The 127,345-nt window shown below is 33.5% G+C and overlaps 2 protein-coding genes, 4 long non-coding RNA genes and 1 pseudogene across 35 annotated transcripts; 2 read left to right on the top strand and 5 right to left on the bottom strand.

The window, feature by feature from the left end:
• Window positions 1-12,260: 12,260 nt before the first annotated feature.
• On the bottom strand, window positions 12,261-23,464 carry LOC145804794 (uncharacterized). Of its 7 annotated transcripts, none has more exons than XR_014347230.1 (7): window positions 23,177-23,464; window positions 17,301-17,403; window positions 17,107-17,169; window positions 14,845-15,354; window positions 14,633-14,714; window positions 12,696-12,771; window positions 12,261-12,622 (listed from the first exon to the last, which is right to left on the bottom strand). It is a non-coding gene; the product is annotated as an uncharacterized LOC145804794 (long non-coding RNA). The 7 variants fall into 7 exon arrangements; XR_014347229.1 differs by having other exon boundaries at window positions 14,845-14,985; XR_014347226.1 differs by having other exon boundaries at window positions 12,576-12,771.
• Window positions 23,465-27,066: 3,602 nt separating this feature from the next.
• LOC145804793 (uncharacterized) lies at window positions 27,067-28,958 on the bottom strand. The gene is made up of 2 exons (XR_014347224.1): window positions 28,821-28,958; window positions 27,067-27,456 (listed from the first exon to the last, which is right to left on the bottom strand). It is a non-coding gene; the product is annotated as an uncharacterized LOC145804793 (long non-coding RNA).
• Window positions 28,942-95,060, top strand: LOC114267419 (cysteine-tryptophan domain-containing zinc finger protein 3-like). 12 transcript variants are annotated; one of them, XR_014347214.1, is made up of 8 exons: window positions 29,267-29,533; window positions 29,903-29,960; window positions 30,947-31,159; window positions 31,245-31,406; window positions 32,023-32,183; window positions 32,574-32,719; window positions 33,026-33,186; window positions 39,964-40,482. XR_014347214.1 is itself a non-coding variant. In XM_082899938.1 (7 exons), exons 4-6 carry the CDS (start codon window positions 31,306-31,308, stop codon window positions 33,151-33,153), a joined length of 390 nt encoding a protein of 129 aa, XP_082756064.1. In that variant the 5' UTR covers window positions 28,942-29,533; window positions 29,903-29,960; window positions 30,965-31,159; window positions 31,245-31,305; the 3' UTR covers window positions 33,154-33,186; window positions 39,964-40,482. The 12 variants fall into 12 exon arrangements, 5 of the variants coding, with proteins under 5 accessions (XP_082756064.1, XP_082756067.1, XP_082756066.1 ...); XR_014347211.1 differs by having other exon boundaries at window positions 29,375-29,533; window positions 30,903-31,159; XM_082899938.1 differs by lacking the exon at window positions 32,574-32,719 and having other exon boundaries at window positions 28,942-29,533; window positions 30,965-31,159.
• On the bottom strand, window positions 42,762-45,257 carry LOC145803887 (cullin-1-like; annotated as a pseudogene).
• Window positions 72,205-83,407, bottom strand: LOC114269329 (uncharacterized). Of its 8 annotated transcripts, none has more exons than XR_014347223.1 (7): window positions 83,104-83,399; window positions 77,246-77,324; window positions 77,052-77,114; window positions 74,787-74,927; window positions 74,575-74,656; window positions 72,640-72,715; window positions 72,205-72,566 (listed from the first exon to the last, which is right to left on the bottom strand). It is a non-coding gene; the product is annotated as an uncharacterized LOC114269329 (long non-coding RNA). The 8 variants fall into 8 exon arrangements; XR_014347219.1 differs by having other exon boundaries at window positions 77,246-77,348; window positions 83,104-83,362; XR_014347221.1 differs by having other exon boundaries at window positions 74,787-75,296; window positions 77,246-77,348; window positions 83,104-83,336.
• LOC114269328 (uncharacterized) lies at window positions 86,984-104,371 on the bottom strand. The gene is made up of 2 exons (XR_003631564.2): window positions 104,223-104,371; window positions 86,984-87,347 (listed from the first exon to the last, which is right to left on the bottom strand). It is a non-coding gene; the product is annotated as an uncharacterized LOC114269328 (long non-coding RNA).
• Window positions 104,372-105,547: 1,176 nt separating this feature from the next.
• LOC114269326 (serine carboxypeptidase-like 18) lies at window positions 105,548-124,637 on the top strand. Of its 6 annotated transcripts, none has more exons than XM_082899934.1 (15): window positions 105,548-105,853; window positions 111,562-111,707; window positions 115,498-115,574; window positions 115,689-115,811; window positions 116,391-116,493; window positions 116,698-116,735; window positions 116,864-116,962; window positions 117,847-117,933; window positions 118,029-118,184; window positions 118,682-118,753; window positions 118,833-118,951; window positions 119,470-119,583; window positions 119,708-119,762; window positions 119,908-119,958; window positions 124,339-124,637. In XM_082899934.1, exons 1-15 carry the CDS (start codon window positions 105,606-105,608, stop codon window positions 124,378-124,380), a joined length of 1,530 nt encoding a protein of 509 aa, XP_082756060.1. In that variant the 5' UTR covers window positions 105,548-105,605; the 3' UTR covers window positions 124,381-124,637. The 6 variants fall into 6 exon arrangements, 4 of the variants coding, with proteins under 4 accessions (XP_082756060.1, XP_082756061.1, XP_028066436.2 ...); XM_082899935.1 differs by lacking the exon at window positions 124,339-124,637 and adding an exon at window positions 121,750-121,981; XM_028210635.2 differs by lacking the exon at window positions 124,339-124,637 and adding an exon at window positions 120,162-120,212.
• Window positions 124,638-127,345: the final 2,708 nt, after the last annotated feature.

Below are 127,345 nucleotides of genomic sequence, written 5' to 3'. Positions count from 1 at the left end.
ATATAATTTTATTATTTGAGATGACATAAATAATTTTAAAATTTAAAAAAAAATTCATATTTATTTTCGTTAAACTATATATATATATATATTTAATTTTGAAGATAGTTTCACAAAAACCAAACAAACATGTGTCCAAATAACAAAAGATAATTTGTTTTTTGAAATATTCTCTTGGAAACCAAACTCATCTTTGATCTTCCCTAAAGGAAACTTTTTTGATCATCCAACTTATGCTTCTTTGATTTTTATTATGACTTATTTTAAATAAATAAAAAAGAAAAAGAAGTCATTCATCCTTGGGACCCTTGCACTACATTTCTTTTTTTTAGGTGGATAAGTCATAAATAAAAACAGAATATAAACACAAATACAAGGGGCATGCCCCGAGTTCTAACCCCAGCTATACAAACAAGAACAATCAACCTAAAAATAGCCTAAAAAGGCATGCCAAACAGAGAACAAGTTGATACAAAAACAACTTCAACTAACAAAACTAAGATATATATAGAACCTGGAAAATCCAAGGCTATTAACTGGATAAAAATGTATAAATAAAAATGTATAACCTGGAAAAATGGTACCATTTGGGAGAAGACAAAAATGTATAAATAAAATAAATAAATAAATAGCTTTTTTTACTCCATATAAAGCGGGGACCTTTTGCTCGAGGGGTAGGGAAGATGGCGACAGGTAGATAGATTGTTTTGTTATAATAAAATAAGAATTAATGTAACTCTTATGAACAAAAAAAAGAAAAAAAAAATGGTACCGTTTCATAGCATGGTAGGCACGGCAGCAAGGAATGATGGACCACAGTGACCCCTTGTTTGCTGCCGTGCCTGCCATGCTATGAAACGGTACCATTTTTCTTTTCCTTTTTTTGGTTCAAAATTTAGTAGCAATTTAAGAGCATGCATTTATGACTACGAGAATGAGCATGAATTAATTGAAGCTTAGAATTCTTTGATTGATAAATACAACTTGCAAGAGAATGAGTGGATGAAAAGAACTTGGAGAAAAAAAATAGCAGTGGGCGCACATGTATATGAAGTGGGTATTTACCGGAGGAATGCGAAGCACACAACTTAGTAAAAGTCTGAATGGAACATTAAGGGGATATTTGAAAAGGTGATCATAACATTGTTCAATTCTTTACTCACTTCAATCGGATTGTTGTAGTAAACGGTATAAGAAAGTTTCTGCAATATATGATTCTAGACAAAAGCTGCCTAGAATGTGGTATAAAGATCGAGTTTCTAACATGAACAAAAAAATGTGTCTAGTTTCTAATGAGGGCATGTATCCCATCTCAAAAATCTTAGATATTTGGTACGTGACGCGATAACAATATCCTTACCTTCCTAATGTTGACCTTCGTAATGAAACATATACTTTTGATGATTAGTGTGACCTCCTCCCTATGTAAGGTACATATATCATCATATGATATCAGTCTTTTTGTTTGTACAGAAATCAATCACCAAATCGAATTTAATTATTTTAAATGAATGTGAGATTTATAATATATGAAACTCATATTAAATGAGAGAATTATATCCAATTCTGAAATCAGTTTGTGTATTCTTATACATTTTCACATGATATAATTAGCCTCACTTCACAATTTAATAAATGATTTACGGAACAAGTAATGAGGGTATTTCTTGCGTTCACAGTGGCGAATGTCAACCAATATTCGTAGTTCGAATACTCCATTGTGTATCTACATTAGTTGAAACAGATAATAAAGAAGGTTAAAAAGTTTGTAATTTCATATTGATATCTCATTTTTCAAATGTAAAAGTAAGTTTATTTATTTATTGTCAATCAATAAGAGATTATATACAATACGAAGAGAATTACATTTGAATAATCATAGTCCAATAACAACCAACCCAACAAAGAGATGCTACAATCAGAAGGGAAAAAAAAAAAGCCCAACAACAAACTTGAGAGATGAGAAATAATAGCAATGCTATGGACCTAGAAAATTTTACCTATAAAAATATTTATAAAAATCATTGTGGTTGAAATTTATTTCAATGATAGATCTTACTATATAAAAATTGAATTTGGACCACCCATCATTTTTCAGTATAAATTTCTAGACAATTTTTTTGAATTCCTAGAAATAAATAACACCGCAAAAAGTCTCAAAATTGGAGAAAAAATGATGAGTTAATTAAACTAAGACTCCTTTAACTATTAGTGAATATCACTTTACCTTCCTCATCTACGAACCTGTACATGTTGATCTCTTGAAATTAAAAAAAAAAAAAAAAAAAAACTCTTTTGGAGGTGTTTTGGAGGGGTGAAAGTGATATATTTTTATAATTGACTCAAAATGTACAAGTTTATAGATGAAGGGATAAAGTAATAGTCATTAATAGTTGAGAGGGACTTGTGTAAATAACCCACAAATATCAATTATTGAGCTTCCAAATAGAAGTGTACAGGGGTGGCCAATTGAAGCCAATTGAGCCACCCCACTTGGTTCAATTGTACCAATTATCTCCTTACATTTATAGTCAAATTGCAATGTCGATCTTTTGTAAGTAGTCGATTTTATGAATTGATGGAAAATGCCTGACACGAAAAAACCAAAATGTGTTACATGGCCATTTCCCATCAGTCCATGTAATGACAATTTACAAAAAAATGAAAATAAAAAAATGAAGCAATTATTCAATAATATAGGTGGCACTGACGTGGCATTGCCATAAGCGACATTGAATAATTTGTTTAAAATATTACATTACAACTTGATGGTAGTAGTGTAATAATTTTTAAGTTAAGAATAATCTAAAATTGAGAGGATTAATTAGGTGGTAAGAAGGTACTAACCCTGATACTTGACCATCAACAAACCATGGTTTCCAGTCACTTGAATTAGGTAAATGAAGAGATTTTATCCATGCTAATGTACCCATATGTGGAATAAGCATGTCGTGATCACCGATGTGTGAAGAAAAATTGTGTGCTTATAAAACAAAAAAGAAAAAGAAAAAAAGTTAGCATTGGTCAAAAGCTCATGCATATGTATTTACAATGTTTGTTTAGGACATGTCATTGAAATTGAATAAATAAAAATATGTAGTTCTCTGTCTGGCAAAAAAATTAGTGTCCAAATTAATAATTTACTTGGACATGACATCCATGTAAAGGGGATTATTGAATCCTAAGAGGGGGTATGAGATACAAACTATGAATTAAGAAGAGATTTGAAGTAATTGATTCAATTACAAAATATATAAATTTAACTTTGTACCCTTACATCTGACATTCGATCCCACCTTGTCTTTGACTTTTTAATTTTCTCAATCCGCCTCCAAATTTTGAATCAAATTACAATTTCGCCCGTTTTTAAGATGTAGTTTTGAAAACTAACAGAGAACAACCATGTAATAATATTAATTACAATTAGCACTCATGCACTTTTACACAAAAAGCCACTTTAGTCCATGTAATAATATTGTTTGTCTGTATGTCATTGTGAGAGGGAAATTTAGAGAAAATAATAATAATAATAATAAGGAATGAATTTCTCTCCGGTTAGTAAAATTGATTGGACCACTAGTCGTCTCATTGTGAGTCCAGCCTCGGCCCACCTTAGTGATCTAAACTTTGTCAGTCCTGCCAAGCTGATCATCCACACAATAAATCAAGTTGATCAAAGAAATTGAATTGCATTTGTCTTAAAAAAAAAATAGAATGCTTTGGGAATAGACTATCTATATTTTTACAACAAATGTAATCCGATTGTGTGACTCTTGATGTCCAATCAATCTGATTTTTTGTTTGGATAATCATCTATTTGTTATTTGATTTTGTTATTTGATTTATTAATTTACCATTATCGATCTCATTCGTTATTTGATTTTGTTCAAACTTTCTTCTATTTGTAAGTAACAACACAAAAAGAAACAATGGTGTTGATAATGGTAAGTTTTGGTAAGGTGAATTGAAATTTTAGAGTGAGAAAGAAAAAGATAAAATAATTGAAATTTGGGGAAGAAGATAAGAGACTTGAATCTAAATAATACATATAAGTAATTAGGGTGTGCCATGAAAAAAAAGATATTTTATTTTAGGATTTAATATGTGTTTTTCTTAATAATAAATGTAAATTAGCATATAATATGAATTAAAATTTCAAAAATTTAATTAGGTGTACTCAATTATTTTTTAAGTGCAAATAGAATCACTAAAAAAAATGGTTGTCATTTTCATAATTAGGAAAAGTAATAATGCATTTAGAGAGTTGGGCCATAAAAAAAATGAACAAAGTTCATAAAAAAAAGTGGCTGTTGTTGTGGGAGACAGGCCACCAAGAAGGGGCTGCCACCGGATATTTTTGGCCCAAGGAAAATGTAAATCGGATGTTGGGGCCCAAGTGTTAAAAAAAAAAAAAAAAAAACACAAAAGAGTGGTTGTCATATTGGGAATGGTCCAGCAGATATGGACCTGAGGAGCACCGGCCGGCCCGTAATCCATCCACCGACAAGAGCGGGAGGTAAATTCTCAGTCAATTACTCAGCAATTCTTCCACCTGTAACCTGCTTCCAGCAATTCTTCAAGGCCCAACCTGTTGTAAATTAACTAACCTGGTGTTTCCAGCAATTCTTCAAGGCCCAACCTGTTGTAAATTAACTAACCTGGTGTTTCCAGCAATTCTGCCCAACCTGTAACCCGCTTCCAGCAATTCTTCAAGGCCCAACTCCTTACTCGGAATGGGCGGGCCAGTAAATAACCCCATTAGGGACAGCCTGCTGGACTAGACCAACTTCCAACCACTTTAATACCCTCACTTGAGTGATGGGCTCCGGTGACATTAGCCTCTTTGGTGGCTCTTTAAATGGAGCGAAACTATGTTCTAATATTTCGATGTGGGAATAGAACAAGTCAAGATGTCAACTGTGTTGGAATGGTTATAAAATTCTGGATAAAACCAGAATTTTTTCCTAAGTTCGGTCTATTTTTTAGGTGGGCCCCGAGTGTCGATTTACTCGGGTCAAAGTGGTAACGCGTTCTATGCCGCGTTGTGATTCACGTGGTATATTTGGTTGCTCAAAACCATTACCGAGTGAATGGGAAATTGAAGCCAAAGTGTGCTCCATGGAAATGGAGTTTTGGTGGAAATTCCTTAAGGTTGTAAATTGGCTTGTCCCACATTGTTTTGGTGGGAGGTTTTGAAAGGGTTTATAAGGCTTAGGGTGAGATACTTGGGGTGTGCCCCAAGGGGTACCCAAGTGTTTTAGAGGGAGAGGTTATGGGCAAAATGGGCTAGACCCATTGGACCCAAAAATCACCACACGCGCGCGCGCCGCCGCCGCCGTCCGGGCGGGCTTGGGCGCGGGTGTGTGGTTGGGCTTCTAATCTTTTTGGGCCAAAAACATTTGAATTTAATTTTATTTTTTATTAAAATAAAATCCATAATTCAAATTAAATTGGTTTGGATTATTTGTTCATCCAAACAGGGCCCTTTCCGGTTTCAAACAGAAATAAACTATTTTGGAATTAGTGCACACCCAAACAGGGCCCTTCCCGGTTTCAAACAGAAATAAACTGTTTTGGAATTAATGCACACCCAAACAGGGCCCTTCCCGTTTTACTATCTGTTTGAATTGATTCAAATCTGTTTGAATTCAAAACCCAACAGGTATGATACCTGTTCAATTCAAAACCAAGAGCTACATACCTGTTTAATTCAAAATGAAGAGCCACCTTCACATCTATAAATAGGACCACCCTCATTTGATGTTTGCATTCAGAAATTTCGTATTTCACTTCTGTTTTCTATTCTTCATCTTGCTGCATTTTATTTTCAAAAGAAAGAGTGTAAACACTTAGTGTGTTCGTAAGGCAAACAATTAGTAGTGCTGCTATTGTTTGTGGAAGATCATTTCATCCTGGGAGATAGACGTCCGAATTCTGAAAGCACCGTGGAGAGGACGAATCTGTCTTAAGGACACAGTGTTAAACACTGGACTTGATCAGAAAAAATAATTCGAAGAAATTAAATCAAGTAAGTTATTTAATTACTTTCAGTGTTGTTTTTATTTGTTTATTTATTCAGATTTTAATTTTGTTTTTGTAACAAAATAAAATCTGTTATTTATTTATTTATTTTTATTTCGAGTTTGATTTTTGTAATCAAACATATTCTCTCCTTTTCTTTATTTCTTTATATTCTGGTTGTTGTTTTGTACACAACAGAATTAAATCGGTTTAAATACAGTGAAGATTGTCCTACAAACTGCTCTCCAATCTGTGCACGTGCAGTCCCTAAAGCAATCTTGACACGTGTGTTCCAGGTCAATGGCTTGCTAAATTCATCTGAGAGATGGAGGAAGTCATAAAGAGAACCATTTTTATGGAACTCATACACCAGCAGGTGCTGTCCATGCTCTGAACAATACCCAACAAGCTCTGTTACATTTGGATGCCGCAACCGGATACGTCTGAAACTATATCCATAAAATCTTCAGACAAGTGATTTGGAAGAGCAGATGAATTTATTTTCTTCACAGCAAGAAACTGTAATATCATCAAAAGACATAAAAGGTGAAATCATTAAACAAATGATTTGACCACCGGGTGAAAAATGAGGAAAGGTCAAAGAAACCCAAAAAAATGGTTCATTCAAACTGTTTTTGTTCAGATGCCCATCGGGAATTGTGGACAATAAAGAAATAAGGGAAGGGGCATTGTATAGTATTATGGAAGCCACTCTGGTGAATTTATTTTTCTTTTTTTCTCGTCTTGGTCTTCAAAATTAACAATTCAAGTAGTACAAGCAAAGCATGTGCATGTTTGAGATAGATGTTTCTTAATGAATGATGATCCCTACAACTAAACACTCTTCCCTACTTCAAATTTGCCATGTTGCAGGAGCATAATTATCTGTCATAAATAAATATCCTATTCACCAACAGATTAAGAAACTGTAAGCATTAAGCTCAAGAGAGTGCCTTTCCGTCATCAAACTGAGCCCCGATAAACACATCCAATGGACCCCTCGCCGACAAGAGTTTCAACACTAAAGCTATCTAAAGCCACCTGCAGGTCTGCTATTTAATATGATATAGCATTTACTGGAGGTGTATGGACTTTCTTGGGAACAATGGGAACAATGGGTTTCCTTGAGAAATCATCTTCATCAAATGATTTGTGACGATCAATAGGTGGAGGTCTTAGGTTTATTGAGGCTGAAGTTTCAAATGTTTTTGTGATGACTGTGGATGGAGTTTGAATCACTGCAAAAATGATGCCACAGAGTTAAAAATACCAAAAAAAAAATGAGAATTCAGTACATTTTTTGTATTCTTGTGTATTTATTATTTTTTTAAAATATTTTTTACAAATATTTTTACTTTTTAGATACATCTAAGTGAGGTGTATCTAAAAAAATATAAAAAAAAAATGTTTAAAATTTTAAAAATATTTACTAAGAACAAAAAAAAATTTAAAAATAAAAAACTCAATTTCTAAAAAATTAAATTCAGAAAATTCCAAACCAAACACAGGTATTATTTTTTTGTCTTTTATTAGAATTGATCCCTTGATCTTAATTAGTTGTCGAAAAATGCTTCGTACTCCTTTTTTTTGAAGACCCCCATGACCCCATTTGGATCTCAATCATTGTTGTTAATTGTCTGTGATGAAAATTAATTTTCTCACCTCCCAATTAGACATTTTCTCACCTCCCATATTTGCTCGTGTCACGCATCCACCCAAAACATGTCGGGTCAGGCAGGTCTACCTGGTTGGCACATTCGCTAACAAATCCTACTTGCGGCAACATTGAAGGAGGAGAACGGGTGATGTCGGTGGCGGCGCTAAAGGAGGAGAACAAGCTAACGGAGGCCTGAACGCAGAGAATGTTTGTTTTGCAAGAGAGGGATGAAAGAAAAACTAAAGCACCAAAAAAAAAAAAAAGAAGGATTTAGGGGGAATTAGTAGGGTTTTTTTTTTATTACCGCCAAAATCTCAAAGTTCTCCCTTCAAAATTTGTGATAAAATAATTTGTCAGTAAAAATTTTAAAATATTAAAATTATTGACGATAAAAATATATTTCTCATCAAATAGTTTCAAAATATTTAAAAATAATTTTTAAAAAAAAAATATTTAAAATTATTGGTGACGAAATCCCTAATAATTTTATAATTGGTGACAGATTTTTTTTCTCACTAAAAGTCTCAAAATTTTGGCGCCACCCAAAAAAATTAGAGGGAAAACCTTTGGTGATGAAATTTAAATTTTCCTTACCTAAAAAGAAATATTTATTGACGAAAATAAATTTCGTCACCTACTATTTTACTTTTTTATTATATGTGACAATTTTATAATTCGTCACGAATTATTTTTATTTAGTGACAAAATTTATTTTCTTCGCTATTTTTCGTCACCATAGGTTCCTTAGAAAGCTAATTAACTTGTGTTTTGTTTAGAGAGAGAGAGAGAGGAAAACTGATAAACAAAAATAAAAGAGAAAAAAAAGTTAGTAGTTTATTTTTTTCCATTACCGCCCAATATGTGAAAATTTTTCCTCCAAAATTAGTGACAAAATAATTTCCTCACTAAAAAGTCTCAAAATATTAAGATTTATTAGGGACAAAATATATTTCTCACCAAATAGCCTTAAAATATTTAAAATCAAGTTTCTCAACAAAAATATACACAGAATTATTGGTGACAAAAATATATTCCTTACTACTGTAATAATTTTATAATTGGTGACAAATTTTTTTATCACCAAAAGTCTCAAAATTTTGGTGCCACCAAAAAAAATTAGCGGGAAAACTTTCGGGGACAAAATTTAATTTTTCCTCACCTAAAAAGAAGTATTTGTTGACAAAAATAAATTTTGTCACCTATTATTTTTATTTTTTTATTATATGTGACAAAATTTTATAATTCATCACGGATTATTCTTATTTAGTGATTTCTTCAGTACTTTTTGTCACCATAGATTACTTTTGTTGTAGTTCCCTCCTACTATAACACTAAGAGGTTGTTTGGGATGTTCTAAATAAGTGTATTTTTTTACTTTTTATGAAATATGAGTTGGGTTTGAAGTGATGTGGTAGAGAGGTGATATGACTTAAATAAGATGATGTGACTTAAATAGGATAGTGACTTTTTGACTTTTTTTAAAAATGCCAAACTTAGCCTAATAAGATCATGTAAAGCCTTAAGAGATATTCCAGTATCATCAGCTATATCAATATTCATACCCTGAGCATCACATACCTTTCTCTAAGATGAAATCAAATGAGTACATTGAGGAAGATGCACAAGATGATTGTGGTTGTTATCAAACTGACACAATCCACTTCGACAAGTCCTACTTAAAAGATATATGCATGAATGCATTACAATTTGTTCTTGTCTCACTTTGAGGATTTTTTATCATCGTGTACCGTTTTTCTTTTTCCCTCTCTCCCTTCTTAAAAAAAAATAAACTTTCTACTAGTCATAACACCATCTTTCTTGCTTTTGTTACAATAATCTTTTCTAATACCAAACCCCACAATTTTTCTGTATTCATTATAAAACTCATATGTAGTTTCTTCTGATTGAAACTCCAAATCAAGATACGGTGATTTATCCTTGACCAACCCTCTCATTTCTTCAATACATCCCTCAAGTCCACCATCATCCATTATACCATCCTCCATTTCAACACAAACAAACATGAAGGGAAAAAAAAATTAAACAAAACAAGAATTTGAGCAAAAAAGTAATAAAATAATTTCAAATGTTAAGTAATTAAACAATTCAACAAAATCAAATAAATCAATTAATAATGTAAATTAATTAAAGGATAGTGAAGAGGAATAAAAAGATGTGTAATTTGTACAGTAGCATCGGAAATCTAGTACAATAGCATTGGAAATTTATTGTGTCTATAATATACAATTGCAAAATAATATTAGAATTAGTATATTATATAATATAGGGAACCCTTTGGCAGATACACTTAAAGATGTGAACCATATGCCCTCTTATTATATAATTTTTTGGTATATGTTTCATATTTTTGTCACAAATCTTATGTCATTTTTTTTTTTGTTGGTTATGATAATTTATGATTAAAAAATTAAATTCGTATTTTGTAGTAAGGTTATACATTTTTTTTATTGAAGCTTTTTTTAGACCATAAAATGCATAACATTGCTACAAAAATACATAACATTGTTATAAAAATGTGTAATATTACCACAAAAATATGTAACATTGCTACCAAAAAAAATATTTATGAATTATAAATTATCGTAACTCATAAAAAAAATTATATAATATTTATACAAAAATACATAACATGTATACAAAAATTACATAATAAATAATTTTTCTTATAATATACAATTGTATTTCTCATTCCATTCACAAAAAACAAACCAAACCATTATACTTGTTGAACATACTAATACACTATACAAAATAAAATACGAAACATATATACGTACATACATATATATAGAGAGAGGGAGAGATATACATACCAGTTTGTTGAACAATAATGGTCTGTAAATCCGAGAGAATGACGGTGAAGCAAAGACAGAGAACACCATTCAATCCGTTTGAGAGAAGACAAAAATGTATAAATGAAAAATAATAAAAAAATAGCTAGCTTTTTTTACTCCATGTAAAGCAGGGGCCTTTTGCTCGAGGGGTAGGGAAGATGGCGACTGGTAGATAGATTGTTTTGTTATAATAAAATATGAATTAATGTAACTCTTATAAACAAAAAAATAAAAAAAACAAAAAACAAAAAAGAAAAATGGTACCATTTCATAGCATGGCAGGCACGACATCAGGGAATGATGGACCGCAGTGACCCCTTGTTTGCTGCCGTGCCTACCATTCTATGAAACGGTACCATTTTTCTTTTTTCTTTTTTGGTTCAAAATTTAGTAGCAATTTAAAAGCTTGCATTTATGACTACGAGAATGAGCATGAATTAATTGAAGCTTAGAATTCTTTGATTGATAAATACAACTTACAAGAGAATGAGTGGATGAAAAGAACTTGGAGAAAAAAATAGCAGTGGGCACACATGTATATGAAGTGGGTATTTATTGGAGGAATGCGAAACACACAACTTAGTGAAAGTCTGAATGAAACATTAAGGGGATATTTGAAAAGGTGATCATAACATTGTTCAATTCTTTACTCACTTCAATTGGATTGTTGTAGATAAACAGTATAAGAAAATTTCTGCAATATATGATTCTAGAGAAAAGTTGCCTAGAATGTGGTATAAAGATCGAGTTTCTAACAAGAACAAAAAAATGTCTCTAGTTTCTAATGAGAGCATGTATCCCATCTCAAAAATCTTAGATATTTGGTACGTGACGTGATAACAATATCCTTACCTTCCTAATGTTGACCTTCATAATGAGGCATCTACTTTTGATGATTTATATGTGGATGGGGCCATTTCATGTTCCTATAGTGCGGAGAAATTTGATGGAGGTGACGGTTTTCCAGCGATGATTTAAAATGGACATAGATGATTAACCCCTTCACCAAAAGTGATTAGTGACCATTTTTTTGTATAGACGTGATGTAATTTGGATGGCTTCTTTATGGATGATGAAATGTGGATGTAAATTTGATTTTGGTAATCCATGTATGTGTAGATTATTGACGTGTAAGGTTGTAAATTTGATTATGGATGCCAATCTATTCAGCACAAAATGCATCCATATTGCAACAGTACAGAGCAATTGATTGTGTACCATTGCCAACCAAGTTTAAACAATACAAATTTGCTCCAATTGATTGTGAGATTGTAACATGTCTAGTGCCTAATAGATTCACTATGAATCGATTGTAAACAATATTCAAGCAAATTATACAAGGAAGTCAAACTTTGGCATTTATTTATTTATTTATTTTTCTGTTTGTCATGGCCATGGGCTCGAAAATAGATTGGCCAATTGATTGGTATTTCCACTTTCTTGCAAGAATTGATTGACTAATGAGTCCCCAAATGAACTACCTTGATAGAAATCAATTGGCCAATCCATTGGCCATAATCCAAATAACAACTAAAAGCCAAAATCTTGAGTGTTTAGTCAGTCCATGGGCTTACAAATTAGAAATGATTATATAACAAGGTCTGAAGTTAACAAACTGTATCATTCACAACCTCCTCATAAATTACTATTCAATACATTAAACATCAAGCACAATACATCATATTTCAAATATCAAGCAACTTATCTTCATTGACAATTTTCAAAAATTTAGAAGGAAAAAAAGGCAATTTACTACAATATTTCAAACAATAAACAACCTGGTGTGGTCATATTTACCAAAACACCAACCATAAAATTTTTTGTATACACAAAACATATCATACTAAACTCCCGAAAGTAAGAAAAAAGTGTTCATAAACAAATTGGGACAACCACAAAACAAATTAACATATTCAACTACAAAAACAATGAAAAGGCCAAGGTCAAGGCTCCTTAAAAAATTCATCTCCGTCTACAACATCTTCTGTTCCCAACTCTTCTTCATCTCCCTCATCATCATCATCTTCATCTCTTCCCAACTCTTTTTCGTGTTCCTCATCCTTACCTTGTCCTCCATCCTCATGAGTATCTACAATTTTTTTTTTGTCAATTCATTCATTGTCACTTACACAGATTTTAGTTCCTCGTGCATCTAGACCTACCTTTTGTCCATACAAGCTTAGGTGTTTTCCTACCGCTTCACCACATCAAGGACCCTACCAATCCGAATGGCTATACCTGCTAAAGAGGACAAAATAAAAGTCTGGGTTAGTGCAAATTCAAAATTAAATGCATGTTGATTTTTTTTTAAAAAAAAAAAAAAATTGTGACGGTGGGTTTTCTGCAATTGGTATTTGTAATCTTCACTACTGTAGGTTCAGTGTAGATTCATAGTCATCCAGAGATGGTACAAATTTGAACAGTGGTAAACACAACCACCCCACACCCTACTACGTCAAAGAATAAAACAAGCAGACCCTCATAAATCTTAGATGGTGCCCAAACCTCTGCCACTCCCACAGTACCTGAAAGCTAGTTTTTTCTAGCTTCAAAGCCAAATAGGAAGTTTTGACTAATCAATCAATAATTTTTTTTAAATAAGGGAAAGAAAGAAATTTAAACATAAATAATTTATAAGACAACACTTCCTCCTTCAAAATAAAAGAAGACTTCACCTAATCCAAATCAATGCTACAAAGAAGCCTCAATTACCACAAAGAAGAATCATGGATTTGCACATCACAATCAAGAGTTTACAGCAGATAACAACCACCAGTTGCTCAAATATCAAACGACATATCCAACAAAAATATATGACAAAGATGTTATCTTTTAAGAAAGTCACATTAACACATTACAAAACAAATTTGAAATCAAGAAAAAAAATCACAACCCTCAATTGACATAATTATTATAGAAAAAAAGCTTATGGTGAAAGTTTTTATCTTTACCTTAGTTCATATCCTCATGGCTTCAATTTTTGTCCATTTGTTCGTGTGTGCACGCGTGTGCATTGAAGTTCACTATCTTCTCAAGAGAAGAAAAAAAATGTAGCTATTTCATTGTGCATAAAAAATTAGAAGAAAAAAGAAAAGGAAAAATTAAGCTGTAGTTTATATACTTCTTGTTCAAAAAGATTGAAGCAAAAATATGGTTCCGAAATACAACAAATGTATACATGCCAATATATGAACATATTCACAAATTATTTCATTACAAGAAAGCAATCAAAACTTCTTTATTGCTCTAAAAGTTGACTCGAAATTGATAGGCAGAGGAAACCAAATAATCTCATCAATGAAAATTACAAATAAAGAGCTATTAATAAGTGTTGTTGATTTTCCTAACTATAATTGTATATTTGGAGCATCCATGTGACAATTGTGGAAAAGGGAGAAAAAAAAAAGTCCAAGAAAGAAAGGAGCAAAGGATATCATTATTACAAAATATAATTTCTAGACAAATCTAAATCTCATTGGTCTTAAATAGAAATTATGGAGAACTTCATGTTTTCCTTGAGTACTTAAGTAGACATTAACAGGTTTAATTAATAATAGTCCAATAGTAGAGTGAGTAGCCACATAAACATCTTCTCTAACATCATAAAATTGCTTAATTCCCAAGTAAACAGTTAAATATATATATATATATATATATATGTTGTGTTAGATTGCAGAGAAAATATGAGAAAAGCACAAAAGTTCAAGTTTAGAATATGAAAAATTTAACAAAAAAACAATAAAATAAAATCTGCACAAGTAAGCATATTACAACTCAGTAAACAAAAGTATGGAAACTTGGATATGTTCTTTTCTTCGTATTAGGTTTTCCAAGCAGCCAAAATGAAGGGTTAGTGAAAATTATAATAAATAGGTGATATGGGCTTCACCCCCACAAACAATGAACTTTAAAGGAGCAAAAATCAACAACTAAAGTTCACATAATGCAATGAGAGAAAGAATATGAGCAAAAGAATATGCAGAATTATGTATTAACACAAGCATAACCGGAATAAGGCTCACAAAATGGACCAAAATATATAGTAGATTTTAGGAAATACACAGAGAGAGAGAGAGAGAGAGAGAGAGAGAGCGGTGACCTAGGGCTTCGACAGGCAAAGTCCAAGGGATTTTGCACCAAGAACGAATGCAGCAAAATCCTCCAGCCACAGATGTAATCACCTTCGCATTCCATCGTGGATTCAACAAAACAATTGAAAATATAAGAATGTCTTGTTTATTTAAATGAAATCAAATCAGATCATCAAAATATATTCAGATAGAAAAAAAGATATAAGAAATTAGAACGCACCAGGAACACTGGCAAATCGGAGACTCTCTTCGATCATACGAATCTGAGCGGACCGATGTTCTTGAAACTGAAAGCTTCGAGCCTGCTATTAATGGCTGCGGTGGTCCCTGAGTAGCTCCTTCGCCACTGGAGTGAGAGCAGCTGAGGGAAAGCCAACGGAGGGAGAGCAATAAAGTGAGAAACAAAAGAGTGAGGCTAAGAGTCAAGGGGAGAGCTAAAGGTTAACCGGTTAACCCGGTTGCCTATTTTTCGCCATTATTAAGATCAAATTTAAGTAATCTAATGGTTTAGAATTAAGGTGCATATGGTGTCCAACTCCCTTTGGGTTGCACACCCAAACACTAACCAAAAATCATTCACGGCACTTGTGATTTGTGAAATGAATGCAAAAGTCATTAATTACATAAATTAAAGACAAATTTAGAATCAAAACTATTGCCCTAAAAAGGATCCAAATTAAAAGAATTTGAAAGTCATCCAATAGCCATCAACTGTTGCCAATATCGATACCTGAAACAAAAACGAAAAATTAAAATTACAATAAAGTCTTACTTCAAAGAGAAAAAATATTAATGTTCGGTATTTTGAAATCACGTTCAGTATCTTGATTAGTCAAGTATCACCACTCGCCACCATACACATAGTTTTTCACATGGTTTCCTCGTAGTTTTACTACTTGTTCTAAAATACTTCACAAAAAATTAGCACAAATGTTTTCCCTTAATAACTGAACAATATTTAAAAAAATAAGCACACATATAAGAAAAATGGGACAACAAAACCATCAGCAATTTCAATGAGGATTTTTATTTTTTAAAAAATAAGATAGCAACAGACCCAAAAAAAAAAAAAAAAAAACCTGCAATTTATAGTATTTGTAAATATAAAAAGACAATTAGAGATTAATTTTGGTTTTGACAATATGGGATTCCAACACTTTGCAAGAAGTTTTTCATTATGCACATTTTTCTTTTAGTTCAAATATTCCACATATTTATTTTTCATATAAGCAACTTCCAATCTACACAACGTACAACAATAACGACTTGAGTGACATTTTTTTTTTTTTTTGATCAATAAACAAATTTTACTAAGAAAGCATCAAGATGATGCAAATAATACAAAAGGGAAACCAACACCCCATGGGCGCAAAACTAACTATTCAAATCTTCCACAAAATCAACAAAAGTCAAAACATCATGATCCACCAAACCCTTTACCCAACTATACAAAACCAAAAGTAAACTAATTTCTAACCAAAGAGCCGACTGACTCAAATCTTGAAAAACCCGCCTATTGCACTCCAACCAGATCAAGCAAAACAAACAATGAGAAGCAAGTACCCAAGCCTTCCGGCACCTCTTGCCCATCCTAGCCCCACCCCAACTTTGTAGAACACTCAACACAAACCCCGGCTGCACCCAAACCAAACCAAATAAAGCAACAATCAAATTCCAAATCCGAAACACAACCAAGCAATGGATAAACAAATGATTGACGGTTTCCGCATCCCTACAACACATAAAACACCAATTAACCATCACATGCTGTCGCTGAATTAAGTTAATCAATAGTCAGAATGCGACCCAAAACAGCTGTCTAAACAAAGAAAGCAACCTTGGACGGTGATCCCACCGCCCAAATGTTCTTCCAAGGGAACACCCCAACTCCTCCCCCTTCAAGCATCCCATAAAACGACGACACCAAAAAAATCCCTTTAGCCCTCGGACCCTCCCATGATAAAGTATCCTCCCCATCCCCTCCAAACTGCAACTCATACAAAAAACCCAACAAACCCACCAATTGGTCCAACTCCCAATCTTGCACATTACGACGTAGATGAAGATTCCACGTGTATGATTGCCCTTGCCGCACCCGAACCAAAGCAACCAACTCCTCCACATCAGCGGCAATAGCAAAAATCAGTGGAAACATAGCCGCCAAAGACAACTCGCCACACCACCTATCTTCCCAGAAGCGAACCCGATCCCCTATCGCCACTTTAAATCGAACCCTATCCCAAAAGGTCTTCCTACCCAACCAAATCCCCTTCCACAAACTACAACCATGTGATTGACTCACCCGATTTGAACACCACCCCCCTCTAACCATCCCATACTGGATAGGACACTATTGATCAAAGTGAGCCACCCACCTTTGGACAAGTGCTGACGCTTCCACCCATTTTTAACCTATAAAAATAATAGATTGAACAAAGGGGGGGAGAATCACCACTAAACAACCAAGGATTTCAAGCCATACCTCTTCAATGAGAACTCTTTCAAACAAATAAGCTACTGGAGAAGATAGAGATCTTCAAGAAGCCTTCAAAAGCAAGAGACAAGAGTGAGAGATGACAAAAAGAAAGAGCACAGATTGAGAAATTAGAGAAAGAGAGGGAGAAACCATAAATTAGTAGCAAGGGGCAGAAAATTTTAGGGTTATTATAGTCATACCTCTTCAATCCTGTTTTTGGGTGAATACCTCTTCAAATCATTGCACAGCCTGCAACTTCGATCTCCATTTGTGGAACGACTGGAAAAGAGAGAGAGGGGAGTCCTGTTTAGCCAAACCAGAGAGAGAGAGAAACGTGACTGATGAAGTAGAGAGAATGGCTGGGAAAGTTTCAACCAGTTTAGCAGGTAAATGGTATAAACTATATAAAATATTGAAGGGTTTAGATTAATTCAATCAAATCCAATGGCTGAAAATTAACTTGCATATGGTATGCAAGTTTCAAGCCTTGCACAATACAACAACTCCCCTCTTGCAAACTCTTTGTCAAAGCTAGTAGAGACAAACTCATTTTATGTGTAAATAACAATGAGAGACATCCTTGCTTTGTATATTTTACGAACTTAAAAAATCTCTACCTTAAAGACAATACAAGACAAAAATTTAGTAACATGGAAGGCTTTTACATTTTTTTTTTCATGTGACCCTGCAATTGAACTCTTCAACCATAACCATAGGAAAGATCCATTAATTATTGTGGATCAGAGTCATTCATTCACTAGTTCAAAAAAAAAAAAAGTCATTCATTCACAATTTAATTTGGTAAATTACAATAAACCTCACAAATTTGGCATAATTACACTAGATTTCCTTCTAGTAAGACTAAAGCCTCTAGAAGTAATGCATACATATATTGATCTTCTACAAAAAGTTATATTATACAATCTTGAAATGGAATTGGAATTGGAATTGGAATTGGAATTGTCAAAGGACAGATTAAAAAAATTCAATTTGAGTAATAGTTTATAAAATATGTTTTTTTACTTTCAATTTCAATTAGGCTGCTTGTTTCCAAGGTAATTCTTTTAGTGAATAAACATAATTGCCTGAGTCAACTTTCCTCGCTGAATCTTAGGAGCTCTTTTTTTTTTTCTTTTTTTTCTTCTTCCCATTAATAGTCACTTGACTTCGCAAAAGGCAAGATTACTTTGGCAATAAGAGAGAAGTCTCGAATCAGAAACCCACCTAACCTTGTACTTACCCACCTTGCCAGTATGTGTGCACACGTGCAAGGTAGAATAACCATAGAACACTTGAACAAAAACAAAACCATAATAGACTATCCGTTTGCAAAATCATAAAAATAAGCATCAACCAAAAACATTGGAAACATAACAATGAAGTTGAGGTTTGAATTTCTAGAAAATAAACTTGAAACACAAAATTTAGGAACGGTTCCAAAAAAAGACAAAGATGGTGAAATTAGAAAAATCAATGCTAGTTTAAGAAAAAAAACATATCATTCTTGAAGTACATCAAAATATTCTATCAATCGCCGAAAATTTACAAACGCTACAAGTTGATAAAAACACAAAACCACAACACTTGCTATAAAATTCCACCAATAATTAGCACTTAAATAAAATCAAAACCAAAACCAAAATCTCCCTATCTCATATGATCATCTATTTTATAGAGTCAATGTTCTATATGTAATTATGTGGCCACTCCGTTCCTTGGGATAACACTTTGGAAAATTTAAAATCTACTCAAAATAGTAAAGGGTGCTGACTGTTGTTATTTCCAATTTGGGTAGTGGTGTTTATGATGGGTTCAACAAGAGAAAGCAACAAAAATAATGGGGGTGGTGTGTGTTTGTTTATGTCAAGGGTACTGCGACATTCTTATCTCTAGCATCAACATGGAGACATGGGACAATGGAAAACTTAAAGCACCCACACAAATATTAAGGCAAATATAAGCTTAGAAAGCCACCCACTAAAAAATAAATAAATTAAAATTAGCTCCCATGGAACACTTTCATATGGCAAGCCATAATCAACAAGCTTCAATTGATATTGGAAGGTCTAGATCTCATTGTCACGTAAAATAAAATAAAGGAGGAAGAAAGAACAATTTTAACATTCCATTGATCAATCCAATTTAAGGAATTTAAGGAAAAAAGCATAGACCAGTTTCAACAGTTAAACAATTAATTAAACCAAAGAATTATTACATTTCATTAAAGCCCTTCTGAACAAGCTAATGGAGAAGTTACTTGAGTCAGTCCAACAGCCTATCGTTCTTAATCAAATCTTCTATAATGCTATGCTATATTCTTTATAACAAAAAATGATAAAGCAAGATGCCTTGCAATGTTGTAGAACCTGGAATCCCTCTTACAATATTTTTCTTCAATGGAGCAAGACCAAACGTTTCAGTTCAAGCATATAAACAAAAAAACAAACAAACAAAGAGGATGGTAGCCTTACAAAATATGGAGTTCAAACCACACTGGTGTTAGTTCAAGCCATGACAATGCAGCCACAAGGACCAAATCCAAACAGATATTTTCAATTTAACTATGATTGACACCTATATGAACATTATCATGTCCTCCCTGTATCACGGTAATCAATGACAATGCAACCAATGCAGCTTCTTACAAATGGCAACTAACAGTTAAGGATATTACAAATTGCATATGAATGAAACTACTTATATTTCAAAACCCAAATTAAAAATGTAATGCCTAATAACCAGACACACTTGAAAATAGACTGTAATTGCCACCCATGTGTTTCACATTTCAAAACAGTGTATAATTAGTGGCAACGCTAGAATTTTCTTATTTTATTTTATTTTTTTCCAATGGGTATAAACTAGATCAAAGAACACACTTCATTCAAATAACTAAAAAACACACATGCAAGACTACACTTTAAACCGCATTATGACCACACCTTCAATCACATCATCAAGAAGTGTAAAATTTTCATTAAGTCTACATAGACAAAATTTAATAACATAAAATTATATAAAAATATGCACATCAAGACAATAGAGTATACCTGCGATATCCTCATTCACTTGATATCCTTATTATTTTCACAAAAGTAATTTTTTTGTAATTTAATTCTAAATATATATTTTTTGATATGTTAATTCTAGTTGTGAGATTTAATTTTATAGAATTTTACACCATGTTTGGGACTCACAACATGGTATAAAAGTCCCAAGCATGGCATAAAACCCAATAAATTCACAACTCAACAGAGTATGACTGACAATAATAGTACACTTTAGAGCATCTCCAATCCTTAACTATCATAATTTGCAAACAGAAAAAAGTATCACACCTGGTAATGCCCTATTATCAACTAAAAGAAAACAAATAAAGTATAACATCTGCCAGTATCCTACTATCAATTAAAAGCAAATAAATAAATTAGCACACCCGCCAGTGCCATGCTATCAATTAAAAGCAAACAAATATCATTTTGCACATATGCTTTCACATTAACAAACCACATAAACAATACAAGAGATGAAACTTTTAATACATTTGTTTGAACTATCAATAGCCATTACGTAAAGACTTAGACTAACGTACCAAAACCAACCCTTCGAGCAATTAAAATAAATAAATAAAAAGAGCCAATAGTTAGGGAGAATATTATATGCAACCCTTAAGGGATAGCATATTGAAACGGATTCTTTTTTCTCATGGATTTTTCAAAACGTGAATGGATACAACTCTTGAGTCTAGCCATTAGTCTGGAAACTTACGTCGAAGTGGGGCACATAAGCTCTAAGTCTCAAGCAATTTTTGTATGGATTATTATGTACAAGTCAAAACATTAGATACCAAATAATCAATCTTGACAAAGCTCACATTCTTTATCATTTTACTTGTTGGTTCAACCATTTAATAATTTATAGAAATACATGACACAAATATTCTCTCTTTTATTCTTTGTTTTTAAAAGTTTGATACATATTCCTTCATGATTCTTCCACTCCATACATATCATGTAATTATCAGGCCAAAACATTGGGAGTAGATCATCACCACCTTGCATAGTTTGGACTTGTATCTTTCAACAATAGTTAAGAGAGAGATGGTGCAGAGTAGAGATGGGGTGGGACTGGAGGAGTTTGGTGGGGTTCCGATGGCTTGGGTTTGGGTTGATTAGGGTGTTAGGTTGGGTGGGGTTGGAAGGGGCTTGTGTAGAAGAGGTAGACGAGAGTAGCGTGAGGAAGTGATGGAAATGGGTGGGGAAGGGTTTCAAGTGGTCGAGGAGGGACGAGACAGGTGGGTGAGGGGTTGGTGGTGGCAGGCAAGGTGTTGGGGTTGGTCAAGGAGGGAGGAAATTGGTCGTATGGGACTCAGTGACAAGATTTCCAAAGCAAAGGGAAGGAAAAAGGACGAAGAAAAGGATATTTTGGTAAAGAAAATAGGCGATTGCCACCTCTTTATATTTACTTTTCACCTTCTCATTTTAGTTGTAATTATAAAAAAAATTCTTATTGATTTATTAATTGCAGCCCTAATGTCCTTGGGATGTAGGTCCCCAAATTGAAATTACTAAATTACACTATCCTGATGATATTTGTCCCTCCTCTTAGGCATATGTATATAAACAATCCAACTAAAACCAATCATCTAAGATACTTGTCCCAAAAAATATAGCATTTATAAGATAAATTTTATAATTATATAATACACATATATAAAGGAAATGCTACTATGCACATCTCTTATCATAAGAATGTTACTTGAAAAACAAAGTACAGTTCGTTAGGTCAAAATTAACCAAGTGTAAAAAGATGCATGTTTAGATAGAAAATCAAAAGTGACAAAATAGTGAAAAAAAAACATTCTTTGTTTTTTGCAAGAAACATTTATGTATATTTTGCGAGAAATTGAAAAGCAACTTACCATGTTGCTATGGATTGTACACAAAATTTAACAATCTTACATTTTCCAACATTATCATGACAAATTTATCATGCAAACAAACAAGGGAAGAAAAATTCAAAATTTTCCCTTTCTCACACTACCTACCCACTACTCAATTCTAAAGTTTCGCACTAATCTTTCATGGTTGCTAGGAAAGCCTCCATGCTTAGAGGGAAGATAATAATTCATGGATTTTCTTAGCACCAATATACTTTGGAAAAAGGATGCGGAAATTCATTTTATTAAGCATAAGCTCAACGTTGACTACTTTTTAGCTAAAATTTAAAATCATATACTTCAATTCTTTTTAGCTTTTCAAAGTTGTTTTGTTGGTTAGAGTCACTTTCTCGTTATCTTGTCAACTGCTCATGCTTAAAGAAGGATACAAGTGAAGTTCAAGCACTATTTGATTAGCATTTTTGGAAGTATTTCTATTGTATGTGAACTACATTGGCTTTTCAATACATATATATATATATATATATATATTTAAAAACCAATCAAACAAAAGATTTAATTCAGATGGCTATTTAATTCAACTAGAACAATAAGAACTACACATTACTAAAAACACTTGGAATAACTATTTGCCCTAACTTACAAATTGGGAGGTCCCAACCACAAGTTATAGCTGCTTCATGTGAATATCACTAAATATATTTTGGGACAAATCTTCGAAGAACATGTTAAATCAATCACAAGTTTTCAACAACATCTAAATGCAATGAAAATATAGTTCCAAAATACTTTTGTTTAAATTGCTAACAAACTAGGCATTTTTACAAACATCTTAAATGCAATCAAAATTCAAATAACATAATTTAGCCCTATAATTTTAATGCCAAAATAAGATGCAATATTTTGCAACAAATCAAGAACAAGTCATGGAAGCAACAAAATGGTTACAAAATACTATATTAATTAATGTAAAAATGGATTATTTCATTACAAATGTCAACCGAGATATATAAATAGCAAAATAGAATAACATCCTTACAAAGCCTTGCTTCATTCGTACAAATTTCAAATCAGTGTGAGCCAGGACAGACTGGAATACAAATTCAGAGAGAGAAAACAGAGCAAAAAATGGGGACGAAGAGGGAGGGTTTCTGAAATAATCAGAGGGAGGCGTACCTTGTTGATTGCTCTTCAAAAAAACAAATCCTTTCTTTTCTTAGAAACCAAACAGAGGCTCACTGGGTTAGATTAGGGTTTTAAACAGAACAACCACTTCGGCCATTCAGGCGAGACAGAGAAAGAGAGAGGAATGAGTGCAGTAGAGAGAGGGTAACAGAGAGAGAGAGAGAGGGGGGGCGACACAGAGAGAGACACGAAAGTGAAAGTATAGAGAGAATGCACTGTGGAAGAAGAGAGAATAGAGATGGGTCAACCGGTTGCTCCGGTGTCCAATTTTTCAAAATTAAAGAATTCAATAGTCATGATCTATTTATGTAATCCAATAGCCAATAATAAAGTTGCATATCATGTGCAACCCTTGAGGGGTTGCACACTGTAACAGGTCCTTTATATTAATTTCAATGTTTTACAAGTAGCTTATATTTTGTTTTTGTTTTTTTCAAATTTGTTAAATAATTATTACGAACCCAATATTAAGAGAAGTTTGTTAAATAAATATCATGAACCCAATATTTCACATGATTCAATTTCTGCTTTAGAAAAAAAATCATATCATATAAAATAATAAAAATTTAAAGGAACAATATTTACAGAACAAAAAATGAAAAGAAATTATAAGAGAAGTTAAAATGTAAATATCACTTCTTAAATTAAAACATAAATATTTTCTGTCAGAATATAATATTATTTTGTGAAAGATTAAACAGATCATATTAGTCACCGTGTAATTCTTATGAAAAAAAAAAGTTAAAAGAATCTATAAAAGTAATTTAAAAAGTGACAAAAGAAAATTAGAATATACGATATAAATTAAATTTTAGTTTTCTCTGTTACACCTAGAATATTTATTTCTTGATCAATTTGTTATGTTTGGTCCCTAACATTATTAAATGGTTGTTTTCTGATTTTTTATTTATTACATTGATTCATATAAATAAATATTATATGTATATATAAGATTATTATTATTGTTATTTTGTATCTATAACCATATATAAAAAGCGTGAAAACCTTATGGTGAATCTAGCGCTTCGTATGACTTCAGTATCCTTAAAACTCTCTCAAATTACCTGGTTCACCCGCGAGCGGATCCTCTAGAGTAATCCTCTAGAGTGATCTCCTAAAGTGGATAATCGGACGGCTCTGCTTAATACTCACCAAAACGATGTCGTTTTGGTGAGTATTTTGAAAAAAAAAAAAAAAAAAAACCAAATTTTCCGATTTCAAAATTCCCCCCAGGCTGAAGAACTATACAGACAAGCGGGAAGAAGCAAAACAACGAAAGAAGGAGAGAGGGAAGAAGAGTTAGAGAGGCTGCTCCGTCGTGCATCCCGTTGCCCCATCGTCGCAGTTCCCCCGTTGTCGCCGCCGTCGTGCCGTCGCCACTGTCCTGCCGCCGCCGTGGCCGTTGCCCCTGCTCCAACCGATTGAAGAAAATAGGTATTTAGAACATACAATGTTTAAATATATGTTTTAAGTTCGAACATACTCCATGGACATGTGGATGTCCAACTTAGGTATTTCAATTTGTTTATGCAGGTGTTGATTTATTTGAAATTTTCATTTTTTGGTTATGATAACATTCAACATATCTCATCTCAATATGTTGAAAAAATTTGAAATGATAACATTCAACATTCAACATTTCAGTGATACAGATTTAAAAAAAGTTGAAATGTTGAAAGTTATGATACAGATTCAATGATAACATTGTGTTGAATGTTGAAAGTTGAAATGTTGAAATGATAATTTGAATGTTGAAATGTTGAATGTTATCATACAATAGGTTTTTTGAAAATGTTGAAAAAAGTTATGATACAGATTTTTTGAATTGGGTAATGTAACAAACAAGTTGGGAAAAAAAAGTAGTAGAAATGATAATTTCTGCTTGCGATTTTCAGTGTCTGTCAGCTTCATTTGACTCTCTTGCTTGCACATGCTCGCATATACATACAACCTTAGATGCATATCTTCTTATTTTCTTTCTCTATCTTGGTTCTGGGAGTAGTACATGGCTTTCACTAATTTGCTATTTGATGACATTCCATTCCATTTCAGTTTTGTATGCTCATGTTGTCTGGATAGTGAACATATATTAAGCAACATATATAGTGCAAATTCAATTTTTTTTTTTCTTCTGAATTTAACAATGAATACCTGCTGTAGTGAACATCTTAATGAAAACCACATTGTGATACATAACAAAGACCATAATTTAGTTTGTATTATTCAATTTGTTCTTCGTTGATTATCTTATTCAGTTTGTATTATTTTGCAAACATAAGTTACAGCTTTTATGCTAATACTGAGCACTTCTTTATTTTTTAAGTGACTTGGCACATTGATATGGAACCTAACAATCATGAGAATGATGGGGGTGAGTGTGATTGGAAGCCTAGAGTTCACATGACATTTGATACAGAACAAGAAGCATATGATTTCTATAATACTTATGGAGGAAGGTTGGGTTTGTTATTGTTGCAGCCAAGTTTTCTTCATCACAATATGCATTTTTCAATGCCATCGATGTATTCCGTCCATGGAACCTATCAAGCATTGCTTAACAATGCAAGTAGTTATCACTCGCAAACCTCAAATAGTCCCGCATGTAGTGAAGTAATTTATTTTTCACCTTTCTTCTTTTATTTTGTCATTCATTCATTTAAAGTTTCATTTTATTTTATGGTTCCTTTGATGTAATATTATTTTATTTTTTTTCGAGGTACTATATGGTCGTGGTCGTGGTCGTGGCCGTGGCCGTGGGCATGGGCATGTGGATCACACGCCAACATCTTAGCGTTATTTTGTTTTGGGAATTTTTGTGAATTTTTTGTTGGATATGTAATATTGAAAACCTTTCATGAAGCTGTTGCTAAAAATTTGCTCATACCATCCTTGGAATGTTGCTGAAATTTGGGTTCAATTGTTGCTTAATTTGGCTGAAATTTCTGTTCAAATGTTGATGAACTTTTGATTAATTTTTGCTTAATGTTTGTTGAAATTTCTGTGCAAATGTTGCTGAAACTTTGGTTCAAATCTTGCTCAAATTTGGGTTCAAATGTTGCTGAAATAGAGTTGATGAAATGTTGCTGAAATTTTGCTCAAATGGAGTTAAAATTTTGCTGAATTTGTTGCTAAAAATTTGCTGAAGTAGAGTTGAAATGTTGCTGAAATACAGTTAAACTGTTGCAGATTTTTTTGCTGAAATAGAGTTAGAGTTGCAGTAGGATTTAGTATGGTAGGTGGGTTGCCATGTTTCATCATGATATATGTTTGCCAATCCTTGATGCACAATTTGTGCTTTACATTTGATATATGTTTGCCAATCCTTGGATGCCTTAATGAAATGATATATAGGATTGACTTATTTTAGAGTGATACAGAACTGTTACATTGATATGTATTGACTATTTCACAAAAAAGAGAGAGCTTGAACATGTTCTGAAACACCTACAGGTTGACCCCTTTTGGAAAAGTGTTGATATTATGCAACATTCAACATTTCAACAAAGGTGGTGACCCCTTTTGTGAGAAAGGTACTTCAATGAACAACCTGAATTTCAGAAACCTGTTATACAACATTGAACATTTCATATAATACAGCAACCTGTTATACAACATTCAACATTTCAACATTTTCAATAGATTTCAAAAACCTGTTATACAACATTTTCAACATTTTCAATAGATTTCAAAAACTTGTTATACAACATTTTCAACATTTCAACATTATTCAACATTTCAACATTCAACATTATTCAACATTTCAGAAACCTGTTATACAACATTCAACATTTTCAACATTTCAACATTATTCAACATTTCAACATTCAACATTATCCAACATTTCAACATTCAACATTATACAACATTTCAAAAACCTGCTATACAACATTCAACCTAAAGTAATAGATTTCAGAAACTGTTCATTCAACATTTCATCTCAATCAAACATGTTACACACTTGTTTTTGCAAACCATCAGATTTTTAAGCACCAAAAAAAATTTCCAAAACCTAAGAACTGAGTCATTTACATGATAAAGTACAAAAATACACAAAATACAATGACATAAGTCATTGCCTTGAAAATCTTCTCAATCCTTTGAAGCCTTCTATCATGCTCACCAACCCTTCTCCTTAGATCATTAATTTCTTCTGTTCTTGAATCTGTCGGAGGTCCAGCATTGGCACGGATTGATGAGGTAATGTTGACGTCATCGTCGTCGTTGTCATCATCTGCGAACCACCTGAAGTAATTGCAGTGCTCGTTCGTAGTCTACAATGGACAAGAATCAGTTAATCAATAAAGGACTATAGCTGCATTGCATAAAAACTATTCTTTCAGATATCCGAACTTGAGGATTCCAATGCAAGAAAATAGAAAGAGAGTAGGACTATAGCTGTATTACATAAAAACTATTCTTTCTTCTATAAAGAGAAAGGGGCAAAAAAGAATGGAAGCTTCTTGCTTCACTTAATATGTGTAGACACTAGAGTCAAAATACATTTTTTTTTTTTTAAATTATATTATTATATTATATATATTTTCAAAGTGATTTGCCTATTCCATGGAGATAGTTGTAGTTGTAGTAAATGACTAACCATTCTAGTAGAAAGAGAGAAGTTATTTGTTTGGTTCAGGTGTGGTGTAATGTGAATGGTTTATATTCATTGTGTTAATGAAAAAGAGTAAAATTTATAATTTTGTATTAAATAATTAAAAATATGAAGAGATATGAAAATTTATGATTAATCTGAAACATAGTTATGTGATGTCTTAGAACCAATTAATAATTTAGAGAGAGAGAAGAGGCACTGTTGGATTCGAGGGTTGGGTTTTCGCTTTATAAATTTAAAAACCACACTAGTCTACTTTAACAGTTTACACTCTATTGGGTGAAGCTTTTGTCTGGATTCAGTTCTCTCTTTGAAAGCAATGGAGTTGATTGGTTGGATCATTCCATGTAATGCAACATAACAGGATCATGCAGAAAAAAAATGGCTATTTCAATAGAGTGGGTAAGTAGATTGTTTAGTTTGGTGGCTATTTCAAAAAATGGCTATTTCAACAGGATCATACCATGTATTTCAATAGATTGTTTGGACCTAGTTAGCATTCTTGTTTTTACAGTGTTTGATGTGATTCAAAGCATGCTCCTTCCACAAAATGCAAACATGTATGAAATTTTGGATAACAGTGCCTATTTCAATAGAGTGGGTAAGTAGGCAATATTAATGTTCATTTTGATTTTAAAAAGAAAAAAAAAAAGGAAGAAAAACTTTGAGCTAAAAAGGTACAGTTCTAATAATTTTTTTTGCCTGTGCTACAGATTTCTGGATCCAGCAAGTAGAGAATGGACATAAAAGGATGCAAAAAAGGAAGAAAACACATGACAACTAATGAAGGAACAGGATCATACCACAACAGCAGAAAGTTTACTTAGTTTGGTATACTTTAACTGCCTATACACTTAATATATGACATACTCTGAAGGAACTCTCCAAAGACCATACTCTGTTGCAGATGTGTTTGCAAAACATTCCTCAAAATCCTCACAGACCCTTATTTTGCTGAAATCCCAAACCCTAACACGAAATAGCAAACAAAATCCAACCCTAACTTTGCGATTTCAGGTTTACCTCAGATTCTCGTTTGTCCTCCGTCCTCTGTCGTGGTTCGTCGTCCTCCGTCCTCCGTTGTGCTTCGTCTGCCTCTGCCGCCGTTCGTCCTTTGAACCCCAAACACTACTTTGAACTCCTTCGCACTCCGTCTGTATACATATCAAAAGGAATTTTGAAATGCCTTTTGAAATCCCTGATTCTGTTTTTTTCTTTCAAAATACTCACCAAAACGACGTCGTTGTTTTGGTGAGTATTAAGCAGATCCGTCCGATTATCCACTTTAGGAGATCATTCTGTAGAGGATTACTCTAGAGGATCCGCTACCGCCCAGCGCGCCCACGGCCATTGATGCGAGCAAGGATCCTCTAGAGTGGTTTTTTCCTAAAGTTTCCTAGAGTGCTACATTGTGTGGTTGAGATTTACTGACAAGTCACATCAATTTTTCTGATGTGACTTGCTAGTAAATCTCAACCACACAATGTAATACTCTAGGAAACTTTAGGGAAATTTCACTCTAGAGGATCCTTGGTGCATTGATGCAAATTTAAAGCCGTATGGGCTTGCAATCTATCAGCCACGTGGTCTCACGAAAGACAACTGGCAGCATCGATGGTGTGCTACGTAAACGACTCATTCTCATAAGTCGAACGAAGAATAAATGTAGAGAACTGCACGTCCACCGCCATCCACTATACTCAAGGCCATCCACCATGTAGCAAACAAAATAATTGGTATGCTCATCTTCTCTCTCTCGGTGTATTTTCCTGTCTTATGTCTTCTTGCAATACATGTTGGCGATGTTTATGCTCATTGTTTGTCTTCAACTGAGATGTTCATATCTGATTTGTATGTTTTTCGTGTTTGTTAATGTGTGGATAACTTATGCGTACCAATTGTTTGATAATATGCCTCACTAAAATAACTCATAAATTCTCTTCATGGCAAAGCCTCTTCCTATGCATACTACCTGTTTGATAATATGCCTATGAAAATAGAAATAGAAAATATGCAATTTTTGTTCCCTTCCTGCAAACTATATATATATATATATTTCTTGTAGTTTTTGTTTTGTTTTTCATTATCATTTATTGTTTTTGTAGGTTTATTTGTTTGCTGTTGTTGTTTTTTTGGAGGCCTACAGCTTATCAGTAAGGGGAGGTAAGAATATGATTGATTTTTTCAATATTATTTGCTCTTTTTGTTTTTGTTTTTTTTTTTTTTTTTTTTCTTCTTCTGCAATTGTTGTTGTATTTTGTTCCCTGCAAAAAAGTTCACATTGAGTTTTCCTTTTGGTATTCTTTTTCTTCCAAGTTTTGTTTGTATTAATCCTTATGAATTTTACTCTTTCATTATAGCACACAATTATCTCCATTTACCAATACCGATAGGAATTTATGTCATACAAGCTACATATAATTATTAATTAGGGAGCATCGTCCATTTTGACTTCCACCACACTACATACAAATTAGGAATATGAACATTGAAATGAGAATTTTGGTTGGCAGTTGAAAGGGTGCAATAACATATATTTATTAAAAACATTACTTGAAAGCTCAGGAGACCATTTCCTCTTTTGAAATTATGTTTCTTTATTAGTATGAATAATGGATTTTAATTCCACAAAAAAACTACCCCAATAAAATAACACTATGAACTACACTTAGAAATTAATAAATATTTTGTGATCCCAACCCTGTTTACCTTGGCCACCAAAGAAAGTTACTTTGGTTAAAAACTCTAAAGAGACATCTCATGGTTGTACCACCTGTTTCCACACCAATATAAAAAGGCATTATGAACTTTATTTGAATTGAACTTCTGCTTGTCTTCTAAGTCCTTCGGAATGTGTTTGCAGCAGAGCTTGAAGCAACAGTCAATGGACAATGCATGTCCATAACTAATATATTATTCTCTCGACTCTTTTTGAGTGGTGGCAACTTTTGCTCAAGTCAAATGCCATAACTTTTTCTGGATTTTTTCCCTCTAGCTGTAGAGGTTCAAATTAAAGTAGTAACATATTTAGTCTAATGAAGAGCTCAAGAATCTCTCTATAGAGCTTGTTAATTGATGAAATAGTTTGTTAATCTCTCTCTATAGAGCTCAAGAATGGAGTAAATAGTTTGTTAATTGATGCTTCTGAGGGTGATGATGCATTGAAGGCTTCAAAACACACAAAAAGGTCTGAGAACCAGAATGGAAATCAGCCGATTAGATCAAGACAACCAACAATTAGTGGCCATAGGGTCAGGGATGCGGATGCCACAATTCCTGCCAGAAGAGATTCCTCCTGTTAGGCTACCACTAAGATTGTAAAGGAGGCAAAGGATCTTAAACACTCGGCTGATCGCCTTAAGGTCGCTAGATTTTTTCCCCTCTTCAACTGTTGAATTGGTTTATTCATCTTCCTAACTCTTGGCACTACTTGGGTATCTTTTGCAGAATTCTGGATTAATTGTTGAAAGTACAGGTCTTTACTTCCAGGCAGCCCTTAAGTTTCTTCATGGAGCCTCTTTATTGGAATCTAGCAATGGCGAGAGTGCCAAAGCAAGGCGAGATGATTCGGTCAATGCAAATGTGTAGTAGCACAGCAAAACTCTGTGAGTAAGTAATACTCAAAGCTCTATCAGCAACCTTTTTCTCGTTGGGATGTATGCTTTTTTTGTGATTTGTTTAAAGTGGTTTGTAGAATTGTCTCAGTGACTATCTGTCCAAGAAGCATATGTGCGTACTTCTGTGTTTGGAAATCTAGATACTTGAACTTGTGTTGAGGTTTTGTTTCTCCCTTTCCTATATCTTAAAGTGCAATTCTATATATTTCAACTAAGGTCAAAATGCATATTTCAACTAAGGTCAAAATGCTCAAAATGCCACTCCACCTGAACAGGCATTCCCTAAACCTCATCCTGGGTTTCACAACTGTTTTCTATATTTTCTTCTCTAAGTATTTTATAGTTCCATTATACCCTCTCTTATAACCATGTGCATATATTGTTCAACCAGTTCGGGGAAAGGAATTTTTCCTATATATTCGCCGTGGTAATGGATCATTTCCCACTATTTGTAATGCATCACTCTTTACAGAACTGTATTTGAAACGAAGGGTAGAAAGTAACTTTTACTTGCATTTTTGATGGACGATTTCTTCTTCGTGCAATGTGAAAAGCTTATGCAATTTTCCTCTACTTTGTCTTCTTGCTATTCATTCTTAAATTGATAGGTTTTGTGCTCATGACTATGAGAAATCCAAGGACATTGCTGCTGTTGCTCTGGCCTACAAATGCATGGAGGTGGCATATATGAGAGTAATTTATTACTCGCATACCAATGCAAGCAGAGATCGGCATGAGTTGCAGACAGCTTTGCAAATAGTTCCTCCTGGTAATTAGAATAAATTTTGATCGGAAAATCTGTTCAATATGTCAGTATTTGGGCAGAGAAATATGGCATTGGATGAACATTTTTTTTTAATTCTTTATTCATCTCACATGAAAGTTTCACTACTTTTGGTTTGTCCAAATTCATCTCCTAAGAATTGGAACCCATGCCCTGTAGTTCATTTTTTTTTCCCCCACTATCATAATTGAACAAGAAACTACTCTAAAATGTGGTAAGTTTAATTCATCATTTAGAATCTGACTTCTGTCCCTGCAATCATTTCTTAAATTTAAAAAGCATATTAATATTTTTCACTTCAACTTTAAATTTGAAATCTAGAAATGGAATTCTCTACATGAATCTGGTGATGATATGACATTGCACACTTTACAGGAGGAAAGGCCGATGAATAAGTACTATAATTTCATTTGAAATCATGACTTCCATAAGAGAAACTGAAGCAACTGGAAATATCAGAGCAGGAAATTTATTGCGCTGGACAAAAATCTTTTGTGGTATCTTCTTTCTAGTACAAACGTGTAGGTTATCGATCAACTGTAGATTCTCCTGTTCACATTTTTCTTTCCTTCTGTTCCCTGCTTAGAATACTGAAGGTAACAATATCCAAATATCAAATATTTCCTCGCGTACATTGTAATTTTATCCCAATTGTGGCCTCATTTTACTTTTTATTTATTTGCTTATTTTTTGTGTGAAAGTTAGCGATTTTCATTTTTGTCATTCTATCATATATTAAAGATGGTGATTTGCTGTGGTAGATGAGATGCTAGGCTCCCACCAGTTCTTTTAGTTGATGACCTGCTTCCCATCGTTGCTTTTATTAGGTGAATCTCCCTCTTCCTCTGCCTCCGACGTTGATAACTTAAACAACCCAACAACATTACACAAGGTTCCCTTAACCAAGGGTGTTAGCTCTCCTCAAGTTGCTGCAAACCATGTTATTGCTGCATGAAACCGCCCCAGTTTGGTGCGGCTGCTCAACTTTGTAAGTATACGTAGAAATTCAGTTTAATATATATATATGCTTTTAGCTTCTTAAAAGGTGAATATCTGTTTAATATATCTATAATATAATATAAGAGACTCCTTCATTTATGTAAACGTGCCATGGCTTGCTTTTTGTTGTTTTTGCCCATTTTGACCCTTTGTTTTCATCAAATGCCAGCCTTACTTAGGATTTCAATGGAATTTTAATAATATGTTTCATGTGCCTTTTTTAATTAGGCCTGATTTTTTCCAATTGTTTTTTTCTTTATTAGTTTACTTAAATTATCTTATGTTTGTTTTATGGAATACTAACGGTTGCTACATGCGATATATGTGCAAATCAAATAAGTAAAAATAAAATAAAATAAAATACTTATTATATATTGTGTATCAGTCAAGTGATAAGTGTATTTTTTAGCAAATTTAAGATTTAAGGGACTCCTCCTATTTATCTATTTTTTTATTTATTTAAAAAGGGGATTTTTTTTTTTTTTTTAGGATCCCTAGTATTAAGATTTTATGGCATAAAGGACATTCAATATTTTCATAATATCTAAGATCCTTCAACATCGATCTAGAGAAATTTCAATCCCAGAGAAATTCTCTGGACTTCCCCGAGAAATTCTAGATCTCCCAAAGAATTTCTCTGGATTTAAACTAGAGAAAATTGAAATTCCTTTGAGTTCAAACTAGAGAAAATTTCTTTGTCATGTTGATCTTCTTTGGCCATCATATACTTGCATGTCCATAGAAAATTATAAACTACAAATAAAAATCCAGAGAAAATTACAAACTTATAAGCATGTTAAACACAGAAAAAAATCACAAAAAATTGCTAACTATTCCTCAAAAACATAGAGAAAATCATATTTGAACACAATTCCAATTAATTTCCCAATCCATACATCTAATCCAGAGAAAATTAAAAATCACAAGTAAAAATTTAAACCACAAAGAAATTTGAATCACAGATAAAGTTATAGCTTTCACACACAAAGAGAACAAGAGAGAGAATATATTATTAAAGAGAGATGAGAGAAATTTCAAATTTCAACTTCACAAAAAATTTCAACTACAGAGAAATTTGAACCACAGATAAATTTATAACTTTCACACACAAAGAGAACAAGAGAGAGAATAGATTGTTAAAGACAAAGGAGAGAAATGTGGTTTAAAGACTCTTCAATCTGTTTTTCACTTTTGAGTTAGCAAATTGTTTTACTTTGATTTTGGATTTCGGCTTGATCTACTCAAATTGAATCGGTGCCTCTTTGGGTTTCGTCGTGATCTCGCCAGAAAAGTGTATGGTTCATCAGATTCTCAGATTTCGATCGTCTTGAGCATTCACAGAGTTTGAAATTCGAAGCAAAGAGTTGGTGCCTCCTTGGATTTCGTCGTGATCTCGCTGAAAAAGTGCACTGTTGATTAGATTCTTAGATTTCGATCGTTTCCGACATTCATAGGGTTTGAAATTTGAAGCAAAGATGGTGAATTCTATGGTTGAACGAGCCACTAGCGATATGCTCATCGATCCAGATTGGGCCATAAACATCGAGGAGAGAGAGAGAGAGTTGGAAATGGGAGAGAGAGTTGGCTGGGTTAGTGGTGAGGGGCCTTAGCTAATAAGAAAATATATATTGCTTCTCTTCTACTACTCAAAGTTTGGTAGGGATCTTTCACTAATTTTCCCTTTAAAAAATGAGGGACACTTGGTATGAGGAGAATCAACCACAGGCTTGGACACCAAATTTAACCTTCACTTAATAATAGTATAGAAGATAGATAGAAAATTGACACTTGGTGTTTAATAACTTAATTCAATACTTAAAACTGAATGCATTAAGTGAAAATGAATTAAATCCGTTTGATAATCACAATGGGTATCACATAAGAAATAGCTGTTAAAATATAGACTAAAAGTTGACAAAAATTTAAGTGATATGATATTTACTTAATTCTAATTGAATTTATAAATGCATTAATTGAAAATGAATTAAATCCGTCTGATAATCACAATGGGCAGCACTTAAAAGTTTAAATAGCTCTTAAAATATAGACTAAAGTTAACAAAAATTTAAGTTGTGTGATATCTACTTAATTCTGACTGAATTTATAAATAATTGTGTACAAACATACATGGTTAAAACATCACTGCCGCCGCCGTCGTTGCCACCACTTCTACCACCGCCGCTGTCACTACCATCACCACTCTTACTGTCGCTGCCACCACAACAACCTCCACCATTGTTATTATTGTATAAGTACTATCATCATTTCACTACTACCACCACACCACCATCACAGTCACCATTGCATTACCATCATCTCTCAACCACTATTACAATTACCCTTCACCTCCACAACTATTGTCACCATTATCATAACCACCACCATCACTACATCATTGTCGCCATCTTTTTTACATCCACTACATTATCCATCCACCATCACTAGAACCACTATGTCTTTACCTTCATCACCATTGATATTGTCGTCACTGTTGTTGCAATACAACTTAAAAATAATAAATTTTAAATTTAATCTTGTATATATTAAACAATATGTTTTAGTTCGACACTTAATTTTTTAATTAAACAACTTTTTAATTTAAAAAATTTAGCATTTAATTTTTATTACTTAATTTTCAGTCTTCAGTCTTCAGCTTTTAGTTTTCAATTTTTAATTTTATCAAACACCACCTTACAATTTAAGAATTACAATTTAGCTCACAATGACAAGTTATGTGTCAATTTTTATTTTGTTAAAAATTCAACCATGTTAGAGTTTAAAAAAAATTATTTGACAACTACAAGAAGAAATTTAAAAAAGAAAATGTTACATTCACATTAATTACCATATTATCATTAACACAATAGTAATTCACCAATAATAAAAAAAATAATCACATTTTTATTCAATCATAATCAAACATAATAAAAAAGTGTACACTTATTTCATCTAATTCTTTATTTTATCTATTTAGCACATGATATAACTTGTATTATATAATACCATTTCATTTGTTTCGACGAAAATTATTTTCTGAAAAAAAAAATCCAAAAAACATTTTCTATAGAATTTTTTTTTCATAAAATGTTTTTCATAGAAAATATTTTTTTTTTTTATGTTTGGTTACGTTTTGTGAAATTAATGCACTAATGGTTGCATTAGTGGTGTAGGGTGGAGGTGTTGGGGGTGGTGATAGAGGTGGTGGTGGTAATGGTAGTAATGAGGTAGAGATGGTAGTGGTAGTGGCTGTGGTGGTGGCGGCAACAGTGGTGCTGTGGCTGTGGCTGTAGTGGTGGCGGAGGTGATGGTAGTGGTTGTAATGTAGTGGTACTAAAACTTTAGTTCAAAAAACGTTTTCTGCCTTTTAAAAGAAGAAAACATTTTCCGCCCAAATAGACTTGTTTTCCCTTGACCATAGAAAATATTTCCCATTGACTTATGTTTTCTGTTATACCAAACGGCAGAAAATGCAGAAAACATTTTCTAAAAAATGTTTTTCCGCCCAAATAAACGGATCGTTATAATTCAAAATTCCTATCATATATTTAATCTTTTATTTCATTTTGTTTTGTGAGAGAATTTTTTTTTTTTTTTTTTTTTTTGAGAATAATCTAAAGTAATATTTGGTTCACTGAAAAAAGATTGAATGGAATGGTCATTCTTATTTTTCTATGAAATGATAATTATTTTACAATGGTAAATGATAATTTTATTTACAATGGATCTTCATAATGTTTTAGTTTACCAATTATGAGAATGAATATTTTGAAGAAATTATCATTTTATTCTAATGAACCAATGAAAACATTAGTAAAAGACCCGAAATACATTGTATGGTTTTCAAACAATAAAATTATTTTTTAGCTTTTGTTTTTCATGATTTTTGTATTTATTGTTTTTTTTCAATACACTTAGTCTAGATGCAGCTAAATTTTTATTTATTTTTTAAATGTGAAGAAATTTTTAAGGGAAAAAAAAGGCTTACTAAAAATAAAAATAAAAGAAAAGAAAAAATAAGCACATTTTCATATTTTTTGTTTTTTAGTGAAAATTTTCATATTTCTCATAAATATTAAAATTTTAATATTTGTATTAGGGTAAATTATAATATAACCCCCTGTGGTTTACCCTAAAAACACGGAACCTTCTTGTAGTTTCATTTGTGACACTTAAACCCGTAGACTTATACCATGTTATAATTTTTGACGGGACGTAACAGAAGTGCACACCGCCTGATAAAAAATAAAAAATAAATTAGGGGAAAGAGAGAGAGATTGCAGCCAGAGAGATTTCATTTTCTCTAAAATCACTCTCAGGAATAGAGTAGGTCATATTACATCTTAACATATTCTGAGCTCTGTCCTCACCCCCCCCATGTGCTTGAGCTCTGTCCTCTCTTTCATGGCCAAATCAATCTTTATCTTTCTCTTTCTCTTGCTCTTTCTCTTCCTCTCAACAAACCCAGTTCTTTTTCAGCTCAACAATGGCTTCGTCTACAATGGCTTCAAGGGTTTTACCGACAACAACAACATAAGCCTAAACGGTGTTGTAGAGATCCACAACAATGGTCTCCTCCAACTCACCAATGACATGCTTCGATTGATCAGCCATGTCTTTTACCCAACTCCGATCCGATTCAAGGACTCCACAGCTGCCAAAGCTCTCTCTTTCTCTATAGCCTTTGCTTTCGCAATCGTTCTAGAGTACAAAAAGCTCGGCGGCCATGGCTTTCGCAAATGAATCAATCTATTGCCATTAAAGTCTTTGGGGATAGAGCAATCACCTCTGCATTTGGATCTAAAAAAGAAATAAAAAGGACACAATTTCAATTCAACGTGACTATATGAACCACCATTCGATTAGAGATTTTGAAGGGTTAGCTTGGTGATTTTACCTGGCATTCCGAGCAGATTTCTCTTCTTTTCTTTTTCTGGTGGTGGGTTTGGAAGAACTATTTGATTCCCTGATGGAGAGACACTAGCTTCGCCAGAAGTTATGGAATCATGGGCTAGTTTTTCTTGGCGGATTTTGTTGGGTTTTTGGTTTTGACCATTGTAGGGAAAGGTAGAGTGTTTGTCTCTCTCTCTCTCTCTGTGGTTGCAATCTCTCTCTCTCTTTCCTGTTTTTTTTTTTAATTTTTTTTTATCTAGCGGTGCACAAAACGACGTCGTTTTGTGCACTTCTGTTACGTCCGTCAAAAATTACAACATGATATAAAGTCTAGGGGTTTAAGTGTTACAAATGAGACTACAAGGGGGTTCTGTGTTTTTGGGGTAAACCAAAGGGGGTTGAATTATAATTTACCCTTTATATTAGGTAAGTCAAAATAAATAAATTTTTAATTAAAATATAAAAAATTAAAAATAAATGAAGACACGGAATTTTTGTGAAGTTTTCTCAAACTTATTATTATTTGAAGACATTTGTTATTCTCCAACTTTTAGAATTATGAACTTTTTATCTTCTTCTTTTTTTCTTTTTTTTTTCTTTGCCATTTCTATCAACAAATTTAAAATATAAATGTAGAAATTAAAATTAAATCTTCAAAAATATGCCCCTCCCTTCCTCAGTCATTGGGCATATTAATTCCATGTTTTTCATTCAAAAGGAATAGTCTCATAAAATTATGAAGTCATTAATAGGTGTCCATCAATGGCCGTAAGGGGTTCGAGGACAACAATGTGATGTTGAATCACCAAAAAGTCCAAGCAACTCATAGTTGTTCTTTGTTTTTAATCTTTCCTCAACCCACTTACAAAATATATTTTTTGGATCAGTATCTTGCCAGAATGACTGACTAATTTGAGAGATCAATCCCACTATCAAAGAGTCCACTCTCTTGCTTATGTGTCATCTCTTTATTGACTGGCTATAAAGTTAGTGTTTATATGGGTCAATCGTAAATAATTTTGTCTCATGCTTACAATGCTATCTTTATAGTTTGCATTTATTGAGAGAAAATTATACTACTAAGTCTTGAATTTGGATATTTTAAAAGTTTGGGATCAGTAGGAATTCCAATGATGTGTTAAAAATACCAAGGAAAATGGAATGGACTACTTGAAATTGACAAGTTGAGAGTTAGCAAAACTCCTGCAGCAATTCAAAGAGAATATCCAAAGCTTTCACGAAGAATGTGCATTAAGGATGTGGTTGTATTAGGTGGGGATAATGTCACAACTTGTGAATTTTATCAAATATTTGAGTTATGAATTTGATTCTACATTGATGTAAAATTTTGCAGAAATCCCTATAATTAGGGAGATAATTGTAGAAATTTTCCACCATAAGGTGGTGGAAGGATCTAGATGACTTTCATACTACTATATTATTGATATTTATACATATTTGGACTATCAATTAAAGCATTGAACGTCTGTAAATATGAGAGGCAATCATTTGGTTATGACGGAAGAATCTAGAAAGTTTCCACTCCATTGGATTGTTGACATTTGTATAGAATATTTGAAGGTCTACTAATATGTGAGGCATCATTTAGCCAAACTAATAAAGCAATTGTAAACTTGAGAATTGTATTAAATTGTTTTTCTTTTGTGTATTACTTACTTCCAACTCCAACTCTACTTTCTTGTGAACTTACTACTTTCAATTCAAACTATTTCTCTACTTTCAACTCAAATTCTATACTATCTTGAAAGTCATCAGGGGCGAGTACCACATACACACAAACCATGGCCTTCCTACCTAATATATATATATATATATTATTTTTGCTTTTAGCTTCTTAAAAGGTGAATATCTGCAGCTACAGGATGTAAATTTTGCAATGGAAGCCTCGAGGAAATCTCAAATTGCTTTTGCAACTGCGAATACAATAATGGAAAAGGCTCAGCATAGAGAAGGTATAACTTCTATTAAAAGGGCTCAGCACAGAGAAGATATAATTTCTGTTAAAAGGGCTCTTGATTTCAGCTTCCAAGATGTGGACAAATTATTATGTTTGGTATGGTTGGCAATGGAAGCAATTAGTCGTTAACTCGTAGTTGAGATTATGTCAAACCAAGGAATAGTTTTGTTTCTTTGGTTTTTTTCCTTCCAGTTTTCAATTGTTTTCCTCCAGTTTTCAATCATTAAGGAAGAAAAGGAAAGAGGATGACCTGGATCTTTCTGCTGCATCACGTAATATCTGTTAAGAAACAGGTGTTAGCAGTTCAGTGCCTTTGTAAATCTGTATCATACCAATCAAATTTGTAGAATTCACACCGCCTTAGTGAGTTTTCTTATTTATCTTTTTCAAATGGTTAATGAAATTCATAATTACCTATGTTGAACTCTTGGCCTGCTGTACTAAGTTATGTACTCATTTTGTTTCTCTCTTTGATTTGGTGGCTATTGATAGAAATACCCAAATTGTTCCAGTGCTTCATATGATCACATTGTTGCTGATCTAACAAGTGAAGTTGTTCTTTAGCTAATTCTTTACTAGTAGCTACTAGTATGAAGTTTTTGCTTGTTTGTTTACTGATTTTTTTTTTTCTCATTTTTAATGAAAGTGTCGCATCTTATCAAAATAAAGTATATTTCCCTAATTGAATTGTATTAAAATTTCCATAATATGGACTTTATAGGATGAAAACCTGTTCTTTTTTATTTTTGTTTTGTGGTCCTTTCATTTGCAAACAAGAAGTTGGAAGCTCCAAAGGCAAAATTTCTTGTTCTCGTTGTTTTGATTTCCCATCCAACTTTAGACCCCATTAGGAATTTCACTCGTTGTTTTGATTTCCCATCCAACCTTAGGCCTCATTAGGAATTTCATCCCCATAACATAAAGGACTCTATTTTTCAATACCCCTTTTTTTCTCTCCTCTCTCCTCTTTCTCTTCTATGTCTAAAGTTGTAAATGCTCTAACTCCAAACTGGATGCTTATCGCCAAATTCAAACTCAATGCATTATACCCAAAATAAACAAACCAAATCCATCCCACCTATAACATCCATAGGCTCCAAATGCCTGATTTGACAGAACTTGCAACAATTTTGGAATTAGTTTGGGAAAAGTGGTATATCGGGAATATTTTTATATATAATGTTATTTTGGCCTATAGCTCATTCTCTAATACTGCTTTGCTTTACAGTGTTTGAATAGGATCTTTGGTTACAGGTAAACAAGTGGAACTACTGTTGTGGTATCAGCATCAACTTATGAAGTGCTCCATTTTCATGCCCCCAATCTCTTCTGTTGTATTCTTTCTTTTCTTTTAGTAGATTTTATACAATAGATAAACAGAGACTTGATCACTGTCTCATTATATGTACAAACATGCCATTTGTTTCATTCTACAAAACAAAAGTTTCGTCTCAAACTTGCTACACGCGGGTATTAGAACAGTAGTTTATAATTGATGTGAAGTTGTTACTTAAATGTGGTTTTGGATTGACTTTTTTTGTTTTTGTTTTTTGATCTTTTTTCCCCCTTCCTTTTTAGTGATTTTTTTAAAAAAAAATTAAAAAATTCACATTTCTACTCAATGAACTAGGATTTTTTTTATTCTTTTTTGATTAAATTATAAATACATCCCTTGAGATTTGATTAAAATATGAATTGTTCTTATAGTTTTGAAAATTATATTTCACCTCCTGAGATTTTTAATTTCATAACAAATCGCCTTTTTTATTAATAAATTATCAAGTTAATTAACAATTTTTAATAATAATAAAAATATGTTTCAATTAATAATTTAGGTAATTTTATTATTGTTTAGGAGAGTAATTATGAATTTTGTAATTTTTCAAACCACAGGAAATAATTTATATTTTAAGCAAACCTCAAGATATGTATTTGTAATTTATCCTTTTTTTTTGTATTTAGTGAATTTTTTATTATTTTTATATAAGAATGTACTTTTTAGATCCTTCATACTTGGCGGATTGAGAAAGTTCTTAAAAAAAAAAAAAAAAATTACTAACAAATTTTGGGGACAAAAAAATAACTAAAGACATTCAAATCCCAAACCATGACATGAACCTTCAGCTTTGGTGGAGCTAACATGAGAGACTGGTGCCCATCCTTGAATCAAAGAATCAAGATCCGAACAATAGATTTTGGGTTCTCTTCAACAATTTAACAATCCAAGTGTGGGAAGGAAAGAAGTGTGATCAACCTTGTCAAATTCTTGAGTTCAAAAAATAGAAAAAAAATTCTTTCCAGTTGTCTTCTATTTTTGAAGCACAGACATCCCATTGCTTCTTGTTTTTATTGAGGGCTTCATTTAACATTCTCACCCAAAACATATAAATATGCCCAAACTTCCAAAATTTCCTCCTCCTTGTTTTATTTTTCGCTTTTTGAAATTTTACTATAACTACTTCAAGTGTAAAAAGCAATAGAGTTGGCCTGAGCCAGAGACTCCCGTCTTTTTGTAGGTGGCCAGACTATAATCAAAGATGCAACACAACCACCATGTCTTTTCTATCCTTTTATTGGGAGCAAATTCACAACCCCCATATCTTGAAGCGGGAATATACCCTTCTACTACCCCCAAAACAAAGTTGTCATATATCAATTGCTCAAAACTCACTATATAAAGGTTGATGTCAAACAAAAAATGATGAAAAAAAATGTATGCTCATTTTTCAAGTATATAACCAAAGGAGGCAACTAACTAATGGGAATCATGGCGGTTTGTGATGCGCATTCACTCTCTGCTCTTACACTTCGCCAGCACTTCAAATTTGTGCCAAGTGTCAACTCCATCCTAGATCAATGGGTTACGTCAAGCCAAGTACCGGAACAAGTTTGGGTTTCCCTTGTCTCTTTCCAAGTAGTCACGGGTGATCAGATCTTCAATCCGTTTCTTGATTGCCTTGAAGTCGGGCTGCACAAGCACATCAATTAAGCACTATGAGAAACACTATTGTCAGCATTACATTATCTGACCTCCGGCAAAGTTCACTAAAACAAGCCCTTCCCCAACTTTTACCCACCAAAACAAACAAACAATTTGTTCCACAGAGTCTCCTTATTTCATACTCAATTAATTGCTCAACCAACATTAAGATTCAATATGTACATGACTTGGCGGCAGTCAAGGTCAAAAATCCTTTTTTTATGTGTAATTGCTTTGCTATCAGCGCATCTCAGTCTTCGCTCTTTATTTATGGATGAGAACCAAAAAGTATCCAAATATTAAAACGGATACTTGATACATACTTATCCCCAAAAAAATATTTACTTGATGCCCAAAACTTTTCTCTGTGAGCCCATAAAAGTTAAGGAACATCAATGTTTTCATTTTGTGTGGAAAAATGTTTTTAAAATTTCAAAAAATCAATTTAAAAGGTTATCATAAAAAGGGGTGTTTTCATAAAAAAATTGGAAACAATGTCAAATATGTTTTACATATAAGTAGCCATTTTATTCTGTTTTAAGAACATAGAGCAGAAAATGAAAATGACACCAAATGCTAACTTTTTGGTTGTATTTCACATATTTGAGGAATGGCATACCTTGAACATACGGCTTAACTGCTCAACACATTCCATCACTAATTGTTGATGACCCAAAACTTTGTGACTCTTCATTATGCGCACAATTGAGGCGTCAATAGCATAACGTCTGTCCTTGTCAACATCTTCAACTACTTTCTTCCGTTCATCCACTGGTGGGAGAGGAATCTGATTGAAATAAATAGAAAGTTTGAATCATCTCAAAAGCTCAGAGAGAGAGAGAGAGAGAGAGAGAGAGGAAACAAGAAATAGCAAGGAGAGAAGATGCATATCTAACCTTGATCCTCCTCATTCTGTTAGTAAACTTGGAGTTGAACTCAAAATAGTCATATTGAATAAACAGTTTTAGTGTTTGGTTCCTTATTAAGAATTTTGTACTTTGCGCACGACAAAGACTGGAGCAATCTAACTAAATGATCATTAGCCAAATTTAATTGGGTCTTGATTTCTGAAAAACTCTATCTATTTCCTCCGAGGTTCGGGACTCCTTGATGGCACGACGCTTATTGGCTGAACCAGATCAGATGGAGTTGACTTAATGACTTTATATCTGACCTTGACTCGTAGGGCATTGTCTTCCACCTTACAGTACTCTTCAACTTTCTTCATTAGTGCCCAGATTGTTTTGGGGGGCCGTCTGGTCAATGAACTGCGGAGTGGACTATCAGGGTGTAATTCCATCTTAAAGGCAGTAATGGCCATGGAATCATTGCAGGCATCATCCACCAAGTTGAAACACTCCTAATAGTGCGCCGAATACTCATAGAGAGTCTTTTTTGGCTTAATTTGCATTGCCTAGAGAGAGTCGGCTTGCTTTGGCTGAACTTCGTTAGTGATGAATCTTGCCTTGAAGGATTTTTGGAGCTGATGAAAGCTTCTTATTGATGCCAGCTTCAGTTTATAGTACCATCTGACGGCCAACGATCCCAGGCTACTTGGAAACATTCGACACATGAGGGCTTCAACATCAGCATGCAACGTTATCGCTTGTTTATAATGACGAATGTGGTCAGTGGGATCTGATTTTCCGTTATATAGGGTGAACGTCGGTGCTTTGAACTTTTTAGGCAGCACAGCCCTTGTAATGCGTCATACGAAAGGGCCGTGCTTGTCTTCTTCATCCGAATCATCACTTCCTTTCCCTCGCCTGTGTCGTACATATGGACTTCCTTCAAATGAACTAGATACATCAACTCACCCCTTCTTTCTGGGTTCCTGGGATGATGGGTAGGAATCACTACCATTATCATGTTTCCAAAGTCGACATCGTCAATCATCCTTCTTCTTTTCTGGGGATCGACCCTGGTCATGACGTGCAGCCTATTGGAATTTGGCTAACTCCAAGGCCAATTCCTTACGCAAGTGCTCGTTCTCAGCCATCATATCTTCTAGACGCTATTCGTTTCGTTTGGCTTGATCCATGATCATCTGCACAGTCTCCTGCACAGAAGTTGAGGGTGAGGTTTGAGCTATTGGGTCGAAGTTCAAGGCCGCGGTGATATTCTCCGGTCCAAGCATGTTTCTTAGAGTAATGTCATCTCTTGGTGTAACATCATTAGCAACTATCAAAGGATCATCTGTCACACCTGCCATGGACACACTTGAGTATTCCCACAGACGGCGCCAATTGTGGTGAAGGTTTGGAATTGCTCTCTGATCTAGGCAAATGCTATTTGATCCTTTGGTTGCTACCTAAAAGAAATGAACACTCCGGTCGGGGGTGCCGGAATTAGCACTCCGACAAGCAAGTCAGTATTCTCTCAAGTTTACTTCTATTTCAAGTTATCTAGTTCTCTTTCACATATCTTCCTTCTGGCTGATGTTCCTCCTTTTATAATATTCTTGTAGGGCCCACCTTCTGATTTATGGAAACCCTACCCTTGCAGTTGCACCCTCATTTCCGCTGTATGATCTACAACATACTCAGCTATAAATGTAAGCATACTTGGCCAATGCAGGCCACTGTTAGTCGGCCTGTAAGAGCCGACTTGCAAATGGCTCCAAATTGTAGCTTTTTATATTCGGCCACCACATATACCAAGTTCGATTTTGATGTATCATAATAAGTTTTTACTGATATTACAGAGTTATTTTTTCCTCTGCGCTAAATCTTGAAAATCAATAATATAAATTGAATAGCTCTGCTTTGTGTGGTGATTTCATAGATGAACCAAGAGGAAAAGGATTGTTTGAAGTGCAAAGGACTGCTGTGAATGATTTTTTGATGCGAAGTTGAGTGTACCATGAATCATTGACAAATCTATGGATGGGGGGTAGTTTTTTAGAGAAGAAGAAAGAGAGCATTGTTCAGTTAAAGCGTGAAGAAGCTAAGCTCACACGCTGCATCAAACAACCATAGAAATTGGAGTCTGGAGATGGAGAAAATTGAAAATTTCAGAAAATTGAAATTTTTTATTTTTCGTATTTTTTATTTTCACTGAATTTTTTAAATATTTTAAGTATTTTTTTTTTAATTTTTAGATAAACTTGACATAAATACACTTAAAAAGTATAATATTTGGAAATTTTTTTTTAAAAAAATTCACTAAATATCAAAAATACAAAAAAAAAATGAGAATTCAGTATATTTTTTGTATTCTTGTGTATTTATTAATTTTTTAAAATATTTTTATTTTTTAGGTACATCTAAGTGAGGTGTATCTAAAAATATAAAAAAAAAATATTAAAATTTTAAATATATTCACTAAGAACACAAAAATTATAAAAAATAAAAAACTCAATTTCTAAAAAATTGAATTCAAAAAATTCCAAACCAAACACAGGTAATATTTTTTTGTTTTTAATAAGAATTGATCCCTTGATCTTAATTAGTTGTCGAAAAATGCTTGGGGCTCCCTCTTTTTTGAAGACCCCCACGATCCCCTTTGAATCTCAACCATTGATGTATATGTGGGACCTACTCATGTATGTGTGGGGCCTACATCGTCAATGATTGAGATCCAAAGGGTTATGGGGGTCTCTAAAAAAAGGGGTCTCAATCATTGTTGTTAATTGTCTGTGATAAAAATTAATTTTCTCACCTCCCAATTAAATATTTATAAACATGAATAATTAAGCTAACTCAATTAATTGTTCTCAATTTGAGGATTGTGTCTTAACCAAATGATTACTTTTCTTTTTACATTTACTATCCGAATGTAAAATATTTATTTTGTCCAAAAAAAAAAAATTGCTTATATTTAGTTAACGATTTTTTTATCATCTATTTTAACTATTTATTTTATTATACACTTACCAAATTGATTAACAATAAATTGATAGTGTAAGAATGAACATACATCAAATTGATAATTGATGAAAAAAATACACAAAATCATGAACATTTATCTTTAGAATAAATAGTGAAATTAATCCTTTTATAAAATTATAAGATGCCAAATGCAATTTGATTTTTTTTTTTTTTTGAAGTGAAACTTTGTTTTAGATGGGAAAAAATCATAAATTGTAAAGTGTAATTTTAAACGAAGTATTTTCATATTGAAATGCAATTTTAATTTTTCGGATTGAAATGCAATTTTAAAGAGTTTTTTTCTTTTATCTAAATAATACCCTAAACACAAAAATTAATAATTGTAATTCGATATTTATGTGAATACTTACATCACCTTTGATGGATTGTTTCAAAAAATAGTTTTGATTATAGTTCTCATTCGTTTTTTGATTTTGTTCAAACTATCTTCTATTTGTAAGTAACAACACAAAAAGAAACAATGGTGTTGATAATGGTAAGTTTTGGTAAGGTGGATTGAAATTTTAGAGTGAGAAAGAAAAAGATAAAATAATTGAAATTTGGGGAAGAAGATAAGAGACTTGAATCTAAAGAATACATATAAGTAATTAGGGTGTGCCATGAAAAAAAAGATATTTTATTTTAGGATTTAATATGTGTTTTCCTTATTAATAAATTTAAATTAGCATATAATATGAATTAAAATTTCAAAAATTTAATTAGGTGTATTCAATTATTTTTTAAGTGCAAATAGAATCACCAAAAAAAATGGTTGTCATTTTCATAATTAGGAAAACTAATTATGCATTTAGGGAGTTGGACCATAAAAAAATGTAAAAAGTTTATAAAAAAAAGTGACTGTTATTGAGGGAGACAGGCCACCAAGAAGGGGAAGCCACCAGATATTATTGGCCGAAGGAAAGGAAAATGTAAATCAGATGTTGGGCCCAAGTGTTAAAAAAAAAAAAAAAAAAAAAAAAAAAAACAAACACACACACACACAAAGTGGTTGTCATATTGAGAATGGCCCAGCAAACATGGACCTAAGGAGCATCGGCTGGCACGTAATCCATCCACCGACAAGAGCGGGGGGTAAACCTGTTTCCAGCAATTCTTCCACCTGTAAACCTGTTTCCAGCAATTCTTCAAGGCCCAACTCCTTACTTGAAATGGGCGGGCCAGCAAATAACCCCATTAGGGACAGCCCGTTGGACCAGACCAACTTCCAACCACATTAATACCCTCACTTGAGTGATAGGCTCGCGTTACCAAGCCCGACAATATTAACCTCTTTGGTGGCTCTCTAAATGGAACAAAACCATGATCTAATATCTCGACGTGGGAATAGAACAAGTTAAGAGAGCATTCCTATGTCAACTGCTCTCCAATCTCTCTTTCAATTTCATCTTTGTCCAACAACCTTTGTAAGAGAAATATTTTAAGGATGTGGCTGATGGTGCAATTGCATCTGTGCATAAAAAATTTTGTATCTTCAAGAAAGCCTCTGTATGGTAAGTGAGAGGAGGTGCCACCAGCAGACTTGTAATTTCACTAAGGGGGGTCATCTGGAACAACTAGATTGTCTTTTGTGGTTCACTCCTAAGTTAGCTAACCCATCTACATTCTTGTTTTATTCTCTTAGAATATGGATGATGGAGCAGTTGCACCTGTGCAGTAGAAATTTAATATCCTCTTGTAAAGCTCTTTGGTGGAAGTTGGCAGGAGCATCTCCATTGGCCAGAAGCACCACTTGCTCTGAGTCTGTCTCAATGAGGGTGTATTTCATACCCTTCTCCAAGACCTTTTCCAACTATTATAGTGAAGCCTTGGTATATTCTACGAATCTCTGATTTCAAGTTAGTTGCACCCTCAATCTTGCCCAAATTGTCATTAATCCATATCCTCTTTTCATCCATGAAGAGTCCTCCATACCCACCTTTGTTCTTGAGTTGCTAAGGAGTTAGTTGCCTTTAGTGCATCCATTGGTATTCAACTCGCACTTACTTTATTTGCATAGAAAAAATTCCATTAATTAATTTGGGTTCTATATGACCAGTGGATAAAGGAATTTAAAGGCTTCATAGATTTTTGAAGTATAATAGACTATTTAGTTATACTTATTTTCTTCGTTGATCTTATTATCAACAATGTCTAGGATTTTGTTCTCAAATTTGTCTTAAAATATTTACATTTATTGGATAATTAAAATTCAAGATATAGTAATTTGAGGACATAATTAATGGTGAAATTTGAGAATATAATATCTCATACCCTTAAATTGTTACATATTTATGTTCATGCGCAATGATGATGTATGGAAAATAATTAGACATAAATTTTGTATAAAAAACTCATTCAAAATATGATGAGATATTTTTTAAATTATAAATCACAAAACACCTCAATAGTTTATTTGTTCATCACTTATAGATATAGGGCACCACCCAACACTTTCCAATGGGTCAAATACAATAATTCGATAACTATTATTATATTCTTAGAGAGAATATTGACTTGAGTATCAACGTGTCTATTCTAACAAAACACTAATAATGTCTTTTGTTGAATATTCACGAAACACCGTTCATTTCTTCCTCAATTATATATTATCAGCTATGCTTAAAATTATGTTTTCAAATTTATGTCTTAAAAAATTTATATTTATTGGATCATGGAAAATCAAAATAATAGTAATTTGAGAAACATGATATAATGGTGAAATTCGGGGAAAAAAAATATTTGTTAAAAATTTCTATTTATGCAATGATGTATGGAAATTTGGGAAGTTGGGCCACAGGAGGAGGAAAAAAATACAAAAAAAGTGACTGTTATATTGAGAGCGGGAGGTATTCGCTGCTCTGTGAAACCAGCTTGGCGCTATGCCCTCCACTCCAGGAAATGAGAGCCTCAAGCCTTCGCTTAAGGCCCACGGTTCAACTCCTTACTTGGAATGGGCAGACCAGTAAGCAACGCCATCAGAACCAGCCTGTTGAGCTAGACTAACTTTCAGCCATAATGATGCCCTCACTTGAGTCACAGGCTCACGTTACCAAGCCCAGCGGTAAGAACCTGTTTGGTGATCGTTTAAATCGAGCATTATTAAGTTCTTACTCTTTGATGTGGGACTGAATGCAATTCCAGTGCTGCTCACAATGACAACAAACAAACAACTTTCCAATCTTTGTTTGACCTCATGATAAAAAAAAAACCATAGAGGTTATTAATCAACGTTGATTTTTTATTTATTGGATCAGATCAATACATATAAATGAAGTAGAGAACTTGTATAATTTCTAGATCAACTAGTGATTGTTTTAACTATCTTCCTGCCCATTTTCAATCCTTTAATATTACAAAATTGTTGCTGCCTTCTTCAAGTCCTGAACTCAGTTTTAAACCTTTGATATCCAACAATTTGTCACATCCTTCATGAGTTCTTACGTTATTGCATTAGTTTCTCACATCAATTGTTTCTCAAAAGTATTCAAAACATTTTTCAAAAAGTATTTATACCCATATCCTCCGAGTGACTCATGGAAAACATGCTCGATAGTACATCCAGTTAGTTCTTCCAAAAATGAACTTGGTGTCTTCGGCCAACGCTTTGAATGGGCGTTTTTGTTTGGCTTGGCTCAATAGCCTTACTTCAATATCTAATTTTTTGTCCAAGACCTTTTCCAAATATTATAGCGAAGCCTCGGTATATTTTACGAATCTCTGATTCCTAGCTAGTTGCATTCTCAATCTGGAAGTGGGTGGTAGCATGTAAAGGGCCAACTATCACAGTCACTAAAAGCATTTGGAATAATTTAGCCCCTCCCAAAGTACAGTTTCTGAGCTGGTTGGCTTGGAGAGGTAGGATTAAGTCCTCTGAGTTTTTACAAAGGATTGGAGCATTGAATTCTAATGTTAGTGCATTGTGTGTGTTTTGTAAATCTGAGGTGAAGTCTTTAAACAATGTCCTTCTTCACTGTCCTAAGATCTGGAGAATATGGGCCAGTATTGTGAGTTGGTGGAACCTGAGTTGGGCTATTCCTGGTTCAGTGGAGGCAGTACTTCCCTGCTGGTCAGGTCCAAAAATGAAGAAAAAGGTAAAGGAGATCTGGAAGATGATACCATTGGCAGTAATGTGGTCAATGTGGAAACTCAGGAATGAGTGCATGTTTAATGAAGCACAACCAACTTTAAATGATTTGGCTTACCTGGTAAAAAGAGTTGCTATGTGGGCTGTTTTCTCCTTGAAAGAGTTTAATTACTCGGTGCACGATGTGTTATATAACCTGAAACAGGTCTACAACTGTGTGTAGCAATTGGGACACAAGGATGTTAAATTGCTGCTAAGAATAGTGGTGCTGGTGGTTTTTCTGCTGTTCTGTTTTGATACAAGGAAACTAAATTGCTGATCTGGTGCTAGTGTTGGTCTGCTATGCTGGTGGTTTTTTGCTGAATCAGATGCTCTGGTGCTAGTGTTGATTCCTGCTATGCTGGTGGTTTTTTGCTGTTCTGTTTAGGTGAAGTTTTTGTATCAGATATGGAAGTTTATGGTGTTGTGTGATGCTTTGCTGAAATATGATGATTCTGTTGGTGTTTTGTGGTAAAGGATTGTGTCTAAGGTTAGGTTTTTGTTTTATAAGGTTGATGGCTGGGCAAGACTTGGGATGAGATGATGTTTTGGGCAGAAAGAACTTAGGTGTACTGATGTATAAGGCTACCTGCATGAAGTTTCATTTGGCTTTGGTTAGGCAGTAGAGAGTCTAAGCTGCTCGGAGTTGGCAGATGGGTATTATCCCACAAGCAGCCTATATAATCCAGATCAGTATGCAACAATCCTAATTCCTCATTACTCTCATCAATTAAGGTCATTGCAAAAAGATGGAGGATATAAGATTGTCACCAAGGTGTGGAGCTAGTGTGGTGCTGTTTAGAGGGGTTTTTGGTGCTGGTCTGCTATGCTCTGCTGCCTGGGGTTTTTTGCAACAGGTCTTATTTTGTTAAACTTAGGTCTTATTTTGTTTTGCTGCTGTGATGGTCTCTTTTCTGGGGGTTTTGCTTCTTGATGCTGGACTGCAATGCTTAGGTGCCTACCTGTTGTTTGTCCTAGATGAATGGCTGAATGTTTGTGTTGGGTGGATGAATGGTTGTATGGCTTGATGCTGGTCTGCTCTGCTTAGATGCCTAACTGTTGCTGTTACTGATTGTTGTTGTGTTGTTCTGATTAGGTGGCTGGGCTGTGTGCTGAACTGTTGGTCTGTTGTTTGTTGTTGTTGTGTTGGTTGGTCTCTCACCAACTTTGGAGGTGCTAGCAAATGATAGGATGAGCTTTTTGGTGCCAACCTTGTTAGGATGATTTAGCTCATTACGATGCTTTTGAATTTCCCTTTTCTTTATTGATGTAATTTGCTTTGTACTTTGTACTAGTTTATTCCATCAATAAAGTTTCTTTCTTTTGTCGATCCAAAAAAAAAAAAAAATCTTTGTCATTAATGGACATTCCCTTTTCATCCATGAAGAATCTTCCATATCCGGACAAGGGGTCACTGCAGTCCATCATTCCTTGCTCCCCGTGCAATTCTTATCTCTCTGCTGTGCCTGCTGTGCTATGACAAATTTAAGTGCATATTCTATCTCCGACACGAAATCAGCTGCACAGACATATGCCTTCCTTGTTAAGGTAGACCAACAGTCGAGTTGACTAGTAAATTATTGAAATTTAGCTTAAAAACTAAGCAAGCTTGAAGTGTTTAAATTTAATTTCTTTTATTTTTTGAGTTGATATTAAATGAGTTTTAATCGATCTAACTCGAGTAATTTGATTTTTTTTATAAATTTATCACCAAGATTAAAAAATTAACCAATTTTGAAATACGTTTAAATTTAACTTATTTACATGACTCACCGATTCTAAAGAGTTTTTAAACTTGAGTCTAAGCTCTTTTTTTTTGGGTGAATAAAGTCTAAGCTCATCCTTAAGTCTAATCCACAAAAGTCAAGCTCATCCTTGTTTTGTTCTAGGGATAATTATTTTTTATTTTTACAGCTGGAATTTCTCTTGAATTTCAAAGCAAAGTGAAAAAGAAATAATGAGCAAACCTTATAAACCATTCTTTGGATTAACACAACTATGTTATATTTGTTTTTAGGTAAATTATACTTTTCTCTTTTATAATTTGATTCTAATTTTATTTTAATCATTATTTTTTCAATTTGAACAGTATTAACTCTAAACATCAAATTAAATAATAAAAATTTACCCTTTATTTTTTTTAACTGCTTGTGCTTACTATTTATTTGGAATTGCAATGCAGTGGCTGATTGATCACCCAAAATACCTCAAAAATCAGTTGTTCATTGGGGCTGATTCTAATTCAGGCATAACTGCTCCAATAGTAGTTCAACATATATTAGAGGGTAACTAAATTAATTATTAATGCTAATGACAATTAGTAACTAATTCACTCTCATTAGCTCATGTTTTGATTAATCATATATTTTTGATATAGGAAATGTTGTTGGGGAGAGGCCACACTTGAATCTCAAAGTAAGTAACTTAATATTAGAACTCAAGTGACTTTAATAAGCTCGGTTTAGTCGAATAAATTTGTGCATTATAGATTTGTTATGTACATCACTATTCAATGCAATGTTTTAATTTTTGTTTCAATGGAATTTATACTTGACGTCTGCTTCACAATAATTGTCGTATCAATATAATATTCCAATTTGAAATGGTTTTTTAGGGCTATATTCTTGGGTGTCCGCGAACAGATGTAATTATTAATGAAAATTCAAAAATATCATACTCTCACCGGATGGGACTTATATCTGATGAACTTTATGAGGTGATTGTTTGTACTAACAATATTACGCACTCAAAAAAAAGTATTTTGAAAACTGTCTAGAAAATGAAATTTGTGGATTAGATATTTTGGGTGTGACCCACATCACACTAAATTTAAATTTACACTACACATTTCATTTCCGAGATACATTTCCAAATACTTTTTCTGGGTATGTAACTTTTTCATTCCTAATGTTGTATGATTGAAAATTATGGTCTTTCATACAGTAGCATTGCAAGGTTTGATTTGTTTTCTTGTTTTAAAAAAATGTTTTACAGGAGACCAAAATAACTTGTAATGCTAATTATTATGATGTGGATCCAAACCAAGCAGAGTGCTTTGAAAGCCTTCAAAAGATTGCAAACGTGAGAGCCATTGGTGATTTCAATTTTAGGACCAAAATTATTTGAAATTCTAGACCTACTAAGGATGAGAATTTTTATTTTTGATTTGTAGTTGATTCATGATATAAACAAAAATGATATATTGGAACCAAAGTGCACTTGGGCATCCCCAGATCAAAATGGAGAAACCGATAGACGATCACTAGAGCAGCAATCGGGAAATCTCATTCTCTCACCTTCTAAAATTCCAGAAATGTGGTGTCACGTAATTTTCTCTTTCCTCTCTCCCTCTTTGAGGCCATTCGTGGGCTTGAAATGTGCCGAATAATAATATGAATTCATCTACATATGCAGAATTTCAATTATGCGCTCTCCTATATTTGGGCAAATGATGAGAGTGTCCAACAGGCCTTGTATATTACAGAGGTATGTGATCTTCAAAGAATTTAATATCTAGGGTTGTTTACATTAACTTGACTGATTAAATATATACATGATTAAATTTTTGCTTTATTTATTGTAAAATTCATACATGATTACATTTCATTAACTTTATTAATTCAGAGATGGTGGTTAATTTAATTATTAGGGAACAGTTAAAGATTGGAAGAGATGCAACAAGAACTTGGATTACACACTGAATGTGGAAACTGTACTTGATGTTCATAAGAATCTCAGTTCATATGGTCTCCAAGTTCTTGTATACAAGTTGGTATTTTGAACCTTTAATTTACATCTATGCTTAACTAATAATTTTCTTCTTCACATTAATTTACTTCTTAGAGTTGAGCTTATAATAGTAGTGTGACACACTTTATTGAACTTTAATACTTGTTTTTTTGCAGTGGTGATCATGATTTAACTGTACCAAATACCGGAACTCAAGATTGGATAAAATTGTTAAATTTAACTATTGTTAGTGACTGGCGGCCATGGCTAGTTGACGGCAAAGTTGGAGGGTGAGTATATAAAAACATTTTTTCAATTAAAATTTCAATTTCAAATTAAAATTAAATTAAATTAAATTTTTAATCATGGGTTAGTCTAGGGGAGGTATGTTTAATTACGCTAAAATGATAGGATTTATTGTATTTTTACCAAATTTCAAGAGAAATCAGTTTTATTATTATTATTTTTGTTATTCCACTATCTCCTCTTCTTCTTTTTAAGTCAATTAATAGAAAATAATTTGCAAATATCAAGAGGCAGACATTTATCATTTCACTATGTAAAAAAGTTTTACCTCTTTATATGCTTAAAAAAATTAAACCAACTTTTGACAAAGAGATCAATCAAAGCCATCTGTCTAATGAAATTTCTTGTTTTCAATTTTATTTAGCTACACAATCAAGTATTCAAAAACTGGGTATCGTTTGACGTATGCAACTGTACTGGTAAGTCACAAATTCAATTTTTTCTTTTTTGACTTTATGAAGCACTGAAGGAAAAATTGAAGGAAAGTGTATGTTTGGTTATATTTTCATTTTCTTCATTTTTATTTTTTGTGTTTTGAGAAACAAAATAATAAAAAGTTTGAAACACCCATCATTTTTCATTTCTACATGAAAACAATTTTTTTTAAAAATCAAAAAAAAATTCTTTAATATTTTCTTAAAAATTGAAGAAAGTTCGCTGAACAAATTTATATATGTTTTCCAAAAATAAAGACAAAAAACAGAATACGAAATTACAACCAAGCAGATCCTTAAGATATGTTTGGTTGTGTTTTTTTATTTTTCATGTTTACATAAAAGTTGAAAAATAAAAAGTTGTAAAACAGCCATCATTTTTTTTTTATTTCTGTGCACAAACAATTTTCAAAAATACAAAATTAATTTTTTTATGTTTCATGAAAAGTGTGTTATTTAAAAAATTAAAAATTTTAAAATTAAATTTTGAAAATTATTGTAGGGAGCAGGGCACTCACCTCAGGAGTACAAGCATAGGGAATGTTATGAGATGTACCAAAGGTGGATCCATTACTATCCTCTCTAGTAGTTTCTTTAAGCCAATATTTTATTTGTTACGAGATATTTTTTAAATTATAAATCACAAAACACCTCAATAGTTTATTTGTTCATAACCTATAGATATGGGGCACCACCCAACACTTTCCAATGGGTCAAATACAATAATTCGATAACTATTATTATATTCTCAGAGAGAATACTGACTTGAGTATCAACGTGTCTATTCTAACAAAACACTAATAATGTCTTTTGTTGAATATTCACGAAACACCGTTCATTTCTTCCTTAATTATATATTATCAGCTATGCTTAAAATTATGTTTTCAAATTTATGTCTTAAAAAATTTATATTTATTGGATCATGGAAAATCAAAATACTTGTAATTTGAGAAACATGATATAATGGTGAAATTCGGGGAAAAAAAATATTTGTTAAAAATTTCTATTTATGCAATGATGTATGGAAATTTGGGAAGTTGGGCTGCAGGAGGAGGAAGAAAATACAAAAAAAGTGACTGTTATATTGAGAGCGGGAGGTATTCACTGCTTTGTGAAACCAGCTTGGCGCTGTGCCCTCCACTCCAGGAAATGAGAGCCTCAAGCCTTCGCTTAAGGCCCACAGTTCAACTCCTTACTTGGAATGGGCAGACCAGTAAGCAACGCCATCAGAACCAGCCTGTTGAGCTAGACTAACTTTCAGCCATAATGATGCCCTCACTTGAGTCACAGGCTCACGTTACCAAGCCTAGCGGTAAGAACCTGTTTGGTGATCGTTTAAATCGAGCATTATTAAGTTCTTACTCTTCGATGTGGGACTGAATGCAATTCCAGTGCTGCTCACAATGACAACAAACAAACAACTTTCCAATCTTTGTTTGACCTTATGGTAAAAAAAAAACCATAGAGGTTATTAATCAACGTTGATTTTTTATTTATTGGATCAGATCAATACATATAAATGAAGTAGAGAACTTGTACAATTTCTGGATCAACTAGTGATTGTTTTAACTATCTTCCTGCCCATTTTCAATCCTTTAATATTACAAAATTGTTGCTGCCTTCTTCAAGTCCTGAACTCAGTTTTAAACCTTTGATATCCAACAGTTTGTCACATCCTTCATGAGTTCTTACGATATTGCATTAGTTTCTCACATCAATTGTTTCTCAAAAGTATTCAAAACATTTTTCAAAAAGTCTTTATACCCATATCCTCCGAGTGACTCATGGAAAACATGCTCGATAGTACATCCAGTTAGTTCTTCCAAAAATGAACTTGGTGTCTTCGGCCAATGCTCTGAATGGGCGTTTTTGTTTGGCTTGGCTCAATAGCCTTACTTCAGTATCTAATTTTTTGTCCAAGACCTTTTCCAAATATTATAGCGAAGCCTCGGTATATTTTACGCATCTCTGATTCCTAGCTAGTTGCATTCTCAATCTGGAAGTGGGTGGTAGCATGTAAAGGGCCAACTATCACAGTCACTAAAAGCATTTGGAATAATTTAGCCCCTCCCAAAGTACAGTTTCTGAGCTGGTTGGCTTGGAGAGGTAGGATTAAGTCCTCTGAGTTTTTACAAAGGATTGGAGCATTGAATTCTAATGTTAATGCATTGTGTGTGTTTTGTAAATCTGAGGTGAAGTCTTCAAACAATGTCCTTCTTCACTGTCCTAAGATCTGGAGAATATGGGCCAGTATTGTGAGTTGGTGGAACCTGAGTTGGGCTATTCCTGGTTCAGTGGAGGCAGTACTTCCCTGCTGGTCAGGTCTAAAAATAAAGAAAAAGGTAAAGGATATCTGGAAGATGATACCATTGGCAGTAATGTGGTCATTGTGGAAACTCAGGAATGAGTGCATGTTTAATGAAGCACAACCAACTTTAAATGATTTGGCTTACCTGGTAAAAATTAGAGTTGCTATGTGGGCTGTTTGCTCCTTGAAAGAGTTTAATTACTCGGTGCACGATGTGTTATATAACCTGAAACAGGTCTGCAACTGTGTGTAGCAATTGGGACACAAGGATGCTAAATTGCTGCTAAGAATAGTGGTGCTGGTGGTTTTTCTGCTGTTCTGTTTTGATACAAGGAAACTAAATTGCTGATCTGGTGCTAGTGTTGGTCTGCTATGCTGGTGGTTTTTTGCTGAATCAGATGCTCTGGTGCTAGTGTTGATGCCTGCTATGCTGGTGGTTTTTTGCTGTTCTGTTTAGGTGAAGTTTTTGTATCAGATATGGAAGTTTATGGTGTTGTGTGATGCTTTGCTGAAATATGATGATGCTGTTGGTGTTTTGTGGTAAAGGATTGTGTTTAAGGTTAGGTTTTTGTTTTATAAGGTTGATGGCTGGGCAAGACTTGGGATGAGATGATGTTTTGGGCAGAAAGAACTTAGGTGTACTGATGTATAACTCATAAACGTGTCCAAATTCAATCTGCTTGGTCGGTTGGCCCAGGCATGGAGTGAAAATGAGATATCAGTAGATATACTGGAGGAAAGTGATTGCCCTCAGTCCTTGCAATTTTGGGAGCTTTAGGGACTGCACGTGCACAGATTGGAGAGCAGTTGACATCTTAACTTGTTCTATTCCCACATCGAAATATTAGACCACAGTTTTGCGCCATTTAAAGAGCCACCAAAGAGGCTAATGTCACCGGAGCCCATCACTCAAGTGAGGGTATTAAAGTGGTTGGAAGGTGGTCTAGTCCAACAGGCTGTCCCTGATGGGGTTATTTGCTGGCCCGCCCATCCTAAGGTAGGAGTTGGGCTTTGAAGAATTGCTGGAAGCAGGTTACAGGTTAACAGGTGGAAGAATTGCTGGAAGCAGGTTACAGGTTTACCCCCACTCTTGTCGGTGGATGGATTACGGGCCGGCCGGTGCTCCTCAGGTCCATATCTGCTGGGCCATTCTCAATATGACAACCACTCTTTTGTGTTTTTTTTTTTTTTTTTTTTTTAACACTTGGGCCCCTTCTTGGTGGCCTGTCTCCCACAACAACAGCCAATTTTTTTTATAAACTTTTTTCGTTTTTTTTTATGGCCCAACTCCCTAAATGCATTATTACTTTTCCTAATTATGAAAATGACAATCATTTTTTTTGGTGATTCTATTTGCACTTAAAAAATAATTGAGTATATACCTAATTAAATTTTAGAAATTTTAATTCATATTATATGCTAATTTACATTTGTTAATAAGGAAAACACATATTAAATCCTAAAATAAAATATCATTTTTTTCATGGCACACCCTAATTACTTATATGTATTATTTAGATTCAAGTCTCTTATCTTCTTCCCCAAATTTCAATTATTTTATCTTTTTCTTTCTCACTCTAAAATTTCAATTCACCTTACCAAAACTTACCATTATCAACACCATTGTTTCTTTTTGTGTTGTTACTTACAAATAGAAGAAAGTTTGAACAAAATCAAATAACAAATGAGAACAATAATCAAAACTATTTTTTGAAACAATCCATCAAAGGTGATGTAAGTATTCACATAAATATCGAATTACAATTATTAATTTTGTGTTTAGGGTATTATTTAGATAAAAGAAAAAACTCTTTAAAATTGCATTTGAATTGGAAAAATTAAAATAAGAATTTCAGGCTAAGATAAACAAAAATTATAAGAAACTATATATAGATACTGTATTGAAATATATAAGGAGAGACGAGAGAGAGAACTGGGCATCGTTCAAAAAAAAAAAAAGAAAAAAAGAACAAACTGGACAACCCATCAATCATCTTCTCAATGGGCACTTGGCATGGTGAACAGAATAATTGCTGACACTTTTCAGAAAAATCCTTTTCACAAATCAATAAAATAACTGCTTTATATATTCTCATAAAAAAAATAAAAATAAATTAGTGATGGTTTAATTGATATTGAGAAATCTGTATGTGAATAAATAATTGTGAGAAATCTATTTAAGAATTTTTGAAAAGTTTTTTGTAAAGTGGTGTAATTTGAAATTTTTGATTTGTTTATTATTTGGGTATATCTAGAAGGATAATTTAGGAAAAACATAGGATGTTTTGAGAATAAAATATAACCTTGAATAATTTAATGGGATGTATTGATAATTGAACGTACTTAATGATTTTTTTGGGTGGAAATAGAATCACTTTTTTGTTTTTCTTACACTCGGGCCCAATATCTGATTTACATTTTCCCTTTCTTGGGCCCAATAATATATGGTGGCTTCTCCTTCTTGGTGGGCCCAATAATATATGGTGGCCTGTCTCCCTCAATAAGAGCCTTTTTTTTTTTTTAATTTAACTTTTTACATTTTTTTTATGGCCCAACTGCCTAAATGCATTATTACTTTTCCTAATTATGAAAAAAATGTAGACTCTGTTTGGTTTGATTTTCTTATTTTTAGAAATTTTTTTAAAATTTAAAAATTAATTTGGTAAAAAAAAATTTGTTTTAATTATTTTATATAATTTTATTATTTGAGATGGCATAAATAATTTTAAAATTCAAAAAAAAATTCATATTTATTTTCGTTAAACTATATATATATATATATATTTAATTTTGAAGATAGTTTCACAAAAACCAAACAAACATGTGTCCAAATAACAAAAGATAATTTGTTTTTTGAAATATTCTCTTGGAAACCAAACTCATCTTTGATCTTCCCTAAAGGAAACTTTTTTGATCATCCAACTTATGCTTCTTTGATTTTTATTATGACTTATTTTAAATAAATAAAAAAGAAAAAGAAGTCATTCATCCTTGGGACCCTTGCACTACATTTCTTTTTTTTAGGTGGATAAGTCATAAATAAAAACAGAATATAAACACAAATACAAGGGGCATGCCCCGAGTTCTAACCCCAGCTATACAAGCAAGAACAATCAACCTAAAAATAGCCTAAAAAGGCATGCCAAACAGAGAACAAGTTGATACAAAAACAACTTCAACTAACAAAACTAAGATATATATAGAACCTGGAAAATCCAAGGCTATTAACTGGATAAAAATGTATAAATAAAAATGTATAACCTGGAAAAATGGTACCATTTGGGAGAAGACAAAAATGTATAAATAAAATAAATAAATAAATAGCTTTTTTTACTCCATATAAAGCGGGGACCTTTTGCTCGAGGGGTAGGGAAGATGGCGACAGGTAGATAGATTGTTTTGTTATAATAAAATAAGAATTAATGTAACTCTTATGAACAAAAAAAAGAAAAAAAAAATGGTACCGTTTCATAGCATGGTAGGCACGGCAGCAAGGAATGATGGACCACAGTGACCCCTTGTTTGCTGCCGTGCCTGCCATGCTATGAAACGGTACCATTTTTCTTTTCCTTTTTTTGGTTCAAAATTTAGTAGCAATTTAAGAGCATGCATTTATGACTACGAGAATGAGCATGAATTAATTGAAGCTTAGAATTCTTTGATTGATAAATACAACTTGCAAGAGAATGAGTGGATGAAAAGAACTTGGAGAAAAAAAATAGCAGTGGGCGCACATGTATATGAAGTGGGTATTTACCGGAGGAATGCGAAGCACACAACTTAGTAAAAGTCTGAATGGAACATTAAGGGGATATTTGAAAAGGTGATCATAACATTGTTCAATTCTTTACTCACTTCAATCGGATTGTTGTAGTAAACGGTATAAGAAAGTTTCTGCAATATATGATTCTAGACAAAAGCTGCCTAGAATGTGGTATAAAGATCGAGTTTCTAACATGAACAAAAAAATGTGTCTAGTTTCTAATGAGGGCATGTATCCCATCTCAAAAATCTTAGATATTTGGTACGTGACGCGATAACAATATCCTTACCTTCCTAATGTTGACCTTCGTAATGAAACATATACTTTTGATGATTAGTGTGACCTCCTCCCTATGTAAGGTACATATATCATCATATGATATCAGTCTTTTTGTTTGTACAGAAATCAATCACCAAATCGAATTTAATTATTTTAAATGAATGTGAGATTTATAATATATGAAACTCATATTAAATGAGAGAATTATATCCAATTCTGAAATCAGTTTGTGTATTCTTATACATTTTCACATGATATAATTAGCCTCACTTCACAATTTAATAAATGATTTACGGAACAAGTAATGAGGGTATTTCTTGCGTTCACAGTGGCGAATGTCAACCAATATTCGTAGTTCGAATACTCCATTGTGTATCTACATTAGTTGAAACAGATAATAAAGAAGGTTAAAAAGTTTGTAATTTCATATTGATATCTCATTTTTCAAATGTAAAAGTAAGTTTATTTATTTATTGTCAATCAATAAGAGATTATATACAATACGAAGAGAATTACATTTGAATAATCATAGTCCAATAACAACCAACCCAACAAAGAGATGCTACAATCAGAAGGGGAAAAAAAAAAGCCCAACAACAAACTTGAGAGATGAGAAATAATAGCAATGCTATGGACCTAGAAAATTTTACCTATAAAAATATTTATAAAAATCATTGTGGTTGAAATTTATTTCAATGATAGATCTTACTATATAAAAATTGAATTTGGACCACCCATCATTTTTCAGTATAAATTTCTAGACAATTTTTTTGAATTCCTAGAAATAAATAACACCGCAAAAAGTCTCAAAATTGGAGAAAAAATGATGAGTTAATTAAACTAAGACTCCTTTAACTATTAGTGAATATCACTTTACCTTCCTCATCTACGAACCTGTACATGTTGATCTCTTGAAATTAAAAAAAAAAAAAAAAAAAAAAAAAAAAACTCTTTTGGAGGTGTTTTGGAGGGGTGAAAGTGATATATTTTTATAATTGACTCAAAATGTACAAGTTTATAGATGAAGGGATAAAGTAATAGTCATTAATAGTTGAGAGGGACTTGTGTAAATAACCCACAAATATCAATTATTGAGCTTCCAAATAGAAGTGTACAGGGGTGGCCAATTGAAGCCAATTGAGCCACCCGACTTGGTTCAATTGTACCAATTATCTCCTTACATTTATAGTCAAATTGCAATGTCGATCTTTTGTAAGTAGTCGATTTTATGAATTGATGGAAAATGCCTGACACGAAAAAACCAAAATGTGTTACATGGCCATTTCCCATCAGTCCATGTAATGACAATTTACAAAAAAATGAAAATAAAAAAATGAAGCAATTATTCAATAATATAGGTGGCACTGACGTGGCATTGCCATAAGCGACATTGAATAATTTGTTTAAAATATTACATTACAACTTGATGGTAGTAGTGTAATAATTTTTAAGTTAAGAATAATCTAAAATTGAGAGGATTAATTAGGTGGTAAGAAGGTACTAACCCTGATACTTGACCATCAACAAACCATGGTTTCCAGTCACTTGAATTAGGTAAATGAAGAGATTTTATCCATGCTAATGTACCCATATGTGGAATAAGCATGTCGTGATCACCGATGTGTGAAGAAAAATTGTGTGCTTATAAAACAAAAAAGAAAAAGAAAAAAAGTTAGCATTGGTCAAAAGCTCATGCATATGTATTTACAATGTTTGTTTAGGACATGTCATTGAAATTGAATAAATAAAAATATGTAGTTCTCTGTCTGGCAAAAAAATTAGTGTCCAAATTAATAATTTACTTGGACATGACATCCATGTAAAGGGGATTATTGAATCCTAAGAGGGGGTATGAGATACAAACTATGAATTAAGAAGAGATTTGAAGTAATTGATTCAATTACAAAATATATAAATTTAACTTTGTACCCTTACATCTGACATTCGATCCCACCTTGTCTTTGACTTTTTAATTTTCTCAATCCGCCTCCAAATTTTGAATCAAATTGCAATTTCGCCCGTTTTTAAGATGTAGTTTTGAAAACTAACAGAGAACAACCATGTAATAATATTAATTACAATTAGCACTCATGCACTTTTACACAAAAAGCCACTTTAGTCCATTCACTTTAGTCATTAGCACCTACGCACTTTTATTGAAATTATACTTTACTATCTCCACTTTAGTGCCTCTCAATTTTTAAAACAACATTATAAGATTGAATCCAATTGCAACTTGCCTCGAAATCTATGGGTTAATTGGGACAATTAAGAAGTCGAGAGGCAAGTGAGATTGAGTGTAACGTACAGGGGTGTTAAGTGAAATTTGCCCTTATAAAATTGAGAAGATTATCTCAATATCTTCTTATAATCTTGAATCAATCCATATGTGAAATAGAATATACAATTCAAAGAGATTAAAAATCTAAAGAAATGTTATCTAATCTAGTCCGCTCAAATAAACCTGGCCTTAAATTGTGTTTGGATCTTGAATTTAAGACAGTTATAATTCAATCATACAACAAGATATGAAATGTAAAAAAAAAAAAAAAAAAAAAAAAAAAAAAAAAAAAGGAGGAGAGGTTATATTACCTGTATATGAGAGCTCGAGTATCTTGATTTGTAAGATTCTTATGATAATCGATGGTACTTTGGATATCATTTGTATAAGATAAGCTCATATTGCATCTTACCCACTGTTTGATTGTTCCCTAATTGTCAACATAAAATTATTTATTAATAAAATTTGTCTCAAAAAGCAATTATTCATTGAATTAGTGTACATAGTAATGCTAAGTGCACTCAACATTAATACTCTTAATTAATGTACCTACCTCTCGAATATGAAGAGCTTTTTGGACAGTTTCATTGTTCGCCCAAAAGTAAGAGAGCAAATAATCTTGATTCTACGAAACAACAAAAGTGGTTAAACATGTTTGTCTGTATGTCATTGTGAGAGGGAAATTTAGAGAAAATAATAATAATAATAATAAGGAATGAATTCCTCTCCGGTTAGTAAAATTGATTGGACCACTAGTCGTCTCATTGTGAGTCCAGCCTCGGCCCACCTTAGTGATCTAAACTTTGTCAGTCCTGCCAAGCTGATCATCCACACAATAAATCAAGTTGATCAAAGAAATTGAATTGCATTTGTCTTAAAAAAAAAATAGAATGCTTTGGGAATAGACTATCTATATTTTTACAACAAATGTAATCCGATTGTGTGACTCTTGATGTCCAATCAATCTGATTTTTTGTTTGGATAATCATCTATTTGTTATTTGATTTTGTTATTTGATTTATTAATTTACCATTATCGATCTCATTCGTTATTTGATTTTGTTCAAACTTTCTTCTATTTGTAAGTAACAACACAAAAAGAAACAATGGTGTTGATAATGGTAAGTTTTGGTAAGGTGAATTGAAATTTTAGAGTGAGAAAGAAAAAGATAAAATAATTGAAATTTGGGGAAGAAGATAAGAGACTTGAATCTAAATAATACATATAAGTAATTAGGGTGTGCCATGAAAAAAAAGATATTTTATTTTAGGATTTAATATGTGTTTTTCTTAATAATAAATGTAAATTAGCATATAATATGAATTAAAATTTCAAAAATTTAATTAGGTGTACTTAATTATTTTTTAAGTGCAAATAGAATCACCAAAAAAAATGGTTGTCATTTTCATAATTAGGAAAAGTAATAATGCATTTAGAGAGTTGGGCCATAAAAAAAATGAACAAAGTTCATAAAAAAAAGTGGTTGTTGTTGTGGGAGACAGGCCACCAAGAAGGGGCTGCCACCGGATATTTTTGGCCCAAGGAAAATGTAAATCGGATGTTGGGGCCCAAGTGTTAAAAAAAAAAAAAAAAAAACACAAAAGAGTGGTTGTCATATTGAGAATGGTCCAGCAGATATGGACCTGAGGAGCACCGGCCGGCCCGTAATCCATCCACCGACAAGAGCGGGAGGTAAATTCTCAGTCAATTACTCAGCAATTCTTCCACCTGTAACCTGCTTCCAGCAATTCTTCAAGGCCCAACCTGTTGTAAATTAACTAACCTGGTGTTTCCAGCAATTCTTCAAGGCCCAACCTGTTGTAAATTAACTAACCTGGTGTTTCCAGCAATTCTGCCCAACCTGTAACCCGCTTCCAGCAATTCTTCAAGGCCCAACTCCTTACTCGGAATGGGCGGGCCAGTAAATAACCCCATCAGGGACAGCCTGCTGGACTAGACCAACTTCCAACCACTTTAATACCCTCACTTGAGTGATGGGCTCCGGTGACATTAGCCTCTTTGGTGGCTCTTTAAATGGAGCGAAACTATGTTCTAATATTTCGATGTGGGAATAGAACAAGTCAAGATGTCAACTGCTCTCCAATCTGTGCACGTGCAGTCCCTAAAGCAATCTTGACACGTGTGTTCCAGGTCAATGGCTTGCTAAATTCATCTGAGAGATGGAGGAAGTCATAAAGAGAACCATTTTTATGGAACTCATATACCAGCAGGTGCTGTCCATGCTCTGAACAATACCCAACAAGCTCTGTTACATTTGGATGCCGCAACCGGATACGTCTGAAACTATATCCATAAAATCTTCAGACAAGTGATTTGGAAGAGCAGATGAATTTATTTTCTTCACGGCAAGAACCTGTAATATCATCAAAAGACATAAAAGGTGAAATCATTAAACAAATGATTTGACCACTGGGTGCAAAATGAGGAAAGGTCAAAGAAACCCAAAAAAATGGTTCATTCAAACTGTTTTTGTTCAGATGCCCATCGGGAATTGTGGACAATAAAGAAATAAGGGAAGGGGCATTGTATAGTATTATGGAAGCCACTCTGGTGAATTTATTTTTCTTTTTTTCTCGTCTTGGTCTTCAAAATTAACAATTCAAGTAGTACAAGCAAAGCATGTGCATGTTTGAGATAGATGTTTCTTAATGAATGATGATCCCTACAACTGAACACTCTTCCCTACTTCAAATTTGAATATACTATTCACCAACAGATTAAGAAACTGTAAGCATTAAGCTCAAGAGAGTGCCTTTCCGTCATCAAACTGAGCCCCGATAAACACATCCAATGGACCCCTCGCCGACAAGAGTTTCAACACTAAAGCTGTCTAAAGCCATCTGCAGGTCTGCTATTTAATATGATATAGCATTTACTGGAGGTGTATGGACTTTCTTGGGAACAATGGGAACAATGGGTTTCCTTGAGAAATCATCTTCATCAAATGATTTGTGACGATCAATAGGTGGAGGTCTTAGGTTTATTGAGGCTGAAGTTTCAAATGTTTTTGTGATGACTGTGGATGGAGTTTGAATCACTGCAAAAATGATGCCACAGAGTTAAAAATACCAAAAAAAAAATGAGAATTCAGTACATTTTTTGTATTCTTGTGTATTTATTATTTTTTAAAAATATTTTTTACAAATATTTTTACTTTTTAGATACATCTAAGTGAGGTGTATCTAAAAAAATATAAAAAAAATGTTTAAAATTTAAAAAATATTTACTAAGAACAATAAAAAATTTAAAAATAAAAAACTCAATTTCTAAAAAATTAAATTCAGAAAATTCCAAACCAAACACAGGTATTATTTTTTTGTCTTTAATTAGAATTGATCCCTTGATCTTAATTAGTTGTCGAAAAATGCTTGGTACTCCTTTTTTTTGAAGACCCCCATGACCCCATTTGGATCTCAATCATTGTTGTTAATTGTCTGTGATGAAAATTAATTTTCTCACCTCCCAATTAGACATTTTCTCACCTCCCATATTTGCTCGTGTCACGCATCCACCCAAAACATGTCGGGTCAGGCAGGTCTACCTGGTCGGCACATTCGCTAACAAATCCTACTTGCGGCAACATTGAAGGAGGAGAACGGGTGATGTCGGTGGCGGTGCTAAAGGAGGAGAACAAGCTAACGGAGGCCTGAACGCAGAGAATGTTTGTTTTGCAAGAGAGGGATGAGAGAAAAACTAAAGCACCAAAAAAAAAAAAAGAAGGATTTAGGGGGAATTAGTAGGGTTTTTTTTTTATTACCGCCAAAATCTCAAAGTTCTCCCTTCAAAATTTGTGATAAAATAATTTGTCAGTAAAAATTTTAAATATTAAAATTATTGACGATAAAAATATATTTCTCATCAAATAGTTTCAAAATATTTAAAAATAATTTTTTTTTAAAAAATATTTAAAATTATTGGTGACGAAATCCCTAATAATTTTATAATTGGTGACAGATTTTTTTTCTCACTAAAAGTCTCAAAATTTTGGCGCCACCCAAAAAAATTAGAGGGAAAACCTTTGGTGATGAAATTTAAATTTTCCTTACCTAAAAAGAAATATTTATTGACGAAAATAAATTTCGTCACCTATTATTTTACTTTTTTATTATATGTGACAATTTTATAATTCGTCACGAATTATTTTTATTTAGTGACAAAATTTATTTTCTTCACTATTTTTCGTCACCATAGGTTCCTTAGAAAGCTAATTAACTTGTGTTTTGTTTAGAGAGAGAGAGAGAGAGAGAGAGAGAGGAAAACTGATAAACAAAAATAAAAGAGAAAAAAAAGTTAGCAGTTTATTTTTTTCCATTACCGCCCAATATGTGAAAATTTTTCCTCCAAAATTAGTTACAAAATAATTTCCTCACTAAAACGTCTCAAAATATTAAGATTTATTAGGGACAAAAATATATTTCTCACCAAATAGTCTTAAAATATTTAAAATCAAGTTTCTCAACAAAAATATACACAGAATTATTGGTGACAAAAATATATTCCTTACTACTGTAATAATTTTATAATTGGTGACAAATTTTTTTATCACCAAAAGTCTCAAAATTTTGGTGCCACCAAAAAAAATTAGCGGGAAAACTTTCGGGGACAAAATTTAATTTTTCCTCACCTAAAAAGAAGTATTTGTTGACAAAAATAAATTTTGTCACCTATTATTTTTATTTTTTTATTATATGTGACAAAATTTTATAATTCATCACGGATTATTCTTATTTAGTGATTTCTTCAGTACTTTTTGTCACCATAGATTACTTTTGTTGTAGTTCCCTCCTACTATAACACTAAGAGGTTGTTTGGGATGTTCTAAATAAGTGTATTTTTTGACTTTTTATGAAATATGGGTTGGGTTTGAAGTGATGTGGTAGAGAGGTGATATGACTTAAATAAGATGATGTGACTTAAATAGGATAGTGACTTTTTGACTTTTTTTAAAAATGCCAAACTTAGCCTAATAAGATCATGTAAAGCCTTAAGAGATATTCCAGTATCATCAACTATATCAATATTCATACCCTGAGCATCACATACCTTTCTCTAAGATGAAATCAAATGAGTACATTGAGGAAGATGCACAAGATGATTGTGGTTGTTATCAAACTGACACAATCCACTTCGACAAGTCCTACTTAAAAGATATATGCATGAATGCATTACAATTTGTTCTTGTCTCACTTTGAGGATTTTTTATCATCGTGTACCGTTTTTCTTTTTCCCTCTCTCCCTTCTTAAAAAAAAATAAACTTTCTACTAGTCATAACACCATCTTTCTTGCTTTTGTTACAATAATCTTTTCTAATACCAAACCCCACAATTTTTCTGTATTCATTATAAAACTCATGTAGTTTCTTCTGATGGAAACTCCAAATCAAGATACGGTGATTTATCCTTGACCAACCCTCTCATTTCTTCATTACATCCCTCAAGTCCACCATCATCCATTATACCATCCTCCATTTCAACACAAACAAATATGAAGGGAAAAAAAATTAAACAAAACAAGAATTTGAGCAAAAAAGTAATAAAATAATTTCAAATGTTAAGTAATTAAACAATTCAACAAAATCAAATAAATCAATTAATAATGTAAATTAATTAAAGGATAGTGAAGAGGAATAAAAAGATGTGTAATTTGTACAGTAGCATCGGAAATCTAGTACAATAGCATTGGAAATTTATTGTGTCTATAATATACAATTGCAAAATAATATTAGAATTAGTATATTATATAATATAGGGAACCCTTTGGCAGATACACTTAAAGATGTGAACCATATGCCCTCTTATTATATAATTTTTTGGTATATGTTTCATATTTTTGTCACAAATCTTATGTCATTTTTTTTTTTTTGTTGGTTATGATAATTTATGATTAAAAAATTAAATTCGTATTTTGTAGTAAGGTTATACATTTTTTTTATTGAAGCTTTTTTTAGACCATAAAATGCATAACATTGCTACAAAAATACATAACATTGTTATAAAAATGTGTAATATTACCACAAAAACACGTAACATTGCTACCAAAAAAAATATTTATGAATTATAAATTATCGTAACTCATAAAAAAAATTATATAATATTTATACAAAAATACATAACATGTATACAAAAATTACATAATAAATAATTTTTCTTATAATATACAATGGTATTTCTCATTCCATTCACAAAAAACAAACCAAATCATTATACTTGTTGAACCTACTAATACACTATACAAAATAAAATACGAAACATATATACGTACATACATATATATAGAGAGAGGGAGAGATATACATACCAGTTTGTTGAACAATAATGGTCTGTAAATCCGAGAGAATGACGGTGAAGCAAAGACAGAGAACACCATTCAATCCGTTTGAGAGAGGACAAAAATGTATAAATGAAAAATAATAAAAAAATAGCTAGCTTTTTTTACTCCATGTAAAGCAGGGACCTTTTGCTCGAGGGGTAGGGAAGATGGCGACTGGTAGACAGATTGTTTTGTTATAATAAAATATGAATTAATGTAACTCTTATAAACAAAAAAACAAAAAAAACAAAAAACAAAAAACAAAAATGGTACCATTTCATAGCATGGCAGGCACGACATCAGGGAATGATGGACCGCAGTGACCCCTTGTTTGCTGCCGTGCCTACCATTCTATGAAACGGTACCATTTTTCTTTTTTCTTTTTTGGTTCAAAATTTAGTAGCAATTTAAAAGCTTGCATTTATGACTACGAGAATGAGCATGAATTAATTGAAGCTTAGAATTCTTTGATTGATAAATACAACTTACAAGAGAATGAGTGGATGAAAAGAACTTGGAGAAAAAAATAGCAGTGGGCGCACATGTATATGAAGTGGGTATTTATTGGAGGAATGCGAAACACACAACTTAGTGAAAGTCTGAATGAAACATTAAGGGGATATTTGAAAAGGTGATCATAACATTGTTCAATTCTTTACTCACTTCAATTGGATTGTTGTAGATAAACAGTATAAGAAAATTTCTGCAATATATGATTCTAGAGAAAAGTTGCCTAGAATGTGGTATAAAGATCGAGTTTCTAACAAGAACAAAAAAATGTCTCTAGTTTCTAATGAGAGCATGTATCCCATCTCAAAAATCTTAGATATTTGGTACGTGATGTGATAACAATATCCTTACATTCCTAATGTTGACCTTCATAATGAGGCATCTACTTTTGATGATTTATATGTGGATGGGGCCATTTCATGTTCCTATAGTGCGGAGAAATTTGATGGAGGTGACGGTTTTCCAGCGATGATTTAAAATGGAAATAGATGATTAACCCCTTCACCAAAAGTGATTAGTGACCATTTTTTTGTATAGACGTGATGTAATTTGGATGGCTTCTTTATGGATGATGAAATGCGGATGTAAATTTGATTTTGGTAATCCATGTATGTGTAGATTATTGACGTGTAAGGTTGTAAATTTGATTATGGATGCCAATCTATTCAGCACAAAATGCATCCATATTGCAACAGTACAGAGCAATTGATTGTGTACCATTGCCAACCAAGTTTAAACAATACAAATTTGCTCCAATTGATTGTGAGATTATAACATGTCTAGTGCCTAATAGATTCACTATGAATCGATTGTAAACAATATTCAAGCAAATTATACAAGGAAGTCAAACTTTGGCATTTATTTATTTATTTATTTTTCTGTTTGTCATGGCCACGGGCTCGAAAATAGATTGGCCAATTGATTGGTATTTCCACTTTCTTGCAAGAATTGATTGACTAATGAGTCCCCAAATGCACTACCTTGATAGAAATCAATTGGCCAATCCATTGGCCGTAATCCAAATAACAACTAAAAGCCAAAATCTTGAGTGTTTAGTCAGTCCATGGGCTTACAAATTAGAAATGATTATATAACAAGGTCTGAAGTTAACAAACTGTATCCTTCACAACCTCCTCATAAATTATTATTCAATACATTAAACATCAAGCACAATACATCATATTTCAAATATCAAGCAACTTATCTTCATTGACAATTTTCAAAAATTTAGAAGGAAAAAAAGGCAATTTACTACAATATTTCAAACAATAAACAACCTGGTGTGGTCATATTTACCAAAACACCAACCATAAAATTTTTTGTATACACAAAACATATCATACTAAACTCCCGAAAGTAAGAAAAAAGTGTTCATAAACAAATTGGGACGACCACAAAACAAATTAACATATTCAACTACAAAAACAATGAAAAGGCCAAGGTCAAGGCTCCTTAAAAAATTCATCTCCGTCTACAACATCTTCTGTTCCCGACTCTTCTTCATCTCCCTCATCATCATCATCTTCATCTCTTCCCAACTCTTCTTCGTGTTCCTCATCCTTACCTTGTCCTCCATCCTCATGAGTATCTACAATTTTTTTTTTGTCAATTCATTCAATGTCACTTACACAGATTTTAGTTCCTCGTGCATCTAGACCTACCTTTTGTCCATACAAGCTTAGGTGTTTTCCTACCGCTTCACCACATCAAGGACCCTACCAATCCGAATGGCTATACCTGCTAAAGAGGACAAAATAAAAGTCTGGGTTAGTGCAAATTCAAAATTAAATGCATGTTGATTTTTTTTTTTTTTTTAAAAAAAATTGTGACGGTGGGTTTTCTGCAATTGGTATTTGTAATCTTCACTACTGTAGGTTCAGTGTAGATTCATAGTCATCCAGAGATGGTACAAATTTGAACAGTGGTAAACACAACCACCCCACACCCTACTACGTCAAAGAATAAAACAAGCAGACCCTCATAAATCTTAGATGGTGCCCAAACCTCTGCCACTCCCACAGTACCTGAAAGCTAGTTTTTTCTAGCTTCAAAGCCAAATAGGAAGTTTTGACTAATCAATCTATAATTTTTTTTAAATAAGGGAAAGAAAGAAATTTAAACATAAATAATTTATAAGACAACACTTCCTCCTTCAAAATAAAAGAAGACTTCACCTAATCCAAATCAATGCTACAAAGAAGCCTCAATTACCACAAAGAAGAATCATGGATTTGCACATCACAATCAAGAGTTTACAGCAGATAACAACCACCAGTTGCTCAAATATCAAACGACATATCCAACAAAAATATATGACAAAGATGTTATCTTTTAAGAAAGTCACATTAACACATTACAAAACAAATTTGAAATCAAGAAAAAAAATCACAACCCTCAATTGACATAATTATTATAGAAAAAAAGCTTATGGTGAAAGTTTTTATCTTTACCTTAGTTCATATCCTCATGGCTTCAATTTTTGTCCATTTGTTCGTGTGTGCACGCGTGTGCATTGAAGTTCACTATCTTCTCAAGAGAAGAAAAAAAATGTAGCTATTTCATTGTGCATAAAAAATTAGAAGAAAAAAGAAAAGGAAAAATTAAGCTGTAGTTTATATACTTCTTGTTCAAAAAGATTGAAGCAAAAATATGGTTCCGAAATACAACAAATGTATACATGCCAATATATGAACATATTCACAAATTATTTCATTACAAGAAAGCAATCAAAACTTCTTTATTGCTCTAAAAGTTGACTCGAAATTGATAGGCAGAGGAAACCAAATAATCTCATCAATGAAAATTACAAATAAAGAGCTATTAATAAGTGGTGTTGATTTTCCTAACTATAATTGTATATTTGGAGCATCCATGTGACAATTGTGGAAAAGGGAGAAAAAAAAAAGTCCAAGAAAGAAAGGAGCAAAGGATATCATTATTACAAAATATAATTTCTAGACAAATCTAAATCTCATTGGTCTTAAATAGAAATTATGGAGAACTTCATGTTTTCCTTGAGTACTTAAGTAGACATTAACAGGTTTAATTAATAATAGTCCAATAGTAGAGTGAGTAGCCACATAAACATCTTCTCTAACATCATAAAATTGCTTAATTCCCAAGTAAACAGTTAAATATATATATATATATATATGTTGTGTTAGATTGCAGAGAAAATATGAGAAAAGCACAAAAGTTCAAGTTTAGAATATGAAAAATTTAACAAAAAAACAATAAAATAAAATCTGCACAAGTAAGCATATTACAACTCAGTAAACAAAAGTATGGAAACTTGGATATGTTCTTTTCTTCGTATTAGGTTTTCCAAGCAGCCAAAATGAAGGGTTAGTGAAAATTATAATAAATAGGTGATATGGGCTTCACCCCCACAAACAATGAACTTTAAAGGAGCAAAAATCAACAACTAAAGTTCACATAATGCAATGAGAGAAAGAATATGAGCAAAAGAATATGCAGAATTATATATTAACACAAGCATAACCGGAATAAGGCTCACAAAATGGACCAAAATATATAGTAGATTTTAGGAAATACAGAGAGAGAGAGAGAGAGAGAGAGAGAGAGAGAGCGGTGACCTAGGGCTTCGACAGGCAAAGTCCAAGGGATTTTGCACCAAGAACGAATGCAGCAAAATCCTCCAGCCACAGATGTAATCACCTTCGCATTCCATCGTGGATTCAACAAAACAATTGAAAATATAAGAATGTCTTGTTTATTTAAATGAAATCAAATCAGATCATCAAAATATATTCAGATAGAAAAAAAGATATAAGAAATTAGAACGCACCAGGAACACTGGCAAATCGGAGACTCTCTTCGATCATACGAATCTGAGCGGACCGATGTTCTTGAAACTGAAAGCTTCGAGCCTGCTATTAATGGCTGCGGTGGTCCCTGAGTAGCTCCTTCGCCACTGGAGTGAGAGCAGCTGAGGGAAAGCCAACGGAGGGAGAGCAATAAAGTGAGAAACAAAAGAGTGAGGCTAAGAGTCAAGGGGAGAGCTAAAGGTTAACCGGTTAACCCGGTTGCCTATTTTTCGCCATTATTAAGATCAAATTTAAGTAATCTAATGGTTTAGAATTAAGGTGCATATGGTGTCCAACTCCCTTTGGGTTGCACACCCAAACACTACCCAAAAATCATTCACGGCACTTGTGATTTGTGAAATGAATGCAAAAGTCATTAATTACATAAATTAAAGACAAATTTAGAATCAAAACTATTGCCCTAAAAAGGATCCAAATTAAAAGAATTTGAAAGTCATCCAATAGCCATCAACTGTTGCCAATATCGATACCTGAAACAAAAACGAAAAATTAAAATTACAATAAAGTCTTACTTCAAAGAGAAAAAATATTAATGTTCGGTATTTTGAAATCACGTTCAGTATCTTGATTAGTCAAGTATCACCACTCGCCACCATACACATAGTTTTTCACATGGTTTCCTCATAGTTTTACTACTTGTTCTAAAATACTACACAAAAAATTAGCACAAATGTTTTCCCTTAATAACTGAACAATATTTAAAAAAATAAGCACACATATAAGAAAAATGGGACAACAAAACCATCAGCAATTTCAATGAGGATTTTTATTTTTTAAAAAATAAGATAGCAACAGACCCAAAAAAAAAAAAAAAAAAAACCTGCAATTTTTAGTATTTGTAAATATAAAAAGACAATTAGAGATTAATTTTGGTTTTGACAATATGGGATTCCAACACTTTGCAATAAGTTTTTCATTATGCACATTTTTCTTTTAGTTCAAATATTCCACATATTTATTTTTCATATAAGCAACTTCCAATCTACACAACGTACAACAATAACGACTTGAGTGACATTTTATTTTTTTTTTTTGATCAATAAACAAATTTTACTAAGAAAGCATCAAGATGATGCAAATAATACAAAAGGGAAACCAACACCCCATGGGCGCAAAACTAACTATTCAAATCTTCCACAAAATCAACAAAAGTCAAAACATCATGATCCACCAAACCCTTTACCCAACTATACAAAACCAAAAGTAAACTAATTTCTAACCAAAGAGCCGACTGACTCAAATCTTGAAAAACCCGCCTATTGCACTCCAACCAGATCAAGCAAAACAAACAATGAGAAGCAAGTACCCAAGCCTTCCGGCACCTCTTGCCCATCCTAGCCCCACCCCAACTTTGTAGAACACTCAACACAAACCCCGGCTGCACCCAAACCAAACCAAATAAAGCAACAATCAAATTCCAAAGCCGAAACACAACCAAGCAATGGATAAACAAATGATTGACGGTTTCCGCATCCCTACAACACATAAAACACCAATTAACCATCACATGCTGTCGCTGAATTAAGTTAATCAATAGTCAGAATGCGACCCAAAACAGCTGTCTAAACAAAGAAAGCAACCTTGGACGGTGATCCCACCGCCCAAATGTTCTTCCAAGGGAACACCCCAACTCCTCCCCCTTCAAGCATCCCATAAAACGACGACACCAAAAAAATCCCTTTAGCCCTCGGACCCTCCCATGATAAAGTATCCTCCCCATCCCCTCCAAACTGCAACTCATACAAAAAACCCAACAAACCCACCAATTGGTCCAACTCCCAATCTTGCACATTACGACGTAGATGAAGATTCCACGTGTATGATTGCCCTTGCCGCACCCGAACCAAAGCAACCAACTCCTCCACATCAGCGGCAATAGCAAAAATCAGTGGAAACATAGCCGCCAAAGACAACTCGCCACACCACCTATCTTCCCAGAAGCGAACCCGATCCCCTATCGCCACTTTAAATCGAACCCTATCCCAAAAGGTCTTCCTACCCAACCAAATCCCCTTCCACAAACTACAACCATGTGATTGACTCACCCGATTTGAACACCACCCCCCTCTAACCATCCCATACTGGATAGGACACTATTGATCAAAGTGAGCCACCCACCTTTGGACAAGTGCTGACGCTTCCACCCATTTTTAACCTATAAAAATAATAGATTGAACAAAGGGGGGGAGAATCACCACTAAACAACCAAGGATTTCAAGCCATACCTCTTCAATGAGAACTCTTTCAAACAAATAAGCTACTGGAGAAGATAGAGATCTTCAAGAAGCCTTCAAAAGCAAGAGACAAGAGTGAGAGATGACAAAAAGAAAGAGCACAGATTGAGAAATTAGAGAAAGAGAGGGAGAAACCATAAATTAGTAGCAAGGGGCAGAAAATTTTAAGGTTATTATAGTCATACCTCTTCAATCCTGTTTTTGGGTGAATACCTCTTCAAATCATTGCATAGCCTGCAACTTCGATCTCCATTTGTGGAACGACTGGAAAAGAGAGAGAGGGGAGTCCTGTTTAGCCAAACCAGAGAGAGAGAGAAACGTGACTGATGAAGTAGAGAGAATGGCTGGGAAAGTTTCAACCAGTTTAGCAGGTAAATGGTATAAACTATATAAAATATTGAAGGGTTTAGATTAATTCAATCAAATCCAATGGCTGAAAATTAACTTGCATATGGTATGCAAGTTTCAAGCCTTGCACAATACAACAACTCCCCTCTTGCAAACTCTTTGTCAAAGCTAGTAGAGACAAACTCATTTTATGTGTAAATAACAATGAGAGACATCCTTGCTTTGTATATTTTACGAACTTAAAAAATCTCTACCTTAAAGACAATACAAGACAAAAATTTAGTAACATGGAAGGCTTTTACATTTTTTTTTTTCATGTGACCCTGCAATTGAACTCTTCAACCATAACCATAGGAAAGATCCATTAATTATCGTGGATCAGAGTCATTCATTCACTAGTTCAAAAAAAAAAAAAGTCATTCATTCACAATTTAATTTGGTAAATTACAATAAACCTCACAAATTTGGCATAATTACACTAGATTTCCTTCTAGTAAGACTAAAGCCTCTAGAAGTAATGCATACATATATTGATCTTCTACAAAAAGTTATATTATACAATCTTGAAATGGAATTGGAATTGGAATTGTCAAAGGACAGATTAAAAAAATTCAATTTGAGTAATAGTTTATAAAATATGTTTTTTTACTTTCAATTTCAATTAGGCTGCTTGTTTCCAAGGTAATTCTTTTAGTGAATAAACATAATTGCCTGAGTCAACTTTCCTCGTTGAATCTTAGGAGCTCTTTTTTTTTTTTCTTTTTTTTCTTCTTCCCATTAATAGTCACTTGACTTCGCAAAAGGAAAGATTACTTTGGCAATAAGAGAGAAGTCTCGAATCAGAAACCCACCTAACCTTGTACTTACCCGCCTTGCCAGTATGTGTGCACACGTGCAAGGTAGAATAACCATAGAACACTTGAACAAAAACAAAACCATAATAGACTATCCGTTTGCAAAATCATAAAAATAAGCATCAACCAAAAACATTGGAAACATAACAATGGAGTTGAGGTTTGAATTTCTAGAAAATAAACTTGAAACACAAAATTTAGGATCGGTTCCAAAAAAAGACAAAGATGGTGAAATTAGAAAAATCAATGCTAGTTTAAGAAAAAAAACATATCATTCTTGAAGTACATCAAAATATTCTATCAATCGCCGAAAATTTACAAACGCTACAAGTTGATAAAAACACAAAACCACAACACTGGCTATAAAATTCCACCAATAATTAGCACTTAAATAAAATCAAAACCAAAATCTCCCTATCTCATATGATCATCTATTTTATAGAGTCAATGTTCTATATGTAATTATGTGGCCACTCCGTTCCTTGGGATAACACTTGGGAAAATTTAAAATCTACTCAAAATAGTAAAGGGTGCTGACTGTTGTTATTTCCAATTTGGGTAGTGGTGTTTATGATGGGTTCAACAAGAGAAAGCAACAAAAATAATGGGGATGGTGTGTGTTTGTTTATGTCAAGGGTACTGCGACATTCTTATCTCTAGCATCAACATGGAGACATGGGACAATGGAAAACTTAAAGCACCCACACAAATATTAAGGCAAATATAAGCTTAGAAAGCCACCCACTAAAAAATAAATAAATTAAAATTAGCTCCCATGGAACACTTTCATATGGCAAGCCATAATCAACAAGCTTCAATTGATATTGGAAGGTCTAGATCTCATTGTCACGTAAAATAAAATAAAGGAGGAAGAAAGAACAATTTTAACATTCCATTGATCAATCCAATTTAAGGAATTTAAGGAAAAAAGCATAGACCAGTTTCAACAGTTAAACAATTAATTAAACCAAAGAATTATTACATTTCATTAAAGCCCTTCTGAACAAGCTAATGGAGAAGTTACTTGAGTCAGTCCAACAGCCTATCGTTCTTAATCAAATCTTCTATAATGCTATGCTATATTCTTTATAACAAAAAATGATAAAGCAAGATGCCTTGCAATGTTGTAGAACCTGGAATCCCTCTTACAATATTTTTCTTCAATGGAGCAAGACCAAACGTTTCAGTTCAAGCATATAAACAAAAAAACAAACAAACAAAGAGGATGGTAGCCTTACAAAATATGGAGTTCAAACCACACTGGTGTTAGTTCAAGCCATGACAATGCAGCCACAAGGACCAAATCCAAACAGATATTTTCAATTTAACTATGATTGACACCTATATGAACATTATCATGTCCTCCCTGTATCACGGTAATCAATGACAATGCAACCAATGCAGCTTCTTACAAATGGCAACTAACAGTTAAGGATATTACAAATTGCATATGAATGAAACTACTTATATTTCAAAACCGAAATTAAAAATGTAATGCCTAATAACCAGACACACTTGAAAATAGACTGTAATTGCCACCCATGTGTTTCACATTTCAAAACAGTGTATAATTAGTGGCAACGCTAGAATTTTCTTATTTTATTTTATTTTTTTTCCAATGGGTATAAACTAGATCAAAGAACACACTTCATTCAAATAACTAAAAAACACACATGCAAGACTACACTTTAAACCGCATTATGACCACACCTTCAATCACATCATCAAGAAGTGTAAAATTTTCATTAAGTCTACATAGACAAAATTTAATAACATAAAATTATATAAAAATATGCACATCAAGACAATAGAGTATACCTGCGATATCCTCATTCACTTGATATCCTTATTATTTTCACAAAAGTAATTTTTTTTGTAATTTAATTCTAAATATATATTTTTTGATATGTTAATTCTAGTTGTGAGATTTAATTTTATAGAATTTTACACCATGTTTGGGACTCACAACATGGTATAAAAGTCCCAAGCATGGCATAAAACCCAATAAATTCACACCTCAACAGAGTATGACTGACAATAATAGTACACTTTAGAGCATCTCCAATCCTTAACTATCATAATTTGCAAACAGAAAAAAGTATCACACCTGGTAATGCCCTATTATCAACTAAAAGAAAACAAATAAATTATAACATCTGCCAGTATCCTACTATCAATTAAAAGCAAATAAATAAATTAGCACACCCGCCAGTGCCATGCTATCAATTAAAAGCAAACAAATATCATTTTGCACATATGCTTTCACATTAACAAACCACATAAACAATACAAGAGATGAAACTTTTAATACATTTGTTTGAACTATCAATAGCCATTACGTAAAGACTTAGACTAACGTACCAAAACCAACCCTTCGAGCAATTAAAATAAATAAATAAAAAGAGCCAATAGTTAGGGAGAATATTATATGCAACCCTTAAGGGATAGCATATTGAAACGGATTCTTTTTTCTCATGGATTTTTCAAAACGTGAATGGATACAACTCTTGAGTCTAGCCATTAGTCTGGAAACTTACGTCGAAGTGGGGCACATAAGCTCTAAGTCTCAAGCAATTTTTGTATGGATTATTATGTACAAGTCAAAACATTTAGATACCAAATAATCAATCTTGACAAAGCTCACATTCTTTATCATTTTACTTGTTGGTTCAACCATTTAATAATTTATAGAAATACATGACACAAATATTCTCTCTTTTATTCTTTGTTTTTAAAAGTTTGATACATATTCCTTCATGATTCTTCCACTCCATACATATCATGTAATTATCAGGCCAAAACATTGGGAGTAGATCATCACCACCTTGCATAGTTTGGACTTGTATCTTTCAACAATAGTTAAAAGAGAGATGGTGCAGAGTAGAGATGGGGTGGGACTGGAGGAGTTTGGTAGGGTTCCGATGGCTTGGGTTTGGGTTGATTAGGGTGTTAGGTTGGGTGGGGTTGGAAGGGGCTTGTGTAGAAGAGGTAGACGACAGTAGCGTGAGGAAGTGATGGAAATGGGTGGGGAAGGGTTTCAAGTGGTCGAGGAGGGATGAGACAGGTGGGTGAGGGGTTGGTGGTGGCAGGCAAGGTGTTGGGGTTGGTCAAGGAGGGAGGAAATTGGTCGTATGGGACTCAGTGACAAGATTTCCAAAGCAAAAAGGGAAGGAAAAAGGAAGAATAAAAGGATATTTTGGTAAATCAAATAGGCGATTGCCACCTCTTTATATTTACTTTTCACCTTCTCATTTTAGTTGTAATTATAAAAAAAATTCTTATTGATTTATTAATTGCAGCCCTAATGTCCTTGGGATGTAGGTCCCCAAATTGAAATTACTAAATTACACTATCCTGATGATATTTGTCCCTCCTCTTAGGCATATGTATATAAACAATCCAACTAAAACCAATCATCTAAGATACTTGTCCCAAAAAATATAGCATTTATAAGATAAATTTTATAATTATATAATACACATATATAAAGGAAATGCTACTATGCACATCTCTTATCATAAGAATGTTACTCGAAAAACAAAGTACAGTTCGTTAGGTCAAAATTAACCAAGTGTAAAAAGATGCATGTTTAGATAGAAAATCAAAAGTGACAAAATAGTGAAAAAAAAAACATTCTTTGTTTTTTGCAAGAAACATTTATGTATATTTTGCGAGAAATTGAAAAGCAACTTACCATGTTGCTATGGATTGTACACAAAATTTAACAATCTTACATTTTCCAACATTATCATGACAAATTTATCATGCAAACAAACAAGGGAAGAAAAATTCAAAATTTTCCCTTTCTCACACTACCTACCCACTACTCAATTCTAAAGTTTCGCACTAATCTTTCATGGTTGCTAGGAAAGCCTCCATGCTTAGAGGGAAGATAATAATTCATGGATTTTCTTAGCACCAATATACTTTGGAAAAAGGATGCGGAAATTCATTTTATTAAGCATAAGCTCAACGTTGACTACTTTTTAGCTAAAATTTAAAATCATATACTTCAATTCTTTTTAGCTTTTCAAAGTTGTTTTGTTGGTTAGAGTCACTTTCTCGTTATCTTGTCAACTGCTCATGCTTAAAGAAGGATACAAGTGAAGTTCAAGCACTATTTGATTAGCATTTTTGGAAGTATTTCTATTGTATGTGAACTACATTGGCTTTTCAATACATATATATATATATATTTAAAAACCAATCAAACAAAAGATTTAATTCAGATGGCTATTTAATTCAACTAGAACAATAAGAACTACACATTACTAAAAACACTTGGAATAACTATTTGCCCTAACTTACAAATTGGGAGGTCCCAACCACAAGTTATAGCTGCTTCATGTGAATATCACTAAATATATTTTGGGACAAATCTTCGAAGAACATGTTAAATCAATCACAAGTTTTCAACAACATCTAAATGCAATGAAAATATAGTTCCAAAATACTTTTGTTTAAATTGCTAACAAACTAGGCATTTTTACAAACATCTTAAATGCAATCAAAATTCAAATAACATAATTTAGCCCTATAATTTTAATGCCAAAATAAGATGCAATATTTTGCAACAAATCAAGAACAAGTCATGGAAGCAACAAAATGGTTACAAAATACTATATTAATTAATGTAAAAATGGATTATTTCATTACAAATGTAAACCGAGATATATAAATGGCAAAATAGAATAACATCCTTACAAAGCCTTGCTTCATTCGTACAAATTTCAAATCAGTGTGAGCCACGACAGACTGGAATACAAATTCAGAGAGAGAAAACAGAGCAAAAAATGGGGAAGAAGAGGGAGGGTTTCTGAAATAATCAGAGGGAGGCGTACCTTGTTGATTGCTCTTCAAAAAAACAAATCCTTTGTTTTCTTAGAAACCAAACAGAGGCTCACTGGGTTAGATTAGGGTTTTAAACAGAACAACCGCTTCGGCCATTCAGGCGAAACAGAGAAAGAGAGAGGAATGAGTGCAGTAGAGAGAGGGTAGCAGAGAGAGAGAGAGAGAGAGAGAGAGAGAGGGGGGGGGCGACACAGAGAGAGACACGAAAGTGAAAGTATAGAGAGAATACACTGTGGAAGAAGAGAGAATAGAAATGGGTCAACCGGTTGCTCCGGTGTCAAATTTTTCAAAATTAAAGAATTCAATGGTCATGATCTATTTATGTAATCCAATAGCCAATAATAAAGTTGCATATCATGTGCAACCCTTGAGGGTTGCACACTGTAACAGGTCCTTTATATTAATTTCAATGTTTTACAAGTAGCTTATATTTTGTTTTTGTTTTTTTCAAATTTGTTAAATAATTATTACGAACCCAATATTAAGAGAAGTTTGTTAAATAAATATCATGAACCCAATATTTCACATGATTCAATTTCTGCTTTAGAAAAAAAATCATATCATATAAAATAATAAAAATTTAAAGGAACAATATTTACAGAACAAAAAATGAAAAGAAATTATAAGAGAAGTTAAAATGTAAATATCACTTCTTAAATTAAAACATAAATGTTTTCTGTTAGAATATAATATTATTTTGTGAAAGATTAAACAGATCATATTAGTCACCGTGTAATTCTTATGAAAAAAAAAGTTAAAAGAATCTATAAAAGTAATTTAAAAAGTGACAAAAGAAAATTAGAATATACGATATAAATTAAATTTTAGTTTTCTCTGTTACACCTAGAATATTTATTTCTTGATCAATTTGTTATGTTTGGTCCCTAACATTATTAAATGGTTGTTTTCTGATTTTTTATTTATTACATTGATTCATATAAATAAATATTATATGTATATATAAGATTATTATTATTGTTATTTTGTATCTATAACCATATATAAAAAGCGTGAAAACCTTATGGTGAATCTAGCGCTTCGTATGACTTCAGTATCCTTAAAACTCTCTCAAATTACCTAGTTCACCCGCGAGCGGATCCTCTAGAGTAATCCTCTAGAGTGATCTCCTAAAGTGGATAATCGGACGGCTCTGCTTAATACTCACCAAAACGACGTCGTTTTGGTGAGTATTTTGAAAAGAAAAAAAAAAAAACCAAATTTTCCGATTTCAAAATTCCCCCCAGGCTGAAGAACTATACAGACAAGCGGGAAGAAGCAAAACAACGAAAGAAGGAGAGAGGGAAGAAGAGTTAGAGAGGCTGCTCCGTCGTGCATCCTGTTGCCCCATCGTCGCAGTTCCCCCGCTGTCGCCGCCGTCGTGCCGTCGCCACTGTCCGGCCGCCGCCGTGGCCGTTGCCCCTGCTCCAACCGATTGAAGAAAATAGGTATTTAGAACATACAATGTTTAAATATATGTTTTAAGTTCGAACATACTCCATGGACATGTGGATGTCCAACTTAGGTATTTCAATTTGTTTATGCAGGTGTTGATTTATTTGAAATTTTCATTTTTTGGTTATGATAACATTCAACATATTTCATCTCAATATGTTGAAAAAAGTTGAAATGATAACATTCAACATTCAACATTTCAGTGATACAGATTTAAAAAAAGTTGAAATGTTGAAAGTTATGATACAGATTCAATGATAACATTGTGTTGAATGTTGAAAGTTGAAATGTTGAAATGATAATTTGAATGTTGAAATGTTGAAATGTTGAATGTTATCATACAATAGGTTTTTTGAAAATGTTGAAAAAAGTTATGATACAGATTTTTTGAATTGGGTAATGTAACAAACAAGTTGGGAAAAAAAAGTAGTAGAAATGATAATTTCTTCTTGCGATTTTCAGTGTCTGTCAGCTTCATTTGACTCTCTTGCTTGCACATGCTCGCATATACATACAACCTTAGATGCATATCTTCTTATTTTCTTTCTCTATCTTGGTTCTGGGAGTAGTACATGGCTTTCACTAATTTGCTATTTGATGACATTCCATTCCATTTCAGTTTTGTATGCTCATGTTGTCTGGATAGTGAACATATATTAAGCAACATATATAGTGCAAATTCAATTTTTTTTTTTCTTCTGAATTTAACAATGAATACCTGCTGTAGTGAACATCTTAATGAAAACCACATTGTGATACATAACAAAGACCATAATTTAGTTTGTATTATTCAATTTGTTCTTCGTTGATTATCTTATTCAGTTTGTATTATTTTGCAAACATAAGTTACAGCTTTTATGCTAATACTGAGCACTTCTTTATTTTTTAAGTGACTTGGCACATTGATATGGAACCTAACAATCATGAGAATGATGGGGTGAGTGTGATTGGAAGCCTAGAGTTCACATGACATTTGATACAGAACAAGAAGCATATGATTTCTATAATACTTATGGAGGAAGGTTGGGTTTGTTATTGTTGCAGCCAAGTTTTCTTCATCACAATATGCATTTTTCAATGCCATCGATGTATTCCGTCCATGGAACCTATCAAGCATTGCTTAACAATGCAAGTAGTTATCACTCGCAAACCTCAAATAGTCCCGCATGTAGTGAAGTAATTTATTTTTCACCTTTCTTCTTTTATTTTGTCATTCATTCATTTAAAGTTTCATTTTATTTTATGGTTCCTTTGATGTAATATTATTTTATTTTTTTTCGAGGTACTATATGGTCGTGGTCGTGGTCGTGGCCGTGGCCGTGGGCATGGGCATGTGGATCACACGCCAACATCTTAGCGTTATTTTGTTTTGGGAATTTTTGTGAATTTTTTGTTGGATATGTAATATTGAAAACCTTTCATGAAGCTGTTGCTAAAATTTTGCTCATACCATCCTTGGAATGTTGCTGAAATTTGGGTTCAATTGTTGCTTAATTTGGCTGAAATTTCTGTTCAAATGTTGATGAACTTTTGATTAATTTTTGCTTAATGTTTGTTGAAATTTCTGTGCAAATGTTGTTGAAACTTTGGTTCAAATCTTGCTCAAATTTGGGTTCAAATGTTGCTGAAATAGAGTTGATGAAATGTTGCTGAAATTTTGCTCAAATGGAGTTAAAATTTTGCTGAATTTGTTGCTAAAAATTTGCTGAAGTAGAGTTGAAATGTTGCTGAAATACAGTTAAACTGTTGCAGATTTTTTTGCTGAAATAGAGTTAGAGTTGCAGTAGGATTTAGTATGGTCGGTGGGTTGCCATGTTTCATCATGATATATGTTTGCCAATCCTTGATGCACAATTTGTGCTTTACATTTGATATATGTTTGCCAATCCTTGGATGCCTTAATGAAATGATATATAGGATTGACTTATTTTAGAGTGATACAGAACTGTTACATTGATATGTATTGACTATTTCACAAAAAAGAGAGAGCTTGAACATGTTCTGAAACACCTACAGGTTGACCCCTTTTGGAAAAGTGTTGATATTATGCAACATTCAACATTTCAACAAAGGTGGTGACCCCTTTTGTGAGAAAGGTACTTCAATGAACAACCTGAATTTCAGAAACCTGTTATACAACATTGAACATTTCATATAATACAGCAACCTGTTATACAACATTCAACATTTCAACATTTTCAATAGATTTCAAAAACCTGTTATACAACATTTTCAACATTTTCAATAGATTTCAAAAACTTGTTATACAACATTTTCAACATTTCAATATTATTCAACATTTCAACATTCAACATTATTCAACATTTTCAACATTTCAACATTATTCAACATTTCAACATTCAACATTATACAATATTTCAAAAACCTGCTATACAACATTCAACCTAAAGTAATAGATTTCACAAACTATTCATTCAACATTTCATCTCAATCAAACATGTTACACACTTGTTTTTGCAAACCATCAGATTTTTAAGCACCAAAAAAAATTTCCAAAACCTAAGAACTGAGTCATTTACATGATAAAGTACAAAAATACACAAAATACAATGACATAAGTCATTGCCTTGAAAATCTTCTCAATCCTTTGAAGCCTTCTATCATGCTCACCAACCCTTCTTCTTAGATCATTAATTTCTTCTGTTCTTGAATCTGTCGGAGGTCCAGCATTGGCACGGATTGATGAGGTAATGTTGTCGTCATCGTCGTCGTTGTCATCATCTGCGAACCACCTGAAGTAATTGCAGTGCTCGTTCGTAGTCTACAATGGACAAGAATCAGTTAATCAATAAAGGACTATAGCTGCATTGCATAAAAACTATTCTTTCAGATATCCGAACTTGAGAATTCCAATGCAAGAAAATAGAAAGAGAGTAGGACTATAGCTGTATTACATAAAAACTATTCTTTCTTCTATAAAGAGAAAGGGGCAAAAAAGAATGGAAGCTTCTTGCTTCACTTAATATGTGTAGACACTAGAGTCAAAATACATTTTTTTTTTTAAATTATATTATTATATTATATATATTTTCAAAGTGATTTGCCTATTCCATGGAGATAGTTGTAGTTGTAGTAAATGACTAACCATTCTAGTAGAAAGAGAGAAGTTATTTGTTTGGCTCAGGTGTGGTGTAGTGTGAATGGTTTATATTCATTGTGTTAATGAAAAAGAGTAAAATTTATAATTTTGTATTAAATAATTAAAAATATGAAGAGATATGAAAATTTATGATTAATCTGAAACATAGTTGTGTGATGTCTTAGAACCAATTAATAATTTAGAGAGAGAGAGAAGAGGCACTGTTGGATTCGAGGGTTGGGTTTTCGCTTTATAAATTTAAAAACCACACTAGTCTACTTTAACAGTTTACACTCTATTGGGTGAAGCTTTTGTCTGGATTCAGTTCTCTCTTTGAAAGCAATGGAGTTGATTGGTTGGATCATGCAGAAAAAAAATGGTTATTTCAATAGAGTGGGTAAGTAGATTGTTTAGTTTGGTGGCTATTTCAAAAAATGGCTATTTCAACAGGATCATACCATGTATTTCAATAGATTGTTTGGATCTAGTTAGCATTCTTGTTTTTACAGTGTTTGATGTGATTCAAAGCATGCTCCTTCCACAAAATGCAAACATGTATGAAATTTTGGATAACAGTGCCTATTTCAATAGAGTGGGTAAGTAGGCAATATTAATGTTCATTTTGATTTTAAAAAGAAAAAAAAAAAAGGAAGAAAAACTTTGAGCTAAAAAGGTACAGTTCTAATAATTTTTTTTGCCTGTGCTACAGATTTCTGGATCCAGCAAGTAGAGAATGGACATAAAAGGATGCAAAAAAGGAAGAAAACACATGACAACTAATGAAGGAACAGGATCATACCACAACAGCAGAAAGTTTACTTAGTTTTGGTATACTTTAACTGCCTATACACTTAATATATGACATACTCTGAAGGAACTCTCCAAAGACCATACTCTGTTGCAGATGTGTTTGCAAAACATTCCTCAAAATCCTCACAGACCCTTATTTTGCTGAAATCCCAAACCCTAACACGAAATAGCAAACAAAATCCAACCCTAACTTTGCGATTTCAGGTTTACCTCAGATTCCCGTTCGTCCTCCGTCCTCCGTCGTGGTTCGTCGTCCTCCGTCCTCCGTTGTGCTTCGTCTGCCTCTGCCGCCGTTCGTCCTTTGAACCCCAAACACTCCTTTGAACTCCTTCGCACTCTCGAAAGGAATTTTGAACTCCTTCGCACTCCGTCTGTATACATATCAAAAGGAATTTTGAAATGCCTTTTGAAATCCCTGATTCTGTTTTTTTCTTTCAAAATACTCACCAAAACGACGTCGTTGTTTTGGTGAGTATTAAGCAGATCCGTCCGATTATCCACTTTAGGAGATCATTCTGTAGAGGATTACTCTAGAGATCCGCTACCGCCCAGCGCGCCCACGGCCATTGATGCGAGCAAGGATCCTCTAGAGTGGTTTTTTCCTAAAGTTTCCTAGAGTGCTACATTGTGTGGTTGAGATTTACTGACAAGTCACATCAATTTTTCTGATGTGACTTGCCAGTAAATCTCAACCACACTATGTAATACTCTAGGAAACTTTAGGGAAATTTCACTCTAGAGGATCCTTGGTGCATTGATGCAAATTTAAAGCCGTATGGGCTTGCAATCTATCAGCCACGTGGTCTCACGAAAGACAACTGGCAGCATCGATGGTGTGCTACGTAAACGACTCATTCTCATCAGTCGAACGAAGAATAAATGTAGAGAACTGCACGTCCACCGCCATCCACTATACTCAAGGCCATCCACCATGTAGCAAACAAAATAATTGGTATGCTCATCTTCTCTCTCTCGGTGTATTTTCCTGTCTTATGTCTTCTTGCAATACATGTTGGCGATGTTTATGCTCATTGTTTGTCTTCAACTGAGATGTTCATATCTGATTTGTATGTTTTTCGTGTTTGTTAATGTGTGGATAACTTATGCGTACCAATTGTTTGATAATATGCCTCACTAAAATAACTCATAAATTCTCTTCATGGCAAAGCCTCTTCCTATGCATACTACCTGTTTGATAATATGCCTATGAAAATAGAAATAGAAAATATGCAATTTTTGTTCTCTTCCTGCAAACTATATATATATATATATATATTTCTTGTAGTTTTTGTTTTGTTTTTCATTATCATTTATTGTTTTTGTAGGTTTATTTGTTTGTTGTTGTTGTTTTTTTGGAGGCCTACAGCTTATCAATAAGGGGAGGTAAGAATATGATTGATTTTTTCAATATTATTTGCTCTTTTTGTTTTTGTTTTTGTTTTTTTTTTTTCTTCTTCTGCAATTGTTGTTGTATTTTGTTCCCTGCAAAAAAGTTCACATTGAGTTTTCCTTTTGGTATTCTTTTTCTTCCAAGTTTTGTTTGTATTAATCCTTATGAATTTTACTCTTTCATTAGAGCACACAATTATCTCCATTTACCAATACCGATAGGAATTTATGTCATACAAGCTACATATAATTATTAATTAGGGAGCATCGTCCGTTTTGACTTCCACCACACTACATACAAATTAGGAATATGAACATTGAAATGAGAATTTTGGTTGGCAGTTGAAAGGGTGCAATAACATATATTTATTAAAAACATTACTTGAAAGCTCAGGAGACCATTTCCTCTTTTGAAATTATGTTTCTTTATTAGTATGAATAATGGATTTTAATTCCACAAAAAAACTACCCCAATAAAATAACACTATGAACTACACTTAGAAATTAATAAATATTTTGTGATCCCAACCCTGTTTACCTTGGCCACCAAAGAAAGTTACTTTGGTTAAAACCTCTAAAGAGACATCTCATGGTTGTACCACCTGTTTCCACACCAATATAAAAAGGCATTATGAACTTTATTTGAATTGAACTTCTGCTTGTCTTCTAAGTCCTTCGGAATGTGTTTGCAGCAGAGCTTGAAGCAACAGTCAATGGACAATGCATGTCCATAACTAATATATTATTCTCTCGACTCTTTTAGAGTGGTGGCAACTTTTGCTCAAGTCAAATGCCATAACTTTTTCTGGATTTTTTCCATCTAGCTGTAGAGGTTCAAATTAAAGTAGTAACATATTTAGTCTAATGAAGAGCTCAAGAATCTCTCTATAGAGCTTGTTAATTGATGAAATAGTTTGTTAATCTCTCTCTATAGAGCTCAAGAATGGAGTAAATAGTTTGTTAATTGATGCTTCTGAGGGTGATGATGCATTGAAGGCTTCAAAACACACAAAAAGGTCTGAGAACCAGAATGGAAATCAGCCGATTAGATCAAGACAACCAACAATTAATGGCCATAGGGTCAGGGATGTGGATGCCACAATTCCTGCCAGAAGAGATTCCTCCTGTTAGGCTACCACTAAGATTGTAAAGGAGGCAAAGGATCTTAAACACTCGGCTGATCGCCTTAAGGTCGCTAGATTTTTTCCCCTCTTCAACTGTTGAATTGGTTTATTCATCTTCCTAACTCTTGGCACTACTTGGGTATCTTTTGCAGAATTCTGGATTAATTGTTGAAAGTACAGGTCTTTACTTCCAGGCAGCCCTTAAGTTTCTTCATGGAGCCTCTTTATTGGAATCTAGCAATGGCGAGAGTGCCAAGCAAGGCGAGATGATTCGGTCAATGCAAATGTGTAGTAGCACAGCAAAACTCTGTGAGTAAGTAATACTCAAAGCTCTATCAGCAACCTTTTTCTCGTTGGGATGTATGCTTTTTTTGTGATTTGTTTAAAGTGGTTTGTAGAATTGTCTCAGTGACAATCTGTCCAAGAAGCATATGTGTGTACTAGTGTGTTTGGAAATCTAGATACTTGAACTTGTGTTGAGGTTTTGTTCCTCCCTTTCCTATATCTTAAAGTGCGATTCTATATATTTCAACTAAGGTCAAAATGCATATTTCAACTAAGGTCAAAATGCTCAAAATGCCACTCCACCTGAACAGGCATTCCCTAAACCTCATTCTGGGATTCACAACTGTTTTCTATATTTTCTTCTCTAAGTATTTTATAGTTCCATTATACCCTCTCTTATAACCATGTGCATATATTGTTCAACCAGTTCGGGGAAAGGAATTTTTCCTATATATTCGCCGTGGTAATGGATCATTTCCCACTATTTGTAATGCATCACTCTTTACAGAACTGTATTTGAAACGAAGGGTAGAAAGTAACTTTTACTTGTATTTTTGATGGATGATTTCTTCTTCGTGCAATGTGAAAAGCTTATGCAATTTTCCTCTCCTTTGTCTTCTTGCTATTCATTCTTAAATTGATAGGTTTTGTGCTCATGAATATGAGAAATCCAAGGACATTGCTGCTGCTGCTCTGGCCTACAAATGCATGGAGGTGGCGTATATGAGAGTAATTTATTACTCGCATACCAATGCAAGCAGAGATCGGCATGAGTTGCAGACAGCTTTGCAAATAGTTCCTCCTGGTAATTAGAATAAATTTTGATCGGAAAATCTGTTCAATATGTCAGTATTTGGGCAGAGAAATATGGCATTGGATGAACATTTTTTTTTTAATTCTTTATTCATCTCACATGAAAGTTTCACTACTTTTTGTTTGTCCAAATTCATCTCCTAAGAATAGGACCAAACTTGAGAATAATGGTTATATTGTGGAAAATCCTTCTGAAATTACGCATAAGATCGTTGCACTTGATGAGACATTCATGGATACCATTTTGGTTCAAAAATATTTTATGTCAACTTATTGCCTCGATTTTGGACTCAGTAAATCATTTTAAAAAATTAACAGAGAGAACATATCATTTTCTGTATTCCAATTTTTTTACTGTTGGTGCCATTAATTAGGTGCATCCTTACTCCAACCCACTACTAGTAAAAGACTCCGCATCCATTATGACTCCATTGACCCCTGCATTGTTCACCTGCCAAGAATTTACATCCATACATGCTAGTGAACAAATTACCCATTAGATAGCTATAGATAAAATTAGTTTCAATCAATTTAGTTTGTTTCCAATCTTACCAATATGTTGAACTTTCCGAATTTATTTTTGATGTAATCTACTAAAGAAGCAATACTAGCAGAGTCTGTAACTGTTCCCTCCATTTCTGAATGTAATAGATGATAGTGGTGATGAGGATGAGCTGTGTATAGATAATTTTGAAGTTGGAGATATCTATTTATATAAACATAAGACTAAGATGCCACTGGTGTTGTCAAATATAGTGTTGTCGAATATCCTCTTCTAGGAGTGCTTCATTTAGCATTTGCTTCAGATCTTGAGTTTACTTGATTTTCCTGTAATGTTTGTTGTTACCTAGCTGACTTTTTAAGCAGATATTTGTGTTATCTGTTGTGTTCCCTGAGAAGATGCCACTGGTGTTGCTGAATATCAGAAAACTTCTTAAGGTAATGATTAGTAAATACCACTATGAAATTTTGAAAATCTGTAATTGATATTACTATTATGATCTCGTAATGTGATTTCAACTTTACTTTTTCCAGCCAAATGGTTATTTGCTATTCTGTGACTATGCCACTGGTGACCTTGAGCGGGTTAATTTACAACTTATATTCTATCTTTTGAATACATGTTTTTGTGTGTATATATATCTATGTGCTCTTTCATTTCAGCGGAGAATGAGCACATTCAATGGAGAATGTGCTCTTTCAACTCAATGGAGAATTATATAGTAAATATTCCAGTTGCTTGATTTTCATTGTGAATCCCATAGATAACATTCTAATAATTATTAAATTAGTCCAATGCTGTCCTAATTTATTAATTGTTATAATTGTCCACTACTAAATTGTCATAATTGGTATAATTTGTAGGGTGTAATATATTAGAATTATTAATTTTATAATTATTATAATTTGAAATGTCAATTTTATTGAATAAGTGCTAATGGTTTTTTATTTTTTTTACAGATTGCTTTTGCATGAGCTATTGTGGATTTTTATTTTTGTATACGAAGAGCATTTATTCTGTATATGGAAGACATCTATTTTTGTACAATTCTTTGTTTTGGAAATAGAGTGTTTTTGTATGTAATATTTAATTTAGATGGATTATACTTGGTTAGAATGGATTTATATGATACTTGCAATAAGGTGTTACAAGTTAAAGCTTTTGGGTAGTTGATAATAAAATGGATATTATTGATAATAGATTTGGATTATAATTGATAGATGTATTATTCTATATATGTACAGGTTACAGGTTGCATTGATAATGGAATGCATATAATTTAGAAATCAATGAAAAATATTCAATTTGTGCATTTAAAAAAAAATTAATAAATAGAGCTTTTGGCGACTAAACATTTAGTAATCAAAAAATAAAAAGGGAACTTATTGGCGACTAAACAGTTAGTAGCCAAAAAAAAAATGAAAATTTTTGGCTACTAAAAAATTAGTAGCTGAAAGGGAGTATCATGATTTTAGTGACTAAAAAATTGGTAGCCAAAAAGGAATAAAGTTTTTAGCGACTAAAAAATTAGTAGCTAAAAAGATAAAGATGAAAAAAAAAATTGCGACTAAATATTTTCTTTTGGGCGACTAAATTTTTAGTCGCTAATTGGAAACTTTCGACGACTAAAAAAAAATTAGTCACCAATTCTTTTGCCGACAATCAGTCAACAACCAAACGAGCGAACAAGAATTTTAGTCGGTAAAAATATTTGGCCACCAAAAAAATGACTTTTGGTGACTAACATTTTAGTCGCCAAAAATATAATTTGTTGTAGTGATTATTTGTTTATCCATTGTTCAGATTGGCCTAGTGGAACATTTATGTAATTATAAGCTTTACATTGCAATGTGGGTGTTCCATATTGGGTGTAGACTCTCTAATAGAAGTTACTAGGAATTTTTGGTGAAACCCCCTTTTTTGGGCCTTTTTTTAAGATAAAGGACAACTCAATGAATTCTCCTTCAAAAAACACCTGGGTAAGAGAAGCCCAACTCAATAAGGACATTCTATAATTTGTTTTTGTTTTTTTTGACCATATTGCCCTCATATATATATATCATATATTTGAACAATCTCAGCTCATGCATACACCGATCTTGAAGACGATCTGTGAAGTGAAGATGATCTGCGAAATCCATGAAGACGATCTCAAAGTCTGAAGATCTCATCGCCAACGATCTCACCCTTGGTCAACAATACACAATCTCGCCATCAAAGATCAACGCTCTCAATTAAATGAGAGATTATGTTGCAAAGTTGTATAAATCTGTTGTTATTTTTTATTTATTTTTGTTGATTTGTCGAGTTCAATCAGGTGTGTGCTCTATTTTTGTTTGACATAATGAAAGTAAAATTTTACTCTGGTTTATGCTCTGTTTTTGTTTGACAGAATGAGAGTAAAATTTTACTCTGGTATGTGCTCTGTTTTTGTTTAATAAAATGAGAGTAAAATTTTACTCTTGTGTTATCTGTTCTGTTTTCTTAACATGCAAGTAAAATTTTACTTTATTTCAGAGTATAATTTACTCTGAATTGAAAGTAAAATTTTACTGTGTTGTTAAATGTTTGTCTATGCAGTTTCTGATTTGTTTTCTGGTAAAATTTACTCTAAATCTTCAGAGTAAAATTTACTCTGAATCTTCAAGTAAAATTTTACTGTATTTCAGAGTAAAATTTACTCTGAATTGAAAGTAATATTTTAATGTGTTGTTGAATGTTTGTCTATGCAGTTTCTGATTTGTTTTTTAGGTAATTTTACTGTATTTCAGAGTAAAATTTACTCTGAATCTTAAAGTAAAATTTTACTGTGTTGTTGAATGTTTGTCTATGCATAAGAGAATAAACTTTATTTTTCATTAACCAGAGTAAAATTTTACTGCTGTAAAAATAGAGTACATGCTAGATAAATGAATTATAGTCGAATTTTACTTTAGATCAATAACAAACAAACAAAAAACTCTCAATTTTTTATTGTAATATATCAATTTATCATTTTTTTGACATATATGAAGTCATTTTATCTCAGATCTGAAATTATTGATCTCAAACATGAGTTCATAGGCATCAAATCTGAGATGGTGATGGATTTCAAGATTTTGATTTTGTGAGATGGATAAAAAATGGAGATCAAAAGGGTTTAGGGTTTAGAAAGAGAGAAAATAAAGGAAAGAGAGAGGATACCTGTAATGTAGAGATAGAAAAGAAGAAAAATGGTTCAGCGAGGGTTTTGGATTATATGGAAGGGCATTTCAGCCTTTTTCATCATATTTTTTTATTTGAGGGACTTTTGAAACTATTATTTTATTCGGTGGGCTTCACACAAAAATGCCTCCATAGAAGGGGCTTTTCATCAAAAATCCCAAGTTATTAAAGGCAACGAATATTTCATTTACCTTATATATGGAAGAGAGTATAGCGAATTACCCCAATTCATTTGTTTGTTTGTTTGTTTGTTTATTTTAAATTCCATTCCTATAGTTTCCCCTATTCCATCCACCTTTCATCATTTTATTTCAAAAGAAATCACTTTGAATATGCTACAAGGATAAGTGTTAATTATACGCATTATTTATTTTTTGTTCAGCCTCCTAATAGATCAAGAACCAAGAAAATAAGCCAAATTGTTTAAATCTTCATAGATACTTTTGAGCAATGAGAAAGTTCATTGCCTACTATGTGAATATTAGCATTTTTTTTAGTACTAAACATTAGCATTTTTTTCTCTAAATTATATATTTGTTCCTTGGTCAATTTATCTCACTCTATGCGATTTTATTTTTTGTGTTTTAGGTATTAATACCAATAGCCGCCTCAACCTATGAGCTTGCCAACTGTCTCCCTAACTAGCCACTATCACATCCCCTCCATAACCACCAACGCAGATGTAACCACAAATAGCTCGGCTCAATGGTTCTAGCGGTGGCTCAATGGTTAAATAGATTCTCTCCCCTCTATGCACCTCTCTTCAGTTCAAAAGCTCCTTAAGAATTTCAAACTCAAATCTCAGCTTTGTAACATTCAACTGAAGACCTTCCTTCTCTATGGTTCTGCCCCAGGCCACATCACCAGGATTGCCACATCGCCAGCTTTGTGTTTTGGGGCTTTAGATGGTTATTCACAAAAAATAGGGTTTGTAAAAACAAGTATAACACAGCGGGTAAAAAATATTAGATCATACCTTTAGGTGTTAGAACCTGAAGCGAAGAATCTCGTGGGTAAATCACGTGCTTCTAATAATGCGAACAACGAACACCAACAGTGGAGTGATACTACAATATGAGTATCACCCACACAAGTCACAATACAGAGGCTGGATCGTTCTCATATGGGAGAGAGTTAGAGAGAGAGTCTGGGAAAAAAGGTTATGGGTAAAAACCACATAATGTATATCTGATATCAATGTAATATATAAATATATAATCAGATATATAACCATATATATCAATCTATCCATATCAGTTGATATGATAGATATAGATATCATGAGTGGTTATCCATATAAGTTTTAAATTCATAATTCAAACTTACATGGATAAGGCTCAAAAGGTTCAAAGGGTCATGCCACATGGTCGCCCAATTTCTAACATCTCCCACTCGCACATGAGCTGGCATGACACTGCCACATCCCTATCTCAATCTCCACAAATATTAAACAATCACACACTAGCCAATGAACCGTGCGACCGTTGAGAAACACCTGCATGTGGGAGCTTTATACTAGAAACTCAAAATGAGCCAATATAGAGACATCAAGTCAAAAAGAATAGAAATAGTGTCTCATATAACCCAAACCCATCTAATTACACTGGTTCAAAAAACATCTCTAGTCCCTCAAAAGAGCATGTTTGACCCTCTCAATTCTTGCAATATATTCACACTCAATCCGCCTCTCGTACAGAGCGGTGTGAGTTGCCGGCAATGAATATATAACAGTGGTGCAATACTAGATGATCTTCTCTTTGCCCTCATGCCATTTAGTTTATGATTGACCGCTTTCCCAGTGATGTCCCTTAAGGCCGAATCATACATGACCGCAGGCAACATACCAAAGTAGCAGAACATTAACCCCTTACCTTATGACATAGTCAAAAGTCACAAAAGGGTACATAAATGAAAGTCATATCAATAATGACACGTAAGACTCACACGGTGAGGAAACAAGGATCCATTCTCTCACCTCATTACTCGGTCGCCAAGCACATATAGTATGAATACATGTTACGGTGGAGTAACTCTTCCAAAAAGAGTGACGTCATACTCGATACACCATACAGATATTAGTCTAGTCACTTTCTAGCGCCTAACCCGAATTCTCTATTTGCTCGCCTTCCAAGCGCCAAATGAGATCTCACATCTAGCTAATCATAACAGGCACAACATGGAAAGTGGGTACTAACATCCATGTTTGGTCCTTATCACGACCTCATCTTGGTTATAACCAAGGCGACATACATAGTGGATAATTTAAGCCTCTCTTGGCTCCAAATAAAAATAAACCACTAGTCTCATCCTTGCTCTCTCCCAAGCGCCAAGGGTGATTGCTCGTGTGAGTGAGCCAATCTTGCTTGCTGACATCATCATATGCTAATCATTATGACACAAACCATAATAGTGTCAACATCCCATCATTTCACAACAAATAAGTGATCGATTTAAAAAAAAAAAAAACATGACCACAGCTTGCGCAATTCTAGATTCCAAACATAAGCCTTATCAGTAACTCTTGCGATAAGTATATACAACGGAATCCACCATGTGCGCCTCACATGAAGTGATTCAAGATCACTACCTCTTGCGCAATAACCTCTTTAAAGATATTTTGGTGACCAATTTGCGTTCATTTTGGATGCGCCTAACTAGCTCATTGAATCTTACAAGGGGCAAATTTATATACTACTAGTAAAGCATTCTATCCACAGTCTAATAAGCAAGGTCAATGTCTAAACTACTCAGTTAACCACTTACCAAAGATAACACTTATCATGCCGAATATGCCCACATAGCGTACTTCAGGCTCCCACAACAACAAAAAAAATCAAGGAATATAGGTCATTTGTTTCTCCCAAAGACAATCCGAGGATTCAATCAATAGCTAAGGCTCTGGCTTTTACCGATAGGTAAGCCAATGAGTTTGCAATTTTTTTTTTTTTTTTTTTTTTTTTTTTTGCATCTAGAATCATTCTAGGATATTCCTTATGTAAGTCATCAAAGACAAACCGGGAATTCTTCCAAAACAATCCCTAAGGATCGTACATCCGAGCATATAAATTACATCATCCATGTCCATCATATCTAAAACAGAGGATTGCCCATCCTAGTTGGCGACAACCTTATAAATTCCTGGCCCATAATGACTAAGTAAGGTAAAACTTCTTTTGGACCATTGATCATGCCTCAGTGGTCTTCATCGATCATCGTTGGCCTATCATGGCTCGATGAAATCTAAGAACCACTATTAGGATAACTGTTTTAGGCTGTAAAAGATTTATCGGAACTAGCAACCTTTTTGCGCTCCTAACTTTTCACATAAAAGCAGAAGGTAAATCCCTACGGATCTACTTATCCAATTCTCCAACAAGAAGTTGGGTCACAATGTCCACAAATCAATGTTCCGAACTTATGTTAATCATAGCCTAAGTCAAAATAACCTCACTCCCCAGGAGGAAGTCTTCTCATGGTCTACACTTTTCTCAATGGTGCGACTTTTCGGTACCTAGCGAGCCTTATGCCTCAACAATGACCATCCAAAATGCGCATAACTTTAGAACAGTTTCACGTCTTAATGGAAAGTCAACCAAATTATAGAAATGGTTAATCCTTAAAGACTTTGTCTTAAACCGCGCAACATTGATCCACTTTCTAAAAACAGAGGACTAGAGCCTTTGGCATTATCCTAGGCTCTTTATCATCTTACCGAGCAATCATGAATGTTTCCTTCTCAATCACCTAGTGATGACGTGGAAAATTTTCACATTCGCTACCACGCAACTAAGAATGTAGAGTATTCTTCTCTAGTGGAGTAATCCATTAGTAGGCACATCGCTCCCACTGTCCCTAAGATATTGGAAATTTTTTTTCATTCTCAACTAGGCTACATAGAGCGCTATGCTTAGAATTCTCTATCTTATAGAGTTCCAAAACTCTATTCACGTCACCTTTACTAAGAAAACTTTATGTGACTTAGTTACACTTCCACAAAGCTGCTTAACTTTATGCATATGTCCCGAAGGGTTTACATGACAGCATACAATAATGCGCCACATGACTCTATGTGTTTACAAGACAACATACAATAATGCGCTATAGAACCCTAGGCTTTAACTTCACAACCTTATGAGAAATAAAATAAAGATAAGTTGCTTAACGGTTACAGATCGCCCATAGATGGCTCTCTGCTAACCCATTACTCAAATGGAGTGTAAAATCTGATATGGAGGGCACTTAGTCAGGGATATAGGCAACAAACTAAAGTGCAATTCCCAATTGGGAAACATTTTTGCGCCATCATCCACCTAACATTAACAATACTTGATTCATTATCTCTACTACACCATTGTGTTGTTGAGTACTAGGAAAAATCAATTTTCTAAGCATCTATTTCTCTTCACAGAGCTTTCTAATAAATAACTCAAATAGATACTCGCCACCTTGGTCAAAACTAAAAGCACAAAAGCTCTTATCTAATTGATCTCAATCTCATATGTGCAATGTCAAAAAAAAAAAAAAATTCAAAAACTTTTTGACTTATGGGAGATCAAATAGTCTTGACTAAGATGCGTATTGTAATCTATAAATGTGTCGAGATTTGGGGCTAGCTATCATACCCTTACACATATCCATTCACAAAAATCATAGTGGACTAAATGCGCCAATACAAATGACCTTCTACGGCTTTCCTACTTACTTGTGCGTAACCATTGTGAACAAAGTTATACATTCACATGAGAGCCGGATGTCACAAGCGAGTGGGCCTGAGAGGGCCTACTCAAACCATCTTGTCATCATCTCAATAATGTGATTAAGTATAATAAGCCACCGGTTCATGACTAACGTCATAAACTAATTCCAATCATCCTAAAGTGTGAGCTCTCGAAGACAAGTTTTAAAGGTTTAGGCCCAACTAGGTAATGACTCAACAACTAATTCATATTCACTAGATCATAAAAGGATGTCATGGAGATATCAAGTGTGCCTAAGTCGCAAATTTAACTAGTAAGTGCTAATCCCCTGCACCTTCAAGTCAATTTTATTCTCCATACACTTTAATGCATCTAGTTGAAAGATGACGATACTCCTCTTGCCATTTTTATTTCTCGCTTCATAGTTACTTGCAATTAATTCTACTATCAACAAGAATGAAAGAATAAACTATCAATCTATGACAGCTCCTAAAGTAACTTAAGCGCGAATTAGGCTAAAGAGTCTTATTCAACACAATGCTCTCACAAACGATGCATCAAATTCTTAGAGTCATAACAACCTTGTCGGCCTTGACCTTTTCATTACTATGCTGCAACGTTTGCGCTTAGTGGTAAACGTTATTCAAAAACATTAGCCTCGCTAAGGAACCATACAAAGAAGCACCTCCTCATGTCTCACACTCAAGTGTAGAAATAGTAAGTGTCCAGATTTAGACAAGTTGGCAATGCTAATAGATTTTGCAACCACTTGGCCATAATCTCTTTACTTAGTGTTAATAAATTTTTCTGCTACTAAACGCTAAACTTTTAACTTCAAGTGATACTTTAATGCACACTATTATAGTGTATGAAATTTTGCTCCATCCACTCCCAACAGTTTGATAGAAAGTAAAACACTGCTCATACTAGCTACTCATCTTACACTTAATGACTAATTCATTTAAGCTCGCATTTCTTGGATGACGTGACTTTTGAATGTTACTTCATCCAATGATGCAACATCATTACAAGTCAAATTACAAAGTCAATCCGCGCAGCTCAATAGTCAAGATCATATACAGATCTATTGAGGGCTTACTAATTTCATAACTCCAAAACTCGCCAACCAAAACTACGTAGCGTGCCACTAACCATAGCGCACACATTAGTTTTTATTATGCCAAACAAGGCAACAAAACTACGGCGACTTTGAGTTATGTTTCCTTACTTTGACCCAATTAAGGTCTGACCTAAAGTCTTCAAGACTTTTGCTCATCTAAAGAATAGTATTACATTGTTCACATTTGAACATCTTTACTAAGTCTAGGTCAACCAAACTAACTTCCATACGCTAAGTCAATTTAGAGAGAAATTCGCATTGGGATAAATTTGATTAGCATAATAAATTTTTTCCACAAAAATCTAAATTAAATAGTGATAATATTACGCAAGTCGCAAGAACGAAAATCTGCTATGCTCGTAATCATCTCTTGCGCCACAGGTGACAATTATCCAAAATTTAATTTAATTTATGTACAAAATATTAGTTTTCGGGAGTAAATCTACAAAGATTTCTCTAAACCGAATAACCTCCCACTGACTATGGCATGTCTACAAGCATGATAAAATATTCTAATTCCATACAATAGTATCATAATGTAGATTCACAATCAACTCATGCTATGTTACAATTAATAATGGAATTTAAACAAATAACAAAAATGATCATGCTATTCGAATCACAACATATTAGAAATTCTACTCAAAAAACAACAATATGCTGTATTTAATATTCAGATTATGCCATAACAAAAAGTATATCACTTCTGAAATTTTCTGGTATTTTCTAGAATTTTAAATAATTAATAAACACACATGAAATCATAAATAAATATTTCAGAATCTGATAAAATGCAACAATCATACTAGTAAATAGTAAACCATAACAGTAGTCTACAATAAAAAATGCAGCCCCAGAAACTTAATCATGCAACACCAGATGCATTTTAAAGCAAAAATAATGAATTATTATTTCAGAAAAAATATTTTTTATTCTCATAAAATTTTGAAAATTTTACAGAATATAGAAAATTTAATTTTGAGTCTAACAGTCCCAACCATGCTTAAAACAAAGCTATAACGAATTACTTATGACCATTTAACGCAATTCTGGATTTAAAAAAAAAAAAACAAACAGACCTTTACCCCTAGCCGTCAAACCAGCCAAGCCGGCGCGGAAAACGGCTCAGCTCCGCTCGGCGAGCTGCTTAGTGCACAGCTCGCGCGTGGCAGCGCACGTGGCGTGGTTCGAAGCGGCGCGGCTAACTCGTGCGTGAAAGGGCGCAAGTCGCGCGCGTAGACGACGCAAAAGCTCATGGCAAAGCGCGCCTGGCACGTGGCAGTGCGTGACATTGCGTGGAAGCACGTGCCCACTTGCGGCCCACGCGCCACCTTCTAGGGTGTTTTCTGTTCCAATTTCGGTACTGCCGGAGTCCATTTTACACAACAAAAACATTTATGGTCTCAAAAATGACATTTAATGAACATAAAAATTGAGGTGTATTACACTCTCAACCTAATGAGAGTGGAAGTGCAGAAACCCTACACTTCATCTTCCTCCTTTGTTAATTTTCATGCATATATCATGTATATATATTTATATAAAAATATACACACATTTTAAAGCATAAAAATAAGCACAAATATACCCATATTTGCACTAATACCAATGTAAAAACAAGTATAACGCAGCAGGTAAAAAATATCAGATCATACCTTTAGGTGTTAGAACCTGAAGTAAAAAATCTCGTGGATAAATCACGTGATTCTAATAATGCGAACAACGAACACCAACAGTGGAGTGATACTATAATATGAGTACCACCCACACAAATCACAGTGCAAAGGCTAGATCGTTCTTATATGGGAGAGAGTTAGAGAGAGTCTGGAAAAAAAGGTTATGGGTAAAAACCACATAACGTATATCTGATATCAATGTAATATATAAATATATAATCAGATATATAACCATATATATCAATCTATCCATATCAGTTGATATGATAGATATAGATATCATGAGTGGTTATCCATATAAGTTTTGAATTCATAATTCAAACTTACATGGATAAGGCTCAAAAGGTTCAAAGGGTCATGCCACATGGGCGCCCAATTTCTAATAGGGTTTTGTGAAGCTAAATGGTAGGGAGGGAGGGACCATAGAGAGGTTGGGATGAACATTGTGCCACCTGGTTAATTTTTCAGTGTTGTTGTGGACTGGACTTTTTTATCATTTCAAAGTTATATTTAAGAATTTAGCAATAAATTAAAATTCTACTAAGTTGATGGAAGATTTAAAATTCAATTTTATTCATTGCTGAGTAATAATAGTATATAGATAATAGAAGTAGATGCTATTTAAATTGGCAACAAACTAAATCATTTTTACAAACATCTTATATCTACAATCAAAATTCGAACAATACAATTAGCACTGCAACAACTAATGCCAATAAAACAATATGACAAATTTTACAAAACAATATTATGTAAGCCCTCTACGTGTTTAACCAAGTTTATCTAAAAACCCTAAAGTGTTTGACCAAAAACTAATAAGTCAGTAGCTTCATTAACTCTCGTTTAAAATTCTGAGATAATCCAAAGAATGAGATACAAAATATGATACAATAGGATTTTAGAGGAAAGGCAAAGGTTTTGAGAAATAATTGCATACCTTCAGATTTTGGTGGGATCTTTGAACTGAATCTCGTAAACCAGAGAGAGCAGAGAGGATGAAAGAGAGAGCGAGAGACGTGGGTGTTGACTCTCTCTCACGCAAGCTTACCCATGCCTCGATTTAAGCGACTTTCGAGTGGGCCAAGTTAGGTATTTTAATTAAAAAATTATTATGAATTCTCGTATTACTCTTCCTATTTTTTTTATACATCTTTTCATAAAAAAATAAAAATTATTAAAATAACTGGTTTCTTAAGCAGTCCTTGTTCAAACTGGCATATGGCTAAAAAACTTAAACCCAAGCCCTATTCAATGGACCTGGCTCAAATAGACTAGGGAGGTTGGGCCGCAAGCCAACAGACCGAGATTTGTACTTACTTTTTGAATTTTTTTTAATACATTCTTTTTTTCCCTTATGTTTTTGTGGAGAGAGCTAGCGAATCATTGGGTCTGTTTCTCACAATCCCACAAGCTCATGGGCTAGACTTTAACAACTAAGCTCAGCCCAACCTAAACTTTACTTGAGCTAGTTAAGCTCTACGTGCTGCCGGCTTGAATCAAGTAGAAGTCCAATTAGTAAGGCGGATATCAGTCGGGCGACGAGCCTTCAAATTATATGATAGACAGTTCGGATGGTAAATGAACCGAGTCAAGTTAAATTTTAATGAGTTTGAATTCGGTTTATTTGTTTATTGAGCTCGTTTAGTGAGTTCGAACTCGCCTCGATAATTAACTGAATTTAAGCTCGATCTAACTTATTAATATTAATAAAACTTAAGTTCGACTAGCCTCGGCTTAGTTCGATAAGATTTTTATAATACATAAATAAAAAATATTATTTATATTATTTAACATATAAATAATGTATTTATACTATTATTTATATATATTTTTTTTAATATATATAAATAATATATTTATTATATAATTTAAATAAAGATAAACAAGCCGAACTTTTGACCAGCCAATCTTATTCGAACTCGAGTTCGGTTCGTTTATTAAACGAGTCTAATATTCGAGTTTGAACTCGACTCGTTTACTAAACGAGTCGAGTCGAACCTATTCATGAACAATTCAGTTCATTTGCATCCCTAACAACAATTATAGATTATGGATTAGTAGAAATTTAAAAAGAAAAAAGAAAAAAAAGAAAATAGAGGAAAAAAAAATTAGCTTATATTTTCTTTACATTTCTCTCAATTTTTCCTTTCTCTTTCCAAATGAATGATCCAAACAGAGCATAATAGACTTGCACAGCTAATCCATTGTACTGATGTATTTACAACCTAAAAAGAAAAAATAAATAAAAACATGTGCTAATATATAAAAGAGTAGGTGGTGGACTGATAGGTGGAGAGCAAGCTAACCCTCAATTTAACACATGATTAAGAATTATGATGGCAGCACAAGCATTGTGTCACACACTACCTCTGATTATAACAATCTCAGAAACTCTAAGCAGAGCATCAAAATTTTCTACCAGCAAAACTATATTAATATGAGTCCAATGTTGTTAATGTTGCGTTTGATTCTAGTCATTGTTCTATCCTACATTGGTTTGTCACAGTCCATCATCATCGAGACCCTCCCTGGTTTTCCTGGTTACCTCCCATTCAAACTTGAGACTGGGTAAGTCATCCTTTCTGTAAGAATTTATGTATTATTGATTTATTGATTACAAGATTGATATATTGATCTATTGTATTACAAATCAGAGTGGCATTATATAGGAGAGGGTTTGGGTTAGTGAGTGGTGGTAGTGGATGGTAGTGGAGGTGGTGGGTGGTAGTGGAGATGGTAAGTGTGTTAGGTTTAGTGGGGTGGATGTAGTGGGTTAGGTTAGTGGGTTAGGTTTGTGGGTTAGGTTTAGTGTACATTAACAGCCCCCCTCAAACTCAAGGAGGTTAGACACAAACCAACTTGAGTTTGGAGAGAGTTACAAAACAGAAAAATAAACTGATAAATAAAATAAAACAGGATAGGAGACACGGTATGGTCGTGTCAGACCGTTGTAGCAGACAGTTTACGGGGTCATGTCGGACCGTTGAAGCAGACACTGTGTGGTCGTGTCAGATGTAGAAGACAGTTTACGGGGTCATGTCGGACCGTTGTAACAGGACAGTTTACGGGGTCATGTTGGACCGTTGTAGAAGACAGTTTACGGGGTCATGTCGGACCGATGTAGCAGGACAGTTTACGGGGTCATGTCGGACCGTTGTAGAAGACAGTTTATGGGGTCATGTTGGACCATTGTAGAAGCTGACCGGAATCAATGTCGGGACAGTTTATGGGGTCATGTCGGACCGTTGTAGAATGTTGTGGTGGTGTACCAAGGGGGCGACTTAGGGAGTGCGCCATGAGTGACTTATACATGATACTGTGTATAACCCCCCCTCAAACTCAAATAGGTGTGAAGATAGAAACCTATTTGAGGTTGAAACAAAAGGATTGATAAAGCTGGCTGGTGTAGAAGACACTGTATGAGTGTGTATATAGGCTGCCCAAAAGATATACATGGATGTAGATATCGAGCCCTCAAAAGTCGTGCCCTCAAAAGGTGTGTCATCAAAAGGCGTGTCATCAAAAGACGTGCCCGAGTCATGAAAAGGCGTGCCAGGTTGTCGGTGTCAAAAGGCGCGCGATGCGCGTGGCTGCCTCGGCTATTTAACCAAGACGGAGCTGAGGCCGAGGCAGAGGCTCAGACAAGAAACTGAGAGAAACCTCTGAAGAAGTCTGCGTTGTGCTGAGAGAGAGAGGCTGTAACACTGTTGTGCTGAGAGAGAGAGTCTGTAACACTCTGTTGCGAGAGAAAATGGCTTCGTCGTCCCGTGGTCTACTTACTCTCTTTCCCGATCTCAACGAGTCCACAAGAGAGATAGCAGGTGCGGTGTCCCGTGAACCTCAACCAAACACCACTGGGTTTGCTCCGTTGAACTTTCCGATGCAGTCGGTGGAGCAAAAAATGGCAGTGCAGTCGGATGTGGAGGCGAATCAGTATACTTTGAAGGCATGTGTGGAGTCCATGACGGCGGTCACAAACTTGTCGAACCGGCTGCAGAGTAGGACAAATGAGGTGCAGCATTTAAACTCCCAGCTGGCTCTGCTCCAACGCATGTATAAGGATGCGCGAGCAGAGATAAGCGTGCTAAGGGCAGAAAACAAGGAGCTGAAGCGGAAGGCCACTGTGATGTTCCGATTTGGAGGTCCGCCGTATGCTGCAGTGGAGGAGCAGGGAGGAGGCACCTTGCTGGGTGGTCTAGGAAGCACGGAGGCAACACCGTTAAGGGCCGGCCAGGACGGAGGCAAGAAAAAGAGACCGGCGGCAGAGTAGATAAGAAAAAAATCCCGCTGTGGGTGTGGTTGATTGGTTTTTTTTTTTTTTTTTTTTTTTGTTTTTTTTTTTTTTTTGTTGTTTTTTTTTTTTTTTTTTTTTTTTTTGTTTGGTGTAAAATGGTGAGCGGGGTGAGCCCCGACATGAATAAAAAAAAAAATTTGGTGTGCAGTGCTTCTGCTTCGGTTTTTTTGTTTTGTTTTTTTTTTTTTTTTTTTTTAGTGAAAAAAAAAAAAATAAAAAAAAATAATGGGAGATTCAAATGTGGTGGGGCGGGTCCGACCACTAATGGAAAAGGAAAATGATGGGTTTGCTTTGTGTGACTTGGGCGTGTCAAAAGATGGAATAAAGTAAATATATAAAAAAAAGAAAAGAAATAAGAAAGGAGATGGTGGTGGAAAAGTATATATATATATATATATAGATAAAAGAAAATTGATGAGAATGTAGGAAGTCGGAGAAATAATAATATTAAAAAAAAAATTGAAATCAAGGATTGGGCGGTGATAAAAAAATAATGGTTAGAAAAAAGAGGGAGGTGGAGAACAAGCACTGTCAGGGAATAATTTAGAAAAAGAGGGAGGTGGAGAACAAGGGTGTGTGTTTGTCAGTGTGTTTATAGATATATATATAAAAGAGAAAGGGGGTGTGGGCGGTGGATTAAAAAAAAAAAAAAATAAAATGGTGGGTTTGAAAGTTGAAAGATGAGAGAGAGAAGAGTGTTTGTATGTTGATGGGTCCATCATGGACGTTGCAGGGTTGGGATGAACTGCATCTGTGCCACTGCTCATGTTATGTTTTTTTTTTTTTTTTTTTTTTTTTTTTTTTTGTTTTAGAGAGAGAGGTTGATGCCGAGTGACAGAAACCCATAAGAAGAGCTGCTTGGTTTGGTGCCGTTAGTTAATCAGAATGCTGATATAACTGCACTTGAGGTGAGAAACCAATCTGGTGAGTGGATATCAACTCCATCCGTGGCCTACGTTTATGAGACGAAGTTTGACGCTGCAATAGAACTCGGGTGACAAGGCCTTGTGTGGGAACACGACACGAAAGAACTCAACATTTGAAGTGTCAGCGAGGCAGGCCGTGACGGAAGCTGTTGCAGGTGCACCAAATAATATGCGCGCACTGAGGTGGCAGTATCGGAGACGAAAAATGAATCATCTTATGTCCTGGCTGATTGTTGGAGAACTTTGAGCGTGAGCGATTGCAAGGCTTGTTTGAAATGAAGTTTCAGGACTCAGAGTTACAGTTCCGGCGAACGATTCGTCGAGGAAGTTGTTCGAGAACCACAACGAGTCGTCGACGAAGTCCGAGAGCCATTCTAGCTCAGCTATAACATCACTGGGGACGCAGAGGTCGTCGGTGAAATCAGTGTATTGATTGGGATTGGGAGCATGCTGTTGATTGAGGAAGTGAGGTGCCGAGAGGGAGCCCCTAACCATATGAATAAATACAATCTATTCTACCTCTCTAAAAAAAAAAAAAAAAAAAATTTTTTTATACACAGTATCATGTATAAGTCACTCATGGCGCACTCCCTAAGTCGCCCCCTTGGTACACCACCACAACATTCTACAACGGTCCGACATGACCCCATAAACTGTCCCGACATTGATTCCGGTCAGCTTCTACAATGGTCCAACATGACCCCATAAACTGTCTTCTACAACGGTCCGACATGACCCCGTAAACTGTCCTGCTACATCGGTCCGACATGACCCCGTAAACTGTCTTCTACAACGGTCCAACATGACCCCGTAAACTGTCCTGTTACAACGGTCCGACATGACCCCGTAAACTGTCTTCTACATCTGACACGACCACACAGTGTCTGCTTCAACGGTCCGACATGACCCCGTAAACTGTCTGCTACAACGGTCTGACACGACCATACCGTGTCTCCTATCCTGTTTTATTTTATTTATCAGTTTATTTTTCTGTTTTGTAACTCTCTCCAAACTCAAGTTGGTTTGTGTCTAACCTCCTTGAGTTTGAGGGGGGCTGTTAATGTACACTAAACCTAACCCACAAACCTAACCCACTAACCTAACCCACTACATCCACCCCACTAAACCTAACACACTTACCATCTCCACTACCACCCACCACCTCCACTACCATCCACTACCACCACTCACTAACCCAAACCCTCTCCTATATAATGCCACTCTGATTTGTAATACAATAGATCAATATATCAATCTTGTAATCAATAAATCAATAATACATAAATTCTTACATGGTATCAGAGCAAGGTTAAGGATCTTGGTGTTCTTCGCTTTCCGGCGGGCGGCAACCCTGCCTTGACCGCCCGCCGGAGCTCAACCAATTCACACCTCCCTCTCCCTCTCGGCACCTCACTTCCTCAATCAACAGCATGCTCCCAATCCCAATCAATACACTGATTTCACCGACGACCTCTGCGTCCCCAGTGATGTTATAGCTGAGCTAGAATGGCTCGCGAACGATTCGTCGAGGAAGTTGTTCGAGAACCACAACGAGTCGTCGACGAAGTCCGAGAGCCATTCTAGCTCAGCTATAACATCACTGGGGACGCAGAGGTCGTCGGTGAAATCAGTGTATTGATTGGGATTGGGAGCATGCTGTTGATTGAGGAAGTGAGGTGCCGAGAGGGAGAGGGAGGTGTGAATTGGTTGAGCTCCGGCGGGCGGTCAAGGCAGGGTTGCCGCCCGCCGGAAAGCGAAGAACACCAAGATCCTTAACCTTGCTCTGATACCATGTAAGAATTTATGTATTATTGATTTATTGATTACAAGATTGATATATTGATCTATTGTATTACAAATCAGAGTGGCATTATATAGGAGAGGGTTTGGGTTAGTGAGTGGTGGTAGTGGATGGTAGTGGAGGTGGTGGGTGGTAGTGGAGATGGTAAGTGTGTTAGGTTTAGTGGGGTGGATGTAGTGGGTTAGGTTAGTGGGTTAGGTTTGTGGGTTAGGTTTAGTGTACATTAACACTTTCAAATAGACTCCCTTTTTGCTTTCTCGTTGTTTGCTTTCTCATACTTGCTTTGTAATTTCCCTTGAGAGTTAGTTAAAAGTTAGATTATAAGTTAAAATAAGTCTACAAAAAAATTAATGCTAACAAAATTAGTTATTGTTTGGTTCTTAATCTTTTTGACTCTTCTAAAGGCTCGGCAGGAAATTAATTTTCCGAATGAACAAAAAAGTTAGATTTTAAGCCACAGCCAAACGAAACCTGCTGTTGTTATGAAGCCCTGTGGTCTCAGTTATGGATCATGTGGTAAGACTTTTTGGTTGTCAAATTTGTGATGGTTGGTTGTAAATTTGGTTATGAGACTTTGTAATACTTGTTTTATTGCGTGTGAAAAAATTTATCAAAGTAGAATGAATGGCAAAATAGGGGTCGTGATTAACACTGGTGAACACTTACGGTTCTCCAATGATTTACAACCACAGATATTGAGTTATTATCATTTGCAGCATTCAACCAGGGGACATTCCGATACTTAAGTCAATGTCGCACGTTGAACTCACAATATAAAGCAAGTATAAGCTTGAATTTGTGTACCTTGATCTAGAAATTGAATGTTGTTTTTGTATCTTTTGACTTGATCGTTGAGAGTTTCGAGCAATCACTTACCCATATTATTCTGTTTTAGATGAGATCGTGTCCCTTATTGTGAGATTTTTTCATAAACGATAAGAATTATGAACCATTATGCATGAAATTTTGTGACAGAAGTTATGAACCATTTAATTATATATATAAAAATAACACATAAAAACCTATAGTGGCAGACGTTATGAACCATTATGGATGAAATTTTGTGTGCTTCCTTTTAGGGAATGTGTGCTATAATACTTCACTAATTTTATATGACTCCATAATCTCTATTTTCAATACATTCTCAATCACATAATGTGCGATACAAATCTCGAAATATAAGAATTTTAAGATAATATGGGGCATGGTAACAACCAAAATTGTTGTTTTTTTCTTTTTTTTTGGGCATGTCAAGTTATGTTGGTGTAGGAGAATCAGATGAAGTGCAACTATTTTACTACTTCATTGAGTCAGAAAGGAGCCCAAAAGATGACCCCCTCATGCTTTGGCTCACTGGAGGCCCTGGTTGTTCTGCTTTATCTGGTCTCCTTTTTGAGATAGGTGAGTTTCTCATTCTACATTCCATTTTAATTTTTAACCCAAATTCAACTATAGGTCCAATATAGCAGTCTTTTTTTATTTTTTCTTTTTTCTTTTTAATGTATTTGATGACATCTGGTTAACGGTATTATTACGTACATCTCTGTTGTCGAGGCTTTGAAATTGACTCTCGAGAACAGATAACAACTTTGTGATTGTTTTAATTATTCGATTTGTTATACGCATTTTGTTCGAGTAGGAAAACATTCTAGGTAATGTGCAAATAATGTGGCTGAGCAGATGTGGTGTGATGTAGTGGGTGATTATTCAGTATTTTCGGAATATGAATGCGTAGTGTTTCATAAGGTTTTGATTGAAAGAGAGGGGTAAGGACCCACGATTTATGTTGGGGATGAAGAATAACATGGGAGCTAAGAGCATCTCCAAGGCTTGTTAAGCATTTTAACCAATGTAAGTCTAATTTTGAGCTCCAATGGACTAGCTATTGGGCTAGCCACTTTACCATCCTATTTTTTTGATTGCTACAATTGAAGAGGCCCAGAGGCTCTCCAAACAATTATGTATGTATATATTTTAGATTTTTGTATATTTATGTCTTGAATTTGGAATTTTATATTATATATATATGTGTGTGTAGCAATTTTATATTTTTTTTCAATTCTATTTAATGAATTATGGAATAATTTATTTTGTATTTTGTATTTTTTTCTCCTCATTTTACAGGTTTTGTATGTTTGTATGGGCAAATTTATTATTATTGCAAATTTATATTAGTAAAATATCAACAATTAGTATTTTTTTTTAAAAAAATTAATTAAGTTAGTTTAAATGATTAGCTAAAATAAAGAGCGTGATTGGAGAACACAATAGCTAAAATAATTAGGTAAAATAAAGAGTGCACTTTTTTTATACTTTAACTAGTGAAAAGTAGTAAGTGTGGTTGGAATTGCTCTAGTAATTAGTGATTGGCTTGAAATATAACCACATAATATTCCGAAATAATTAAATAATTTTCCGTAGTGTACACTTTCACTTACAGTTTGTCGTGTGTTAAAAATAAGACTCAAAAAATCATTTTGTGGTCCAACCTAAGGTGCTTAGTGTTTGCCTACATCAAATTCCGACTCTACTTTTTACCGCATGATAAATAATAAATGAAAGTATAAACCACGTAAGCTCGACCATGTAGTATATCCTACATTTAGAAAATTACAAAAAAAATTCAAAATTTGACCATGATAACAAATTAAATCCTACATTTATAATTAGGTTTATTACGCTTTATACCCCTAAACTCTCACTAAATTGTCTATTTAGTCTCTGAACGATTGTGTCTACTAGTTCCCTAAAATATATAAATTAAGTCTATTTAGTTTTTAAACTATCGATTGAATCCGTTAAATCCCTAATGTATTTAATTCAAACTTATTTGGTCCCTTAAAGGATCACAAAAATAAATTATAAGTCCATAAATATTATAAATTAGTAAAAGAACCAGTCTAATTAAAATTTTATTTCAAAAAAATCTTAATTTTTTTTATTCTCTCTCTAAAAAGTGAGCGCCAATTAATATATAGTATTGAATTTCCTTTATAAGGATAAAGATATATTTTCTTACTTATCTTCTATTATAGATATGTACTTGTCTTTATCTAGTATTATATGTCAAATTTTATTTATAATTTTAATTGATTGTTTTTTGATTTTTCGCTAAGTTTTTTTTATTACTTAATTGATATATTATTTTGTTCGATTACTATTTGTAGAGAAGTGTTAAATTATCCAATTTTACTTTTCTAGTATATCTAATATTCATGTAATTTATTGACAATACTGAAAACTTAGACTATAATATTAATTGGAACACACAACAAAATAAAATATCTTTTAAAAACAAAATAAAAATTTAAAAGATTTTTTTGTAAAAAAATCTTAATTGGGGAGGGTCTTTTACTAATCTATAATACGTATGAGCTTATATTTTATTTTTGTAATTCTTTTAGGGACTAAATATGTTTGAATTAAATATTTTAAGAACTTAATAGATTCAATTTATGGACTAAATAAACTTTAATTTATATATTTTAAGAATTAAATATATTTAATTGATAATTTAAAGATTAAATAGACAATTTGACGATAATTTTGAGATAAAAAGGATAATAAACCCTTTATAATTTTATCAATCTAAACCCGCTGTACATTTCAGGTAAATACAACTAACGGAAACTGGTATTTTTTCCCCCTATTTATTTATTATTATTGTTGTTATTATTTTGTTTTTGGGTTCAATATTTGTTTCTAGAGGACTTGACCACATGGGATCACTCCCTCCACAAAGTCTCCCCCCTTTCCTTTTCACATTTCTTTCTTCCACCTTCATTATTACTCCTCTCATTCTCTCCCCCGAAATCAATATCAGTGAAAGAGATGGTGGTCCAAAAGAAACATACAGTTTATTACTGAGTTTGAAACAATACCAAAAGATAAGATTCACGGCATTATTGATTGCTGCTTCTATTATACAGGATTAAATTTGCCCAATAGCCCTGTGCTTCTTGCTTTTCTTTAATTTGTTCATTAGCAAGTAAATTGAGGTACGTAGTTTCAATTTCACTTGCTTTGATGGTGGTGGAGAAGCTGATGATGCATATGCCGTTATGGAGTATTTATATATACAATACTGGCGCGGCGCGGTGTGTAATTCAAATAAGTAAAAATATAATAATTTATCTATTATATTTTGTGAAGTGTTTTTTTCATTAAATATTAAGTCTAAGGTTCAAGTCTTACCATCCTATTTATTTAAATTGATAAAATTAAAAGGATATAGTTTAATTTGTTATCAATGTCAAATTCTGTTTTTTTTTTTTTTTTTTTTTTTTTTGTGTTGTAATTTCTTTGAAAATATTTCCTCTGTTTGAGTTTGACCTTGTGGTTGTTGCAAATTAGATTTCTATCTGCCATGGGCTGACCATTAGGTGCCAGATTTCACTTCTTTTTTGTATAATGGCAAGTAACATTCAGAAGAGACAACTGCATGTGTGGCATATACATATGAATCAAATACGCAAAATATATAAATAAACAGAAATGATAGAGACTCCTTTTTTTTCTTGACACCCACAGCCCCCCACAGACACATGTCAGTGAGTGGAGAAAAAAAAAATAAAAAAATAAAAAGCGAAAAGTTGACCAATCCCAATATATTGGGGGTGCTGGGGTCCAGAAAAAATGGGGTCTCAACCTTTTTCCATAAATAAATAAGATTTTTAAAATTTTAGAGTAAATTACATTAAGACCCTATCAATTATTAGGGAATCACTTTATGCCATCAGTTATGAATCTATACATATTAATCTCTTCAATTATGAAAATCTTACAAATACACTCATTTTGGAGACACATATTAACCTCTTCAACTATGAATATCGTACAAATACATTCATTTTGGAGACAGTCTAGAGGGTTTGCAAGGGTGAAAGTTAAGGAGGTCAAAATATACAGATTCATAGATAAAGGAGGATAAAGTGATATTCGCTAATAAGTGATTTTGGTATAAATAACCTAAACATTTATTAGTACGTTCACTTTTTAAAAAAATTCACATATCAATATACATTTTGTTTTCGATTTTGTAATTGATTTTTGTAATTGTAGACTTCTTCGGTTTGTCAAGGTTGTTAAAAAGAGAAGTCAAACTCGAATGAAATTAGCATTGAAATAGCAGTATTTCAAAACAGTTCTCAACTTGTCAAAATGACTTGATAATTTTGTGGTGTTTGTGTAGGTCCATTTACTTTTGACTATCCAAATTCCAGTGGGAACAAGCCAACATTGGAGGTGAACCCATACTCATGGACAAAGGTGTGAAATTTAACCCTGATGCTTTGACTGTAAATTGTAATTTAATGCAATCAAATTGATTTCAACCTCTATGTCTCATTGTGTAATGATGAATAGTACTTATGAATTTTCTAGGTGGCCAACATAATATTTTTAGATTCACCTGTTGGTACTGGATTCTCCTATGCAAAAACATTCCAAGCTTACAACACCAACGACACGTTAGCAGCTGCACAGGCTTACAGTTTTTTGAGGAAGGTGAGAGAGAATTTGTGAATGAATGGAAAATCATATCTTGTTTGGTTGTGTTTTCGTGTATTTTTTATTTTAAAGTGAAAAACAATATTCAAAAATTCAAAAAGAACTTTTTTATAAAAATATTTTGAAGAAGTTGTAAGAAGTAATTCGGCAAACAAACTTGGATTTGAGGTCCTTGCTTGTCAGAAGAGATGTTGAGCCTCAAAATGTCACAGTTTTAGGCTTTAAGCTTGAGTTGCGAAAAAATTTAAAGCTTCAAAACTGCAATTTTTTGAGGTGCAACAACCTTGTTGCCCAACAAGAACCCCGGTTCCAATGATTTTTTTTATTTTTTATTTTATTTTATTTTATTTTATTTTTTTGTGTGCTCTTTCAAAAAGGAACAAAAAAATTAATAAACTAAACAACACCTAAATCACCATTCAAAGTTTCAAACCATTCCAGTATGTGATCAACTAATTACGAATATGCAATTTCTCATGCCTATTCTTGTAACAAGTTGAACATCTAATGCTCTTCCGAACAATTGCAAACTAACAAAAAGTTTGTTTATCTTATGATGAGTTGTATGTAATGCAGTGGCTTATGGATCACCCTAAATTTCTCATCAATCCGTTGTACATTGGTGGCGACTCCTATTCTGGCCTAATTGTTCCAATCATTGTTCAAGAAATATATGATGGTATTTACGATCATGGTGACCTCTTTGATGTCTAATTTATGGTTAATCTGGTTATTTGTGAAAAGAAGATGAGTTTTGAATCGTAAAACATAATTTTTAGTAGAATGATTTATTGTTTCAACTGTTGCTTCAATTAAACCAAGTTTATTGTTGAGATATGGCTCGATAAGCCTATGTTTTGATGATTTTGATTGTTTTGCGCAGGAAATGAAGTCACCCATGACCCGCCAATGAACATTCAAGTACAAAATCCGACTTAAGAACTTACGTCAAAGAATTTGTGATTTTTTTTTTTTTTTCAAATTCATCCATGAATTTTCGTTTTGAGATCATAGACTAGAAGTGAGATTTTTTTTTGAATTGGACACAGGGATACTTGCTAGGCAACCCTTTCACGGACGCAAACTACCTGAATTCAAGGGTAGTATTTGCTCATCGAATGGCACTCTTATCAGATGACCTCTATGAGGTAATTGCATATGATTTGTGTTTTCCGGAAAATTAAATCAAAAAATGTAAAACGAAACACGACCAAACAAGAGCATTTTCTATTGCCTTTGATGCAATCGGAAGTAACTAATAAGAGTCTATAGAGTATAGACCATAGTTCATAAGAAACATTTGCCTCTTTTAGACTATTCCTTAACAATAGTTTTATTGGCTATATGACCTTTCACTAGAAATAAAAATTCATCCTAAGATTGTGCTTTTACAAACCCTATGCTTCAACATTGTATAAAATTTACGGTTTTTGACAATTTTCCCCCTGAAAAATGTTTAGCAGTGCGATTGGCCCCGTAAAATATCAATTAAGCAAATTAAATTACTTCCTAAAAGATTTCAGAAGTGAAGTTGATCCCCTAGAAGATTTTATTTATTTCTTTAGAAAATTTTCCTAAAATGGTGTTCAAGAGATGTTCCAAAGTACAATTTATTCTTGAAAGACCAATTAGTTTATGGGGACATTGCTATAACTAAATTAAATTCGAGGAAAAGTTGCTCCAATTGATATTCTAGAGGGCTAAATTGCAATTTTTAACATTTTTCAAGTAGCAACATGTTTCAATTGATGTCTTAGGGGTTAGTTGCCCTTTTTAGCATCTTTAAGGGGATAAATTGTCAAAAATTTTATAAAAAAAAAATAATTTTCTAATGTTATATGTATTTTTGACCAAACTTGAAGTAAATTGCAATGAGCACATAAAAGTTGATCCTCATAATGCATTACAATTTTGAAAATAGGATAGAATTCAATTTGTACTTCACTATGATTGAGTTTTATCTCTATTTTACTACCCCCAAAAAATGAGACTATAATACTTTAAAAAATATTATTATGGATTTTTTTTTCAGTCAACGAAAGCAAATTGCCATGGGAATTATGTAGATGTGGATCCTAAAAACACCTTATGTGTAATTGATCTACAAGTGGTAGAGGAGGTGAGCATAATCGCCAATCGCTCCTGTCACTATTTATACACATAATTTATTAGCACTTTAGAGGTATTAACAATTTTTTAATATTTGATATGTAGTGCATTGAGAATTTAGACCCCGCACAAATTTTGGAACCAAATTGTGATGAGATGTCCCCAAAACCAAATCTATTGAAATGGAATCCAAACGCTCTCAAAGAAGATCCCAAAGATCTCCTTCTTTCACTACCTCCACTTCCTGGACCGTGGTGCCGAGTAATCTCTCCCCCTTTTTCCATCTGTTTTATAAGTCAATTTATTATTTAGGCTTTTTTTTGTTTTTAGTATTTTTTTTTTTTTTTTTTTTTGGAACATTTTAAGAACATTCAGACTAGACGACACAAAAAAAATTGAAAAAAATGTTGGACAAGCATCCAATAAGACAAAAATAAGACTAATTTTTTAGGCCTTTTTGAATAAAATTTTGTTTATTTTCGTCTTTAGTGGACTTCTTTAAAAAATAATATCTATTTTTTTATTTTTTTAAGATCATCTACTGTAAATTAAAAAGTTAAAAAAAAAAAAAAAAAATTGTCTCGAAGTTGGAAAAAAATCACTAAATACAAAAAGAAGCAGAAAAAAGTAGTCAGTTTATAAGCTGAGCCCAAGGAATGTACTTGCATTTATTCCACATTGTACACTTTTCAAAATTAAGCAAGTATACACGTAATTAACCCTTCTTTTTTCTCTTTTTATTCTTTTTGTTTTTGTAGAATTATAATTATTTGTACGCGTACATTTGGGCGAATGATAGAACTGTCCAAGAAGCTCTTCATATTAGACAGGTATGCTAAATGCAAAGAAATTGCCATGTTTCTATGTTTGAAATTGATTTTCATGTGGTGATTTTCATGTTGATTTCAGGGAACCAAAAAAGAATGGCTTAGATGCAATAAGAGCTTAGATTACACTGAAAATGTTTACAGCAGTGTCATCTATCATCAAAATCTCACCACAAAACATTGCCGAGCTCTAATTTACAGGTAATTACCATGTTTGCTTATGAAAGACATGTAAACTATCAAAACATCGAAACATGTTTCCTAAAAACAAAATAAGCTGTCAGATTGAATGCATATCAATGTTGATATCGAATTCAAAAACAGAGAGAGATCATAAGATCACAAAGAAATAGTAAGTGGACATTAAAATTGAAATTAGGCTTAAAATGGTTGAATTAAAGTTCCAATTCAGGGGTCGCTTGTATTATTTTTTACAATTGTGTGGACTAATTTAACTTTTCACATAATTGAGAATGAATGGAAATAGCTTCTCAAGGAACTTGTTTTAGCAGGAGTCTCATGCAATCGGCTATCTTTTTTATAATTGATAATGAAAGTGAGCAATCCTGTTTTTTTTCTTTTTTTCTTTCACATATAAAAATGTATCTTTAATTTACTGTCAACTCTCTTACTTCGTGTAATTTTTTTTTAACAGTACATAAAAGTTGCATTATATATAGGTTACCATGACCCCCCCCAAAAAAATTATCTTTTGGCAGTGGTGATCACGACATGGTTATTCCATATGTGGGGACGCGAGAATGGATAAATTTACTGAACTTATCAGTTATAGATGGTTGGAAACCATGGTTCGTTGATGGTCAAGTAGGCGGGTTGGTTCCTAAACTTCTAAACTCTTTTTACAACATTACAATATTTGTTATTTAGAAGTTATCATTAAAGCAAAAAACAAACCCTCTTAACATAAATTTAACCCGATTTCCTTGTTTTATGCAGATTCAGAGAGATGTTTACAAAAAACTCATATATATTGACATTTGCGACTGTGAAGGCAAGAAATCCCGTGACTCCATTATTTTCTTATTTTCTTATTTTTTTTCAAATAGAGAACTCATATGAATAAATTCCAGATCTGCACAGTCACTCGCAAACCACGTGTATTGATTTAAGCCCAAATATTTTTTGTATTTGAACAGGGAGGGGGTCACACAGCTCCAGAGTATAGGCCGAAGGAATGTCTTGCCATGGTTAGTAGGTGGTTTGCCCATTTCCCACTCTAGTTAGTTAACCCTCTTTGGTTCTTATTTTTTTGTCAATAATTTTATCTAACTAATTGTAAGTTCAAAATAAAAGCACAAAGATGGTCATTTTGCTTTGAAGTAAAAGTGGGACAATATGATTTTGTATGGATGTTTTTGTACGTATTTATAGAGTCTACTACTTGCACAAGGATTGGAGCACATAATAGAGAGGAGATTGTGACGCCTATTGCTTTGTGGAACTCCCAACCTCTTATCCATTATGTGCATTATTATATGATCTAATTTTGTTTTGCATCGTGCTCTCTCACTCTTATACTGAGTTTGAGTTAAGCGGAGCTTAGTCCAAGTAGTCCTAACTTGTACTTTGAGTAAGTTTGGGACCAGCTAAAATATCTAGAAAAGTAAAAGAATTTTTTTTTTTACCTCACAAGCATTTAACGAGTGTCATCGCTCTCTTGTGCAAAGAAATTTTTTTGTTATTGTTGTTATTATTACTAGGGTAAATTACATTGATTTTCTATGAAGTTTGAAAAAAAAATATAAGTAGTTCTACAATTTTAATATTATTACACTGAGCTCCTTTTCAAAAAAAATATAAAAAAAAATACTATAGACAAAAATTTAGAAGAAAAAAAAAATGTGGCTCCTATACATCAATATAATAAAGGAAAGGCAATAATGTACAACTATAATTACTATAAGGAAAGACACCAACTAAACACCACAAAATTAATTTAAATGCTTGAGAATTCACCTACTACAAACCCATGTTGGTGGAGAGAGCTTCTATCAATAACGTCAAAAAATTAAAAAATAATAATTAAAATATTAAATTATTAATTAAAAATAAAAAATAATGATTAAAAACTCAAAAAATTGTTTTTAAAAATTTCAAATCAAAGAAATTATTTTTTTTTATAATTTTTGTATTTAATGAATTTTTTAAATACTTTGTAGATCTAAAACGTAAAAAATTTTAATTAGAATATTAAAAAAAAATCACTGAAAATAGGAAAAAAATAAAAAATAAAAAATTATTTTTAAGAACTTCAAATAATTTTCAAAAAACCAATAGGGGTTTTTGGAATTTGCCTTCTCTCCTGTCCTTTATAGTCCGGATTTAGGGTGGTTGCCGCACAGAAGCCATTGTTGTGCAGTTAAATTGGCCCATTGGAAGTCCATTTTGATAATCTGAACCGTTTATATTTTAGAATACATCAAATGGAACATGCCTACAAAAAATAAAATTAATCAGATATCGTTTAAATAACAATTGTGATTTAGGCCTTGTTTGTCATAACCTTAAAAAGTCAAAAAGTCACTATCCTATTTAAGTCACATCGGCCCTGTTTGGTACAGCTTTTTTTCAGCTTATTTCAGCTTTCAGCTTAATTTAAGCTATTTTGATGTGTTTGGTTTAGCTTAACAATGCAGCTTATAGCTTTTTGTAAGTCAGAAATCAGCTTATTCTTTGAGTGGGGCAGGAGAAGCTTAATTTATAAGTCAGAAATCAGCTTATGTTCATAGTTATAAGCTATAAGCTGTTAAGGCATAAGCTATAAGTACTTTCCCACAGCTCTACCAAACAGGGCCATCATCTTATTTAAGTCATATCACCTCTCTACCACATCACTTCAAACACAACCCATATTTCACAAAAAGTCAAAAAGTATACTTATTTATATTATCTCAAACTACCCCTTAAAATATTAAAATGAATACAAATGTGAGTGAACGAAAGGGTAAACGATATCCGATTAACTTGATTTTTTACAGGTATGTTCTACTTGATATATTCTAAAATGTGAACTGTTCGAATTATCAAAATGGACCCATTTAGCTACACAACAATGACTACTGTGCGTTACGGTCCAGCACCCTCTAACCATATCTATCAAATGGAGATGCGTGGCAATGACAGATTCGATGGTGAAAAGGGAGCCATGTCTGTGGAGTTCAAGAGCTAAACAAAACGACACTGATTTATGTCGTTTTGGCCAAACGGAAGGTAAGTAACGGGGAACCCTTCATACACTCTTCTTCTCCAAACCAAATCGAAAACTCAACACCTCTTTCTCTCTAGATTTACATTTTCAAATTTGGCCTCCCTTTTCTCCATCAACGGACACATCGGTGGCGGTGTAGGGCTTCCGGTGTCGGCCTTCCGGCATACCTTCTTTGCATTGACACGTTGCTTTGTTTTCCCAAACACATTAGAAGCCCTAGATCCCCAAATATCCTTACACATAATGAAAAGTTGTGTGATTATTATTATTATTATTGTAGCGACCCTCACCTTACTCTTGTCATACTTGCATACGTTCATACATGATTTTGTCTTGTTAAGTTATTTTGAAAGTTTTGCCTTGCCTTGTTTTGTTTAAGTGTTGCTTGCATGATTTTTGTTCTTTGCTCGGCGTGTAGCCGAGGTCATCTTGAGCTTAGTGCACCTTTGAACCTTTGTGCTTAGAGCAGTTTTGAAACCCTTTGGTTGATCCCACCTTCACCTCGGGCTTTTTGCCGAGATGTTTTGCACTTAGTGATCCTTGTCCTTGGGCAGGTATGGCCTAGACCGAGGTGTGGCACACCCCGGCCAAGGTGTGGCACAGCTTAGTCAAGTGTCGTTCTCCCTAGCCGATGTCTTTGTTATCCTGTTGCCGAAGCTTTGACTTTAGCCGACATCATTACTTGCCGATGTGTCTTGCCCTAGCTTGCTACATACGCTTTGTCATAGACTTGTCTTATCAATCAATCACCTTTTGAGTTGAACCAACCCGATAGCGCCACGTGTCCGAGCTAATTGTTAAGACAGTCGTCTGACCTAGAAGCAAATCATTTTGTCTCAAATCTTTGCCTTTGGAGAGAGAAGATCTAGAGAGAAAGGAGGAGAAGTTCTTGAGTGAGAATAGATCTTCCAAGCTTGATCTTCGAGGTTTGAACCGTTGGATTCGAGTTTTGAGGTTAGAATCTTGATCTACTTTGGTTATTGTTATTGATCATCTAGCTGCATTGCATGATCGGATCTGTTTTGCATATCATGCATCGATTTGAAGTTGGTTTTGGAAGAGAAAAATAGTATTCATGTGTTCTTGAAGAAAAGTCTCGTTTTGATCCGAAAGTTTGAAACCAGAACCATGTTTTTGTGTTTGTTCTTGCATGATCTTCTTGTAAGGGTACCCAGGTTCATGTTTTGAACTCATGGCATGAAATCTCTGGTTTTTGTAACAAGTTATGATCCTTGCATTCATCTTCCTCATGATCTTGTTCTTCATGTTCTTCAAAGGGAAACCCAGGTTTTCCCGACTTTGCTTTTGAATGAGGCCATCGGGACCACACCTCGGCAAAGAGGTGTGGAACCTCGGCAAAGCCCTGGTTGGTACCCAATGTGTGTTTGCATGAGACGGGAGCAATGTTTAAACTCCCAGCACGTTTTGCTTTGCTTTTGACTTGGACCTGGTGAGAATGCCGAAATCATTTGCATACATATAAAGCTTGTTTTGAGAAATGTGATTTGCCATGTGATTGTAGGTCCTTGATCTTTGCTTTGAGCCTACACCTGAAGAACTAGGTGAGTGGTATTTTTAATAAAGCTATGTTACACTGTTTTGTTAAATCTTGTTTTGCTTTGTTTTGATAAAAGTATTTGTTAAGCATGAATGAATGGCCTGTTTGATGTATCAAGTATAAGCTTTGTTTTGATGTCATTCTTGAAAAGTCCCTTGTACTGGAGGACTATAAAATTTCGCAGTACCAAGTATACAAGTCCCTTGTGCTGGCGGACTCTAAACTTTCGCAGCACCAAGCATAAAAGGATACGGTCCTTTCTTGGAAAGACTCTTGTGTTAAAGCGGGCTACAGGCCTAAGTAACACAAGACCACCGTGTTAAAAAGGGCTACGGGCTTAAGTAACACAAGTCCCTTGTGCTGGAGGACTATAAACTTTCGCAGTACCTTTGACTAATCGATTACGGATCGTGCAGTCCTTGTTTTGCCACTGACGGTTTACCGCGTGGACTTCTTTATTCGGAAAGCTTGATTTGTGTTTTGCCGATGTCAGTAAGCATCCCTGGAGACTTGTAAGACTTGATAGATGAATACGGTTCATCCCTTGTTTTGTTAAAGTTTTGATGTGTTTTGCCGATGTCAGTAAGCATCCCTGGAGACTTGTAAGACTTGATAGATGAATACGGTTCATCCCTTGTTTTGTTCAAGTTTTGATGCGATTTGCTCTGGAAGAATCTCGGCTAATATTCGTATGGTTTTAGCACGTTTTGTTCTGAAAGACTTCGGCTATATTCATGCAAAACCTTTATTATTTGTACCATTCACTGAGTATCCAAGCTCACCCTCTCTATATATATGTAGGTGATGAGCAGGACGTCGGCGACGCCTAGAATTTGTTTTTGAAAGCTTGTTTTGGACCCATGATTATGTCGGCTTTGTTTTGTATTCACGTCGGCAATGTTATTTCTTTTACGTCGGCGAATCTTGAAAATCATGCTTCTTGGCTTGTATTCACTGTATTTTGTATATGATGGCTCGAGAAGCCTTTTGATCAAGATGTAATACGTATTTTACTTATTTGTATTCAAGTTGTAAAGATGTATGCCATACCATTTGATCTATGCACTGCTCTTATGGACCACTTGCATTTTGGTTTATTGCTTCCGCACTTGTGAGCCCCGTTCATTATACTCTGATTGTGTTAAGCTCTTGAAATTTGGCCTTCGGTAATTACGGATTACTGGCCATCACGGCACCAAACTATTAGGGGCGGTTTGGGGGTCGTGACAATTATTATTATTATTTATAAATCCTCTCCATTTTAATCCTCATGATGAAAAATTATGTGATTATGAAAATAGACTTGTTGAAATGCTTTGTGATTTTGAAAAATAAACTCGTTGAAATGATTAATTGAAAGTATGTGTGAGAATTGAAAGCATGTGTGATTCTCTCTAGACTTACATTTTGCATTGCATGTGTATGATAAAATGCCTCAATGAAATGCTTTGTGATTTGAAAAATGGACTGTGTATGATGAAATGTCTCAATGAAAAACTTTTTGTTTAAAGGTATTTGAACTTGTTTTGACATGTGAAACAACAACAACAAACTTCTTTTTGCATATATTTGAAATATATATATAGAAATGTATAAATACTACAAAACATGATATTAATAATTGTCATCTTTGGTTGATTAAATTATGTAAAGAACTGGTGGGTTCACATAATATATTAATTAATAATACAATACATATATATTGATAATTTTGATTATTGTGATTATGGTTTGGTTGTAAAGTTCAATGACAAATTAGAAGGTTTGAACAATTTAGAATTTGAAATAGAATTTGTTTCTTTAAAAGATTTTTCTTTTTGAACCAATCATGAGATTTGTATTCAAACTGGGGAACTAGGTTATCTTTCTGTTTTTTTTTTAAATAAAATTTAAAAAAACAAAGTTATGACTTATGGCTATGTGATGCATAACCATTAGGGTTCTCCATTTTCTATTTTCTTGGTTTCTCTTTGATTCTATGGGCCATTTGACATTATTAATGGAGAGAGATTCCCCATCCTTATTAGGGTCCTCCATTTCTAAGTGTTGATACATCGCCATTGAATTTTTTTTGCTGAATAATGCACTAATTATTTGATAAAATGCTACTATTAAGAGTAACATGTCAATGGCTTACACCTCCACTAGTTCAAGCAACGATGATAACCTTTTTGAAAATCGAAGTTGCAAATGTGGCAAAAAAGTGGCCGTTAAGATATCAAACTCACAGAAAAATCCAGGGAGGTTTTACTTCAAGTGTGCAAATAGCATGTGCGATTACTTTGCATGGTGGACGCTTGCTAGCCAACACAGCAATGCATCAAATATCTAATGGAGGCCTAATCCTATTCATAGGAAGAATGAAGATGAGGGAAGAATGATTCTGAAAGAAACAATGAAGCTTTGCACAATTTGGACAAAAGTTTCATCATACAAACGAATTGGCTTTGGACAAATTGGACAAAAGTTTCATCATAAAAAAATTTTAAACAACCATATAAACTAATTAGTTGTTTCATCATACATCAATGCAGCTCCAAAAACAATGGTCTCTCGGTGGTTATTGAAGCCAATGAAAATAGCAAAAAGTTAGCTCTCTCTATTAATCGTATATGTTGTGTCAAATGTTACAACATCTCCAAATTAACCGTATTCAATTATCATTCTAGCATCTGTCCAAAAAATATTTGTTATTTGCTCTTCAGTATCCAATTGCATAGAATGAAAGAATGAAGGATTTTGTACCGTTTGATCTTGAAAATACTTCAATTCGCTCTCTGCTTCACCAAATTCAAACATTCTTTGTCTTTTTGTTCTTAAATAATTCTCTTGATCTTTTTTAAAAAACCCAACACATTACCCTCCACCTGTCTCTCTACCCATTAACTCATAGGATGACCTAGAGGTATTCTACTGTCATCTGCCAAATCTATTTGAATATATTGAGAGGTGGAAATTTTTCTTTGGAAATGAAGCATATGATCACATGCACTTACTATAAGGGAATGGTTGTGCGTTTCTACAAAATGGATAACCATATACTTTCCAATTTGCCTAATTAATTTAATACTCATCAAAAGCACCACAACTAGTCCTTGTCTCCGCCCTAGGAATCCTTACAGCAAAATCTCTTTTATTAGATTTTCTAAGACCCTCCTTAGAACAAACAAATGTCCTTGAAGTAATTTCACTGGTCTTACTTTTGTGAGCATATTCTTTTCTAATACTAAATCCAACCCTTCCTCCATAAGAATTATAAAAATCATAAGCCGATTGTTTAAAGTCAAATTCCTTACTTAGTATAGATTTACACTGTGTATCATCTTTGCCATGAACATCCATTTGGGTAGCAATTGTTAAATCATCCATCTTCAATATATGCAACACCTAAAAAGCAAAAAAATAAACATGATTATCCATCTAAGAAATATATGAAAGCAGTACATAATATGATATTTAGACAGACAATTTTCTTAAATGATTCAAGTACAAAATGCCTCATGTAACCATCTTTCATAAAAGTTATGTTTAATGACTTAATGTTCTTCAACACCAAAAAGAATATACCAGTCATTGTAATTTTTAATACCTAAAATCCCAATCTATTTAAACCCCAATCTATTTCAAAACCCAAAATCAAATCTGCTTAAAATCTATTTAAAAATATATAGGCATTTCAAATTTGTTTACAACATATATATATATATATATATATATATATATATATATATATATATTCATTGAGTTCATGAAAGACAATGAAACAATTGAACCAATCATCTTAATGCTTTTTGAGAACATTATATTA

Source organism: Camellia sinensis, chromosome 12, assembly GCF_055761805.1.
Source record: "Camellia sinensis isolate YWXY chromosome 12, ASM5576180v1, whole genome shotgun sequence".
Taxonomy (NCBI): Eukaryota; Viridiplantae; Streptophyta; class Magnoliopsida; order Ericales; family Theaceae; genus Camellia; species Camellia sinensis.
The sequence above is the reverse complement of the archived record's forward strand: the minus strand, read 5'-3'. Positions and strand labels throughout refer to the sequence as shown.

Coding starts and splice junctions, on each gene's coding strand:
- LOC114267419 (XM_082899937.1), top strand. CDS start 31,306: ATGGAGCCTCTTTATTGGAATCTAGCAATGGCGAGAGTGCCAAAGCAA. Junction 31,407..32,022: donor AGCACAGCAAAACTCTGTGA/GTAAGTAATACT, acceptor TTAAATTGATAG/GTTTTGTGCTCATGACTATG. Junction 32,184..33,025: donor TTTGCAAATAGTTCCTCCTG/GTAATTAGAATA, acceptor TGCTTTTATTAG/GTGAATCTCCCTCTTCCTCT.
- LOC114269326 (XM_082899934.1), top strand. CDS start 105,606: ATGATTAAGAATTATGATGGCAGCACAAGCATTGTGTCACACACTACC. Junction 105,854..111,561: donor CCATTCAAACTTGAGACTGG/GTAAGTCATCCT, acceptor GGGCATGTCAAG/TTATGTTGGTGTAGGAGAAT. Junction 111,708..115,497: donor TGGTCTCCTTTTTGAGATAG/GTGAGTTTCTCA, acceptor GTGTTTGTGTAG/GTCCATTTACTTTTGACTAT.